Raw genomic sequence first — 144,179 nt, 5'->3', positions numbered from 1 at the left:
GATTAGTGATCACATCATCATGATTATCTGGGTCGTGAAGATCTTTTTTGTACAGTTCTTCCATGTATTCTTGCCACCTCTTCTTAATATCTTCCGCTTCTGTTAGGTCCATACCATTTCTGTCCTTTATTGAGCCCATATTTGCATGAAATGTTCCCTTGGTATCTCTAATTTTCTTGAAGAGATCTCTAGTCTTTCCCATTCTGTTGTTTTCCTCTCTTTCTTTGCACTGATCACTGAAGAAGGCTTTCTTATCTCTTCTTGCTATTCTTTGGAACTCTGCCTTCAGATGCTTATATCTTTCCTTTTCTCCTTTGCTTTTTGCCTCTCTTCTTTTCACAGCTATTTGTAAGTCCTCCCCAGACAGCCATTTTGCTTTTTTGCATTTCTTTTCCATGGGGATGGTCTTGATCCCTGTCTCCTGTACAATGTCACGAAACTCATTCCATAGTTCATCAGGCACTCTATCTATCAGATCTATGCCTTTAAATCTATTTCTCACTTCCACTGTATAATCATAAGGGATTTGATTTAGGTCATACCTGAATGGTCTAGCGGTTTTCCCTACTTTCTTCAATTTCAGTCTGAATTTGGTAATAAGGAGTTAATGATCTGAGGCACAGTCAGCTCCTGGTCTTGTTTTTGTTGACTGTATAGAGCTGCTCTGTCTTTGGCTGCATAGAATATAATCAATCTGATTTCAATGTTGACCATCTGGTGATGTCCATGTGTAGAGTCTTCTCTTGTGTTGTTGGAAGAGGGTGTTTGCTATGACCAGTGCATTTTCTTGGTAAAACTCTATTAGTCTTTGCCCTGCTTCATTCCGCATTCCAAGGCCAAATTTGCCTGTTACTCCAGGTGTTTCTTGACTTCCTACTTTTGCATTCCAGTCCCCTATAAGGAAAAGGACATCTTTTTTGGGTGTTAGTTCTAAAAGGTCTTGTAAGTCTTCATAAAACCATTCAACTTCAGCTTCTTCAGCATTACTGGTTGGGGCATAGACTTGGATAACTGTGATATTGAATGGTTTGCCTTGGAGACGAACAGAGATCATTCTGTCGTTTTTGAGATTGCATCCAAGTACTGCATTTCAGACTCTTTTGCTGACCATGATGGCTGCTCCATTTCTTCTGAGGGATTCCTGCCCGCAGTAGTAGATAAAATGGTCATCTGAGTTAAATTCACCCATTCCAGTCCATTTTAGTTCGCTGATTCCTAGAATGTTGACGTTCACCCTTGCCATCTCTTGTTTGACCACTTCCAATTTGCCTTGATTCATGGACCTGACATTCCAGGTTCCTATGCAATATTGCTCTTTACAGCATCGGATCTTGCTTCTATCACCAGTCACATCCACAACTGGGTATTGTTTTTGCTTTGGCTTCATCCCTTCTTTCTTTCTGGAGTTATTTCTCCATTGATCGCCAGTAGGGTGTTGGGCACCTACCCACCTGGGGAGTTCCTCTATTTGGGACCATACTCACTGAAACCATACTCACAGAAAGCTAGTCAATCTAATCACACTAGGACCACAGCCTTGTCTCACTCAAGGAAACCAAGCCATGCCTGCAGGGCAACCCAGGACGGGCGGGTCATGGTGGAGAGGTCTGACAGAGCGTGGTCCACTGGAGAAGGGAATGGCAAGCCACTTCAGTATTCTTGCCTTGAGAAGCCCATGAACAGTATGAAAAGGCAAAATGACAGGATACCAAAAGAGGAACTCCCCAGGTCATTTTTTCTTGTAAGTAAAAGCATTTATGAGAGAAAAGTAGAACTGGAATGGAAACAGATGATGCTTTTAAGTGAGGGCTGAATTAGAACAGCTCTATCTCCAAATCTAGAGTCACTTTGTTTACTTTAAATCTATTTAAATGGTGTCCTGAGTTTTGTCCTTTTGATCTTGGTTACCACCTTGGAATCGAGCAACACAGGCCTGTCTTTTGAAGATACTGTATACCTAACTAACTGAGGCCAGCCAGCTAGGGGCAAGGAAGGGACTGCCTAGGTGACAAGCTTAATGCCCTGCTTCACTCTGAGTCCTGTATTGGTTCTGGGTTCTACAATCAAACCCCAGGGAAGCCCTAATGCTGTTTGATCAAGTGGAGGACAGAAAAGGTCTACTTTCTTGAGGCCTCTAGAATTTCCCAAATGGTCAGGTTCTGTAGGCTGGGAGGATTGCTTGCTTCTCTTCTACCTGTTGGTCTTAAATTTGTACCTGTTTTATCAGTTGAGGGAGATGACTGGGTCATGTCAATGGCTGTTAACAGAATGAAGTTTTTTAATCCACAGATCTTCAGGCTCATCCTCCCTACAGCCCACAACCTGGAGCTGTATGAGAACTGGCTGCTGTCAGGGAAACAGGGAGACATCTTTCTGGATGACCGGGTATCAGATTGCCAATGCCTTGGGCTCAAGCAGGGCTATACTTCCGTCATTCCCTCAGGTAAGCAAGATGGAAAAAAGTGAGTTGTCTACTCTAGCCTCTGAGAGAGCCACACTACAGTGAGTGCTTACAGCCTCTGCCCTCCGTTCCCTTTCTCCTAGGCTGGATTCACGCTGTGTATACGCCTGGAGACACATTGGTGTTTGGAGGCAATTTTTTGCATAGCTTCAATATCCCCATGCAGTTAAAAATATACAGCATTGAAGATCGAACACGGGTAAGTAACTATGTAAGAATTAAATGCGAAGAGGTTTCATATATCTGTTTTTACTCTGCTTACTGTGTAACACTTAAACGATTGTACTTTGACATGTAAATGTGTACACTGCCTTTCTCAACTGGGGTTCCATGAGAGAATTAAACTTCGTAGAAAATGATTTGTGTGTCTTATTTTGTCAGTTTCCCACAGGGTGTTACATAGCTAATAAATCATCTGGGATATATAGGGGAAAAGTTACATGCAGTAGATACCTTAAGGCAAGAGTTGACAAACTTTTTGTAAAGAACCAGACAGTAAATATTTTAGGCATTGTGGGCCATACAGTATCTGTCACAAGCACTTACTCCGCCTTGTAGAATGAAGCACTTGTAGACAAGTGAGGATGGCTCAAATATAATACAATTGTATTTATGGACACTGAAATTTGATTTCATAGAATTTTCGTATGTCACAAAATTCTCTTTTAGTTAGATTCTGCCTTTCCCCCCTACCATTTAAAAGTGTGATATGTTAATGATTGATGAATCTTGGAAAAGCTATGAAAGTCTTAGTGGTACTGCTCTATAAACTTTTTGGTGGATTTGAAAGTTTTCAGGATTAAAAATCAAAAGATGATTAATGAAGAATTCATAATTTTTAGGAGGAATGGTTTCTGACTAATGATCAGTTAATCATTTTGGTGCCTATTTTGAAACATGTATTTTGGTTAGAGCTACCTATTATATAAATATTATACATAAGAGAGAAGATTGTTGCTGTTGGAGTTATAGAGATAGCCCTGTTAGAATTAAGAGAGAATACAGTGCTTTTAAAATAAATTTTATAGAAGTGAATTTTATAGAGTTTTATAGCTTGTTAAGTACATTCTGAAGGAGATTAACCCCGGGATTTCTTTGGAAGGAATGATGCTAAAGCTGAAACTCCAGTACTTTGGCCACCTCATGCGAAGAGTTGACTCATTGGAAAAGACTCTGATGCTGGGAGGGATTGGGGGCAGGAGGAGAAGGGGACGACAGAGGATGAGATGGCTGGATGGCATCACTGACTCGATGGACGTGAGTCTGAGTGGACTCCGGGAGATGGTGATGGACAGGGAGGCCTGGCGTGCTGCAATTCATGGGGTCGCAAAGAGTCGGACACGACTGAGCGACTGAACTGAACTGAACTGAAAAGTAGTGAAACTACAGAAGATATAATAGTAGTTTAGTAAGTTTGAAGTTAAAGTAATAGTAAAAATAGTTAAAATGTTTTAAAAGAGAAAAATCACATAATTTCATAGTAAAATACTTATTTAACTCAAAATCATTTTGCAATAATACCATCTACCTTGTTGTAAGATTCAATCTGAAAATATTTGTAAAAAGCATTCCTTTTTTTTGTCCAAAAATTGCCATTATGCCCATTGCTTGTTTGCTCAGTTTGAGGGAAGAAAGGGAGGATATATATTCAATACTGTAGGTAAAACGAGCAACTTAACTCTGCATGGAAAAGTCTCCTGCAGACTGTTAATCTGGTAATAACGAATCTTGGTTTGTCTATCTAATTTTCCTAGACTTTATCAGAAAATGTCAAATTTCAGTATCTAACTGACATACTATTCCATTTTTCCTAAATATGACTTAATTCTTTCCTTCCAAATAAGGAACTCTGTGCTTCCATGAAATTTCACTGGGTCCTCTACACATGTCCACAGAGGCTTTTTTTTTTTTTTGCTTTCTACACCCAACCTTTTACATTGCCAGTACCAACCTGACATACGTTTATTATGTTACCTTCTTTAAACTTAACAAAGTTTAACGTAAAAGAGAATGTGTAGAGAATGCTGTAGTAAAGAAATGGAGAATATGTTCCAAATTTAATGCAATATGTTAGTTACTTTTGCCATACCAGTGTAGAAATATACTATTTGAATTGAGTATTACTAAGTCTATTGATATTGCTTAAAGGTTCAATAATTTTATAATGAATATTAAAAACTTTTTTTTTCAAAAATTCTAACCCAGCCTTTGAAATTGATGTGCTCTGTGGTGTCTAGCAGCATAGGAAAACGTAATGGGGTAGTTGGGGTGTATGATGTCCTGGCTATTATTAGTTCAGTCTCTTGAGTTCCAAGTGAAAATTAAAAGTGTAATGCCCGTTTTATATTTTACTTTATTTTTTAAAACTTAAAAGGCAAACAGAAGCACAGTGTATTATGTTTAATTTGGGTGGGGATCAAGTATCTGTTAATTCTTGTGTTCCCTCCTGCTGTACCAGAAATAAATTACTTTTATTTTCAAACAAGGGAGGAGAAACCTCTTCTAGTTGTTGAAGCTGTAGTGGCATCAGAGACTAAGATTCAGAGCCTAAAGCCTTTGCATTGGAAAGCTAATGAAAAGTACATGTCTCTCCTGCCTTGCAGTGAGGAAAGTGATCTTATTCCCCAGTGATGCCTTGTGACCTAGTGAAGGGTTTTGAAGAGGGAGTCCATCTGAGTCTCCTCGATTTGGAAAGATTGCCTGACATGGAGCTTTGAAAAGTAGGTGGGAACATTCTCAGGCGTTACATATTCAGATCAATCTTAAAAGTATTGTTTTCCTTATCCTTTGGGAAGAAGCCCTCTCTGAAACAAGACAGGCAGAATATACAAACAGAGATCCGGCAGGTTTGGTCCAGTGCTGCTGCAACACAGTGGACATTGCCACAAACTGCGTCACTGGAGTATTTTTCTTTTTCCAGTGCATATAAAAGTTATATCCACATTATACATAGTCTGTTAGTTATTTTCACATTACTTGTTGCTGTTAATGTACAGTAGCATTATGTCTTTTAAAAGACATAAAGCAGTATGTACTTTAATTTAAAAATACTTTATTGCAACAAAACCCTGTAAAGCAGTTATCCTTCCGTTAAAAAATGATTAATTATAAAAGCACAAAAAAATAAAGACAAGTTAAAACAGGAAAAGAAAACACTTTATTGCCAAACAGTGCTAGTCGTCATCTGACAAACGCAGGGTTGCTACAAACCTTCAATTTGTTAAAAAAAAAAAAAAACAAACGCCACAATATCTGTGAAACTCAGTAAAGCAAAGCACTGTAAAATGGGGTATGCCGGTATTCAAGATAATCTCCATGGTTGATCTTGCTCAGTGATTGATCCATGCTGATTTGCGGGTTCCTTGACCATGATAAATCTAAAGGGCAATTATTTTTATTACAGTTCACCTGGAATAATTTCATACTATTTTGGGGAAGAATGGAAAGAAAGCTAAAGATAGCAGCTGATGAGGCCACATGGAATAGTAACCTGATTTGCGGACATACCATCTTGGTAGAGCACAAACTATGAAGCGGGCAAGCTGAGAGCTAACAGTGGGAGGAAATACTCAGTCTGGTGTCCTAGATGAGGTATAGCTTGGGAATGCATCTCTAATTGTACTTTCATGCATGTAAGGACATAATAAAAACATTTTCCATTATATTCTGTGTTTCATGGCCTTCTGACTCAGGTACAGGCAAGAATGGTCGATATATACAATAAGTATATTGTGCCTTAATAACATTTTACTGTCTCAAAACTTCTTTTTGATGCTTTCCCACTCAACAAGACAGCTTCTTGATAGTTCTAAGTGGTCTTTCCAAGTACCTGTTATCTTTAGTGATGATTTCCCAAGATCAACATTTTTTAAGTTGAGAGATTCACTTAAATTCTTGCTCCACACGGCAACCTAGGATTACATGTTAACTAGAGTTTTTCCTGAGCTAATTACTGGTGTGATTGTTTGTTACTCTTTCCTGAAAAATTATTAGCTTGATTTTCTCATTATTTTGTTCCCATGTTAGGTTCCTAATAAGTTCCACTATCCATTCTACTATGAGATGTGTTGGTACGTGTTGGAGCGCTATGTGTACTGCATAACCAACCGCTCTCACCTACTAAGGAATTTCAGAAAGAGTCCCTTAGTATGGGTAAGTGTTCCACCTACATGACCTTTCTTACTCCACAGGACTGAGGGTAAGGCCAGGGATATTCCACAGGCTATTCCCCAGTTGTTTTGTTTTTATGGTTTATCTTTTTACTTATCTACTTAGAAGTACCGAATCCATTCATTGAAGTTTAATACGGCTATATTTGATCCTCCTACCCAGATGTGAAATATTAGATGTGAAATATTCTGGATCTCATCTGGTGTTAGTACTTTGCTTTTCAAGAAAGTAATCAGTTGGAAATTCCCTGATGGTCCAGTGGTTAGGATTCTGTGCTTTCACTGTCATAATCCAGGTTCAATTCCTGGTTGGGGAACTAAGATCCTGCAAGTGGCTCTGTATGGGCAGAAAGAAGTCTTAACATGTTTTATTGTGTAAAGAACAGTCTTTGGCACAATAAAAACTAGGACTGCATCGTCAGAGTTACTCTTACTGTATTGCAGGCACCAAACTAAGCAAACTATATACGTTGTTATTACCTGTGAGGTGTATATATCATCCATATTTTACAAATGGTGACATCAAGGTTCAAGGGAATTAAAAAACTTGCTCATGATCTGAGTTAATAAATGGGAATGTTACAACTTAAATCACGTTGGTAAGATTCTAAAATGTGTATTCTTCTGAGTTTTAATGTCTCCTTGACTTACATCAGGAGAAATATTTTATTGGATGTCAAGGTAGTTTCAGTTATATATTTTTAGGCTATTCCATGCCTTGAAAATAAAGAGGAGCCAACACTGCCATATCCTGTGGTCATGTAAGCAAAATACTTTTTGCCTTAGCATTTCCTCTGAGGATAATTGATGTTGTCATTTGAAAATAAAACATGCTCAACAATATGTGAAAGCAGGATATAGAATCGTATATACAGCATGATCCTAATTTTGTTTAAAAAATATGTCAAGTTGTAGTTATACACATATGTATAGAGAAAGATGGAAAGACAATCCATCACACAGTTGTTTCTCCAAGGGTGGAGAAATACGGGATGACTTACTTCTTTGCATCTTCCTGTATTTTCTAAATTATTAATAGTCAGCATTTATTACTTTCATAATAAAAGCCTACTTAACATTTAAAAATTCTTCTTTCAAAACTTTGACTATCAAAATCTTTCTTTTAAAAAAATATTCATGTTATTTTATTAGCCATGTTGCTAAGATTTTGATTCCAAAGCTTAATTTTATGGCCAAAATTTTGAACAAAGGTGGTTTTTAAATATATGTGCTTCATGTTTTTGTTGTTCAGTTACTAAGTCATGTCTGACTCTTTTGCAACCCCATGGACTGTAGCCTGCCAGGCTCCTCTGTCAATGAATTTTCTAGGCAAGAATACTAGAGTGGGTTGCCACTTCCTTCTCCAGGGGATCTTCCCTGACCCAGGGATCGAACCTGTGTCTCCTGCATTGGCAGGCAGATTCTTTACCACTGAGCCACCAGGGAAGCCAGTGTGCTTCATATTAGTCCTAGTCTTTTAAAAGATGAGATCATAACCCTTAAATTAAGTTTGAACTTGAAACGCACTTACAGCTATTTTCACGGGTAACTGATTTTCAGCACAGTTTATTAAAGACTGCACCCTTCCCAATCTTTTAAAAATCCAGTCGACTGTTGCCTCAGTTGTCCTACTAAGTCAGGACCCTGTTTTTACCTGTAACTGATTTTCAGCAGTAGACAGATGGCTTGGAATAGGGAAGACCGTTTTTAAACTGGGGTGACTTTGTCATTTATAACTTCAGGGCCCTTCCCGTACTACCTATTTCTCTTGTTGACCACATGGCCAAGTGGCACGTTCATACCACACTTTTTCTTCATACTGGCAGATTTGGAGTTAAATGGGTTGGAGTCTGGAAACGGGGACGAGGAACAGTAGACCGAGAGCCCCAGCGCTTGGGCAGCAGACGTTCTGTCCTCACCAGCCCTGCGGCCAGTGGGGTCAGCCTGGATTATGATGCACTGGGCAAAACCTGCCGAAGTCTTCCAAGTCTGAAGAGAACTTTGTCTGGGGACTCATCCTCTGACTCTAGCCAGGGTTCCCAGAATGGCCAAGTGTGGGATTCCCAGTGTAGCCCCCGAAAGGACAGACAGGTGCACCTGACCCATTTTGAGCTTGAAGGCCTCTGTTGCCTTGTAGATAAATTGGAATCTCTGCCACTGCACAAGAAATGCATCCCTACAGGGATAGAAGAAGAAGACGCTCTCACTGCTGATGCGAAGGTAAGCATTCGTTGTGTTGCATAATGGCTGCTAATCTGGCTAGGACAGTCAGTTTTTGGATTCTGAGAGAAAATTCGGGAGTTTCGGGTGATCTTGGTTCAACCAGAAAGAAGAGTGTGTGTGTATTTGGGCTGTACAGTGTTTCAGTTCCTAGAATGAGGTTAGGTCCCTATTAGGAAAATGCGAACATTTGTATGTTCAGTGAGGATTTAAATCTAATCTTAAAAATGCAGATTACAGGCTGACCCTAGAAAAAGGGTGAGCCTGAGAAAAATGTTTATATTAAGAAATGTTACTTAGAACTTGTTACACTCTGATAAAGAGGCCTATTTCAGAACAAAAATGGCCAGTAAAATCTCTAGCAGTCTTATCCCAAGCACATTTGTTGTTGTTGTTGTTCAGTTGCTAAGTTGTGTTCAACTCTTTACAACCCCATGGGCTGCAGCATGCCAGACTCCCCTGTCCTTCACTGCCTCCTGGAGTTTGCTCAAGCTCATGTCCATTGAGTCGGTGATGCCATCCAACCATTTCATCCTCTGTCACCCCCTTCTAACTCTTGCCCTCAAAACTCCAATACTTTGGCTACCTAATGCAAAGAGCTGACTCATTTTAAAAGACCCTGATGCTGGGAAAGATTGAAGGCAGGAGGAGAAGGGGATGACAGAGGATGAGATGGTTGGATGGCATCACCGACTCAATGGACATGCATTTGGGTAAACTCCAGGAGTTGGCGATCGACAGGGAGGCCTGGCGTGCTGCAGTCCATGGGGTTGCAAAGAGTCGGACACTACTGAGTGACTGAACTGAACTGAGCTTCAAATTTATCTACATTAAGACTTAAATACATTGGGGCAATTTCTGAGAAAAGTGTCATTTTAAATGTAATTCATCTTACTGCCAAATTGAGTTTCTTCACGTTGTATATTTTTTTCTTCTTTCTCAGTAAGTCTCCCAGCATTCAGTTCAGTTCAGTTCAGGCACTCAGTCGTGTTTGGCTCTTTGCGACCCCATGGACTTGCAGCACACCAGGCCTCCCTGTCCATCACCAACTCCCTGAGCTTACTCAAACTCATGTCCATTGAGTTGTGATGCCGTCCAACCATCTCATCCTCTGTCATCCCCTACTCCTCCCACCTTCAATCTTTTCCAGCATCACGGTCTTTCTCAAATGAGTCAGTTCTTCACATCCGGTGGCCAAAGTATTGGAGTCTCAGCTTCAGCATCAGTCCTTCCAATGAATATTCAGGTCTGATTTCCTTTAGAATGGACTGGTTGGGTCTCCTTGGTGTCCAGGGGACTCTCAAGAGTCTTCTCCAACACCACAGTTCAAAAGCATCAATTATTCAGCACTCAGCTTTCTTTATAGTCCAACTCTCACATCCGTACATGACTACTGGAAAAACCATAGCCTTGACTAGACGGACCTTTGTTGGCAAAGTAATATGTCTGCTTTTTAATGCTTAGTAATCTTAAAAGCCCAACCCACTCCTCATATATTGGTCTCAAAGAATTGAATTTATTTTTAGGGAATCCAGATTTGAACTGTCTGAACTGGAAAGAGTTCGAGTAAATCTTTCCTCATATATCTCATATGAAACCACTGGGGACTACCCCAGAGGTCCAGTAGTTTAGACTGAGCTTCCGCTGCAGGAGACATGGGTTCAGTCCCTGGTCAGAGAACTAAGATCCCACATGCCACCCGGTGTAGCTAAAAAAAAAAACGTAACCGTTAATACAAACACAAACAAGTCTTTAAATCACTGTTTGGAATTATGTCTTCAGAGCAGCGCATGGGTATGTGTATTAGAAAGCTGGTTAACCGTTTGTAACGTGTTATTTTTAAAACCTTTTGTATAGATTGTTTTAAGCCACAGAAGAATTTATAAGGAATAATTTTATGTGACCTTAAGGACCTTGGTTAATTCACTTGAACTTTCTGAGTCTCAGTACCTTTGTTTATTGAGGCTATTTCCCAGAATTATAGTGTAAAGATTGAATGAAATACTGTAAGTGAAATAACTCAGTAAACTATACAATATAAACTTATAGTTTATGAAGTTATTTCACCTATATGATTTCTCTTTTTCTAAACATTTTTCGGGTAATTTTTATTTAAACTTTTTGTTTATTTTTGGCTCTGCTGGATCTTGGTTGCTGCTTGGGCTTTTCTCTAGTTGTGGCGAGTGGCGGCTACTCCCTAGTCGCGGTGTCCAGGTTTCTCACTGTAATGGCTTCTCTTGTTGCAGAGCACGGGCTGTAGACACATGGGCTCAGTAGCTGAGGCTCCTGGGCTCGAGAGCACAGGTCCAATAGTTGTGGTGCACAGGCTTATATTCCACTGTATGGATAAAACAGAATTTGTTTATCCACTTATCAGTTGATGGATGCTTGGGTTGTTTCTGCTTTTGTGAATGGTGATGCTATGAACATTCATGCACAAGTTTCTGCGTGAACATGCGTTTTCAGTTGAATATCTACCTAGGAGTGAGATTCCTGGGTTTTAAGATAACTTGCCCACTTCCCACTAGCAGGTGTGTGACAGTTTTAATTTCTCACCAACACTTGGCTGTTTTCAATGTTTTGATTATGGCCCTTCTAGTGGGTATGACGGAGACGGCAATGGCACCCCACTCCAGTACTCGTGCCTGGAAAATCCCATCGGGTGGAGGAGCCTGGTGGGTGCAGTCCATGGGGTCGCTAAAAGTCAGACACCACTGAGCGACTTCACTTTCACTTTCATGCATTACAGAAGGAAATGGAACCCACTCCAGTGTTCTTGCCTGGAGAATCCCAGGGACGGGGGAGCCTGGTGGGCTGCCGTCCATGGGGTCGCACAGAGTCAGACACGACTGAAGCGACTTAATAGCAGTAGCAGCAGCAGTGGGTATGAAATGGTGCATCACTGTGGTTTTTTTGTTTTCGGCTACTCTGTCTTTTGACTGGAGAGTTTAAACCATTTAAAGTAATTACTGGTAAAGAGGGACTTACTTCTGTCATCTTGCTATTTTCTGTATGCCTTATAGGTCTTCATCCCTCATTTCCTCCGTTACTGGCTTCTTTTGTATTTTTTTTTTTTTTTGTAGTTAAACATTTAGATTCCTTTTCTTTTTTTGGGGGGGGTATATTCTCTAATTATTTTCTCCAATCTACATTTTCTGTTCTTTATTTCAATTTTATACATTTTTGTACCTAGTATTAAGTTTCCCTTTGTAACTCTTTATTCTTGCTTCACGCCTTTTTTTTTTTGACCTTCAGTTCAGTTTATTATTTTTTTTACTTTACAATATTGTATTGGTTTTGCCATACATCAACATGAATCTGCCACAGGTGTACAGGTGTTCCCCATCTTGAACCCTGCTCCCTCCTCCCCCCCCATACTGCTGTGATTTATGTCGGAGAGTGTTTTGCCTATGTTCTCCTCTAGTTTTATAAAGTTTCTGGTCTTACGTTTAGATCTTTAATCCATTTTATTTTTGTGTACGGTGTTAGAAAGTGTTGCTCACGCTTCCGATTGACTTCCCAGGTGGCTTAGGGGTAAAGAGTCTACCTGCTAACGCTGAAGCCGGAAGGGCATGTTCGATCCCTGCACTGGAAAGATCCCTTGGAGGAGGGCATGGCAACCTACTCCAGTATTCTTGCCTGGATAATCCCATGGCTAGTGGAACCTGCTGGGCTCCAGTCCATGGAACTGCAGAGTTGGACACGACTGAGCAACTGTTCGTGAATGCACAGATGTTTTCAATATTATCCCTTCCCTCCTTGAGGCTACTGCTTATGTGTAAGTTTTTTGTTCTGTATATATATTTTTATCTTCTTGTACTGTAATTCAGTCAGTTTGTTGTATTTCTTCTTATGTTCCCCAACTATGTAATCTTTTCCTGAGTTCCTATTTGTCTGGGACTATCAGGTCTGTTGGCTAGGTAATGGGCACCATGGAGAAAGGCAAAAAGCCAGGCTTGGGGTTGGTCATCTTCTTCTATCTACCTTAGAGAACTCCTTGAAAGTGAAACCAATATAGAACAAAGAGTAAAGCTTAATGATAAGGAGGAGGAGCTGTGGTAACATTATTTTCATGGTTTCCAGTTCTACCTGAATTCAGCTTCACAATTCACCAAAGTAATCTGTTTCCTTAAGCTAGTTTGAGTTGCTTCTGCCTCTTGATAACCAAAATAGCCTTCGCTAGCTCAGCTGCCTTTATCATATACTAAATTTCATTATATACCTGGTCCAGTGAACTATCTATTCGTACACAAATATCATATTTTAGATTTAATTGCTTTAGACATGAGTTCTAGCAGTCTTTTTTTTTTTTCCAAGAAAAGACTGTCTTTGGTTTCCCATGCACTCGTCTTTTTTAACATCCTTAATTTCTTAGTTGGCTGCACTGGGTCTTCGTTACTGTGCACGGGCTTCCTCTAGTTGTGGTGAGCGGGGGCTCCTCTCTAGTTGAGTGGTACACCGGCTTCAGTGGTTGTGGTTCATGGGTTCTAGAGCACAGGCTCAGCAGCTGAGGTACGTGGGCGTAGTTGCTCCATTGCATGTGAAATTTTCCCAAACCAGGGATCGAACCTCTGCCAGACTGGCAGGCAGATTCTTAGCTGGGCTGCCAGGGAAGTCGTGCACTCATTTTCTGTAATGGAGTGGTTATGTACATCTTAGTGTTCTTCACAGAAACAGAACTGATACACAGGCACATTTCAGAGGGGCATACTTTTGATTAAAAAGGAAAATGAAGTTTCCACATATTTGGAAGAAAACAAAATATGGTTATGACTGCTATTAAGGAAGAACTGAGCAGGCACCAGTACAAGGTAATTAAACAAGATGGATGTAAAAGCATAAGTCTATTTGAGGCAGGAAAGTGGGTAGTCCATGGAGTTGATATAGACTTCTTCAAGGGACATACTGGTAGGACCTCAGGTGGAGTCAAATAAGAGAACAAGAGAGGGCTTTTTGGTTTTATATACATATATAAATTTCAACATGCATGTTGGATACCTTTCAGGGTGCTTCTTCTCCTGAAGATTCTTATAATGTCACTGTAAGTAATAAATCGGGTAACTTTTTATCCATCTTGGTTTAATGGCTATTTTGTAAGTGTGCATGAAGAAAACCATGAACTAAAAAAAAGAGCCAAGGAGGCTCATAGGGAGACTCACTTGAACAGTGTTCCATGTGAGCTGGCCTGGGACTGTAGTAATCTAGAATTATTTTTCAACTTGCTTATTGCCCTTGCCATCTCCCTAGAAATTTGGCCTGCCTAGAAAGGAAGTAGAATAACATTAACATAATTTCCTAGATATAAAAATGGATGAGGTAAGATGCTTACTTTTTACTTTCTTACTTTTTAATGTTTCTAGTAGATGGTAAGCACTCAGTAAAATGGTAGACAATTCATACTGATAATTTAAATTTCATATTGCATATTTAACTTATATGCAGAGTACATCATGAGAAATGCTGGACTGGATGAAGCACAAGCTGGAATCAAGACTGCCAGGAGAAATATCGATAACCTCAGACATGCAGATGACACCACCCTTATGGCAGAAAATGAACTAAAGAGCCTCTTGATGAAAGTGAAAGAGGAGAATGAAAAAGTTGGTTTAAAACTCAACATTCAGAAAACTAAAATCATGGCATCTGGTCCCATCACTTCATGGCAAATAGACAGGGAAACAATGGAAACAGTGAGAGACTTTATTTTTTTGGACTCCAGAATCATTGCAGATAGTGACTGCAGCCATGAAATTAAAAGACGCTTGCTCCTTGGAAGAAAAGCTATGACCAACCTGGAGAGCACATTAAAAAGCAGAGACATAATTTTGCTGACAAAGGTCCATCTAGTCAAAGCTATTGCTTTTCCAGTAGTCATATATGAAATTTATGGGCCATAAAGAAAGCTGAGCACTGAAGAATTGATGCTTTTGAACTGTGGTGTTGGAGAAGGCTCTTGAGACTCCCTTGGACTGCAAGGACATCCAACCAGTCCATCCTAAAGGAAATCAGACCTGAATATTCATTGGAAGGACTGATGCTGAAGCTGAGACTCCAATCCTTTGGCCACCTGATGTGAAGAGCTGACTCATTTGAAAAGACCCTGATGCTTGGAAAGACTGAAGGCAAGAGGAGAAAGGAATGACAGAGGATGAGATGGTAGGATGGCATCATCAACTCGGTGGACATGAGTTTGGGCAAGCTCTGGGAGTTGGTGATGGACAGGGAAGCCTGGTGTACTGCAGTTCATGGGGTCACAGAGTAGGATATGACTGAGCCACTGAACTGATAATGTTATACATACTATTGTCTAGGTCTTTACGTACCTACTAATAAATATATTACCAACAATTTATTGTTAACAGAAAATATCTTTTGTTCTAATTTTACCAAAGTTTTAAAAATCAGGCACAAAAGTTAAAGCTTTAGCAATGCTATAGTATTTGATATCATTTTCTTAATTTGATATATTATTCTGTTGCATTTCATAAATAAATTTCCTAGTATTAAAACACCTTTACATTCCTGGCATGAATTCCAATGGGAAATAGTTCATCATTTAGTAACATTCTTACAATAGAAAATGTCACATGTAAAAACTGAGTTAACAATACAATGAATCCCTAACATACCCATCACCTAGACTCAACAACTATGAAATCGTGGCAAATTTTTCATCTTGATCCTCACATATTCCCTCTCTTCTATGATTATTTTGAAGCCCCAGATTACAAGTTGGTAATTTCATGACTAACAGCTTAAGTAGTCACTAAGCTTTTCTCTAAAAGTGACTTTTTAAAAAACACATAACCACAACGTCATTACAAATATCCGTTTTTCCCCCAGGTGCTTAAAGGTCTAAACATGGTCTACACAATTTGTTGATATATGACTCCTACTTCTAAAATAACAGCTTTATCGAAATATAATTCATGTATCATAAAATTCTCTTTTGAAAAACTATTTTCTCTTTGGCCACACTAGGTCTTCGTTGCTGCACTTGGGCTTTCTCCAGTTGCAGTGGGTGTGGGCTTCTCAACTGCGGTGGCTTCTCTTGTTGCAGAGGCGCCTGGTTTTAGCAGTGCCGGCTCATGGGCTCGAGTGCAGGCTCAGTTGCCCCGCAGCATGTGGGATCTTCCCAGGCCAGAAATTTAATTTTGTCCCCTTTTTAACCACTGGACCACCAGGGAAGTCCCTAAATTCCCTCATTTTAAAGTGTACCAATCAGTGACATTACCCCCAGGACTGTAATACAATTTTTTTTTTTCAGGTATACTTATACATGTATCATCCCATTGCTCTTTTAGAGGATCCTCTGCCATTTTTTCCATGTTAGTTTTTGTTAGAAGTGTTTATCCCGTGCAGTTTCCCAGGATTTGGACTTTGCTGGTTAATCCCATGGATGTTAGTAAGTTCCTCTGACCCCCTACATTTCCAGTAAACAAGCAGCTAGATCTAGGGTTTCGACAAAAGACTCCAGATTGAATTATTTGGCAAGATTCACAGCGAGTGTTGTATCAGGCAACATCCAGTCAGGAGACTGGAACCACATGAGTTATCTGAACTATACGACTAGAAAGGCTCAAGAGCACCAAGAAGGTATTACAGGCTGCTAGGACTGGGAGAGGAAAAAAAAAAAAAAAAAAGAGTTGAAATTAATACTTAGCAGCCTGACAGAGTCCTATGGAACCGAAATTCAGATATCTGAGGATGCCTTTCTTAGCAAGTGCTAATATCAATTAGGAAGTACACAATGTCTGACTGTATTACTGATATTAGCATAGGTAATCATTAAGGTAATATTCTAATTTTACTCATTTAATACTTGCAAAGCTTTATCACCTCTTACGTTAATGCCTCTCCTATTAATCTGGTTATCTGAACCTTATTCTAATAGATTCCTCATGTAGGATTCATGGAAATAATGTTCTATGAGTTAGAACGCTATTGTTCTAACTATTGATGGTAGCCTGTGGCTTTCTATGCTTGAAAGTCCACTTGGTTGGATATAAAATCCAGTTTGGGGATTTCCCTGCTTGTCCCGTGGTTAAGATTCTGTGCTTCTAATGCAGTGGTGCGTGGCTGATCCCTCGTCAGGAAACGAAGATCTCGCATGGTGTGACCCCCCCTCCCCCCGCAAAAAGAGAAAAATCCTAAATTCATGTTACCTCATTATCTTTTAAGTGTCACTATCAAATGTATGAAAATGATCAGATTTATCTTCCCTATAAGTGACCTCCCCTTGCTTTTGTTTGAGGGCCCAGGCTCCCAGGGACTTTTTCTTTTAAAAAACCCTTTCAAAGTTGTTTCATTCTTTTTTTTAGGCCATGACTCAGTACTGGCTATTCTGGGTCAATGTTCCTAGGTGTACAGTGTGTCTTTCCAATATATAAAGTATTTCTAATTTCAGGCAAGTTCTCTTGATTCAGTGTATCAGCCAGAGTTCATTCAGAACAGAAGCCATACTAGTTACCCGAACAGAATATAAAAACATACTAAGTATAAATAGGTTACTGAAGGGATAAAAAGAGAACATCAAGATATCATGGTGGTGGTTTTTTAGTAGCTAAGTTGTGTCTGATTCTTTTGCAACCCTGTGGACTGTAGCCCACCAGGCTCCTCTGTCCATGGAATTCTCCAGGTAAGAATACTGGAGTGGGTTGCCATTTCCTTTTCCAGGGGATTTTCCCAACACAGGGACCAAATCTGTGCCCCCTGCTTGGCAGGCAGATTCTTTACCACTGAGCCACCAGGGAAACCCAAGGAGAGAGCAGCTAATATGCTGAAATGAGAGAAGAAAGAAAGGAGAAGAATTAGAAGAACCTCGTGGAGCTGAAAGTTAAGACAATGAGGAGGGATGATGCTTGTGCTGGTCTCTGAGCTTGGACCCGAGATCAAGATCCCTGAAAAGGGGCCGCTTGTATCTCTGACAGTAGGCATGATGAAAGTGCTTCAAGTGTTATAAAAACTGCAACCTGATTCAGCTGAGGCTAGGGAAGGAAGTGCTGGATGTAACAGCACTGGCTGGAATAATGCTCACAAGAAGCACAAGCAGATATAAAGCCCACAGAAAGCAGACAGGATGGAACATAATGCTGTTTCCTTCAGACCTGCATTCTCCCTCTAGTGACCCCCTACTGGCAGAGGCTAATACAGCTAGAACAGAAATGGAGTTAGAGAGTCCCCTATTTCGGATATGACTTAAATGACTGAGCATGCACTTACTTAGAGCAGAGACGTGCAGTGTTCAGCTTCGTCACAAGACTGAGGATAGAAGAGTGGCTGTACATGCTTGGGGCTGGTGCATGGGGATGACCCACAGAGATGTTATGGGGAGGGAGGTGGGAGGGGGGTTCATGTTTGGGAATGCATGTAAGAATTAAAGATTTTAAAATTAAAAAAAAAAAGTATATTTACTATTATAAAAAAAAAAAAGTGGCTGTATACACAACAGCATAATAACCTGCACCAAGGTTTTAGTATCTGCTCTTGTCCATTGCTTTGGATTTCTTCGCAGACTTCATTTTCCTTCTTTCCATCTATTTCTCTTAGGAATTATCAATTGCTTATTCACTTCTGAGTTCCTTCTCATTTTCACTTTGACTTTTATTCAACTTCTAATACTTTCCTGAATTCTTTGCATTTGTTTTTATACCTTTTATCCACTCATCCAAGCATTTCTAATTCTAGTTTACATTGTTCTTTTACAATTTTACCATTTAACCTTCGTTTGAAACAGTAGGTTGTTTCGTAAGGATTTAGTTTTATATTCTTATAATTTTCTATCATATTCCACAATTCTACTGATCAGTTTTAAATACTTTTTTAAAAGGGACAGAATAACTTTTCTATCCTTGAGGTTCATGAAATATATTATTTTCTCAAAGTGACTAAAATAAATGACCTAGTTCTGACAGCTGCTTCGTTTCTCCCCCACTTCACTCTGTTCTTTCCTTTGCCCCTATTGTCCATTCCTGCTGAAACCGGTGTCTAGAGCCGGCAGTTTCTCCTTGAAAAGGTTTTGGAAGAAAACTTACATTTGTTAGTTTCAAGACAAGTTTGGAGTTTAGCAATCCTCTTAAACACCTGCATATTAGCAGCTACAGGAACCTTCACTTTTTGCAGCTGCTTTGAAACTGGCCTGCCACACTTTCCTGTGGCAATGTTTTGGGAGATCCCCTTTTCTCAAGGCCATCAGATGTCCCATTGCTTTTTGCCCACGACCTTCCACACAGATAGCTGGCACTACTCAGGTTTTACAGCTGCTTTTGAGTTTGTCACTGTCTGCTCTTATTTTGGGATTGTGGGGATACCGTGTCACCAAGACTTGCTACAGATGCCATGCATAGATTTTTGCTTGTATGAAGGAATCTGGGAGATTGAGAGTATGCAGCTACTTCTGTCATCTTCTATGCTTCAATGTACTCCTGGTAGTGAATTTTTTATTTAGAACATCTGTGATAATAACATATAAAAAGGTAGTAGAACACAGGGATTAGAAGCATGAGTTTTGGAGTCACATTGTCTTGGTACAAATCCTAGATTCACCCAACATTTACTAATTATGTGATCATTAACTTCTATGAGTTAAGTTTCTTCCATAAAACGACTGGTTGTGAAAAGTGAAATAACAGTAAGCACCGAGAAAATTACTAAGGTTATATAATAAATACTCAACAAAGAAAGTGCTTGTTTTTCTTGCCTTGGCTGCACTACAGACTATGGGATTTTAGTTACCCAACCAGGGATTGAACCTGGACCCACAGCAGCAAAAGTGCAGAGTGCTAACTACTGAACCACCAGGGAATTACCAAGAATCCCATTTTAATTATTGTAGTTCTCATTTTCCTGTTTTTTAGTTCTGAATTTTGTATTACTGACTTTACACTACTAAAAAGCAATATAACATTTGGAAAAAAACACCCAAGCTCTTGAAATCACAAATGCAAACTGCTAGAAAATAATGAAAATGAGACAAACCCATGGTAGGCAAAGGAGACTTCAGAAGAAAGGTCACAGCGTTAAGCACGTTCATACAAAACAGAAAGAAATGAAAATGTATGCAATAAGCATGGAATACTGAAGATTAACTCCCTTCTACTAAAGCAGAAATCAATGCATTTTTTTTTTTAAAGAGTAAAGTGACAATATTAAATGTTGGCAAGGATGTGGAACAACAGATACAGATATTACGGAGTAGAAAAATGGTTCAACTAGGAGTCTAATGCACAGTCTTGACCCATCAAGTCCACTTCAAAGTTAAGTACCTTAGAACAGACCTTCCCAACTTGTGGGCCACTGAAGAGAGTTGGACCACAAAGGCAGAGTGCCCAAGAATTGATGCTTTAGAACTGTGGTGCTGGAGAAGACTCTTGAGAATCTCCTGGACAGCAAGGAGATCAAACCTAGTCAATCTTACAGGAAATCAGCCCTGAATACTCACTGGAAAGACTGATGCTGAAGCTCCAACACTTTGGCCACCTGATGCGAACAGCTGACTCACTGAAGATTCAGACACGACTTGGCAACTGAACCACCTAAGTGGCCTCAGCTCTTTCAAAGCCTCATCTTTTATCTTATGCAGCATAAAAATATTCTTTTCTGTATTATCATCTATCTATATGAGTTGCTAAGCAACCTCCTCTAACATCTAAGTTTCATGGGAGTCAAGGCCTTATTTTATTCTCTGCTGGATCTCTTGCCGCCTAGAATAGTGTCTGGTGTATCATACATGCTGAAAAAATATTTGCTGGATGTACAAGTGTATACCACATACACAAAGGATCACTGCAGTATTATAAAAATACAGAATCAGACGATATAAAATGCCTATTTAAATAAAGGATGAACATGTATATTCATATAATGGAATGGGGAAGGGGACAACAGAGGAGATTGGCATCATCCATTGGTTGGATGGCATCACTGACTCCATGGACATGAGTTTGAGCGAACTCTAGGAGATGGTGAAGGACACGGAAACCTGGCCTGCTGCAGTGCATGGACTGCAGAGTCGGACAGGACTGAGCCACCAGACAAAACCGAATTCAGCAGTCAGAATGCATCAACTAGAAATCCACGTATAAATCTCAAAGTGAAAAAGGCCAACTCCAGAAAGATAAGTAGAATGTAACTTAAAGTTTTATATAAAGTTTATAATCAGGTGGAGCAAGGCTATGTATTAAGTATAAAATTATATATGCATGGGATGATGCACACCAAGCGTAAAGACAGAAAAAGAGTTCTATCAGAATTATTCCAAAAAATAGTCACATTCTTATAGAGTAGATTAGGAATTCCTACTGTCCTCCAGCTACGTGTCAACCGAAACCACAGCAAAATTTAGTTTTAATGTTTAAATGTGAGATTTCACAGAAAAGGAAATTCAAATGAGATTTAATATGATCCCTATCAAATTACCAATAGCATTTTTCACAGAACTAGAACAAAAAATTTCACAATTCATTTGGAAACACAAAAGACCTTGAACAGCCAAAGCAGTCTTGAGAAAGAAGAGTGGAGCTGGAGGAATCAACCTTCCTGACTTCAGATTATACTATAAAGCTACAGTCATCAAAACATTATGGTACTGGCATAAAAACAGAAAACAGACCAATGCAACAAGATAGAAAGCCCAGAAATAAACCCATGCACCTATGGGTACCTTATTTTTGACAAAGAAGGCAAGAATATACAATGGGGCAAAGACAGCCTCTTCAATAAATGGTCTGGGAAAGCTGAACAGGTATGTGTAAAAGAATGAAATCAGAACACTTCCTAACACCACACACAATGATAAACTCAAAATGGATTAAAGACATAAATGTCAGACCAGAAACTATAAAACTCTTTTAAGTGAAAACAAAAAACTCCACTGAGATTTCATCTCCACAGAGATTAGTATCAGTCAGTTTAGTTCAGTCGTGTCTGATTCTTTGTGACTCCATGGACTACAGCACACCAGGCTTCCCTGTTCATCACCAGCGTGCAGAGTTTACTCAAACTCATGTCCATTGAGTCGGTGATGCCACCCAACCACCTCATTCTCTGTCGTCCCCTTCTCCTCCTGCCTTCAGTCTTTGCCAGCATCACAGTCTTTTCCAAAGTCAGTTCTTTGCAACAGGTGGTCAATATATCATTATTCAAATAACACTTTGCAATGATCAAAATGTTTATTAATATTTAATAAAGATTTGAGGAAATAGGCACTCTCACATTGTTGGTGGGACTATAAAATGATACAATCCTTACAGAAAGCAATTTGCCAATATATATGAAAAATAAAAATGTGTCAATCTTCTGACCTAATAGTTCCAGTTTAAAATTTTATTTTATAGCAACTCATGTGCAACATGACCTATGTACAAGGTTATTAAATGCAGCAATATCTGCAACTGACATAGACTGGAAAGAAAATGTTAGGGACTGCTCCAATATATTATGGTACCTCCATACAATTAAATCTTATGTGGTTATTAAAAAAAGACTCAGAAACTCTATGTACTGATACATGGAACATGACAAAAATGTCATATTAAATGAAAAAGGCAAGCTGAAGAACAGTGTGTATTGCAGAGTACATTTATGACTAAGTATTTCCAGAAGAATATTTAAGAGAAACAGAGAATACTTGTGGGAGGGGGAAATGAGTATTTAAAAAGGGATGGAGCCTTTTCACTATGTAGCATTCTATGTCATGAATTTTAAACCAAGTAAATGCTACATGTTCTGATGAAAAACCTTTTTTCTTAAAAAGACAAACATTTGAAATAAAAACTGTAATATACAACAGAAAAAAAAAATTCAGGTGAATTCAAGCTAGCAAGTACTATATTTCTTTCACCTGAAGGATAAACTTTTCCACAATTCCATTGAGCCTTTCAGGTTCCATCAGTTTATCTACCAATTCCTGCTCAACAGCCATTAGGGCTAAGCCACTAAGCTTTTCTTGTCCCTTGGTACGACATAAATATGTTTTAAGACGCGACAGTGTAGAAAATGAGTTTTCAACACTTGCTGAAGTAACTGGCCAAGACAAAGCAACATATAATAGCTTTGATATGCAAGGAATATTATTGTGAAGACCATGCTGAATAAATAAATGGCCAAGATTGCTGAAGTTGATAAAATCATATTCCAGGACAAAGTTGAGCTTTGCATAGTGCCGATAAAATCTAAGTTCTGGGATGATGTCTGCATCAAATTTATAAAATTCTTGGACCTCTTTGGCTGTTGCTTCATTTAAGGGTTCATTCCATTTAAGTAACAGTTCTGAAATTTGCTTCATTTTACAATAATCAAACTCTAAAAAACACAATTTTAAATTTTGCAATACAGTATCCAAGCCTTGGTAATAAATATTAACTTTGTATTGTTCTTCTGTGGAGGTAGGAAAAAACATACTGTCTGAATTGCCAGGATCTATAGTTTTCTGAATTTTTCTTCTCTTTTGAAATGAAGGTCTTTCAACTTCAAAACCTTTACAGGTTATTTTTTGACATATTTCCTCTGCTCCATCCCAGATAGTTTTGAAATAAGTATCATTTCTTTCAGATGATAAACACTCCAAAATTGCTTCTATTTTTGAAGACAAAGAAAAAATGTCTATTGTTTCACTTTGAAACTCTTTGGAAAGAATTCCTATAACACTTAGTATTCGATAAAGAAATTTCAAACAAAAGATAAATTCAAATTTAGAAACCAATGCCAACAAATCACTCAATTCATCAGCTAAACTTGTGTTTGAGGAATGGTTTGATAGAACTTCTAGCGTTTCAATGATTTCTGGAAGACCCTCAATCACAGAGAGTAATGTATTATCACGGACTGTCCAACATGGTTGTGATGTGTGTTTCTTGCATGTTTTGCTTTGACTCAGCTTATAAATGTTTTGAAAATTTACTGACATTTCCCCATGAATAGTGTTGAACAAAGAACTGAGAGTATTTAGAGCACTTCGGAGCTCTTTTACTTCTTTACAAAACCTAATCACTGCTAAATCCAAACAATGTGTGTAACAATGCAGGTATAAAGCTCTTGGCTCTTCCTTCTTAAATTCTGCTGCAATTTTTTTAAATTTTCCCTTCCAATTACTGGTGCTATCATAGGCCTGGCCTCGTAGTTTACTCAAATCAACTCCAATCTGCTGCAGGTAAGCTTTGATATTCCTGTGTAAGTTGGTCCCAGTCATCTCTTCAACATCTATGAAACCCAAAAATCTTTCTTTAATTAATACAGCCTTTGATGTTTTCTGCGGGTATCTTACACAAACTGAGAACTGTCCTTTAGTGGCACCATCAGTTGTCTCATCACATATTACTGAAAAAGCTGAGGAGACATTGATCTCATTTACAATATCTTGCAATATTTCAGTCTTTATTATTTCAATAATATCATTTTGAATCTGTGTACTATTGTAGAAGTCAACTTGTGAATTCATAAGTTGAAATATTTCTTCTCCTTTATCCTTTGCTCGGATTTCTAACAATTCTAAAAAGTTGCCTTTATTCACAGATGAAATAGACTGGTCATTTCCTCTTAAGAATAAACATTGCTTTCCAAGAAATAAAATATTTTCAATTATAAGCTTTAGGTACTTTTTATTTCCTTCAATCTGCTTTGAATGACTAGATAAACTGTCATTAACAGCTTCATCACAAAATTGGTATTCTCTCCAAAACTGCAATGACTTCAAATGCATTTCACTTTTTTCATGCTTTCTGAATTTTTCCAGAGTTTTTTTCCAATGGGAAATTCCTTGTGCTCTAAGTGACTCTCTTCCATAGTTAAATTTTTTCTGGCAGAACAACTGGCATGAATAACAGAACATTACATCCTTTTTAATACTGTTTTCTAATCGTTGAAAATAAGATTTTTTAATACTTCGTGATTTACCTTTAACTTTTTGTATTTTGGATGTAAATTTTGGGTGGCGTAGCCTGTCACTTTTTTTCACGGATTTCATATTGTTTGTAGCATCTTGGTTTAACGTATGATCTTTTTGTTCTTCTGTATTTAAGGCAACCGTATGCTGACTGACTACAGATGACGGTGGTGAGAGGCTTGGCTGTTGCACACTATTACTTGATTCACTGGGTGAAACCTTGGGAGAAAAAGACAACATTTGTTTGAACAGTTTTCAAACAGTTAATTAAAGAGGGAAACATTAACAATTATTATAACTCAGCATTCTTATTAATAATTTCAAATCAGACTTGAGATCTAAGAACCTGAATGTGAATACCAAAAGGTGTTTACTGCTCTGTTTTTGAGCTCCAGGATCAAAACAGGAATGAATAAGTTCAAATACACATATAATATGTTTAAAAAAGGAAAGCTTAGAAAAGAAGGCAGTTAGTAGGCTTCCCAGGTAGCTCAGTGGTGAAAAATCTGCTTGCCAATGTAGGAGACACAGGTTCAATCCCTGGTCCAGGAAGATCCCACAGGCCGCAGAGCAATTAAGCCTGTGTGCCATAACTACTGAGCCGGAGCTCTAGGGCCTGGGAACCACAACTACTTAACCGCACATGCTTAGAGCCTGTGCTCAACAAGAGAAGGCATCACAGTGAAAGGCCCACACACTGCAACTAGAGAGCAGCCCCCACTCACAGCAACTAGAGAAGAGCCCATGCAACAAAGACCCAGCGCAGCCAAAAATAAGCAATTAAAAAAAAAGGCAGCAGCAAAAACAATTAAAAATAAAACTTACATCCTCAATGACATTTGCTGTTACTGAAGAAACTGTACCTGTTAAAGCATAAATTCAAGATCTTACACCATAATCTATAAAATAGTATCATTAACTACAATTACTTATTTCATATAAGACAACTGAAAGGAAACTTAGAATAAAGACAGATTCTATAATCACGTATGGCAAGAGTGTATATGTCAAATATCTTCACATCGATTTTTACCTTGTAATACATCAGAGTTCACAATGGGCAGGGCATCATGAGTATCTGCCAATGACACTATATTGCTTATAACTGGAGTTGCATCTTTCTTTGGAGAAGGGAGATTCGTTGAAGTATCGTATACCACTGAAACATTTATTGATAAAAATGAAAAGATTTCTTATAAACCAGGCAGAATCAACCAATCAGAAAGCACTGTTTAATAACAACTATCTCAATGAATAACACAAGTATCTAATAGCTTTAAGTATTGATGAATATTGGAGTACTTTTTATTAGGGCTTACGGATAGCCAGGTTCTTTAGGATAACATTAATACCAACATTAAACTGATAATTTACATTTTTCATATCTTTTACGTTTGCACAGCTTCTTAGTCCTTTTGTATTATTTGCTTGAAGTTTCAAGTAAATCTTTACTGTGAAATTACCCATGAAGAACACAAAAAAGATTCCTATAGAATCTCCTAACGGTCTCATTTCTAACCATTCCAGGATTCAACAACTTCAATATGAAGGAGCTAGGTTGGTATCTTAAGTATTGCAGAAATTTCTATAATAAGTCCACCCGCATGATGCATAAGCCCCAGGGGAATTATTCATTCCACTGTCTATGAAATTAACACTACTGGTCCCATATGAGGCTCTTTGGTAGAATGCATAATTGGCTCTGGATTATCTAACCCTTTCTATTAGTGAACATCAAAGTATTTTCAACTAGCTCTGCTTCATGTGAAAAATGTAACTCAGAGCCTTGTTTTTATAAAGCAGGGCTAAGTAGAAGATTCTGTATCCTAATACAACAATCTTTACAAGTAAATATTAAATCTTGTGATGAAGTGGCCTTCCTTTCATGCAAAAACATTGGAAAATCTTTCTTTGAAACAAGTTTTAGATTTTTCCCCCGCCCTGCTTCCTCCCCACCCTCCCAGGCCTCAACTCCAGCCACTACCTGTTTTAAGTCAGCTTAATTTGGCAATGAATTAAAGTTATAAATTAAGGGAAAGCAGTAATATTGCTCAACAGTTACTAAATCTCTGATAACTATTAAGCAAATAATACCTGTAGAAGATTCCATCTTAGCTTTACTATAAGCAGAGAAACAATTAATAGAGCAGAAAAGCTCTGTCTTCCCCAAGTCATTGGTAGTCTCAATCATTTCATCTGTGGGCTTCAATGATTTGCAAAGAACAGATGGAAGTGATTTGGCTGGTTTCTGTTAAGAGAGTAAAATAACGTTCAGATTCCTACTCTCTGACATATACCCACTACCACTGCTTAAGTGAAATATAATAACAACAAAGTCACATTTTTGCACTTTCTTAAAAACCAGAAAAAAGGCCCTTATCGGTTGAAATGACTAAAATGAAAGGAAACGGATTAATCTATTAGATAATTATTTGTATTATTTGTCAGGTATATTAATAGCAATAACAACACATATGCAAGCAATGAAGTGGTCATGAAAGATGTTCTTCATTCCAAGAAATCAAAACCAACTTCATAAATGAACACAAGTCTTAATTACAGATCCTTCCCCAATGCCAACTTGGGCATCAACCAAGGAAAGCCTTCCACTGGTGCTAAGGAGGAGTCAGAAAAAAGTGCCTAACACAGATTACAAAATGCCATGGGAATCGCTGTTTTCTAGCGTAACTTCATGGTAAAAATTGCAAGCATATTCTAAGAAAGTTACATACAAACAGTGAGAGGTACAGAACATAGTGCCTTCTGTAAGCAGTTAAGTGTGCAAAGGAAAAGGATAGAAACTGAGAGGTTCACCACCTACTCTTTCTGGTGAAATGGTTAGTTAACACTAACAGTAATGAAATCAAACAGCTTTTAGGCGTACAAAATGCAAAGACAAATACAAATAATAGATTTTCTGTGAAAGAATGTTGGCAAATGAACAATGCAACAAAAAACAGTATAATTTTGAAAATTACTATTTTTGTCCCTTATAGTATGAGTTTTCATATTTTGAGAAATGTAACAACTTACCAATATTTAATATTAACCAACAAATAGTGATATAATTAACATATTACTCATGTGGGAAAGCCAAGACTTAATCTAATTCCTGACTACAGTTCACTAACAGTATGGGTTTTCTCCATTATCAAAATCATACAATACCTTAAATGTAGCATGGCATTGTGTCGGACATGCCTTTTAACTCATCTAGCCAAATCGGTTGTACCCTATCACACATGCTGAATAACTGAATACTCAAATACAGGTTCTTAAAATGGGCGGTCTATTTACTGACTGTGAGGGGTAAAGAAGCAAAGGCATTAACTGCTTTCAGACAAAGAGTTCTACGCCCTTTGTTCTCCCATTTCTGGTCCCAAGGTAGGATACTTTCATGGTGTGGGAATTCTGCCACAGAAAAGCTGTGGCTCCCAAATGACCTATTTGAATTGTGGCCTGTTGAGACTCCCATCTTCAATTGCTTGCTTTTAAGGAAGCACTTACAGGGATAGAGTTGTATTTCAAAACAGTATCTGAATATGCAAGATGTGTGACAGTCTACCTCATGAAAGGCACTCAGAACACTGTGTTATCTCAAGCCAGTAGAGCAGGGCCAGCGTCTCTGCTCTCAGAGCCACACATCCAAGGCTCTCCTATCAGAAACAGAGGATTATTTCTCATTGGTTTACTGCCTACTAGGATTCCTGATTCAGAAAAGCATGTGACATTCTTGAGTCATCTTTCAGCCTTGCTTATGAGGTATAAGAATTAAATATATGGAATTAAAAATAAAAAACATTTTTGTGGTTGAGCCCTATTGACCAATAGGCTATTGTTATTATTGCTATCTACTTTATAAACAAGCTTCCTTCTGCTTGCCTTTTCTTCAAGGTAAGGTGATCACCCTGAGATTCTTCAGGAAAATCTCCATGCATCTTTTATAATGAATTATTGTGTAAAAAAGAACTATTCTTTCACCTCTTTCATTATCTTACCAACTAAAATTAAGTACAATGGTACTAAAATCTATACCCCCAGTTTCCTAAGGTGGAAACAGTCACAAGCCAACTAATGGGAGTCAACTGTCCCATTTCTCACTTGAGTCTTGTACAATCAAATTCAAAATGAAGTGCTCTTTATTCATACCTGCTTATGTGCTGTAATACTCTTTGAACTATTAAAGTAATGAGACTGTCCTTCCATTTGAAGTATATGGAACATATTAGAGCTAGTGGAACAGTAAGCCCCACAATTCTCACAACAGTTCATGATGAGGTTGTTAGCGGAGTGAAATTTTGAAAAACAGGCATTACAGCAAAGACTATGATTCACACTCTGGTATTTCACTTCGTACTGAATCTAGGATTAAAAAAAAAAGATCCAGTAAAAACTCTGATATTTAAGCAGAATATTGAGAATCCCTAAAGGTTAAGAAATATTGCAACTTACAGCAGTAGTCTTCTGACACACGCTGCACTTGGCTGGAACACTATTAGTACATATGGTAACAACTGGCTTTCTTTTTTCTTCATATGATGAAAGACAAGACTGACTGCAAAAAGTTTTGCTACTGGTAGTATCTTCCAGCTGAATACTGATCACATCCTTTAGATTTAAAATGTCTCTAAAAAATAAACAACAAGGGCACCATTAAACTTTACCGCAATTATTTTTTCTCTTCATAACCTAAACCACTCCCTTAAATAACTCTCTCCTCTTGTTTCATATACCTGAAGAACTGTGAAACAGTAGAAACATAAACCTTGAAATAAGAAAATCTGAATTTGGTTTGATCCCTGGTTGGGGAACTAATAAGATCCCACATGTCACAGGGCAAGACCAAAAAAAAAAAAAAAGTCAAAATAGAATTAAAAAAAGGAGTAAGAACTAAGTAAATTACAAAGAAAAAAAGCAAATGTGATTTAAAAATACTGCATAATGAAATGACAACATTTGGAAGTCTGCATACCTCAGGGAATCAATATTTTCCAAATGATGATAATACGCAGAAAAAATCATTTGCAGGTAAAAGAACCATTCTAAGTACAAACAGACCACTAAATTTTCAGTACAAAAAATTCACTGATGTGGTTTCAGATTCCACATTACAACTAACATTTAAGAAACTACCATTCAAGTAGTATTAAAAAAAATTTACAACTATCTCAAATGCTAAACACTCCTCTCTCTTTCAAATATTTATTTGTAAGGTCAGATTTTCTTTAGACTTCAACCAAAAGAACATTTTGTAACAAACTGAATGCAGAAGCAGATATGAAAACCCAGCCAGACAGTAAAGCAGTTTGCCATACTAATAAAACGATGCTAAATTTTTAAAACAGCTGTTTTCATAAAAAATACTTTTATCAACATGCACTATTTATTGAGTTAATAATTAAACAGTTAAAAATTCTTCAGTTTACATTTCCAACACAATATATATATAGCTAGATGTAATCTACATAAAATAAAGATCTTTGGGTCTTCAAAAATTGTTGCGTGTAAAGGGATCCAGAAACCAGAAAATCTGAGAACTGCTACTACAGGACAAAACGAAATATCTGGCTACCTAGATCCTTCAGAATATTAATCTTTCAAGATAACAGGTTTCCAAATGAAATACTTCTGAAATCAACACTTTAATATCCCAATATTAACAAATTTTTAAGTACAAATCTTCCTTGACTTATGACGGGGTTATGTCCAGATAAACCCATTTTAAACTGAAAATATCATAAGTTGAAAATGTACATCTAACCTATAGAACATTATAGCTTAGCCTACTTTAAATGTGTTTAGAACACTTGCCTTAACAACCTACTGATGGGTAAAATCATCCTACAAAGTATTATAAAGTGATGAATATATCATATAACTTAATGAACATGGTACCAAACGTGAAAGAACGGTTGTAGGGGTACATAATGATTTCAGGTTTATGAGTTGTTTATCCTTGTGATCATGTGACTTGATTGGGAGCTCGGGCCCACTGCCACTGCCTCCCATTGTGAGAATATCATACTGCATATTATTGTACTAGCCCAGGGAAAGATCAAAATTCAAAATTTGAAGTAAGTTTCTGCTGAATGTGTTTTACTTTAGCACCACTGTAAAGTCAAAAAATCATCATGGAGAACCACTGGAAGCTGGGGACTATCTGTACTGTAAGCTTTCTGCCTCCTTAAACAGCACCAATATAAGACGTCAGTTTTCATTACCCTACCACCAGTCATTTTACTGGTTTAAGCTGTAGCTCTAAATGCAGTATCTGAGCTGTGACAAAATTTCTTTCTAGGAGTCACTGTGTTCCTAACAGCGTTTAGGATTTGGGAATACAAAGATGAATATAATCTAGTCCCTAATGTCCAGAGGTTCATAGTCTAACTGGAGCAATATCAATTCTTTAAGAACATTATTTTATGAAAAATGTTTTGGGAGTTATGGACACTAGGAAGACACAGACCATGGAACAATTATCTGGGTGGCAGGTGGGGGAAAGGAGAGGAAGGAGTGGTATGGGAACAGATCAAGGGTACAGATATCTGAGGAACATTTTTCAGATAGTAAGAAATTAGTCAGAGGGGAAAGAAGGCAGAAGAAACTACACTGACTGGCTTTTTCTGCGACTAGCATACTAGACTGCTGGCTTCTAATATACTACGGCCTTACTAAAAAAAAAAAACAACCATGGGAATTTCCTGGCAGTCCAGTCGTTAGGACTCTGTGATTTCACTGCCAAGGGCGACAGTTCAATCCTTGGTCAGGAAACTAAGATCCTGCAAGACATGTGGTTCAGTTCAGTTGCTCAGTCTTTTCCAACTCTTTGTGACCCCATGAACTGCAGCACGCCATCCTCCCTGCCCATCACCAACTCCCAGAGTTTACCCAAACTCATGTCCATTGAGTTGGTGATGCCATCCAACCACCTTATCCTGCCCTCCCCTTCCCTCCTGCCCTCAATCTTTCCCAGCATCAGGGTCTTTTCAAATGAGTCAGCTCCTCGCATCAGGTGACTAAAGTACTGGAGTTTCAGCTTCAACATCAGTCCTTTCAATGAACACCTAGGACTTATCTCCTTTCAGTTCAGTTCAGTCACTCAGTCGTGTCTGACTCTTTGCGACCCCATGAACTGCAGCACGCCAGGCCTCCCTGTCCATCACCAACTCCCGGAGTTCAGTCAGACTCACATCCATCAAGTCCGTGATGCCATCCAGCCATCTCATCCTCTGTTGTCCCCTTCTCCTCCTGCCCCCAATCCCGCCCAGCATCAGAGTCTTTTCCAATGAGTCAACTCTTCGCATGAGGTGGCCAAAGTACTGCAGTTTCAGCTTTAGCATCATTCCTTCCAAAGAAATCCCAGGGCTGATCTCCTTCAGAATGGACTGGGTGGATCTCCTTGCAGTCCAAGGGACTCTCAAGAGTCTTCTCCAACACCACAGCTCAAAAGCATCAATTCTTCGGCACTCAGCCTTCTTCACAGTCCAACTCTCACATCCATACATGAATACTGGAAAAACCATAGCTCTGACTAGATGGACCTTAATCGGCAAAGTAATGTCTCTGCTTTTCAACATGCTATCTAGGTTGGTCATAGCTTTTCTTCCAAGGAGTAAGCGTCTCTTAATTTCATGGCTGCAATCACCATCTGCAGTGATTTTGGAGCCCCCAAAAATAAAGTCTGACACTGTTTCTCCATCTATTTCCCATGAAGTGATGGGACCAGATGCCATGATCTTTGTTTTCTAAATGTTGAGCTTTAAGCCAACTTTTTCACTCTCCTCTTTGACTTTCATCAAGAGGCTTTTTAGTTCCTCTTCGCTTTCTGCCATAAGGGTGGTGTCATCTGCATATCTGACATTATTGATATTTCTCCCGGCAATCTTGATTCCAGCTTGTGCTTCTTCCAGTCCAGCGTTTCTCATGATGTACTCTGCATAGAAGTTAAATAAGCAGGGTGACAATATACAGCCTTGATGTACTCCTTTTCCCATTTGAAACCAGTCTGTTGTTCCATGTCCAGTTCTAACTGTTGTTTCCTGACCTGCATGTAGGTTTTTCAAGAGGCAGGTCCGGTGGTCTGGTATTCCCATCTCTTTCAGAATTTTCCACAGTTTATTGTGATCCTTAGGTATGGCCAAATAAATAAAGGGTCTTATCTTTCTAACATGATTTAAAATGTCATTTTCAAAGCTATCTTTCAATTGGCTCATGAAACAGAATAAAAACTACATTGACTCTAACACAACATTGTAAATCAACTGATCCTCAAAAAACACAAAAAACCCTACATTGACTCAAAATAGATTTTAAATCACTGCTATTAAAAAAACCTCATTGGTAACTGATAATCAGCTAAAAATTCTGAGAAGTACATATCAATATAAGATAATAATGAACACAGATGAATGCAGAATAAAAAGTTCTGAAAAAAGTACACGTTATTCTGAACAATGGATTGGCCTCTCCTAGCCTAAGCATCACTACCTTTCCACCAAACCTATTAAGTTATTTTGTATCAAAACATTTTTATTCCAAATAAAGTTAAAACTTGTTTTTTTGTTCATAGTGGATTTCTTTGCCTTAAAGAACAACTTACACACTAAATCTTTCCTGCTTCAGCCTTTTCAATCTGCCTGGGAGCTCTGCTGAAGATGTGTAACGGATAAACTCCAAACACAGGAACATGACACCTTAACTTCTTAGGGCCTCAGTTTCCTCAAAACCAAAAGAAAATGTTTGAACAGGATGATCTCTAAAGTCCCTTCCAGTTTTATGACTCTGCAGAGAAAGAAAGCATGCTGAAGAGAATGCCATACAGCCCACAGCAAAAAAGAGAAAGAACAAAGTACAGCGTTAAAAGGTTTACAAAGCACAAGAGAAAACGTAGTAGAATTCTGGGGAGGAAGATGAAGCCAGGGCTAACTTCTGAAGCAGCAGCCAAATGAGGAGCTAAAGCAACCAATGTGAAGAGTTTGTGAGTTTGTTCAGAAAATACCACCCATAGTCAACATTTCCTGGGTTCTTATTACATGCCAGTATTGTTCTGACTGCTTAAATATATTATTGAGTGATCATAATTCTTATGTACATTTAACAAGACAGATGGGAATACAAAGAAGTTCTCAATGTTGTTTGAACTTTGGCATGTATATGAATCACTTGGGGATAAACGCAGTTCTGATTAATAGGCCTGGGGAAACCTGAGACTCTACATTTCTAACAGGCTCCCAGATGATGTTGATAAAGCCACTCAGGGACCACATATAGTATCAAAATGTGAACTAAGGAAGCAAGATTCAGATCATGGCAATTTGATTCCAAAACAAGGTACTATTTGAAAGGCATTTAGTCATATTTGGTGGCAAAACTGGTGGCTCATATATTCTCTTGTTCTGAAACAAAGAACATTTAAAATGTTTACCACTAGCATTTAATGAGAAATAACAAACCAGATTTATAATACCATATGACTCTCAAAGCACTGAACCTTTATATATCTCAGTGTAGAGTTCAAAATTCTGGATGTTATGAATCACTATTACTTCTTTTCTCCTTACCTAAATTGTCTCACATAAGTAAAAAAGTTAGCAAAAGACACCCCAATAATAGTTCACAGAAACCTTAAGACTACATACATACACCTATGTTTACTGAAGGCCATTAAATTTTTTAAAGGAAAATTATGAAACAACTTCACTTGCCACTACAAGAGAAGCATTATAAAACTTTACTCCTTGGAAGGTCAAAAAGTAACTTATTACGATTAATTTTTTAGTAAGTTACTTTCTATACAGTTAAATGATAAAACAGAACGGGCACACAGTAACCCCAATTGTAGAGGATTTCCAATGTAAAGAAGAGGAAAATAAGTTTTGGAAGTCACATTATTTAAAGGTAAAGAGAAACAATTCCTATCGTTTTAATTTCTGCAATTCTCTTAATAAACACACACACAAAAACTACTTCTGAACAATCTATTACAGGAACCAAAAGCAGAAGCAACTTCTTTACCCTAAACCAAGGCGATTACTTCAGAAAAAAACAAAGAAAATTACAACCAACATTCTGATCAAGATCTATGTAGGGAAGTAAAAGAGGGCATAATTTAGAATTATATACTTTGAGCAGTTTGAACAAGTTCTCTTCGGAAGAGCTGGTGAACTGCCAGATGAAATGTATTCAGTGATGCATGGTGTGGAGCAGAAAAGCTCAGTAGAACCTTTCCTCTGATAAGCAGTTTGTCCCTTTTGAAAAACTTTTTTACAACCAGAACAGGAAACCTGAACAGCTGTGGTTGAAATTGAAGGAAGCATCTTATTCATGCCAGATGATGCCAGAGAAAGCTGAATGCCTGCAGTGATCTGAGGAGCTATAAATACAAAACAGGAAGGAAAAAAAATTAGTATTTATATAAAATTAAGTATGTATTCTTTCACTATCTTTTAGAGGTTACTTCTTCTGGACTTGAAACCCAAAACAATCAATGCACTATTCAAGGGGATTCTAAAAAAGTAGAATAAACTGGCCATCATATTCGTCAGAATAAATATGATTAACTTAAGCAATTCTAGTACTACCGTCTGAAAACGCAGAGTTGACTTTCAGGTCATTCTCCTGAGTTTTGGGCTGCTGGGCTTGACAGTACTCCTAAAAAAAAAAAAAAGTTGAAAATAATGAAAACCATCAATCAATCAATAGAAAATTATATATTACACTGAAGTCTGTTCAGTGAATTGTATTACTGCATTGAACCATGGTATATAAGTAAATATTCCCTTTCTGGTGACTTCTGGCTGGTAACACCCACTAATTATTACAGTATTTTCTACTGTACCTAGATACAACTTTATAAATTTTTGTTAACATAGTCCCTCAGCAGCTACTACAAAAAGAGGGTAGACATACTCAATAATGGTACTTATTTCCCCTTCTTGTTCTGATCACTAACAGCTAATTGTCTTCATAAGGACCTTAAACACAAAAATTCTTAAGACTGGGCTGAATGAGTCTTACAAAGCAGGATTTTTTTCAGAGCATCAGGCAATCAACCTAAACTTGCTCTATGTCTTTGAATGTTCAAGAATTGAAGAAGTAACAGGTATTTCCTAGATGGACAATATTATTGCCCATTGTCATCCAACGGGAGTCACACCCTTTACTTGGTACTAATTTACTTTATGTTATTTCTAAACAGAATACTTGGAGAAGGCAATGGCACCCCACTCCAGTACTCTTGCCTGGAAAATCCCACGGACAGAGGAGGCTGGAAGGCTGCAGTCCATGGGGTCGCTGAGAGTCGGATATGACTGAGCGACTTCACTTTCACGCACTGGAGAGGGAAATGGCAACCCACTCCAGTGTTCTTGCCTGGAGAGTCCCAGGGACGGGGGAGCCTGGTGGGCTGCTGTCTGTGGGGTTGCACAGAGTCGGACACGACTGAAGTGACTTAGCAGTAGCAAACAGAATACTAGAAGTAAATTTAAAATGAAATTGCTTTTCATTGTAAATTTCAACAGGTTCATATACAGACAATCTAAGGAAATTTAGCCCTGCTTATAGCATTTGATAAGTCTAAAAAAGTTTAAGGATAAAAATGAATTTAATTTGGATAAACAAAGAAAAATTCTAAGTACTTAAAATGTACTAAATAATTCTATTACTTAATAGAGATAGTAGCACAAAAGCATATATAACTAGTTATTTGTATTGTTTCAAGTTAAGAAAAATGAAAACAAATATGTGCTAACTTCAGACAGACCCATAATACCTTAAGCAATCTTTTTCTTATTAAACCCAATACCCACATCCAAACAGTCCATCTCTCTCTCACATTGCTGCACATGCTTATTCTGGCACTTAACCACACATTCTACATTACTTGGTCAACTGCTTTGGGGAAGAAATTAAGATTTTCAACCAATAAACCAGCATCTGCATAACTAAAATTTTAGCTAAATGCTACCCTGGAAAATAGAAAATAAGGTGAAACATTTACCTGAGTGTTGTCGGGTTCCACCTTAACTTCATCTAGCCTCTTCACTTGTGTAGCCACTGCCTTGTCACATTCACCACTTGTTGGTGATTCTTTCATCTCAGTCTCTGATGCAAAGAAATCCTCTACTTCCAAACTAATGGGTTTTTCCCTTGGGAAACAGTTTCCTAAAATAAATTAGGAACTGATGACGAGGCTGATTTTTAAAAGTTCCCTCAAATATAGTAATTTTCTGGAGGCACAAAAGGTTCTTTCACATACCCTTCCTTCATCCATTACCCTGCAATATAGCTTTGCTTTTTACACTTCTCCAGTAAATAAACTTCTATGCCTTCTTCTGGCATAAAGACTAGTCTTCTCTACTGCTATTCCCTCAAGCGCCCCTTCCCCTGATTATTGGTTCCTCTCATGCTCACTCAGTCATGTCCGACTTTTTGTGACCCCGTGGACTGCAGCCCACTAGGCTCCTCTGTCCATAGTATTTCCCAGGCAAGAATACTGGAGTGGGTTGCCATTTCCTCCTCCAGGGGATCTCCCTGACCTAGGGATCAAACCTGCGTCTCCCGGTTCCTTTCACAGAAGCATTTAAATACATTAAAAACAAACAAACAAAAATCCAATTTCTAAAGCTACTGCCTTCCCTCTAACCAACTCTTCTCTTGTCTTTGAAATTCTGTCCCTCCTTGACTCATAAGTCCAAGACCTATTTCTCCTCCAACCTCTTTGCCAGTCTTTTTCTCATTTACGTCATCTCCTTCTAAATATCTGTGTTCCTCTAAGCACAATTCCTCAGGACTCTTTTCACTTGCTCATGGGCACAATCTGGGATTCAAGTATCATCTATATGCTCTTTTCCCCCTATATACCTCAGCTCTAGCCCAGGTAACCAACTACCTATTAAATATCTCCACTTCAATGTTCCAGGCATTCCTCAAATTCAAGAGACTTAAAACTATATTCCTGGGCTTCCCTGGTGGATCAGTGGTTAAGAAATGTGCCTTGCAATGCATGGGACACCAGTTTGATCCCTGGTCCAGGAAGATTCCACATGCTGAGGAGCAACTCAGTCTGCTGTGAGCCACAACTACTAAGCCCATGAGCAGCAACTACAGAAGCCTGCATGCTGCAACAGGAGCAGCCACCGAAATGAAATCAGAAGCCCTTGCACGCACAACAAAGAGTAGCGCCCCTTCTTCGCTACTGGAGAAAGCCTGCATGAAGCAATGAAGACCCACCGCAGCCAAAAAAACCCAAAAAACTTAATTCTTGTATTATCCCCATAAGCCTGCTTTATGTCTGTCATCTTTCTTGGGAAATGGCTTTATGGTATATACCCAATTTTCCAGGCCAGAAATCTAGGTACAGCCATAAATTCCTCTTCTCCCACAGTCTCACAACTAATCACCAAATTGGATCAAATGATTGTCTTGAATCTATTTTCTCATTATACTTAATGCCTCCTCCACCTCCCATCAATTCCTTTTTGGTAAATAGTATTAAGAAGAAACAACAAGCCCAAGATGGACTTATTTGTGCTAAGACCCATCAAGACTTAATACCTAACTGAACTGCAGTTTCAGACTCTCCAAACAGTGAAATTTTAAGCCAGTCAGTTAATTTCTTGGTCAGCACTAATGAGGTAATCTGCCCAAAACATTGTCTGAAATAGTCTACTCTTTTGGCTTCCTTATCCTACCTTCTTTCTGCCTATAAAACCTTCCATCTTGTACAGCTCCTTGAATATCCTGCTATTCACTAGGTGGCATATTGACACATTTCTGAATGAAACCAATTAGATCTTCAAATTTATTGGGTTGAATTTTTTTTAACAGTAGCTAATATCCAAAATCAAAATATAAAAGACTGTGTGCATTTAGCTTAAAAAAGAACTCCCATTTTATAACTTTTGAGGAGCCTTTTGATCGTGCAAAGCAGACAGATTAGAGTCCCTGGAGAAAGAGAACCACATATGGCTTTCTTGATGTAAGAGAACCATTTTGGCCTAAACCATTTGTGATCTAAGCCTGGCTTCAATGCTTGCCCTTCAGCAGGTCTTAGTAATTAATGATCTTGCTCATGGTGGTGGCAGCTGCTCAGTCATGTCTGACTCTCTGCAACTCCACAGACTGTGGCTTGCCAGGCTCCTCTGTCTGTGGAATTCTCTAGGGAAGAACACTGGAGTGGTACCCATTCCCTCCTTCAGGGTAGCTTCCCGACCCAGGGATCGAACCCAGGTCCCCACATTCTTTACCATTTGAGCCACCAGGGAAGTCCCAAATTAATGAGTTGAACTAGATAATCTAACACCAGTGCATGTGTGCTAAGTCACTTCAGTTGTGTATTACTCTGTGACCCTATGGACTGTATCCTGGCAGGCTTCTCTGTCCATGGGATTTCCCAGGACAGGATACTGGAGTGGGTTGCCATGCCCTTCTCCAGGGGATCTTCCCAACCCAAGGATCAAACCCACATCTCTTATGTCTCCTGCACTGGCAGGCGGGTTCTTTACCACAAGTGCCACGTGAGGCAATGCTGAAACAAGGGAGGAGCAGTCAAGAAAACAACACTGCCGCCGTGGGGTCAGGGTCCTGGTTCCTCAAGGGAATAATACCTTTGAGGTCCACAGGAACTAAGGCTCCCTTCCAGCTGGAGGGTGGGAAGATGATGTTGACCCTCCAGACTTCAATCAACTAAACCTTGGGCTCTGTCGACCTTTGTTCCAGTTCTATGCTGAATTCTTCTCTGTTCAAGCCCCGTCGTGAATATGCAAGTACCCTTAGTTTAAAGAAGGAAATGGCAACCTACTCCGGTATTCTTGCCTGGAAAATTCCATGGATGGAGGCGGCTGGTAGGCTATAGTCCACGGGGTTGCAAAGAGTCGGTCATGACTGAGTGACTTCGCTTTCTTTCTTCCACTTTAGCTTAACACCTCCCAGTTTTGCTGTTGGGGAGACAATGCTTTGGGTGAGCTCCCCAGTGTTCTCCTTACTTGCTGCGTGTATATGTGCTCAGTCTCATCCGATTCTTTGCTATCCCGTGGACTGTAGCCCGCTGGGCTTTTCTGTCCATGGGGTTTCCCAGGCAAGAATACTGGAGTGGGTTGCCATTTCCTTCTCCAGGGGATCTTCCCAACCCAGGGATCAAACTTCCATCTCCTGCCCTAGCAGGTGGATTCTTTACCACTGAGCCACCAGGGAAGCAAGTAATAACAAATATTTCCTTCTCCCAGTATTTGCTATGATTGTGTTTATTGGCTTGACAACCACGAAGACGTAAACCCAGTTTTCAGGCAACAATTGTTCAGTCCCAAGGCCTCTATTTTCAAGGACAGACTGATTCCTTGCATTCTCCTTGTTTCCTTGTATGCTAAGTAGCTTCAGTCATGTCCAACTCTTTGCCGCTCTATAGACTGTAGCCTGCCAGGATCCCCTGTCCATGGGATTCTCCAGGCAAGAATACTGGAGTGGGTAGCCAGGCCCTCTGCCAGGGAATCTTCCTGACCCAGGCATCAAACCTGTGTCTCTCTCTCTTTTTGAACCTGCATCTCCTACATCTCCTGTGTTGGCAGGTGGTTCTTGGCCTATTTTTCATTTTTCCTGCAGCTGCCACCTCCAATTCTAACTCCTCTGGAACTCTTTCCCTTCCTAATCTTCACTGCAGAGGACAAGTCTCCTGGATTCCTTTTCTTATACCACCTCCATGACAAAACGAAACTCTTTGCTTTACAAATAATGATTACGGAGAGCAAGAGAAAAGTAAAACAGGTAAGGTTAAGTCAAAGTTCCTCCTGGAATAATTCCAGGTCTATGGTTTTATACTGAGTTAGTATGTTGAAAATTCCCAAGTTCTGACACTGTCTTTTATTTTTGAGGTTGGAACTCAACCACCAACCTCACCCTTATCTTCAACTCAGCTTTTACTGTAATCTCCTATCTCTAGGCAGAAAATTAAATAAGGCCTCACGGTGAAGTGTAATAAAAACTCATACAGCCTCTGCTCAGTCCATTTGAGCATTATATACAATCAGTAGAGTAAAACTCGCTGGAAACTAACTACTAGATTGTAGATCCCCCTTCACTCGAAAGTAAATGTGCTATATTAACTTTAAAGATCAACTAAAAATAGAATATTGAGGGATTCTTTCAAACATGTCAGTCATTATACAGGCAAAGAATAGAAAGTACCTTGAAAATGTAACTAATCTAATATATTTGAGACAGAAGAAAATGGTACATAACACTTCTTCACCTACTACAAAAAACAAAAAGAGCAGAAGACATATGAACAACAAATTCATTACCTCCTTTCTCAATAAGATGAACAAAGGAGTAACAAGTCCTAGAGACCTCTTTTTAACACATCCCATCCATCTTCCCAAACTGGAGCTAAACCACATATACACTGGAGACTATTAATAGTCACAGAATAAATGTGAAACATCTTCCTGCTAGTTAATTAAACAAATTTTAATTTAAACCAAAGAGGGATAGATTATGAAGCAGAAAACTCACATTATTTTTAAAAGAAAACATGAGTATCAGAAAGAGAGTAAACAGGACTTCCATGATGGTGTAACAGATAAGAATCCACCTGCCAATGCAGGGGACATGGGTTCAATTCCTGGTATGGGAAGATCCCACATGCCAAGGAGCAATGGGGCACATGAGCTGCAACTACTACGCCTGTGTGCTGCAAAAGGAGAAGCCACTGCGAGAGAAGGCTGTGCACCACAACAAAAGAGCAGACCCCACTCACCACAACTAGAGAAACTCTGGGTGAAGCAACCAAACTCAGTGATGCCCAAAGGTAAAAATAAATAAATAAAATTACATTTAAAAAAATCCCATTTGATATGATGGCAACCCCTTCACAAAACTCTAAGAAATAAATTTAACCAAGGAAGTGAAAGACCTATACACTGAAAACTACATAACATTGATAAAAGAAACAAAATATGATTCAAAGAAATGGAAGGATATCTCATGACCTTAGATTTGAAGAATACTGTTACACTGTCCATACTACCTAAAGCAAACTAAAAATTTAATGTAATTCTTATGAAAATACCCATGACAATTTTCACAGAACTAGAACAAATAATCTTAAAATTTATACAGAACCATAAACACAAAGAACAACATTGGAATCGTAATACTTCCAGACTTTGGACTACATTACAAAGCTACAGAGATCAAAACAGCATGGTACTGGCACAAAAAACATACACATAGCTCAGTGGAACAGAATAATCCCACTCACATATGGTCAACTAATCTATGACAAAGGAGGTGAGAAAACACAGTGGAGAAAGACAGTCTTTTCAGCGAGTGGTGTTAGGAAAGCTAGACGGCTATATGTTAATAAGTGAAATTAGAACACTCCCTCACTCCATGTACAAAAGTAAACTCAAAATGGTTTAAAGACCCAATTATAAGATGCCATAAAACTCCTAGAAGGGAACACAAGCAAAACATCTTGGACATAAATCATAGCAATATTTTCTTAGATCAGTCTCCCAAGGCCAAAAAAAAGCAAAAATAAACAAATGAGACCTTATCAAACTAAAGAATTTTTGAACAGCAAAGGGAATAATCAATAAAACAAAAGCAACATACAGAATGACAGCAAATATTTGCAAATGATGGCTTAATTTCCAAAATATACAAACAGCTCATACAATTCAGTATCAAAAAACACCAAATAACCCAATTAAAAAATGGGCAGAACACAGCCATTTCTCTGAAGAAGTCACACAGATGGACAATCAGGTCAAGTCAGTCACTCAGTCGTGTCCGACTCTTTGCGACCCCATGAATCGCAGCACGCCAGGCCTCCCTGTCCATCACCAACTCTCGGAGTTCACTCAAACTCACGCCCATTGAGTCAGCGATGCCATCCAGCCATCTCATCCTCTGTCGTCCCCTTCTCCTCCTGCCCTCAATCACTCCAGGCATCAGAGTCTTTTCCAATGAGTCAACTCTTCGCGTGAGGTGGCCAAGGTACTGAAGTTTCAGATTTAGCATCATTCCTTCCAAAGAACACCCAGGACTGATCTCCTTTAAAATGGACTGGTTGGATCTCCTTGCAGTCCAAGTGACTCTCAAGAGTCTTCTCCAACACCACAGTTCAAAAGCATCAATTCTACGGCACTCAGCTTTCTTCACAGTCCAACTCTCACATCCATACATGAATACTGGAAAAACCATAGCCTTGACTAGATGGACCTTTGTCAGCAAAGTAGTGTCTCTGCTTTTTAATATGCTATTTAGGTTGGTCATAATTTTCCTTCCAAAGAGTAAGGGTCTTTTAATTTCATGGCTGCAATCATCATCCGCAGTGATTTTGGGGCCCTCCAAAATAAACTCTGACACTGCTTCCAGTATTTCCCCACCTATTTCCCATGAAGTGATGGGACCAGATGCCATGATCTTTGTTTTCTAAATGTTGAGCTTTAAGCCAACTTTTTCACTCTCCTCTTTGACTTTCATCAAGTGGCTTTTTAGTTTTTCTTCACTTTCTGCGATAAGGGTGCTGTCATCTGCATATCTGACGTTACTGATATTTCTCCTGGCAATCTTGATTCCAGCTTGTGCTTCTTCCAGCCCAGCGTTTCTCATGATGTACTCTGCATGTAAGCTAAATAGGTAGGATGACAATATACAGCCTTGACATACTCCTTTTCCTATTTGGAACCAGTCTGTTGTTCCATGTCCAGTTCTAACTGTTGCTTCCTGACCTGTATATAGGTTTCTCAAGAGGCAGGTCAGGTGGTCTGTAGGCACATGAAAAGATGCTTAACATTATTCAGTTCAGTTTGGTCGCTCAGTCGTGTCTGACTCTTTGCGACCCCATTAATCGCAGCATGCCAGGCCTCCCTGTCCATCATCAATTTCCGGAGTTTATCCAAACTCACGTCCATTGAGTCGGTGATGCCATCCAGCCATCTCATCCTCTGTCATCCCCTTCTCCTCCTGCCCCCGATCCCTCCCAGCATCAGAGTCCTTTCCAATGAGTCAACTTTTCACATGAGGTGGCCAAAGTACTGGAGTTTCAGCTTTAGCATCATTCCTTCCAAAAAACACCCAGGACTGATCTCCTTTAGGATGGACTGGTTGGATCTCCTTGCAGTTCAAGGGACTCTGAAGAGTCTTCTCCAACATCACAGCTCAAAAGCATCAATTCTTTGGCGTTCAACCTTTTTCAGAGTCCAACTCTCACATCCATACATGACCACTGGAAAACCTATAGCCTTGATTAGGTGGACCTTTGTTGGCAAAGTAATATCTCTGCTTTTTAATATGCTATCTAGGTTGGTCATAACTTTTCTTCCAAGGAGTAAGTGTCTTTTAATTTCATGGCTGCAATCACCATCTGTGATTTTGGAGCCCCCCAAAATAAAGTCTGACACTGTTTCCACTGTTTCCCCATCTATTTGCCATGAAGTGATGGGACCAGATGCCATGATCTTCATTTTCCGAATGTTGAGTTTTAAGCCGACTTTTTCACTCTGCTCTTTCATTTTCATCAAGAGGCTTTTTAGATCTTCTTCACCTTCTGCCATAAGGGTGGTGTCATCTGCATATCTGAGGTTATTGATATTTCTCCCAGCTATCTTATTCCAGCTTGTGCTTCTTCCAGCCCAGCGTTCCTCATGATGTACTCTGCATAGAAGTTAAAGAAGCAGGGTGACAACATACAGCCTTGACGTACTCCTTTTCCTATTTGGAACCAGTCTGTTGTTCCATGTCCAGTTCTAACTGTTACTTCCTGACCTGCATACAGATTTCTCAAGAGGCAGGTCAGGTGGTGTGGTATTCCCATCTTTCAGAATTTTCCAGTTTCTTGTGATCCACACAGTCAAAGGCTTTGGCATAGTCAAGAAAGCAGAAATAGGTGTTTTTCTGGAACTCTCTTGTTTTTTCCATGATCCAGCAGATGTTGGCAATTTGATCTCTGGTTCCTCTGCCTTTTCTAAAACCAGCTTGAACATCTGGAAGTTCATGGTTCACGTATTGTTGAAGTCTGGCTTGGAGAATTTTGAGCATTACTTTACTAGTGTGTGAGATGAGTGCAATTGTGCGGCAGTTTGAGCATTCTTTGGCATTGCCTTTCTTTGGGATTGAAATGAAAACTGACCTTTTCCAGTCCTGTGGCCACTGCTGAGTTTTCCAAATTTGCTGGCATATTGACTGCAGCACTTTCACAGCATCATCTTTCAGGATTTGAAATAGCTCGATGAAGACCTATAAGACCTTTTAGAATTAACACCCAAAAAAGATGTCCTTTTCATTATAGGGGACTGGAATGCAAAAGTAGGAAGTCAAGAAACACCTGGGGTAACAGGCAAATTTGGCCTTGGAATACGGAATGAAGCAGGGCAAAGGCTAATAGAGTTTTGCCAAGAGAACGCACTGGTCATAGCAAACACCCTCTTCCAACAACACAAGAGAAAACTCTACACAAGGACATCACCAGATGGTCAACACTGACATCAGACTGATTATATTCTTTGCAGCCAAAGATGGAGAGGCTCTATAAATCAGCAAAAACAAGACCAGGAGCTGACTGTGGCTCAGATCATGAACTCCCTATTGCCAAATTCAGACTTAAATTGAAGAAAGTGGGGGAAACCACCACACCATTCACGTATGACCTAAATCAAATCCCTGATGATTATACAGTGGAAGTGAGAAATAGATTTAAGGGACTAGATCTGATAGATAAGAGTGCCTGATGAACTATAGACAGAGGTTCGTGACATTGTACAGGAGACAGGGATCAAGACCATCCCCATGGAAAAGAAATGCAAAAAAGCAAAATGGCTGTCTGGGGAGGCCTTGCTAATAGCTGTGAAAAGAAGAGAAGTGAAACACAAAGGAGAAAAGGAAAGATATAAGCATCTGACCTCAGAGTTCCAGAGAATAACAAGAAGAGATAAGAAAGCCTTCTTCAGCGATCAATGCAAAGAAATAGAGGAAAACAACAGAATAGGAAAGACTAGAGATCTCTTCCAGAAAATCAGAGATACTAAGGGAACATTTCATGCAAAGATGGGGTCAGTATAGGACAGAAATGGTATGGACCTAACAGAGGCAAAAGATATTAAGAGGTGGCAAGAATGTACAGTAAGAACTGTACAAAAAAGATCTTCATGACCAAGATAATCACGATGGTGTGATCTAGTTAGACAAAGACAAATATATTACTTTAAGTGGAATCTAAGAAATAATACAAATAGTCTAGACACAAAACAGAAAGAAACTCACAGACACAGAAAATAAGCTTAACAGGTTCCTAAAAGGGAAAGCGGGGAAGGAGGGATACATTAAGAGGATAAGATTAACAAATACAAACCACTATACATAAAACAGACTTCCCTGGTGGCTAGAATAGTAAATAATCTGCCTGCAGTGCAGGAGACCTGGGTTTGATTCATGGGCTGGGAAGATCCCCTGGAAAAGGAAATGGCAATCCACTCCAGTATTCTTGCCTGGAGAATCCCATGAACAGAGGAGCCTGGCAAGTTACAGTCCATGGGGTTACAAAGAGTTGGACACAACTGAGTGACTAACACTTTCTTTCATACATAAAACAAGGATTTACTTTATATATAGCACAGTAATAATACATACAGCCAATATAATAATCTATAATGGAAAATATATAAGTTATGGAACTATATGGAGAAGGAAATGGCAACCCACTCTAGTGTGTTCTTGCCTGGAGAATCCCAGGGACAGGGGATCCTAGTGGGCTGGCGTCTCTGGGGTCGCACAGAGTCAGATACAACTGAAGCGAATTAGCAGCAGCAGCAGCATGGAAATATATATGTGTGTGTATATATATATATTATAAATATATAACTGAATCACTCTGGTATACACCTGAAATTAACCAATACTGTGTCAACTTCAATGAAACAAACAAAAGCCCATGAGACTGCAAAGAATTTGCAAGCTATTAGAAGTTACTTCCAGATAGATAAACAGACCTCCTGAGGGAATGTATACACTTCCCTCCTGCAAATGACAATACTGCATATATAAAACCTGTTGATTAAAAATTGAACAATTGTCAACCTAAAAGAGAGGATTTTATTTGAGCCAACCTGAGGATTATAAAGTGCAAAGACTTTCAGAAAGCGCCGAGGACTGTTTCATCTGTTAGGAGATGAAGGGACTATCACACTCATTTTCAAGACAAAGGATCATATGTCAAAATAACACACTGAATACAGTATTGTAAAGTAAAATAAAGTAAAAAAAAAATTAAAAAAAAATAAAAGCTGTCTTTACGTTTGTTTTAAAAAAAAAATAACACACTGATAATTTACATAAAGGTCATCAAAGATACAAAGTCTAGATAAGCATGTAGAAAGTGAGCAGTAAGTCACCATGACTCCTCACTGAGCTTGGAAAGAATGCTAATCTTTTAGGAAACTCCACTGCTAGAGGGAGGAAAAATAATTGGCATAATAATACTATTGGCCATTATATATATTGGCATTATAGTAATAAATGCCAGAAGGCATTCCCATTTGGGGGAAGGTCTGGTTAATGTATAATGCAGATGAACACTACACACTAAAGGGGGAGAGAGGAGGCCCAAAGGGACACAGAAGATAATTCTACGCTTAAATTTTTTTCTTTCCTTAAGATATAAACTTCATAAAACCTGATGCTTCAAACTGAGTCACTTTAATCTTTTCATTCCTCCCCACTATACTTCTGCTCTTACTCTTCTTGCAAAGTCATTTTTGCCTATTCAAATTCTACTCAGCTTCTAAACCCACTCAGCTCTGCTGCTACTGCTGCTGCTAAGTCAATTCAGTCATGTCCAACTCTGTGCGACCCCACAGACGGCAGCCCACCAGGCTCCGCCACCCCTGGGATTCTCCAGGCAAGAACACTGGAGTGGGTTGCCATTTCCTTCTCCAGTGCATAAAAGAGAAAAGTGAAAGTGAAGTTGCTCAGTTGTGTCTGACTCCTAGCGCCCCCACGGACTGCAGCCTACCAGGCTCCTCTGTCCATGGGATTTGTCAGGTAAGAGTACTGGAGTGGGTTGCCATTATCGGAGAGAACTGAAAATAAGATATGCCTAGACAAGATAAATTGAGGCCTATCAGAATAGCTTCTAGCATGCTAAAACCCAGCCACTGGCAATAATTATAAACTTAAGACTATCCCTGAGGACACTTTCCAGGATAAAGCAGTCTTATCTCTTAGGAATTGTGACCTTTACTTCTAGGTTTGCATCCCACCCACCCTCCCCCCGCCCGGGGAATCTCAACTGAAAGTCTACATGTTTACCAAGTCCCCTCTACCTTAGCTGGGCTTAAATTTCAACTGCCCCTAACTTTGCGAAGCTACTATAATCTATTTTAAGGTGTTTATCCTCCCAACTGCTGTTTTCTGCTAGGTTTTTTTGAGTCTTGCTTTGTAGATGCGCAGTTCAGGAGTTCGCTAAAAAGTGGAAAGTGAAAGTGTTAGTTGCTCAGTCCTGTCCAACTCTTTGCGACCCCATGCTCTGCCCATGGAATTCTCCAGGCAAGAGTACTGGAGTGGGTAGCCATTCATTTCTCCAGGGGATCTTCCTGACTCAGGGACTGAACCCATGTCTCCTGCACTGCAGGCAGATTCTTTACCATCTGAGCTACCAGGGAAGCCCAAAGAGTGGAGGAGGGGAATATTTGTCTGCAAATTTGGGGGGCTTATGTCTCAGAGGTTCTTTCCTCCAAGATTGTACCACTTGAGTTTCAACTACTTAGGCAACCCAAAATTCCTGTCTTCTTAACTCACTATGCTATAAGAAGATATTGTTGGAGATAAAATGCTAGAGGAAGGAAATAAGGTTAGAAGAGCAGATGTGAGTCATATCAGGAAAGTACTTTGAATATAAAAACCTTGCACTTAAAGCTTCTGGGGTTCAGCAACCATTTCATTCATAGTTCTTTTCTTAAGTAAAGATTTACTTAAAAAAAACCAAAAACCTAATAAAATCCTAAGAGACACTCAGCTGTGTTACACATCAAATGTTAGGTATTTTGGAGACCTCCCAAAGCATTAATTTGCTAAATTACAGAGACCCATAGAAAATAATTTTTCCATCCAGGTGAATACAGTTGATGTTATCACTAGTAAGGAAGATTACAGCTTTGGACCTATCCTTTTTGGGTTCTGAACAGTATATGTCCACTTACAGAAAATCCTAGAAGTAAATTCACTATTTAGCAAAGGAATCTACTTCTCTGAGTAATACTCTTGATTTAAGACTAAGATTTTAGATGGGCAAAGTGGTGAGTCCTGATTCCATCAGGACTAACTGTAATATAATTCGTGTTATGTATTTTGGGGGCGTCTTGTCATATATTTGTGATGAGAAATACAAGCTATCGTCAGATGTTATTAATGATTCAACCCTTCGAGAACTCTCCACTTAGCTACTTTTGAGCTTTCGGTTCAGTTTAATTGAAAAGTATCAGGCTGAAACCTGAGAAAGTTCAAAACGTAACCATCCATGAAACCAAGTTACTTTCAATCTTGTACACTAGAGCAAAATACTGAAATAAAATGATGAAGACTGCACCTTCATCTAATTCCAATTTCAAATCCGAATTAATGATGAAATTCTTATAATTTGAAAATCTCTCTTAGCAAACATCCCGTGTACAATTCTATTTGCAAAAGGAGTGTCAAGATTTTTTAAGTTTAAAAAAATAACTGCCTTAAAGAGGCAGAGCCACAGGTGTGATCTAATGAAATGTTTCAGAAACGGAGGCCGCAGAGAGACACCCAAGGCTGAGAAGCAGTTACGGCGCAGGGGTAGAAGGCGGAGAGAAACGCGGAAAGTGGGGGCAGAGACGCCCCGACTCTGAGGACAAAGTTAAAGAAGACGACAAACACTAGCGGGGGGACTGACCCTGAATTCTCGACGCCCACCGGGCGGCATCCACAGGCAAGGCTGGGCTCCTAGAACTCCGGCTCTGCAAAACACTTCGCCCTCCCTCTGACTGGTGAAACTCTCCGCTCGCCTCTGGTAAAGCACAGGAATAAAGATCGACGCCACAACCGCTTAAGCAGACTTACTAACTTCTTTGAGGAACGCCCGCCGCGCGATGTTTCTAAAAGCAGTTTCGACGCAAAACGGTCGCGTAGGCCCCCGCCCCTTTCCCGTCATGCGCTGCGGCCGAGCTTGCGCAGTGCGTCCGGCCAGGCTCACCCCCTTGAAAAGGCGACCTTGGGATTGGAAAGCGGGTGGGAGTGGGAGCGGCAGGCGGGGCGTTTAGGTTCCGTGAATTTGAGTGATGGCTCTGTAGGCAATTTGTGTAAATCCCAGTGTCTTCGTCCTAGACATCTGCTTGCAATGCAGGAGACCCCGGTTCGATTCTTGGGTCGGGAAGATCCCCTGGCGGAGGGAAAGGATACCAACTCCAGTATTCTGGCCTAGAGAATTCCATGGTCGCAAAGAGTCGGACGCGACTTTCACTTTCGTCCTAGAAGCGGGGAAAATTTTATTGTTTGCATCGTAAACCTGTGAAGATTAGCAAGGCAATGGTACTTAGTAAAAATACCAGGTACAGAGTAAATTCCCGGTAAAAGGAATTAGCCCCAGAAGTAAGAGAAGGTGTTCAGGTTTCTCCCGTTTTGAGGAGCCAGTACCGTGTTAGCATTAAAATAATCTCAAAACGGTGTGGCAAAAATCATGGCTATTTTAAATGCTACTTAAAAAATTAAATTTCAACACTAAAATAGAATCAAACATTTGTGCTATTCCTCAAGTCATAATAGGATTATAAAAGATTTATAAAGTTCCATGGTGAATTTACTACAATTCTGTCTTTGAACATACTTCCTGAGATGATATCAAACGGCTAAATATGAGGCCCTTTGCAAATGTGACGTCCAGGTCAAAAGGGACTCCTCTGCTGCTTTGGTCCATAAATATATACTCTACAGTTACACTCACTAGAATGCTAGACTGGTAACTAAAGTTTCTCCAACAGTTATTCTTGCCTTCCTAATGCAGTTACATAGTAATCAGGTATACCACTTTATTACTTACTCTGTTCCCTTTGTTCCCCTTGCCTGCCTTTTTTGACTAATTCGAACATTTTTTTAGTATTGCATTTTAATTTATCAATTGCATTTATGACATCTCTTTTATGTAGCTCTTCAAAGATCACTTTGTATTTACAGTAAACATAAGTAACTTTTCATAGCCTACTTAGAATCAATGTTTTACCACTTCAAGTGGAATGTAGAAATATTATTACCATATAAATCCCTTTGTCGCCTTCCCACTACTTATGTTATAGTTGTTTCATGTATTAGAATTATAAACCCCATCAGATAGTGTTAAAATTTCTCTGTCAAATATCAGCTATTTTTAAAGAACTCAAAAGGAGAAGAATAGTCTATTAAGTTTACCCAAATATTTACCATTTCTGTTCTGCATTCTTGGATATTCCAGCTTCCTTCTATCTGATGAACTTCCTTTAGCAGGTCTGTTGGTAACAAATTCTTTTGGTTTTCCTTTTCTAATAATGTCTTTATTTTATACCCATGCCTGAAGGGTATTTTTCACTGGATATGGAAGTATATTTCTTGATAAGTTAGGAAAAAAAATCCTGGCAAAGTGCTAATTCCATCAAGTGAACATCACTGACCTAATCACAGTGCCCAGGAGACTGAGTACTCAGATTCCAGTCTAGGTCATAAAATGACAATTTTGACATCTTCTCTCCCCAGTCATCCCCATTTGTGATATCCAACTCCTGAACTTTCAAATTATGTGAGCCAATCGGTTTTCTTTTGTACTTAACCTACGTTGCTCTGGTTTTCTGTCACTTGCAGCCCGAAGTCTTATCTTTTCATAAATGTGAGGACTTCCCTGGTGGCTCAGATGGTAAAGCATCTGTCTACAATGCGGGAGACCCGGGTTTGATCCTTGGGTTGGGAAGATCCCCTGGAGAACTCACGAGCAATTCCTAACAATAAATGTGTTTTAGTTTCTAGGTTAATAAAGTTTGTCTTGATAAAATAAAGCAGTTGAGCCTATAAGATGTGTAGGCTCCTGTTTCTAATGAATGACTCTTAGAAGTGAAAAATATCAGAATCTTTGAGACAAGCCTTACCTTTTGTGTAATAACTTTAAGAGAACTGGAGCAGTGAATGCATGCTTCTGCTTCTGATGGAAAGGGGATAAGTTCGATACTTGTCTGGACTAGGTTGTATAATTCTCTCCATTCTCCGTTCTCCTCTTTTTTTTCTAAGTTGAAATATAGTTGACTTACAACAGTATGCTAGTTTCAGGTGTATTACATAATGAAGCTCTGCCCTCTTCAATTGACTTTATTTTCAAGGTGGTCTCCTTCATGGTAGCAAGGTCATCACCACAGAATCTACTTCCTCATTCACATCAGCAGGCCTATCTGGGATCTTGTGATGCTTCTGAAGCCAATTACTGTGGTAAGGCGTCTGCTGCTAAGTCACTTCAGTCGTGTCCGACTCTGTGCGACCCCATAGACGGCAGCCCACCAGGCTCCCCCGTCCCTGCGATTCTCCAGGCAAGAACACTGGAGTGGGTTGCCATTTCCTTCTCCAATGCATGAAAGTGAAAAGTGAAAGTGAAGTCGCTCAGTCGTGTGCGGCTCTTAGCAACCCCATGGACTGTAGCCTACAAGGCTCCTCCATCCATGGGATTTTCCAGGCAAGAGTACTGGAGTGGGGTGCCATTGCCTTCTCCGGGTAAGGAGTCTAGGATACTATTATTAAATTATACCAATCAGGGACCACTCTTGGACTTGGGAGGTAGTATCAGTCCCATTCAAAGCACTTGGCTACCGCACAGTGAGGAGGATTGCATAAGTAGTACGATTTCAAATACATTTGAAAAAATGACTCACAGAAGATACAGAAAAATATGCTAAATGTGAAGAATAGTTGCCTTTGAGACAATGAGACTGAGGGTTGATTTCTTTTTGCCTTCCAGCTTAAAATATTTGTTTGTTTACTTATTTACCTCCCTGCTGCTGCTGCTGCTAAGTCACTTCAGTCATGTCCGACTCTGTGTGACCCCATAGACGGCAGCCCACCAGGCTACCCGTCCCTGGGATTCTCCAGGCAAGAACACTGGAGTGGGTTGCCATTTCCTTCTCCAATGCATGAAAGTGAAAAGTGAAAGTGAAGTCTCTCAGTCGCGTCCAACTCTTCGCGACTCCATGGACTGCAGCCCACCAGGCTCCTCCATCCATGGGATTTTCCAGGCAAGAGTACTGGAGTGGGGTGCCATTGCCTTCTCCGATTTATCTCCCTACCTCTCCAAATATAACCTTGTATCACTTTTATAATGGGGGAAAAGTCTCATAAATTTGTTGGGGAAAAAAAATCAAGAGTCAAAGAATGATGCAAATAGTAGTGTGAGATTTCAACAGCTTGTGCGTAGCCAGCTATCAGGCGATAAGTGGAACAATGTGCCCCAGGGAGAGTAAGAATGAGTCGTAATTCTGTTTGTCTCCTTAAAGAGCCCTTCTCCCTCCTCAGTGTTCTTTATACTAAAAAAGAGCATTTTTATCCACTGTACCACTGGTGGTACAGTGGATAGGGGTCCACTTGCAAATGCAGGAGACATGGGTTCAAGCCCTGCTTTGGGAAGATCCCGCATGCCCTAGAACAATCAAGATTGTGAGCCACACCTACTGAAGCCTACGTGTCTAGAGCTTGTGCTCCACAACAAGAGAAGCGAGTGCAACGAGAAGCCTGCGCGCTGCCACGGAGAGTCACCCCTGCTCCCTGCAACTAGAGAAAGCCAGTGCATACAGCGAAAGCCCAGCACAACCAAAAATAAATAAATAATTAAAATAAAAGCACCCTAACTATGTGTCTCAGGGGAACTGTTTGAAAGATATATTGGATTTTCTTTGCTGGTTATCACACAAACTCAAATGAAACTCGCTCTGTTAACTCTTGCTCTGCATCTCTGCCTGACATGTACTTTCTCTGTTTCTGAAACTGGGTATCTTTGCTCTTACAGCTCATGTCCTAGTACGTAGCATAAGAGTAGGCAAGGAGTCACTTTATTGCAATACTATCTTTGGGGTCAGACAGCCTATGTGTAAATTCTGGTTCTCTTATTTACTAGAGAAGGCAATGGCAACCCACTCCAGTACTCTTGCCTGGCAAATCTCATGGATGGAGGAGCCTGGTAGGCTGCAGTCCATGGGGTCGCTAGGAGTCGGACACAACTGAGCAACTTCACTTTCACTTTTCACTTTTATGCTCTGGAGAAGGAAATGGCAACCCACTCCAGTGTTCTTGCCTGGAGAATCCCAGGGACGGGGGATCCTGGTGGGCTGCCATCTATGGGGTTGCACAGAGTCGGGCATGACTGAAGTGACTTAGCAGCAGCAGCAGCAGCAGGGGTGGGGTGCTTGTGAAGGGAAGCATGGACAGAGCACGTCCAACTAGTAGCAACCCCATGGACTACAGTACCCCAGGCTCCCCCGTCCTTCACTATTTTCCAGAGTTTGCTATCTAACCATCTCATCCTCTATCACCATCTTCTCTTCCTGCCTTCAATCTTTTCCAGCATCAGAGTCTTTTCTAATGAGTCAGCTCTTCACATCAGGTGGCCAATATATTGGAGCTTCAGTTTCAGTCAGGGTTGATTTCCTTTAGGATTATCTGGTTTGATCTCCTTGCTAGACAGGGGACTCTCAAGAGTCTTCTCCAGCACCACAAATTGAAAGCATCAATTCTTCAGCACTCAGCTTTTTTTATGGTCCAACTCTCACATCCATACATGACTACCAGAAAAACCATAGCTTTGAATAGATGGACCTTTGTTGGCAAAGTGATCTCTGCTTTTTAACATGCTATCTAGGTTTGTCATAGCTTTCCTTTCAAGGAGCAAGTGTCTTTTACTTTCATGGCTGCAGTCACCATCTGCAGTGATTTTGGAGCCCAGGAAAATAAAATCTGTCACTGCTTCCACTTGTTCTCTTCGATTTGTCATGAGGTGATGGGACTGGATGCCATGATCTTAGTTTTCTGAATGTTGAGTTTTAAGCCAACTTTTTCACTCTTCTCTTTCACCCTTATCAAAAGGCTCTTTAGTTCCTCTTTCTGAGGTTGTTGATATTTCTCCCAGCAAGCTTGATTCCAGTTTGGGATTCATCCAGCCTGGCATTTGATGTACTCTGCATAAACAGTTAGCCTGTTAAGCAAGGTAACAATATACATCTGTGTCATACTCCTTTCCCAATTTTGAACCAGTCCTTTGTTCCATGTTCAGTTCTAACTGTTGCTTCTTGACTCATATGCAGCTTTCTCAGGAAACAGGTAAGGTGGTCTGATATTCTCATCTCTATAAGAATTTTCTTATAGTTCCATAGAAGAACTTTCCATAGTTCTTCAGGCACTCTACCTACCAGATTTAATTCTTTGAATCTATTCATCACCCCCACTGAATAATCATAAGGGATTTGATTTAGTTCATATCTGAATGGCCTAGTGGTTTTCCCTACTTTGTTCAGTTTAAGCCTGAATTTTTCAATAAGGAGCTCATGATCTGAACCACAGTCAGCTCCAGGTCTTATTTTTGTTGACTGTATAGAGCCTTTCCATCAGTAGCTGCAAAGAGTATAGTCAAACTGATTTCAGTGTTGACCATCTGGTGATATTCATGTGTAGAGTTGTCTTGTGTAGTTGGAAGAAGGTGTTTACTATGACCAGTGTGTTTTCTTCACAAAACTTTGTTAACCTTTGCCCTGCTTCATTTTGTATTCCGAAGCCAAACTTGCCTGTTACTCCGTGTATCTCTTGACGTCCTACTTTTGCATTCCAGTCCCCTATGATGAAAATGACATCTTTGTGTGTGTGTGTGTGTGTGTGTTAGTTCTAGATTGTTTGTAGGTCTTCATTGAACTGGTCAACTTCGACTTCTTTGGCATTAGTGGCTGGGGCATAGACTTGGGTTACTGGGATAGTGAATGGTTTATCTTGGAAACAAATTGAGGTCATTCTGCTGTTTTGAGATTGCACCCTGTTGGGACCAGCCCAACAGTGAACTGACCTGAGGGAGCGGTGCCACAGAAGAATAAGGAAAAATAAGACTCAGAAATAAGATGGGGATCAGAGGGCTGATGCTGCTCACAGGCAAAAGCCCAGATCCTAATCCTTGCATGCTTTTTATTGCTAACATCTACTTCCTTGTACGTGCTCTAGAGATATCTGTTGTTTACAATCTCAGATCGGGGATAAAGATGTACAATGCACAGTCCTCAGTGCCAAACCTTCAGGCCTTTCATGACTCTGTTTAGCCCTGCAGCTAGGGATGACCTTTCTCAGTAACTCCCTCAAGGCTCTGGTTTCGAGAACAGTCCCTAATGGTTTTGCATCAGTCACATCAGTACTTCAACATCTTGCTTTCAACATGTTTCTCCACGATGTACTTTCTCCTGCTCCAAGCCCTTCACCTGGGGAGTGATGAGAAAGTCATTCTTATTTTTGAAAGAAGCCCTGTTAATTATAGTACAAGCCTGTGCACAGCGTATTCCTTACACACGCCAGTACTATATTTTGGACTCTTTGTTGACTATGAGGGCCACTCTTCTGAGGGATTCTTGCTCACAACTGTAGATATAATGGTTACCTGAATTAAATTCACCCATTCCTGTCCATTTTAGTTCACTGATTCCTAAGATGCTGATATTCATTCTTGACATTTTCTGCTTGACAATGTCTAATTTACCTTGATTCATGGAACTAACATCCCAGGTTCCTGTGCAGTTTTGTTCTTCACAGCGTCAGACTTTATTTTCACCACGAGACATATCTATAACTAGCGTCATTTCTGCTTTGGCCCATTTGCTTCACTCTTTCTGGAGCTATTATTAATTGCCATCTGCTTTTTCCCAGTAGCATATTGGACACTTTCCAACCTGGGGAGCTCATATTCCAGTATCATATCTTTTTGCCTTTTCATACTGTTGATGGGGTATTCATTCAGCAAGAATACTGGAGGTATTTGCCATTTCTTCCTCCAGCAGACCGTGTTTTGTCAGAACTCTTCACTATGACCCATCCGTCGTGGGTGGCCTTGCGTGGCATGGCTCTTTACTTCATTGAGTTAAGCCATCACCATGACTTCCCACGCATGGCAGACCCATTTCCTGGCATGGGGTAGAATGGCAGGAGACAACCCTTTACATAGGTTTCTTTGCTTCCCTCAGAAAGTAAAACAGTAAAATATATTTGGGGGTAGAATTGACTGGACTAAATTCTAGTTAAAAATGCTTTTCCTGCAATTCAACTAAACTGACATTAAAAGGAATACAGAAAAGATCCATATTTTAAAAGGGCAAAAAATATGGGAAAGGAGATACTAAAGAACAGAAGAGTTCAACACAGTTTGGAAGACTGAAAGCTTGTGGTAGAGTGGCAAAACTTACACAAGCAAACCTGTATAGCTGCAGAGGTGAAGTGTCTCTAGAAGGAAGTCAATCCCCTCCACAGAAGCCCACAAAGGCTCAGGATACAGAAGCACCGGGGCTTCCCAAGTGGCGCTAGTGGTAAAGAACCCACCTGCTAGGGCAGGAGACTTAAGAGAAGTGGGTTTGATCCCTAGGTTGGGAAGATCCCTTGGAGGAGGGCATGGCAACCCACTGCAGTATTCTTGCCTGGAGAATCCCTTGGACAGAGGAGCCTGGTGGGCTACGGTCCCTAGGGTGGCACAAAGTTGGACATGACTAAAACAACTTAGCATGCACACACAGAAGTACCAGGCATCGCATATGGTGAGTGTTGGCATAAGGAGGGAAAGTAGGGATTGATAGACACTCTAAACTTAAAACATTTAGATCCCTCAGCACTCTCACCAGCATCTATTACAGCCAGGCAATTACCCACTCCCAACTCCTTTTTGTAGAAATTGAATCAGAGAGCCTTTAGGGTTGGAGACATCAGGTACAATGGAGGGTGGGATGGTGAGTGGAGATTAAAATAGGGTATGAAAACAATGAAAGTCTGCAAACAGAAGGATGAGACTTGAAGTCTTTTCCCCCCATGTTGTGCCCAGGTCACATTGATCATCAGGTGAGAACTTGAAGAACTGAAGAATTCTTCCCCAGAGAAACAGAACCCTTGAGAAATATTTAGATGAGCCATTTGGAGATCACCCAGTGAAAAATCCAGTGAAATCTACTCCTCCATGAGCTTCACTAAAAAATTAATAGAGCAGCAAGGGTCAGCAGACCCATGAGGAAAGTTTTAATGTAAAAAGGAGAAACCAAAAACTAAGAAGCAGGAAAAAGAAACCTGGAATAAATAGACATAGTATAGGAAACAGAAGAAAATGACTTAAAAATTCATCAACTTTAATTAATATCCCCAGAGAGTTATGACCTAGGGCTGACTGTGGCTCAGATCATGAACTCTTTATTGACAAATTCAGACTTAAATTGAAGAAAGTAGAGAAAACCACGATACCATTCAGGTATGACCTAAATCAAATCCCTTATGATTATACAGTGGAAGTGACAAATAGATTCAAGGGATTAGATCTGATAAACAGAGTGCCTGAAGAAGTATGGACAGAGGTTCATGACATTGTATAGGAGGCAGTGATCAAGACCATCTCCAAGAAAAAGAAGTGCAAAAAGGCAAAATGGTTGTCCAAGGAGGCCTTACAAATAACCGAGAAAGAAAAGACATGAAAGGCAAAGGAGAAAAGGAAAGATATACCCATTTGAATGCAGAGTTCCAAAGAATAGCAAGGAGAGATAAGAAAGCCTTCCTCAGCAATCAATGCAAAGAAATAGAAGAAAACAATAGAATGAGAAAGACTAGAGATTTCTTCAAGGAAATTAGAGACACCAAGGGAACATTTCATGCAAAGATGGGCACAATAAAGGGCAGAAATGGTACGGACCTTACAGAAGCAGAAGATATAAAGAAGAGGTGGCAAGAATACACAGAAGAACTATACAAAAAAGATCTTCATGACCCAGATAACCACAATGGTGTGATCACTGACTTAGAGCCAGACATCCTGGAATGTGAAGTCAACTGGGCCTTAGGAAGCATCACTATGAACAAAGCTAGTGGAGGTGATGGAGTTCCAGTTGAGCTATTTCAAATCCTAAAAGATGATGCTGTGGAAGTGCTATACTCAATATGACAGCAAATTTGGAAAACACATCAGTGGCCACAGGACTGGAAAAGGTCAGTTTTCATTCCAATGCCAAAGAATGCTCAAATTACTGCACAATTGCACTCATCTCACATGCTAGTAAAGTAATGCTCAAAATTCTCCAAGCCAGGCTTCAGCAATACGTGAACCGTGAACTTCCTGATATTCAAGCTGGTTTTAGAAAAGGCAGAGGAACCAGAGATTAAATTGCCAACATCTGTTGGATCATCAAAAATCAAGAGAGTTCCAGAGAAACATCTATTTCTGCTTTATTGACTATGCCAAAGCCTTTGACTGTGTGGATCACAACAAACCAGAAAATTCTTCAAGAGATGGGAATACCAGACCTCCTTACCTGACTCCTGAGAAATCTGTATGCAGGTCAAGAAGCAACAGTTAGAACTGGACATGGAACAATGGACTGGTTCCAAATTGGGAAAGGAGTACATCAAGGCTGTATATTGTCACCCTGCTCATTTAACTTCTACGCAGAGTACATCGTAAGAAATGCTGGACCGGATGAAGCACAAGCTGGAATAAGGATTGCTGGGAGAATATCAATAACCTCAGATATGCAGATGACACCACCCTTATGGCAGAAAGTGAAGAAGAACAAGAGGGCCTCTTGATGAAAGTGAAAGAAGAGAGTGAAAAAGTTGGCTTAAAACTTAGCATTCAGAAAACGAAGATCATGGCATCTGGTCCTATCACTTCATGGGAAATAGATGGGGAAACAGTGTCAGACTTTATTTTTGGGGGCTCCAAAATCACTGCAGATAGTGACTGCAGCCATTAAATTAAAAGATGCTTGCTCCTTGAAAGAAAAGTTATGACCAACTTAGACAGCATATTAAAAAGCAGAGACATTACTTTGCCAACAAAGGTCCATCTAGTCAGAGCTATGGTTTTTCCAGTAGTCATGTATGGATGTGAGAGTTGGACTATAAAGAAAGCTGAGCACCGAAGAACTGATGCTTTTAAACTGTGGTGTTGGAGAAGACTCTTAAGGGTCCCTTGAACTGCAAGGAGATCAAACCAGTTCATCCTAAAGGAAATCAGTCCTGAATATTCATTGGAAGGACTGATGTTGAAGCTGAAGCTCCAATACTCTGGCCATTTGATGTGAAGAACTGACTCATTGGAAAAAGACCCTGATGCTGGGTAAGATTGAGGGTAGGAAGAGAAGGGGACGACAGAGGATGAGATGGTTGGATGGCATCACCAACTTGATGGACATGAGTTTGAGCAAGATCTGGGTGTTGATGATGGGCAGGGAAACCTGGTGTGCTGCAGTCCATGGGGTCACAAAGAGTCAGGCACGACAGAATGACTGAACTGAACTGAATTGATAGTTAAGAAAATTTTTACATTTACAAAACAAGACCACAATGCTTTGAAGAAATTGAACAATAAGAGAACAAGAAGGAACTCAGAAATTAAAAAAAAAAACCATAATAGCTAATATTAGAAATTCAACAGAAAAGAAAGTTTAGGAAGCAACTATGAAAGTAGGATAAAAAGTTATATCACAGCAGCTGAACCTTCTCCCTGAGAAATGGGGAAGGCTATATTAAGAAGAAATAGACCCTAATCAAAACTTTAGCAAGCTTCTTTGCAGAGATGGGAAAGTTGACCCTAAAATTCATATGGAAATGCAAGTGACTCAGAACAGTTGAAACCATATCAAAAGTAAAAATGAAATTGGAGGACTCATACTATCTGATTTCAAAATTTAGCACAAATCTGTAGCAATCAGTACAACATGGTACTGGCATAAGTATTGACATATAGATCAACTGAGAACAAATTGTAAGTCCAGAAATAAACCTTCACGTTTACAGTACATTCATTTTGACAAAGATGCCAAGACAATTCAATGGGGAGAAAGAATAGTCTTTTCAGTAAATGTCGATGGGAGAACTGGTATCCACATACAAAAGAATGAAGTTGGACGCCCCCCCTCCACTTCACTTTATATACAAAATTAACTCAAAATAGATCAAGCACCTACAAGTAAGAACTAAAACTATAAAATCCTTGAAGAAAACATAGCCATAAATCTTTATTACATTGGACTAGGGAATGGTTTCTTAGATAAAACGCATAAGCAACAAAAGAAATCTGATATTGGCAAAGTTAAAAATTCCATCAAGAATGTAAAAATGCAATCCGTAGAATGGATTCAAACTCTTACAAATCATGTATCTGATAGGGGCATTTGTAACTAGAATATATAAATAATTTTTACATCACAATAACAAAAAGACAAGCCAGTTAATGGACAATTGATCTGAATGGACAGTTCGCCAAAGAAAATAAACAGTTAACCAATAAGCACATGAAAATATGCTCAACATCATTAGTCATCAGGAAAATGCACATTAAAACCACAATGAGATACAATTCCACACTCACTAAGACAGCTATCATTAAAAAGAGAGATAATAATAAATGTATAAAGGATGGATGAGAAGAATATGAAACTTTCATACACTGCTAGAGGGACTATAAAAATGATACCACCGCTTTGGAAGACAATCTCAAGTTGTTAAACATAGACCTTTCATATAATTTAGCAATGTAACTCTTAGGTATATACCCAAGAGAAATAAAAACCTATATTCACAAAAGAACCTGTATCTGACTGTCCATAGCACCATTATTTGTTATAATCAAAAATACCTCAAGTGATAAATGGATAAATAAAATGTGGTAATCTGTCCACCATATTATTTGTAATAAAAGACAGTAATAAAATACTGTTACATGTTATAACACAGATGAACCTTGAAAACATGCTAAATGAAAGAAGCCAGTCACAAAGGACCACTCATTGTATGATTCTAGCTATAAAAGATGTTTAGAATGTGCATATCTGTAGAGAAATAAAGTAGTTGCTTAGGAGTTGGGAGGAAGTATGGAGTGATGGCTAATAGATACAGGGTTTCTTTTTGGGGTGGTGAAAATCTTCTGATAATGTTGTAATGGTTGTGCAATTCTGTGTATACACAAAATCCATCGAATTGTACACTTTAAATGGGTATATTGTATGGTATGTGAATTATATCTCAATAAAATTACTAAGAATTTTTAAAAGAAAGCTATTCTGTGAGAGCTACTTACAGGATATGCTCACTCTAGAGGAGAGAAAAAGGTCTAGAGAATCCCAGAAGAAAAGGAAATCCCAGAAGGAATCTTAAGCCATCCCTTCCGGCCACTAGTTACAGAAAAGAAGCTGTGTTCCTAGAGGTCAGATAACAAGCAGTCTAACGGCTTCTGAGTCAAGATGAGCTCAACTTAATGCCACAAAGGGTCTCTAGGACCCATAGGGAAAATTGCCTCTTCTTCCTGGGACCAAAAAAGAAGATGCCAAGGGCAGAGATGTGCCTGCAAGGAAAGTGCTTTGAGGTCTAAAGACAAGGGGGAGAAATGAAAGAGACTTCACCCTGATGCCTGTGGAGCCAAGTGGGGGCACAGCCAGAGGTAAGGGTGGAGATCCTGGCAAGAGCAGGCAGAGACAGAAAGGGTGCAAGGCTGGTGTGTGCACAGCTGGGGACCTGGGCCAGACCTGGTCATCGGTGGAAGACCTAAGGTTGAGCCTGAGAGAGTGAGAGAGGGGGACTATCTCTATTGTTGCTACAAAGGAAAGGAAGTCGCTCAGTCGTGTCCGACTCTTTGCATCGCCATGGAGTGTAGCCTACCATGCTCCTCCATCCATGGGATTTTCCAGGCAAGAGTACTGGAGTGGGGTGCCATTTCTAGGATCCTGAAGTTTCTGGATTAAACCCTGAACCAGCTCTGGCTCCACAGCCTTAGTGCATGACCGGAGTGTTCGTAGGTGAGGACAGTGATTGAGCATTGCTGACATTGCAGGAGGTCAGAGGAGCCCAACACAGGTCAGAGGGCGGCTACCCAGCAGGTGTAGCACGTGTTTTGGGGTGTGACACATTGACTATATTACTCTTCTTGAGATGTCTCTGAATACAGCCCTTGTAAAGACCTGTTTTTCTGTCTTAAACCCAGAGTTTGGTGTTGGAGCTGGAGAAGGTTTTGTCATGATGCAAAGCTGGGCTCCTATCAGTCTGGTCTCTTGCTATGAACCATGTGACTTCTGTGTTGGCACCACTATCCCCTCAATTTTCCCCTCAAGTCCACTCCCTCATCTGGCTGCCAAAAGACAATTTATCTTCCCAATTTAAAATGCAGTGCTCACAGAAGAGGGGATGCTGAAGTTTATTTCCCTAGAAGTGGTGATACCAAGGGACTACTAATGTCCTACATCTAGATCTGGTTGATGTTTGCAAGCTATGCTCACTCTATAATAATTTATGATTATCTATATTACCTATATATTATAATGAACTCATGATTCATGGACTTTTCTGATTACTATCCATCTGCCATGCCAACATCCTATGAACGTCTACATGAGAGAAATAAACTCACATTTTGTTTAAGTCACTTGTAGCCTTCCCTGGTGGCTCAGATGGTGAAGAACCTTCCCATAATGCGGGAGACCCGTGTTCGATCCCTGGGTTGGGAAGACCCCTGGAGAAGGAAATGGTAACCCACTCCAGTATTCTTGCGTGGAGAACCCTGTGGCAGAGGAGCCTCGTGGCCTACAGCCCATGGGGTCACATAGAATCAGATACAACTGAGTGACTAACACTTTCACTTTCAGACTCAAGTCAGTGTTCCCAAATTTCCAGAAAAGAGGGGATGTAGACTGCATATTAACAAAACCCTTGCCCCTGATTCTTACCATTATAAACAAAAACTTCACAAGAAAGTAGGAAAAGTTTAAATCTAAAGGTCCACAATCCTTCACTTACAATTCTGAAATACAAAAGGCTCCAAAAATTGAAACTTTTTTCACAATTCAGTTAGTGGTATAATTACTTAACCTGAACTCTTTTAGCAACAAAATCTGACTAGAACTAATGTGAAGCTCATTTTAGTTTTTATTTATCCCATTTAGGATGAAGTCATTTATTTTTTACTGAAAAAGTAATAATGTACTTGGTTACGAAAGTAAAAGTGGCTCAGTCATGTCCGAGTCCACCAGGTTCTTCTGTCCATGGAATTCTTCAGGCAAGAATACTTGAGTGGGTTGCCATTCCCTTCTCCAGGGCATCTTCCTGACCCAGGGATTGAAACTGGGTCTCCTGCATGGCAGGAAGATTCTTTACTGTCTGAGCCACCAGTTCCTTTTAGTTTTTATTTATCCTATTTAGTATGAAGTCATGAAGGTTTTACTGAAAAAGTAATAATGTATTTGGTTATGAGGTGCTGCCAAATTTAAAAAAATGGCAAAATAAATATGCTACAGGATATATTGTACAATACAGGGAATATAGTCAATATTTTATTATAACTATGAAATGAATATAAAGTTTAAATATTGAAGGGATTTCCCTGGCAGTCGGGTGGTTAAGACTCTTAGCTTCCACTGCGGGGAGTGCAGGTTCTGATCCCTGGTTGGGGGAACTAAGATTCCACATGATGCTGGGTGCAGCCAAAAAAATTAAAATTTTGAGTCACTATGTTGTACACCTGAAACTTATATAAGACTGTACCTCAATAAAAGTCACCCAGATTTCAAATGGACTTCCTGGTATAAAAATAAAAAAGGAGTAATTTATAATAAATAGTAAATATGTAAATTTCAATACTACTGACTACATTTCAGCTTTAATGAAGTAGAAGTATGTTTAAAAACAAGTTGTAACTGATAGGCAACTTCCCAGTTCATAAGCATAGTGCAGGAGGTGTAAGTGGGAAAAATTCTAAATAAAATAATTCCAGGCATGAAAAAAGTATTTACTTACAAAATAAAAATATTAGACTAGCACTGAACTTCTCATCTGCATTACTAAGACAGAAACTAAAATCCAAGAGTGTTAGACACAGTCAAGGCATGATTCATCAAGGCCAATTGATGACATTTTGGAAATCCTATACAAGGTACGGTGGAGATAGCAAGCCTTCTAATCAAGCTCAGTCTCCTTTACTTTGGGATTTTAATTGCAGTGTGGAACATGACACTATTCCCTCCCTCCACCCTCAGTGCAGCTTTACATGGCTGGAATGTACTCAGATGTTATGTGCCATTTCTGAGCCCAGCAACTTAAGACCCATATGTGCCTACTCCACACTCTTAGGAAGATGTACCTATACCCAGATTCAATGACGGAGAAACAATTTGGGAGAATGCTCCTTCTATAAATGACTGTGTGGAATCACTACTGCTAATGACCTGGAACACAGGCACTGAACTGCGCCATGAGAGAAGGGTAAACTTCAGTTTTATTTGACCAATTACATTTTAGAGTTTCTTTGTTGTAGAAATTTAGTCCTTAACACACAGAGTCAAAAAACTTATCTTTGGGCTTCCCTGGTGGCTCAGAGGTAAAGAATCCATTTGTCAGTGCAGGAGACATGGGCTCTATCCCTGATCTAGAAAGATCCCACATGCCACGGAGCTACCAAGCCTGTGTGCCATAACTATGGAGCCTGTGCTCTAGAGCCTGGGAGCCCCAACTTCTGAGCCCTGCAGCTACTGAAACCCACAAGCCATGCCCTGCAACAAGAGAAGCCCCTGCAAGGGGAAGCCTGCACACTACAGCTAGAGAGTAGCCTCTGCTGGCTGCAACTGGAGAAAAGTCTGCGCAGCAATGAAGACCCAGCACAGCCAAAAATAAAATATAAAAATGTTTAAAATTAAAAAAATTATCATCTTACCTTTGAGGAAAATAACTCAAGATACCGTCTCACTTCGAGGGGTACTTTTCATTCCCTCCACCCTCCAACAACCTTCTACATAAATCAAGCCTATGAAGATGAAACTCCTCTGGTGTGGTTCATTTAGCGCAGCTGCTCATATGCAACCTTTTCAGCCCAGAGACCTATGAACTAAAACGAGCAGCTGTCTGTTTCCCCTATTTCTCGCCCTACACACTCAATACATCAGATGCTACAGAGCCATAACGACTCCAGCAACACTCCCGTACAAAAGAAGGAAGAACAGAAAGCACGTAACAGTCATTGATTCATAATAATTCACAACCTGGGCACCCGTTGTTAGATTCTCCTACTCTAAGGACAGGGAATGTTCTTTGATTATTCTGTTTTCTGGGACTGGCTTCATAATCCATTTTTCAGATGTGTTTGCTCCTCCTCCCAGGGTTTGTGGCTTTGCCCCCTGAGAAAATTTCATTTTCCATAAGAAATGGTCCATTTTGGCAGGTTAATAGACTTTTCAACTTCTCTGTCCATTGAAAGTTGGAGCCCAGAGATCTTTTTCATTTCAAATTGTCATTACCCCTTATAGTATAATATTTGTTTATTTATTTGGCTGTGCTAGGTCTTAGCACAGGGAGCTAAGGCACGAGGGATATTCCATTTCCACTGTGCACATCGAATCTTTTAGCTGTAGTATGTGGGATCTAGTTCCCTGACCAGAGATTGAACCCAGGCTCATTGGGACATGGAGTCTTAGCCACTGGACCACCAGGGAAGTCTCTATGGGTGCTTTATGAGGTTTTACTGGTTTCATTCCATGCACCCCCTCAAAGCATTTCCATACTTCTTTTTTTTGGGGGGGGAGTCATATTATTTATTAGAAATCCAGGGCATGTTTCCCCTATTTCTATATTTCCAGATTTCTATATTTCCACCGAAATATAGTGTGTTCAAGTTGTTGGATCTTTGATTTCACCATTGTTCACCACAAAATGTAACATAACATGCAGAAATTTTTCTGAAGATAGAGGTCAAAAGTAGAAATGCGCATCTTCATGGATGGATCTGCCACCAGTCTTTGTCTTCATATTTGTCTAATGACTTCAGGTAATGAGAGGTTCCCACGTGTGATAACTAACACAGTTCTAGGATTTGATTTAAAACAAAATCAGCGCTTCTCACTATAAAACAGTCACCTGCAATGTGTCAAGTGAAGATTCTGTAATTTAACGACTTTGCTTATCAAAACCAGCGCTGTGTTTCTCTAAAGATCTTTAGGGGGCGATCCGGAAAATACTCACACAGATACACGTATACAGACACAGACACTCCCGGCTTCTATGTGGGTATTAAACACAATTCTATTTTATTGCAATATGAATGGTTCAAATTTAATATTAAAAAAACCCGAGAATTACAGAGGTTTCAAACCTATTAACTTCTTTTTTCAGAACAAGTTCAAATTAGTAATGACGGTATCATGATGCTAAGGCATATTTTATAATTTTCTGCCCAACACAGGAGACTGAGACTCTGACTCTGGCATCGTTAAAACCTCCCTTCACTTTGAATTAATGGTGTGAATACTGTGTCTCTCCTTCTGAAATCCGTGGTTTATGTGAAGTTTATGCAAACATGAAAGAAAAGCTTGAAGAGGGAAAAGAAAAAAAATGTTGATTCCTATTTGGATCAGTGAATGAGCTTAGGGCTTTTCTCTAAGATGTCCTCAAATAATCTCTATTTTAACCACATCCAGGACCTGTTCCCTTCCCTGAACCTTGTTTTTGGAAAGAATTTAAAAGGTATATTCAACTTCTATTTCCAATAAGAAACTGGAAACAAATTAATTTTCAGCGGGGTAGAATGCTAAGAAAAGTTTAAATCAATTTGCACCTTTTTATTTACATCCCTCATTCCTTAGAAATGTAATTGCCGCTTTTATGAACTTTGTTTTATGGATCTAATATTTAAGGACAGGTCTATCTTTTACATCACAGCAAAAAGGTGAACACACCTACAGACTCCCCCACCATGCATCTCTGGCCAGGCTGGGCCCAGTTTCTTCCACCATCCTTAGGAACCTGCCCTCTCTTGAAGCTCAGGCTTGCCCATGACTGTATCACCTGGAATCTGCAGCTCCTCTGGCCTCTGCTGTTGCCATCTGCCCAGAGCCAGGGTATCTGTGGAGGAGCTGGAAGGTTTTGAGCAAATACTGAAAACGTATTTGCTCCACTCATGATGAAGGTTGGAAGCTGGAACGAGCATAACAAAGGGTTATGAGCGTTCACCGAGTGCCTGAGGCTGGGAACGGATAATCAAGGGTTATACTCCCGGCCTTGAGGTGTTCAAAGGCTTCCTTCTGACCACCTGTTTCTGAGAGCAAGGACTGTTGTTTCATGATAAGACTCCTTTTAGAGTTTCACCAAAGCTATGTTACGGCTTGGGCAGTGAGATCTGTATTTTATGCTTAAATGCTTTGATGTTTATCTGAAATGGCTACGTGCAAGTCTGCCTTATGCTCTATTCCCTGAAAATTATAAAACTACACAATTAGATAATAAACTTTGTCAGTCCTCTAGAGACTGTTCCTGAATGTCCTTTTCAGAGTGCGGTTCTCCAAGCCTTACAGTGTCCATGTGGCCCCAGGCTTGAGTTCACTGAGCCTCTCATCCCCACCCCACAACTCATACTTCTTTCTGAGGCAGAACATTCCTAAAGCTGGCCTGTGACAGTTGCTTTGACCACATTTTGGTGTGTCAGAGTGCCGTGAGACAACATCCTTACACTTCTTGGAAGCTCTTTTGTCAAATGAGTGAGAGGGTCAATGAGATAATATTTAACCCTTTATGAGTTCTTACAGCTGCATTCTTGAATTGATCTTGACCTTGAGGCCACATTCTACCTGTGATGTCCTTATTCAGTCTTTCTTCTGAGGCTGTTTTTTTTTTTTTTTTTTAAATTATTTATTTATTATTTTTTGGCTGTGCTGGGTCTTCCTTGCTGTGCAGGCTTTTCTCTAGTTACAGAGAGCAGGGGCTACTCTCTGGCTGCAGTGAGTGGGCTTCTCAGTGCAGTGGCTTCTCTTCTTGTGGAGCATGGGCTCTAAGACATGTGGACTTCAGTAGTTGTGGCTCCTGGACTCTAGAGCACAAGCTCAATAGTTGTGGCACGTGGGTGTAGTTGCTTCAAGTCATGTGGGATCTTCCCAGATCAGGGATCGAACCCATGTCCCCTGCAGGTGGATTCGGTACCACTGAACCACCAGGGAAGCCCCACAATTTCTTATTTTGGTGATATTTTACTAGCTGGAGAGACTGTCATGGATCCTTTATATATTGTGCAATTTCTGCTTGAAAACAAAATTGCTCTTTCTTTAGCTTATTTCTCTTTTCCAATACCTTATCAAAGATGGTTGAAATAAATCAATAGGCACCTTTAATATTCTTTCTGGAAATCTCCTAATCTTATAGATCCATAAGTTCATTCAGCACATTTTCTGTCTTCTATGTTAGTACAAGTGGCAGTGCTGCCAAAAATTTTGCCACTACATGATATGGGTTAATCTTTTTTTAGCCTCTAGGTTTTAGTTTTGGCAGTACTCCATTTTTAGATATTAATTTTGAAACAGCTATCTATTGCTAGATAACAAAGCTCCCCAAAACTTATTTACTTAAAACAAGAATCATTTACTGATTTGTGATTCTACAATTTTTGGCTTAGTCGGGCAGTTCTGTCTGGGCTCACCTATGAGGCTGAGCAGTCATCTAGCAAGGTGCAGGATCTAAAATGGTTCCACACACAAGTATGGGGCATTGGTGCTGACTCTCGGGCCACTCTGCATGATTTTTTTCTTTTTATCATTCAGTAGTTTAACTTATCTAACTTTGATATATTGTGGGAATGTTCTGAGAAAGTAAAACAGAAGCTGAAAGGACTATAAGGCATACACTTGGAAATTCACATAATATCAGTCCTGCAATATTCTATCAATTCAGTATAATTCACAAGGCCCAGCTCAGAAACAAGGGGTAGGGAGACTGATCCTTTTCCTGATGGGAAGAGTTGCAAAGAATTTAGCATATTTAATCTCCCACAAGTGACTGCAAAAATTCCAAAGCAAATATAGTACATAATGATTTTATGTTGAAAGCAACACAGCAGGAAGAAGATACACATGCCCAATGTCACTATTTCTATTTAACACATTATTAGAGGTTTTCACCAGTGCAATAAGGCAATAAATTAAATAAATAAATATCATATGCTTGAAAAGGAAGAGATAACTTTTCACTATTCTCTACATAGTTGGAGTTTAAAAAGTTTAAATATATAGATAAACTATTAGAATAAATAAATAAATTTAGCAATGGTGCTGGCTTCAAGACCAACATACAAAAGTCAATTGTAGAGATCTCTCTCCCTTTCTTTATAAATATACTATTAGAAATAAACTATTAGAAAATGAAATATTACCATTTAAAATAAAATATCAAAGACATAGAAAAAAATTTTCTTTTTTTTTTTAGAAATATAGTACTTTTTAATGTGGACCATTTTTAAAGTCTTTATTGAATTTGTTACAATATTGCTTTTGTTTTATGCTTTGTATTCTTGGCCATGAGGCATGTGGGATCCTAGCTCCCCAACTGGGGATTGAACCTGCACCCCTTGCATTGGAGGGTGAAGTCTTAACCACTGGACCACCAAGGAAGTCCTGAAAAAAATCTTAAAAAGATATGAGCTTGCTACACTTAAAAAGTATAAAACATTATTAATTGAAGTTATACACATTTAAATAAATGGAGAGATATACCATTTTCATGGACTGGAAGAGTCAACCCTATATAGTGCTATCTTAGTCTCCTGGTCCTCCTGTTATAAAGCGCTACAATAGAAATTTATTGTCTCACAGTTCTGGAAGCTTAATATCCAAAATCAAGGTATCAGTGGAGCCATTCTCTCTCTGAAATCTGTATGGGAGAATCTTTCCTTGCCTCTAACAGCTTCCGGTGTTTACCACCAATCCTTGATTTTCCTCAGCTTGAAGCTACAGCACTTTAATCTCTGCCTCAGTTGTCACCTGGTGGTCTTCCCCCATGTGTCTGTCTCTACATCTCCTTTTCATATGAGGACAATAGTTATATTGGATTAAGGGCCAACTCTACTCCAATATGACCCTTCTTAAATAATTATATCTGCAATAACCCTATTTCCAAATAAGGTCATATCTGAGGGTTAGGACTTCAACATACCTTTTTTGGGGAAACAATCCAACACAGTGAATAACAAATGCCAATTCTCCAAAATAGGCCTACAGCTTTACTGTAATCCTACACAAAATCCTAACTGATTTTAAAATGCATATAGATATGCAAAGGATCGAGAAGAATCAAGACAGTCTTGAAGAATATAATGGGATGCAAAGGACCAAGAAGAGCCAAAACATTCTTGAAAACATAATGAGATGAAGGACCTTTTCTGCTAGATATCAACATTCAGTGGATCAGCCCAGGTGGCTCAAGTGGTAAAGAATCTGCCTGCCAATGCAGGAGATGCAAGAGAGTTGGGTTCGATCCCTGGGTTGGGACAATGCCCTGGAGTAGGAAATAGCCACCTAGTCCAGTATTCTTGCCTTAGAAAATTCCACGGACAGAGGAGCCTAGTGAGCTATAGTTCATGGGGCTGCAAAGAGTTGGACATAAAGGAGCACATACATCAAGATTTGTTATATAGTTATTATAGAAATTAAGACAGAGTCATATTTCTACAAAAAAGACAAAAAGAATAGATTACATAGTCTTCAAATAAGCTAACACATTTATAGACAACTTATATATGTAAAGGTGATGATAAAGAACAGTGGGGGAAAGGACAGACCTTTAAAAAATAGCACTTAATCAGTTTAATATTCACATCGAAAAAATGAAACCTGACTTATCTTACACCCATACACAAAACTCAACTGAAGATGGACTGTAGATCTAATGAGGAAGGCAAATTAATGATAATTCTATAAATTAATCAGAACCTTTGGTAGGAAAAAATTTTTTGACAGGACACAAGAAACACTTAAATGTCTTTTATATATATCAAAGTGAAGTGAAAGTCACTCAGTTGTGTCTGACTCTTTGTGACCCCATGGACTATACAGTCCATGGAATTCTCCTGGCCAGAATACTGGAGTGGGTAGCCTTTCCCTTCTCCAGGCGATCTTCCCAACCCAGGGGTTGAACCCAAGTCTCCCACATTGCAGGCGGATTCTTTACCAGCTGAGGCACAAGGGAAGTCCATGTTCATCAAAGGACACCAATAATAAAGTGGAAAGGCTGGCAACAGAGTGGGAGAAGATAGTTGCAACACTTGTATTCAACAAAGAACTCATATGCATAAGAAAATAGCAGACAATCCAATACAAAAATGAGTAAGACACTTGAATTGGCAATTCATAAAAGAGGCTATCCAGATATAAAAAAACAGGAAAATGGGTTCAGTCTCATTAGAAGCCTGCGAAATCCAAATGAAAATCACAGTAAGATACGACTATACCCCCACCAGAATGTTTAAAATTTAAAAGGTGTACAATAGGGACAGGGAAGTCTGGCATGCTGCAGTCCATGGGGTTGCAAAGAGTCAGAGATGACTCGGTGACTGAACTACAACAATAACAGTAATTATCTGCAGGGATGTGGGGCAACTGGAATTCTTATAAATGGCTGGTGGGAGTACAAATCGAAACAACCATTTTCTAAAGTTGTTTGTTCAGCTCAGTTGTTGTTTGAGGACCTCCCAATGCAGGGTGTCCTGGTTCAATGGAAAGTAGATCTTGACTGTCACAGCTTAAGATGCTTCATGCCCCATTTAGAAGATCTTGCACATCTTAAGGAAGATTTCATGTGATATAACTAATATGTGTGTCCAACTCTTTGTGACCTCACATACTGTAGCCCACCAAGACCTAGGGCAATCAAATAAATGAATTAAATTAAATCTTAACACAGAGGTGTATAACGGACTTTTGGACTCAGAGGGAGAGGGAGAGGGTGGGATGATTTGGGAGAATGGCATTGTAACATGTATACTATCATGTAAGAATCGAATCACCAGTCTATGTCCGACGCAGGATACAGCATGCTTGGGGCTGGTGCACGGGGATGACCCAGAGAGATGTTATGGGGAGGGAGGTGGGAGGGGGGTTCATGTTCGGGAACGCATGTACACCCGTGGTGGATTCATGTCAATGTATGGCAAAACCAATACAGTATTGTAAAGTAAAATAAAGTAAAAAAAAAAAAAAAATTGAAACTATTTGCTTAACTTTCATATAAACAAAACAAGCAATTTCACTGCTATGTATAAACCTAGCATATGTGTCACAAGAGGCAAGAATGTTCACAGCAGTATTATTTCTAATAGCCAAAAATTGGAAATAACTCAAATGTCCATCACTAGTAGATAAATTGTATCACATTCATAAAATGGAATATTATATAGCAGTCAAAATGAATAAATGACAGCCTCACAAATCATAGCTGTATCTCCAAAACAATGTTTAATGCAAATGTACCAAATCTTGACTTTGAACAAGTTCATTAATCTCTTCATTTACAGCTCCCAGAGAAACATCTGTACCATTGGAGTTGTGGTCAGGAATAAGTGGAAAGATTCATACCAAGTGTTTACCAAACACTTGGTTTAATAAATATTATCTATCACTTATTCAACTTCTCTTAGTAGGTCACCTTTCTGGAAATAAGAATGGTGCAGAGCACTTACAGTATCCCTTAGGTTCTCCCCCCAAATCCCTTCCTCTAGCTTCTCACTATTGGATCTCTGTCTCTTTAAGAAGTCAGCCATATATGAGGAGAGAGGATGCTGGGAAATCAGCTCAGCTCAGATCTGAGGCATGATGGGAAAGGGCGAAGGGGGCGGGGCGGCAACCGGGGCTGCGCAAGCGCAGTTGTATGGTTGTTGCGTTGCGATGGACCGTTGAGAAAAATTTCAGTAAGAGAAAGTATTCATTGTCCCGGCGTGGGGTCCCCAGGTTCTATCCCCGCTTCCCGGAGCGACGACGGCTTCCCAGGAGCGACGAGGGCAGCAGACGGTGAGCGCGGTCGATTGGAGCGGGAGGGGCCGTATGGGGCGGGGCGGCGGCCGCGCCACGTGATGAGGCGGGCGCAGGGCGGAAGAAGCGCAGTCTGGCTGGGTAGCTGAAACGTTGGGGTTTTCGCCGCAGAGATGGGCTGACAGGCATATGCGGGTCGCGTTACCACTATCAGATGCAGCGTTGCCGTGTTTGTACCCACTGACAGGCGTGGGACTTACTGGTGGGGGACAAGATTTGGGAAGCGAATAAGACACGAGCGCTCATAGATTGTTACAACTGTGGCAAGTGGGCATATAAGTTCTCATCTCTCGCACTGGCTTTTAAGCCTGGCGTTGACCATTTCCATGCCTGGCTTGACTGGATCAAGACAACTTGGCAGGGTTTTCGTTTGCTTTAGGTGTACTACGTCCAGTTTAATATGTTGTCTCCTAGGGGAAGGCGATTTACAAGAAGGCGATTGGGCAGTGGAGCTCAGAGGGGCTCCTTCCTGGACATGGACCCCATGAGACCCTGAAAGGTGCAGGTGGACCACTTTAAGGGCACACCAGTTCATTTGGTGGCATCTTGAGCTTAGAGCTTGTCGTAAGGCCAAAGATGGGGCCCCTATGGAGACCTCCAGTGAAGGCTGAGTTAGAGGTGGGGCTGGGGAGCTTGGTGTGCCCCACTTTGAGACATATAAGCTGGAGGTGTGCTTCAAGTACTAATTCTCATGGTCTCAGAAACTGTATTTCTAGGTCCTTTCTTCCAAGAGCTTGGTAATTTCCTCTCCCGTCTTGGTCTTCAAGGCTCAATCCCACAGTAACTTTCAATGTACAAAAAATCAAGAGTGTTTGTCTTTAAAGATATCAGGGAAGTGGGAACTATTGTTCTAAGACTTTTTTTTTTTGAGTGTGAAGGCAGCTACTGAAGGAACAGAAGTCAGGAAGGAGTATAGTCATAGCCTCAGAAGAGTTGTTTTTTCAAATGCTTAGCCCTAAAATCTTGCGCTCAACACAGAGCTTTTGATACAGATACACATGAAGGAGAAAAAAAAAAAAAAGAATAAGCTTGAGTATCAATCCTTTATGTTGTGTTTTAGGAATCCAGCTGTCTACCACCAAGAAGAAATCTATTTAGACTGAGGAATCCCTTTACGTAAAAAATTAGGATGAAAGAACCTTTGGATGGTGAATGTGGCAAAGCACTGGCACCACAGCAAACCCTTCTGGACAAAATGAAAGAAGAACCTGACAATGCTCAAGTAAGCATTTCCGCTTTAATTAAAAAAATTGTTTTTTAATTTCTTTTCTCGTATCTGTTGAATTCAAATTTTTAGTAAAGTTTCTGACTTGTAACCCAAATTGATTTTTCCCCCGTTAGATGGGTAAATTACCTCTTATGTTCCCTGAATGAAGAAAGATCTTGATAACTCATTCTTTTTGTGAGAGGAAACTAATGTGTATTACCCTTTTCCCATTATTTGGTACCTTTACAAAGAGTTCTCATGTATCTGATAGTAGTTTTCTTTTATTCTGTAAGTATTTGTGGTCTACTCTATGCCAGGCTTTGGAAATCCAGCAGTGAGCAAGGTCAGTTTAATCTCTTCCCTCATAGAACTTGCAGGTTAGTAGAGGAAATGAACATTACACAAGTAATTGATCACATTGTATAAATACATATAATTACAAACTATGACAAATGCTGTGGAAAAAAGGCCTAAAATGGGAAATCTGGCCTAGTTTTGATTGGTGGGTGCGGGCTTGGAGGATTTGTAAGCTGAATTTTGCAGAATGAATTGACTAGGCAAAGGCATGGAGGATAATGTTCCAGACAGAGTGATCTGCATATAGGAAAGCTCTGATCTGGAAAGATGCATTGTTCTTTTGAAGAACTGCAAGACCAGTGGGCCTGGAACATAAAAACTGAAAATGGTGATGATGATGATAATGGTGATCATAATGACAATACTGACAGTGGTATTGATATATCAATATGTAGAGTACATCATAACATGACATTAGAAATACTGACTTGTTAAAACTTGCATGTGCTTAGACTGTGATGAGCACCACTCTTACAGCCTTATCATCATCCTCATTTTTGAGGTGAGGAAACCAAAGTACACAGCAGTTTACCACAGATCATAGCTCCTAAATGGCAAAAACTGAATTCAAATCCAGGTGTCAGACTTGAGAGCCTGTGCTATCTTGCTTCTAGGATGAGGCACTGTAAGTAGTTTGAGGCCAGATTATGCAGGACTTTGTTACAAATTTTGGTTTTATGTTGGTCTTATCATGAGAACTTTGTGAAGCCATTGTAGGGTATTACTTGGTAGAATAAGATAACCATGTTTGGAAAGATCGTATGGCTACCCTTAAGGACCCAGATTAGAAATCTGTGGAGATCAGTGTGGAGAGACCAGCTAGTTGTTTTGGCAAAAAGTGATTTTTTTGTTCGTCTTGGACAATTCCTTTGCCGTATACTCCAGTTACTGGCTTTATTGCAGAAGCAAACCAATAATACTGAAAATATAAATAATAATGATAATATTTTATTTCTCGTATTATCTCAAAGGCAGTATCATTCCAGGACAGGGATGTCGAATAATTTGTCTGTTCATCACCTCCACGCCTTCCTAAAGGGGTGTGCTGCAAAGGGTTCTGAGGGAGTGTCTACAGGATGTGGGGTAGGGGATGGTGGTATCTGGGACACTTATTTTCCCTCCAGATAGTAATTCTTCCTTTGCCAAAAGTAACCATTTGTTTGCCCAGTTTTGTGGATTTTACCTTTTAAGAGTTTTTCACTCTTCCTTTTCCTCTCTGTTTCATTATTTCTCATCTGGACTTTTATAACATTGAGTTTCCCATTAAACATTATCTCTTCAGTCACATTCATGAAAATCCTATATAGTGATACCATGGTTCTCTCTCTCTCTCTTTTTTTGAGTAACAAGAGCCAAGTTTTTAATTAAATCATTTCTTCTATTAATATTAGAAGTACCCCTCAATGACATCCTTTGCTTGAGACTCTCTGCTATAGTCCATAACCACCACACAGCTGCAACTATCTGTTTTACAGGGTTTTTCCCCTCTCTTGTCAGTTTTACAGAGGCCTGCCCTTTCTTCTGGTTTTTTTGTTATCATTGTCCTTAATTAGGTTGATTTGTCATTCATCACAAGGGCCTTCACCAACTTGAGATAAGCTCATCAGAATTAGATGCAAACACAAAAAGATGGGGTTTGGTAGCTTTGAAATTCCCCTTGCTAGGCTCTCCTGGGTAAGGGTAGTCTTTAGCACCTCTTGTAAAGCAGCATTCATGTCCATTACACCTCCAGCAGAAATGCCTTCCTCCACCATGGTGCGGTGGGCTATAGCCATGGTGCCATGGCGGTGGTTGGAGCCGAATTTTGAATGCACCTAAACCTCTGCCTCCCATGTGACTCCACAGCGACAGGGAAAGAGCGCTAAGGTACTCTTTACAAATTTGATGACATTGTTCTCTTTAAAGACCTTGTCTCCTCCTGTGGGATAAAACAAACATTTTTGTGTTATATCCAAACTATCCATATTTAGACCTTTGTTTCCTTCTTCGCTATCTTCCCAACCTTTTCTAATCTATGATCCTGCAAACTATTTGCATTTCACAAAAAGTTATATTATGTTAATTTTTGTTTCCTTGCCTTTGCACATGCCATTTCTTCTGCCTTTGTATCCTAAACTAGGTAGCTTGGCAGAAAGTTTCTCCTCTTTTAAGATACGGTTTAACTGTCTTGTCACTTAGAATTAGCCACTCTCTATTTTTCTTTAAATTGTGTGTAGTGCTTTCACTTTTGTTATGGCATCTACAGGTCAGTGAATTTTGTTTTCAGAGTCTGGTCTTATGTGACCTCAGTTGCCTGCACAATGACTGCATATGCTCAGTAATTAAAATAAAAGAGCCTGTGTTTCACAGATGAGGAAACTGAGCATGAAGGAGTAAGCGACTTCGTCAAGATCTCATGGCAAAGCTGGCATACGAAACCAGTTTTTAAAGATTCCAGATCCAATATTTCTTTCATTGTACTTTGCCTGTAGTCTAAAAATTTAAGAAATATTGAACTATGAATTAATTGAGTATTCTTCCTGAATATAAAAATTGTGGTAAAGAAAATCCCACCGACAGCTTGCAATGTAAATTTAAGTGGATGGGGGCTTCTTCAGTTCTCTTTGGTTTATATTAATGCTTGAAGGTGAATTGGCTATAATTTTTCATGATTGGGTGTCGGCTATGATGGAAAAGCCGATTGAACAAATAGTGTGTGCTCCTTTTCATGTTTGCATATTGGAAATATTTGAATATTGGAAAATAGTAGAGAAGAAGTTGAAAAAGTTGACTGTTTTCTCATGTACTAGGGGTCTGCTCTGGATACTAAGTCAAGTTCAAGTTCAGTCGCTCCGTCATGTCCGACTCTTTGCGATCTCATGAATCGCAGCACGCCAGGCCTCCCTGTCCATTACCAACTCCCGGAGTTCAGTCAGACTCACATCCATCGAGTCCGTGATGCCATCCAGCCATCTCATCCTCTGTCATCCCCTTCTCCTCCTGCCCCCAATCCCTCCCAGCATCAGAGTCTTTTCCAGTGAGTCATCTCTTCGCATGAGGTGGCCAAAGTACTGGAGTTTCAGCTTTAGCATCATTCCTTCCAAAGAAATCCCAGGGCTGATCTCCTTCAGAATAGACTGGTTGGATCTCCTTGCAGTCCAAGGGACTCTCAAGAGTCTTCTCCAACACCACAGTTCAAAAGCATCAATTCTTCGGCTCTCAGCCTTCTTCACAGTCCAACTTTCACATCCATACATGACCACTGGAAAAACCATAGCCTTGACTAGATGGACCTTAGTTGGCAAAGTAATGTCTCTGCTTTTGAATATGCTATCTAGGTTGGTCATAACTTTTCTTCCAAGGAGTAAAAGTCTTTTAATTTCATGGCTGCAATCACCATCTGCAGTGATTTTGGAGCCCCCCAAAAATATAAAGTCTGACACTGTTTCTACTGTTTCCCCATCTATTTCCCATGAAGTGATGGGACCGGATGCCATGATCTTTGTTTTCTGAATGTTGAGCTTTAAGCCAACTTTTTTACTCTCCACTTTCACTTTCATCAAGAGGCTTTTTAGTTCTTCTTCACTTTCTGCCATAAGAGTGGTGTCATCTGCATATCTGAGGTTATTGATATTTCGCCTGGCAATCTTGATTCCAGCTTGTGTTTCTTCCAGCCCAGCATTTCTCATGATGTACTCTGCATGGAAGTTAAAGAAGCAGGGTGACAATATACAGGCTTGACGTACTCCTTTTCCTATTTGGAACCAGTCTGTTGTTCCATGTCCAGTTCTAACTGTTGCTTCCTGACCTGCATACAGATTTCTCAAGAGGCAGGTCAGGTGGTCTGGTATTCCCATCTCTTTCAGAATTTTCCACAGTTTCTTGTGATCCACACAGTCAAAGGCTTTGGCAGAGTCAATAAAGCAGAAGTAGATGTTTTTCTGGAACTCTCTTGCTTTTTCCATGATCCAGCGGATGTTGGCATTTTGATCTCTGGTTCCTCTGCCTTTTCTAAAACCAGCTTGAACATCAGGAAGTTCACGGTTCACATATTGCTGAAGCCTGGCTACTAAAGCTATATGAATTGTCACTCAGTTATTCAGTCAGCTTTTATTCCTGCATATATGACCTATAGCACTTGTTGAACACTGTTGTAAGCAGTTTATACATGACACTCACAAATCCTGTGAGTTAAGTATGTTGTTATTCTCGTTTCACACACAGGGAAACAGAGACACAGATAAAACGTAACACAACCTAGTAAATCGATGAGCTAGCATTTGAACCCAAGTGGTCTGGTTCAAGAACCCAAACCCTTAACCAGGATGCTAAGCTGTGTTAGTTACTTTGTTTTCAGAGGCGCTACAGAGATGAAAAGATAGGGCCTCTGCTCTCAAGTGAATTGATGGCATGAGGGGGAGTAACGGTATGGAAATGGGAGAGGTAGCTATTTGTGGGTGACTGTGCCCTGCCAGAAGGTATGCTCACTGTGTCTTGCCCAGTCTCATTTAAACTCTACAAACATAGGAGGAAAGTATCCTCACCCCGTTTTAAAAAGGAGGGAACTGAAGGAAGGACAGGTTAGGTAACTTAACCAAACTCAAAGGAATCATCAGAGTTAGAGTAGGAACTTAGCTTGGACTGACTTCAAAGATGTAGTCTTTCTGTTGCTTTGTGCTCCCTCTGTACAGATACAGAATCTGTGCAGATAATCTGTACAGATATAGAATCAGAATATGATATAATTACCATAATTTAAAAGATTGTGTAAGATGCATGGGGAGCATAGGGAAAGGATACCTTATGTCTGTCTAGGGAGAAGAGGAGGGTTTCACAGGGTGGGTAGTGCTTGGCTTATAGCAGTTGATTAAAACCTTCAGACAGAGAAGAGAGCATGTGCCAACTCATGGAGGGGTGAGAGAATGTGATATATTCAGTGGTTGGGTATTTCAGCAGTAAAGTGGGAGAAGAGAATAAATTTTAGATATTTAGATAGAATTGATCCGACTTAGTGGAGAAGGCAATGGCACCCCACTCCAGTACTCTTGCCTGGAAAATCCCATGGGCAGAGGAGCCTGGTGGGCTGCAGTCCATGGGGTTGTGAAGAGTCGGACACGACTGAGCAACTCCACTTTCACTTTTCACTTTCATGCACTGGAGAAGGAAATGGAAACCCGCTCCAGTGTTCTTGCCTGGAGAATCCCAGGGACGGGGGAGCCTGGTAGGCTGATGTCTATGGGGTCGCACAGAGTCGGACAGGACTGAAGTGACTTAGCAGCAACACATCCTACTTAGAGATAGTATATGAGGTATGAGGGTCAAGGAGGATCCAGGAAAACTCAGAGGTTTCTGGGCTTCAGTAAGTTCAGTTTGTGATGATACTATTTACTGAGGGGCTAGGAGCAGGATTTAAGAGGAAGTAATGAGTGTAGTTGGAGATCTGTTGTGTTCAAGGGGCTCATGGGGGCATTCAAGTGATAATTTTGCCCTCGGAGGCACTTGCACATATTTAGAGATTAGAGAGTGGTATTTAGAGATTAGAGAGTTATCTGTATGTAGGTATTGTGTTGCCAGTTAAAAACAGAATGTTCAGTTACATTTTCCTATCAAATGAACAATGAATATTTTTTTCAGGTAAGTATTGGTGGAGCTAGTGGTAAAGAACCTGCTTGCCAGTATAGGTAGATGTAAGAGATGTAGGTTTGGTCCCTGGGTTGGGAAGATCCCCTGGAGAAGGGCATGGCAACCCACTCCAGTATTCTTGCCTGGAAAACCCCATGGACAGAGCCTGGTGGGCCATAGTCCATAGGGTTGCAAAGAGTCGGACATGACTGAAGTGACTTAGCATGCATGTTGCATGCAGTATTTGGGACTTACACTAAAAAATTATCTGTTGTTTATTTGAAACTTAAAACTAAGTGGTTGTTTTATATTTTTATTTGCTATATTTATATTTGGTCACCCTATATAAGGTGATGGTTGAAGTCATGAAAGTGGATGACATTGTTCAGGGAACAAAAATAGAGAAAAGAGTAGAGCTCAGGATAGAGCGCTAGGAACTGAATTAATTTAATGCTTCAAAATGGCTTCAAGTAATCTCCCAAGCAGCAGCCTTGTTATTACCTGGGAACCTATTAGAAATGTATGTTCTTAGTTCATGCTCCAGACCTGCTGAATAAGAAATTTTGAGGCTGAAACCCAAAAATCTATGTCTTAACAAGACCTTAAGGGTTTCCGATGCCACTGAATTTGGAACCATTGACTTTGTTGTTGCTTAGTTGCTAAGTTGTGTCCAATTCTTTCGTGACCCCATGGACTGTAGCCCACCAAACTTCTGTGTCCATGGGATTTCCCAAGCAAAAATACTGGAGTGGGTTGCCATTTCCTTCTCCAGAGGATCTTCCTGACCTCGAGATTGAACCTGTGTCTCCTGCATTGGCAGGCAGATTCTTTACCACTGAACCACCTGGGTAGCCCACCATTTACTTGGGGTGAGTATAAGATTAATGAAGGATGCTAAGAAATAGTAATGATGAATTGAAATAACATGATCAGAAGACAACCAGTAGAATTATTGGTGATGTCAGATGTTTTTGAGAGACCGAGAAAGATAAAACCTAAAATTGTTTATTGAATTATGCAATTTGAGATAATTGGTTATCTTTCAGTTGAAGCAACAGCTTGATTGCATTGTGTTCAGGAGGGAATCACAGTGAAAAAGTAGAGAAAGCATGGAATACTTTTCCTGTTAAGTTTGGTTGTGAAGGGAGAGAGCAGAGAGGGAAGTAGTTCCCTATGGGATAGGTTCCTTATAAGCTAAAGGGAAGAGACCAGCATGGAAGTTGTGAAAGGAACAAAGGCAGGAACGGCTGAGACCCCTTGAGGGTCATCCTGTTTGGTACCCACGCTGAGCTCTGGGTGAACTCTGTAATGCAGAATTGCTGAATAGTTGCTGAGTTGCCGAAAGGAAAGAGCAGTGCTAAGAACTGGACTACTTCTGGACTAAGGAAACCATACCTTTCTCTAGTAACAGATGAGGTGTGCTCGATAACCCAACTGAATGTACAAAACAGATTTATCCTCCAATCCAAATTCTTAGTCAACAGCTTGTGTAAGCCTGCTTGAACTTCCTCCTTTTCCCCGTGAAATCTCCTATGCATTCTCCTCCACTGGGACTCTATTCTGGGTTCCTCCAGAATCTGTGACCCCTGAAGTGCAGTTCTAAGAACCCATATAGACTACCTTTTTGCCTCTTTACAGTTCATGCTGCTTTCCTTGACCAGGTGGAGAGAGGCTTAGGATACACAAAGAGAGTATGAAGTGCTGTAAAAAGGCGGGGGGAAGGGACCCCGAACACAGGCATTGCTTCAGCTGTGGCTGAGAAGGTTGCCTTTTCCTGTAAGGTTCAAGGACAGTTTGCCAGTCCGTGTGTAGGCATGGTGGACGAGGCAGTCAGGATGCTGAGGGAATTCTTACTTAACTGCTTCTATTTTCTTGGTGAAACAGAAACATTACTGAGTCAGAAATATATGGGGTTTGGACTTAGGAGTGGTGGAGGTGTGGAACAGTTACTTTGTGAAGTAAGACAGACTGACTAGGGAAATGTAGCAGGCATATTAGAAAAATATTAAGAGATTGAGTTGATGATGGACAATCTTTTATTGAATCTTGTGGTTTTTTTTTTTGTTAAGTTGAAGGCAGTCTATATATGTACTTCTAACTTCTCCTTTTTCACAAGTGCCAATAAGTGAATATTGTTACTTAAGTATACTGTTTAAGAATGTCCACTTTGAATTGCCAGGTGGTTCAGTGGTAAAAGACTCCACCTGCCAGCGCAGGAGATCACGGAGATGTGGGTTCAGTCCCTCGGTTGGGGATATCCCCTAGAGGACAAAATGGCAACACACTCCAGTATCCTTGCCTGGAAAATTCCGTGGACAGAGGAGCCTGGTGGCTACAGCCTATGGGGTTGCAAAGAGTTGGACACGACTGAGTTACTGAGCACGCACACACACTTTGAATTGAATGAATTTGGATTCATTCATTCAACAAATGTTTATTTGGTGTTATAATTATGAAAATAATAATAAGAGGTAGCATTTTGTTCATGAGTCATATCTAACTTTTGGCTGATTGTAAGGGATCATGCTATGTGCTTTATTTGTTTTAAATCATATGTCCCATAAATTCAGTCCAGTGGGTTAGCTAATACTGTCTTTTTAGATAAGGAAATTGGAACTGAAAAAGAATAAATGGCTTATCCCTGAACACTGGGGTTGCTAGTGTCCTGCCATTCCTGCGGTGCACCCTTTCTTTCTCTCCCTTCTTAGAGCCTGGGGGTTGTGGACAGCGTCTTGTATCAGCCGATTGCTTGAGTGGGGAGTGGGCCACGAGCACGTGGAGGGCACTGTGGACTGGAGAGAGACACACAGCGTGGCTGAAAATCGAGAGCCTGTTGGGGTGGTCAAGGCTGAGCCTGACCCAGTGGAGTACACCCTGTGGGAGTGGCTTCCCCACTGCCTGCCCTGGAGGCCCAGTGACATTTATGTCCACAAGAAGACTGGCCTTATGGTCCAGCTGGCCTGCTGCCAGAAACTGCTAGGCCGAAGGGCTGGGAGTCAGAATGCCTGCACTGAGATCTTCATCCACCACTTGGGCCTGCCTATCATTGGTGTCATTCACGTTGCCCTACAGCTGCAGGCTAGCAGCTTCAGGGCTTTGCACAAGGCTGCCGGTACCTCTGCCATGGAGCTTGTGGATGAGTGAGAACCAGGGATGGATACAGGAGAGCCGCTGCTCCAGATCTGCAACAACTCAGCAGTCCATATCCGTGTCTTCAGGGTCACACTCAAGAAACTGAAATGAGGCTGGCCCACTTTAACCACCCACCCGTCTACAGCTAGACTCAGATGTGGCTCTTCTTGTATTGATTACTGTCACGGACCTTTTGCTAGAGCCATGTAGGAAGAAGCCTGTCCCCGTGCGGCCCAGAGAACTGTGAACCGAGAAGGCAAATACTTTTGTTGGGCCCAGGCAGTGGGTTTTCCCGAATCTTTGTGTTCTGTAACCATTGTCCTATACAATAAAAAGTTTCAAGTTGTGTTGGTGCCTGGCCACCCCATTGCAAAAAAAGAACCAGGGTTACACTTGTTTCTGTCTGCTCTCAGAGCCCATAGTCTTCTCCGTTGTGTTATGTTGACTGTGCTGGGTGTTGAATGTACAGAAGTGGAAAAACAGATGGGATCCCTGCCTATAGTGGACATGGTCCTTTCAGTCTAGTGTGGGAGGAAGAGGGATGTTAGACATTGAACAGATTATCACCCAAATAAATGTGAAGTGATGTATTATGACAAGTGCTGTGAGTGAAAGGAGATAGGAGAGCCTATACCAGGGAAACTTGACTTGGGGGCCAGGGTTTGAATTCATTGTTGTAATTATGTTATATTGTATTTGTGCATTTATGAGGGAGAGAGCATGGGTTTTGAAACAGACCTAGGTTTGATTCCCATTTGTGCGCTTGGTATTTTTGTGACCTTGTGCAAGTTGATGAACGTCTCTAAAGCTCACTTTTCTCATCCATAGAGAAGGTTCAGTAGGTCTTACGTTAAAGGCAGTAGCTTGTTTGGTGCCATGGAAAGTGGTAATTAATGCAGTGGTTTTTAATCTTTGGCATTTAATATTCCAGAGAAATGCTGGAGTAACTTTGGAAACTGATATATCAGTTATTTTGCCAAGTACAGGGAGATTAAAAATATAGTTACTAATTGTCACCATTGTTTCAAAAAAGTAAGACTATTTTTAAAAAGGCTTTTTATTTTGAAATATGTAAGGCTATTTTAACATCCGTTCCCTCCCCCCAAAGGTAGGATAGTTCATATCTCAGAATAAAGGGCAGTCTTTTTAAAGGGAGATTTGTGTATTTAAATTTTTTCCATGATTATATATATTATTTTAAAGCATTTAGAAGAATATATTAAAGATAAATCTGATTTAAGCTGTGATGATTTTGTATATAATGAGCAGATTGCATTGAAACACATATCTTTTCTGCCATTAACAGATATGACAGCTTGCAAATCTGTTGGATAAAATTACTAATTTGATCCAAACTCTAAATCACTCAGATTTAATTTCATTTATTGCTCCCTTATAAATGCAGCCTAAAAAAAAAGTAGTGCTCAGCATTGAAATAGCTGTGTATAGCGAGATTACATTAAACAAATTTTTTTAAATTGGAGGACAGTTGACTTAGAATATTCTGTTGGTTTCTGCCATATAGCAACATGAATCAGCCACAGGTATATGTATGTCCCCTCCCTCTCAAGATTACATGTGGTAAGTAAACATAAGTATCATAGAAGATTCTCCAGTTACAGAATCTTTTTTTGTAAAGATTAAATCAGTCTAATAACTCGTAAATTTTGACTTTTGAGGTATTTGTGAAGGTGACAAGGATTATAAGGTAGAAGAAATAAATATGACAATTATTTTTTTTGTTTGAATTTCTAGTTTACTCAGGTACTAACACTATATTGTTTCTCTATCTCTTCTTTTTCTTTAAGGAATATATACGTGCTTCAAAGCCAAAAGCTCAGGAAAGTGAACTGAAAATTAGTGCTGTGTTTTCAGTCAGTGACAGTCCTCTTGGTAAGAAGCAGAACTGTAAGTTAGTTACGATCTGATTCTGTTATATTCTGACTAGTAGAATGGATGGAAAGTACCTCCTCATGTAAGTCTGTTTTCTTCCTTTAGACAAAGCAGTGCTTTTCAGGCTGGCTGGCTGGTCTTGACCACAATTTTAAAAAGTGGAATATAATTACAGTTGATCCTTGAACACATGGATTTGAATAGGTGCAGGTCAACTTATTTGGGTGATTTTTTTCAATAAATATAGTACCAGTATTTTCATTTTATAGATCTGTAAATTAAGTATGGGGAAATTTTTATGTTCAGTTGGAAATCGCAGTATGTGAAATCAGAGGAATTAGAGTTTGAGTCCTGATTCTATCCACAGTTTCATCTGCCTGCCCTTGGATGGGTCATTTGTCTGTTCTTTTGTTTTGGAGGCAGAGATAGCAGGACACAGATTTTCCACTGCAGGGGGTTGGCACCCCAGCCCCTGAGTTGTTCATGGATCAACTGTATATCAGAGTGTGATGCATATAGTAAGGAAACATATTACTTCATAAAACTGTTGTTTCAGCTATTTAATTTTGTATGCCTGTTCACATACATACAAATCTGCGTATGTGCCTCCTGGGTTGTGATGTGAAGTATGGTTCTTTCTGTGTGTCATGGTTAAATAAATTGGAAATCACCTGTTCTGGAGTGGTTCCTTGTCTCAGTATTGCATTTCCAGACTGAGGGAATTTGTCCTAAAATATAGAGAATGTATATATGTTCATGTTGATATGAAAACTTTTTTTTTCTGTTTGTTTCTTTTTCTTATTTTGTTTTTATAGCCCAACAGTTGACCCCAGGCTTTCAGCTTTCTCTTGCATCATCTGGCCCAAATGTATCGCTTCCTCCAGTTCCAGCTATAGCTCTTCAGGTTTTTTGCTCTGGTTGTAAAAAGATGCTTTATAAGGGTCAAACTGCATTTCATAAGACAGGATCTACTCAGCTCTTTTGCTCCACAAGGTGCATCATTGGACAGTCTTCATCTGTCTGCCTACTACCTCCTCCCAAGAAAACCTGTGCAAACTGCTCAAAGTATGAGATTCTTAATTACATCTTTTTATTTTTTTAGTGTATTTAGTTCAAACATACTATTGCTACTTTAAATCTCTTTAGCACATTTCTTTGGAAATATTTTTTAGCTAATTGAGAAATTTGCAAATTCTAAAGTTTATAAAGTTAAATAAGTGACTTGATGTAAAAAAGGATTGCCTAAACCAGTTTTCCTATGTCTTTCAGTTTAAATTTTACTAGAAAGGAGTGAGAAATTGCAGGACCACACATGTACTGTATGTCTGTTGTAATTGTAGACAACCATTCAAAATCATTTGTTATCTTGAAAGTTACTGAAGTATAGAATGAAGTACTATCACCCTTATAATAGTATATGAAAGTTATTTAATTCTATAGAAGATAATTGGCCACAAAAACCGTGCATTTATTCCTGAGAAGTCCTTGTGACTCTTTTTGGAGATCACTGTTGCCTTGTAGTAACGCGTAGATGAAGAGAAAGGGAGAAGTAGCAACAGAGCCCTATAAACGTCTTTCTTGGGGATTACTTGGTGGTCCAGTGGTTAGGACTCTGCACTTCCAGTGCAGGGGGCATGCGTTTGGTCCCTGGTTGGGGAACTAGGTAAGATGGGCGTGGTGGGCACGGTGTGGCCAGAAAAATAAAAAATAATAAAATTAATAATAATCATAAGCTTAGTAAGTTTAAAGAATTTGGTGTGTTTTGCCTATTTGTGTGGTAGTGTAATTCTAGGAATGTAGTGAGTTGTGGAGTAGTCACTAATGTGGGGCAAGAAACGAGCTTGGCTTGATTGTATTAGTAGCTCTATCACTTACTAGCTGCATGACCTTGGGCTAGATATTTAACTTTTCTCAGCCTCAGTTTGTTCATTAGTAAATAGTATCTACTTCCTCAGGTTTTAATGAGAAAGTGTTAGCATAGGACCTAGCACATAGCAAATGCTTAATAAGTGGGATCCTATTATTTTAAATAATAAATTTGATATTATGTATAGTTAACATATAATTTGTGACCTCTGTTTTGTCTCTGCTTGGTTGTGTTGACCTTAGGTATCTAAAAGTAGATCCTATTAAAATGGAAATCCCCAACTAAAAGGAAAGAGAAATTTTAAAATATTTTACTTAAATATTCAAATTTACTTTTGTTACAAAATGCCCAATACCTTATTTTAACTTTTTATGTCATTCTCATGAAACTGATCTGGAAGAATAAACTCTCCTCTGTCTCCCAGTTTGCTCAAGGTCGTGTCTATTGAGTTGGTGATGCTATGTAACCATCCCGTACCATTTCATTCTCTGCTGCCCCCTTCTCTTTCTGCCTCAGTCTTTCCCAGTATCAGGGTCTTTTCCAGTGAGTTGGCTCTTTGTATCAGGTGGCCAAAGTATTGGAGCTTTAGCTTCAGCAGTGGTCCTTCCAATGAATATTCAGGGTTGATTTCCTTTAGGATTGACTGGTTTGATCTTGCAGTCCAAGGGACTCTCAAGAGTCTTCTGCACCACCATTCGAAAGCATGAATTCTTTGGTGCTCAGCCTTCTTTATGGTCCAACTCTCACATCCATACATGACTACAGGGAAAACCAAATTTAGTTTTCTATTTTTAGGTGTTCAGCTTCAATATATCAAATATCAAGAGGAAATTAATTAAATTTTACTTTATTTTATTTTTTGACCAAGTCACGTGGTACATGGGGTCTTAGTTCCACCCAAGGATTGAACCCATGCCCCCTGCAGTAGAAATGTGGAGTCTTAACCACTGGACCGAGGAAGCCCAAATTAATGAAATTTGAAAGAATGTAACGTGACTTATACATCCAAATACATATTGTTATCTTAAAAGTAGTCACTCTTGTCACTGGCTTTTTACCACGGTACTGTTGTTGAGAAAAATTTTTTGTCTCCTTCTTTGGCATTGCCTTCAGAGACTGAAACATTCCTTTAGGCTAAGGTAGGTGATAAATCTATCCTTTCAGCTGGGGTTTGATTTTTGCAAGTTGCCAAAAGTTACTTGATGTCTTACCAACTGACTGTTGTAGATAATTAAACTGAGTCATACCGTTAAACATGGTATCTGACGATAAAATTAAAAAGTTGTACTTAGAGTTCTTATAAACTAAATGAGAAATTAGAAAAAGTGTTTGAGCCATGTTGATGTTGGAAGAGGTATAGTTTTTCTAAGGTAAATGTTTAGGTGTAGCATATACATTTGGATGTGTAAGGTTCAGAATGCATTTATATTCATGTGCACAGGTTTTCATTAAAAAGTCATTCTCATTGGTATATGTATGTATACATGGCACTTGTAGGTTTTCATTGTTAAGTGAAATTCTTAATTGCTTTGATTTTAGTAGAAGAATCACTTTTCAGTCTTAATATTTCGTGTGCAGTAAGCATATCCACTTTTATTAAGGCTGAGTTATAGAAAAGTAAAATAGTGCTCTGTCGCCTTTGAAATTCTTTTGTAGTTTACCATAGAATAGTTGAGTGTGATGAGTACAGGATGGAAGGTAGAACAGTGGAGTGGTGAACTGTGTGGATGATAGAATCAGACTGCCTTGATTTACATTCTGGCTTCACTGCCTACTCAGCTGAATGGCAAGCTATTTAACCTTTCTGATTTGGTCCCCCAATAATACTTACCTTATAGAGTTTTTTTGTGATCATTAGATTGGATAATTTGAGTAAAGAGAGCAATATCTGGCACATAGTAGTTATCCAGTACATTATTATAGTACATAATATTATTGCCATTATTATTCTCTACTATGTGGCCTACACTAGTGTTTCTTCTAATTAATGACTATTTCCTTCAGTTTTTATACTTGTCAGAAGAACGGCAATAACTTAGCCTCTGTTTTTACTGGCAGTGCTTATTGTAACAGTGAGCTCTCACAAAATAACTCTAGGAGTCTCATAGACGAACTCAGTTATTTCTGCTCTTTTTTTCTCATTCTTATTTCCATCTGTCCTCTGATACCAAGCCTTAATAACCCTTTTGTTTGTCATTTGTTTCTTGGATCTCCTCAGTTACAATGAAGTTTTCTATATCATGCTAATTTTTAGTGCAAATCTTTGATAATTTATGTTTCTCAAATCTTATATTTGAATAAAATTTTTTTTCATTCATTGTTTCATTTATGTTTCTACTCTTGGCAGCTGCTGGCTCATAAGAGGACAAGTGTTTTGTGGTCTGGAGTTGTGGGATGGACACTTGTTCTTTTTGGCTCCAGTAGATGAAACTTGGTTGGAACTGGAAGCCTCAATGTTTTTTTCATGAGCATCTGGCTGGTTATCTTTTAAATGTAATTCTCCCTCAACACGTCTATAAATTAAGTTTTATGAACTCCATTTTATACATGAGGAAATTGAGCCAGTAATTGCCCGTTGCCTCACTCATTGTCCCTCAGCTGAGAAGTAATAGAACTAATCATCAAACCCAGTTTTCCAGAAGCCTTTCCCAGGGCCAGCCATTTTCTACTTATACAATAGCTGCCCTTAGTAAATGTAGTTATTTTAGCTCACAAAGAGGAAGAAATTACAATTAGGAAGAACACATTTCATTTTGCCTTTGTTATTTATTTTTAGAGACATTTTAAATCCAAAGGATGTGATCACAACCCCATTTGAAAATTCCTCTCCCAGCAAAGATTTCTGCAGCCAATCATGCCTTTCTTCTTATGAGCTAAAGAAAAAACCTGTTGTTACCATATATACCAGTAGCATTTCAACTAAGTGCAGTATGTGTCAGAAGAATGCTGATGTAAGTTCTGTTTCGTCTTTGTTGAGATTCTGTTCACAGATCAGAGGTTTTCTACTGGCTCTGCTTACTTTGTGTCCGTGTGTGTTTTTCTTTCCTAGATTCGATTTGAAGTTAAATATCAAAATGTGGTACATGGTCTTTGTAGCGATGCCTGTTTTTCAAAATTTCATTCTGCCAACAACCTCAGCATGAACTGTTGTGAGAACTGTGGGAGCTACTGCTACAGTAGCTCTGGCCCCTGCCAGTCCCAGAAGGTGTTTAGTTCCACAAGTATCACGGCGTATAAGCAGGTACGAATAGCCGTCTCGTGTGCTCTGCAGGCTTGCGCCTTTCCAGTTGGCGGCACAGGGACGAAGTGCAGAAGAGAGTGAGCTCTTCCCACCAATTGACCCTGGTGTGTGATTTCCCCTCCAGAAAAATGGGGTAGATTCTAAAACTGTAAGGGTTGATTTTGATAGTAAGATAATATCGATGAACTAGATCATTCTTTAGGGTTTCCTTCATGGCCACGAATTCACAAACATAATTTCATGGTTTGCTATGAGTCTGAAATTTTGTGCTCTATTGATAGTGAAGAAAACTCCATATTATTGTGGATAGACTATGACCAAGAGTTAAAAAATGATATAATCAGCAAATATAAAACGTATCTTCTTCATTTTAGAAAGTATGTATTTTAAGTGTGTTTTGGAATTAATTTGTCATTATTTTGGTAACATTGCTTTATTAGGATGCTTCAGATATTTTTTTTTGCATTTTAATGTTTTCCAACTGCCTTTTTTTAACTTTAACTAATTTTTAATTAGTTTTGTTACTAAATGTATTAATTTGTCAATTTAATCATTGCTGAATAAATTGGGGTCTTTAAAAGTTATTTATTTAAGAAATAAACTGAAATTTTATTTTTATTTATTTTTTGGCTATACCATGTGACATGTGGGATCTTAGTTCCCTGACCAAGGATTGAGCCTGTGCCCTCTGCATTGGAAGCACAGAGTCTTACTAACTGGACTGCCAGGGAAGTCCTGAAAAAAAGAAGTTATTATTTTCAAAAAACGTGTAAATAATAATTAAATTTTTTTTTTTCAGTTAGGGAGTTTGGTTTAATTCCTCTGAGCAGTTGGTAATGGACATTCATCTTCATAAAGTATCCTTTTTCTAGGAACTTAGCCACTTTTGGCAGTCTGCTTACTATTTTTGCAAAAATAGAATCCATGTTATATGTGTATGTATGTGTGTGTGTGCGTATATATAGTCCCCAAATCAGTCCCATTCCTGATTTTGTTACTGGTATTGTATTCTGTCCACTGTGTAAGTGGTGTTCCTCTTTTACCCAGAAGATTATGTAAAGAAACTTTGCAATTTATGTTTTCCTACTTTTTACTTCCCTGTGTAATTTATTGGTGAAAGATTTTACAGTGTGCCAGTGATAGTATAGGGTAGTGGTTAGGAGCCTGGACTTTGGATCCAGATGAAGTAAGTTAAATCTCCTACTTTTCTGTTTTTTTGTTTTTTTTTCATTAAGTTAATTAAAGTTACAGTTTGTTAATATAATTTTTTAAAGTATCTCACTGTGTTATTGGAAGGATTTTTTGGTACAGTGTAAATAAAATTGCTTAGTATGGTGCCTGGCTCATGATGAGCACTCAGTAAGTAATAATATTTTTAATTTATATAAATGGCGGGCATTATTATTGTGTTTCTTAAAACGTGGATAAACTTACAGGCAAATTTTATTGTGAAACTCAGCTTGAAAAACAGGTAGTTCTGCAGAATCTCCTAATATACATTAAACATCTTTTTTGTCTCCTGCTAAAGAGTTTTACTAGTTAAATAACCTTCAAGGTGGTAGACTCTCTGTTAGACTAATGTCCAAGTCTCTCCTGGGGGTGGTCCTTAGGTGGATTACTTGGTCTCTGATTATTTGTGATGAGAAAAGTATGTTATGACTAATTAATTCATTATTTTTAATGTATTTTGTTGTTGCTAATATATTTGAATAGTTACTAATTTTTTTCAGTTTTTATTTTACAGACATACTTCAGAAATACTGTGAGTTTGGTTCTAGGCCACTGCAATAAAGGAAGAGTATATTAGCAATTCTTATATACATATATACACACAAATATAATGTATATATATACACACATATATATCATTTATATATATTTGGTTTAAAGAGGTATGTTTCAGGTCTCATTGGGTCCTTTCAAAAAGTGAACAACTTATCTTTAAATAATTCCAAGATGGCATTTATAGAGTTTTCATCAGTTAAGAGTTTTAGAGGCATAATTGAGTTCATCCAGTTTCTGTAGCTAGGAAAGCAGCTTACTAGATAACTAACTTATTCAGAATGTGTCTTTTCCTCACCTTTAGAAAGAGAGCGTTTATAGGCATACCTCAGAGATGTTATGTGTTCAGTTCCATTCCACCCACAGTAAAGCAAATATTGCAATAAAGTGACACATGACTTTTTGGTTTCCCAGTGCATATAAAAGTTTATTTACATTATACTGTGTAAATACTATGCTGTGTGCAGTGGAATTATGTCTTAATACTGTGCATACCTTAATTTAAACATAGTTTATTGCTTAAAAATGCTAACCATTCATTTGAGCCTTCAGAGAGTCATAATCTCTTTGCTAGAAGAAGGTCTTGCCTTGATGTTAATGGCCGCTGACTGCTCAACGTGGTGATTACTAAAGGTTGGGGTGGCTATGGCAGTTTATTAAAATAAGACAACAATGAAGTCTGCTGCATGGATTGACTCTTCCTTTCATAAACAGTTTCTCTCTAGCCATACAATGCTGTTCAATAGCGTTTGACCCAAAATAGAACTTTCAAAATGGGGGTCAATCCTGTCAAACCTCGTCACTGCTTTATTAAACCAAACTTACATAATATTCTAAATCCTTTGTTGACATTTCAGTGATCTTTGCAGCATCTTTACAGGAGTAGATTTCATCTCAAGAAGTCACTTTTTTTGTGAGCATTAAAGTTTTATGATGAGATAGCAGAAATTGAGTCACATCGTTGGGCTCCACTTCTAATTCTGGTTCTCTTGTTATTTCTACCAATCTGCAGGGGCTTCTGCAGTGGCTCAGCGGTAAAGAATCGCCTGCAGTACAGGAGCCTCAGGAGACACGGGCTCGATCCCTGGGTGGGGAAGATCCCCTGGAGGAGGGCATGGCAACCCACTCCAGTATTCTTGCCTGGAGAATCCCATGGACAGTGAAGCCTGGTGGGCTACAGTCCATGGGGTGGCAAAGGGTCGGACATGACTGAAGCGACTTCACATACACAGTTACTTTATTCACTGAAGTCTTAAATCCCTCAAAGTCATCCTTGAAAGTTGGAGTCAACTTCTTCTAGACTCCTGTTAATGTAGATACTTTGACCTTTTCCCATGAATCACTATCTAGAATGGTGAATCCTTTCCAGAAGGCTTTTCATTTACTTTGTCCAGATCTGTCAGAAGAATCACTATGGCAGGAATAACCTTATAAAATGTATTTCTTAAATAATGAAACTTGAATTTGATCCATGGGCTGCAGAATGGATGCTTTGTTAGCAGGCATGTTTTCAGACAACATTAATCTCATTGTACATCTCTGTCAGAGCTCTTGCGTGACCAGTTGCATTGTCACTGAACAGTAGTATTTTGAAAGGAATCTTTTTTTCTGAGGAGTTGGTCTCAACAGTGGGCTTCGAATATTCAGTAAACCGTGTTGTCAGTAGATACATTGTCGTCTAGGCTTTGTTGCTCCATTTACAGAGCACAGGCAGAGTAGAATTAGCCTTATTCTTAAGGCCCTGAGGATTTTTAGAATAAGTGAACATTGGCTTCCACTTGAAGTTACCAGCTGCATTAGCCCCTAACAGGAGAGTCAGCCTTTCCTTGAAGCTTTGAAACCACGCATTGGCTTCTCTGTAGGGTGAAAGTCCTAGATGGAATCTTCTTCCAGTGGAAGGCTATGTCATCTGTGTTGAGAATCTGTTGTTTAATGTAGCCACCTTTGTTAACGGTCTTAGCTGGATCTTCTGAATAGCTCGTAGTTTCTGCATCAGCATGTGGTGCTTCCCGTTGTGCTTGGATGTTATAGAGATGGTGTCTTTCCTTAAAACTCATAAGCCAACCTCTGCCCACTTCAAAATTTTCTTCTGAAGCTTCCTCACCTGTCTCAGACTTTGTTGAACTGAAGAGTGGTAGGGCCTTGCTTGGAAAAGGCAGTGGCAACCCACTCCAGTACTCTTGCCTGGAAAATCCCATGGGCTGAGGAGCCTAATAGGCTGCAGTCCATGGGGTCGCAAAGAGTCGGACACGACTGAGCGACTTCACTTTCACTTTTCACTTTCATGCATTGGAGAAGGCAATGGCAACTTACTCCATTGTTCTTGCCTGGAGAATCCTACAGACAGGGGAGCCTGGTGGGCTGCCGTCTATGGGGTCGCACAGAGTCGGGCACAACTGAAGCGACTTAGCAGCAGCAGCAGGGCCTTGGTTTGGGTTAGGCTTTGATTTAAGGGAAGATTGTGGTTGCTTTGATCTTTTCAGACACTAAAACTTCCTCCATATCAGCAGTAAGACATTTTTGCTTTCTTAACGTCTATGTGTTCACTGGAGCAGCAGGTTTAATTGCGTTCAAGAACTTCTCCTTTGCATTCAGAACTTGGCTTACTGGCACAAGAGGCCTCGCTTTAGGCCTGCGTCAGCTTTTTCTGTCTTCCTCTGTAAGTTTAATCATTTACAGCTTTTGATTTGAAGTGAAAGATATGTGACTCTTCCTTTCACTTCACTATCTGAAGACCATTGTAGGGTATTAATTAGCCTAATTGAAATATTATTGTGTCTCAGGGAATAGGGAGGCTTGAGGAGAGGGAGAGTGACGGGAAACGAGCAGTCAGTGTAGGAGTCCGAGCACATACAACGTTTCCCAGTTAAGCTTGTCTTAAACGGCTGTGGCTCATGGCAGCCCCAAAGTAGGTACAATGGTAACCTTAAAGATCACTGATTACAGACAGCCATAACAAAATAATGAAAAAGTTTGCAAGATTGCGAGATCTACCAAAAATGTGTCACAGTGAGCAAAGGCTGTTGGGAAAATGGCACCGATAGACTTGCCTGATGCAGGATTGCCACCGAAGCTTCCATTTGTGAAAAATGCAGTGTCTGCAAAGCATAACAAAGTGAAGCGCAATGAAATGAAGTCCGCCTGTATTAGTAGGCGAAAGAACTTATTTCCCCACATCCCAGTTTTAGGAAGACCTATACCTAGTGTAGCTGCTATCATTGTCAAATATCGTGCTCAAATATTTTAGCCAAAGGCTTTGGTCGTAGGTAGCGTTTCCTTTTTTCTTTCCTTAGAGCATATGTATATATATATGTATACTTGTACTCGGTATTTAAATGTTATTTTATTTTAATAGAACTCAGCCCAAACTCCTCCATATGCCTTGGGGAAATCATTGAGGCCCTCAGCTGAGATGATTGAGACTACGAATGACTCAGGGAAAACAGAGCTTTTCTGCTCTATTAATTGCTTATCTGCTTACAGAGTTAAGACAGTTACTTCTTCAGGTAATGTTTAATTCCATACATGTATAGATTTTGTAACTATTGAAGAGGAATGTAACTGCTTTTTTTTTTCCACTTTATTACAAAACTAAAGCAATCTGTGTGGTTTAAATAAAGACCCAAGGTTGCTTTAGTTTCAAAGAGCTGATTTTTTTTTTAAGATTTTTTTGATGTGACCATTAAAAAAAAATTTCATTGAATTTATTACAATATTTTCTGTATTATGTTTTGTTTTTTGGCCACAAGGCATGTGGAATCTTAGTTCCCCAAGCAGTGATCAAACCCGCACCCCCTGCATTGGAAGGTAAAGTTTTAACCATTGGATGTCAGGGAAGTCCCTCAAAGAGCTGATTTTTAAGCAACAAAGTTTTTCAATGATTTTCTTGATCAAAGTATTTATTTTGTAATTTCATATGTGAAAAGAGAGAAAAACACATGTATGTTCCAAGTTAATTTTTGTGTAAGTGGGACTTAATTGTAGTTAGCTGTACATGTTACTATAAAGTTCTTTCATTTTTGTTCTGCGTATTACTGAATATTTGATATTTTTACTCCCCTAATACATTTTTGGTTTATTTGTTCATCTATGTAACTTAGTCATTGGTTTTTGTGTTTTGTTACCAAGGTGTCCAGGTTTTGTGCCATAGCTGTAAAACTAAAGCAGTCCCTCAGTATCACCTGGCCATGTCCAACGGAACGATACATAGCTTCTGCAACTCCAGTTGCGTGGTGGCTTTCCAGGTACGACCTTAGGTAGTACTGTACCCTTGCAGTTCTCTCAGGCAGTGGTCTGTGGCAAAATGTTAACTGCTGAAGGGACCATCCTTATCAAAGATTAAGCTTCGGGTAGGAAGGAAAGAGATTCTGTTCAGTTACAGTCCAGGAGGCCGTTTCTGCAGAATGTCTGAGCCCAAGGTTTGAGCTTTAGTCCTTCTTTATTCAGCCTTCTCACCTAACTACCTTTCTCTTCCACTTTCTCCCCTGGCTGTCTCCCTTTCAAAAGAATGGAAGTCGGCTGTGGTTTGGATAGGTGGCATGGTGATGGGTTCCTGTGTCCCTTCCTCTCATCCTGGGCCAGATACATCATGACTCCCAGCACGGAATTGGAAGCCTCCACTTGTCGCATTCTCTCCTTACTCTCTAATACACAGAGAAAGGGTAGAATTTAGTGATCCTCCTGGGTGGGAAGATCCCTGATGTGGTATCCTTGGCCCCAGGGAGAAAGCAAAGTGTCCACTGTGCTCTTAATAGCTAGGAGATTCTGGTTGGTAATAGGTGTGCAGGTGGAGGGAAAGGAGAGGCCTGCTTTTATTTATTAAAGTCATGTACTAGAGATCTTTGTCTGGAAAGCCTGAATTTTAGTCTGCAGCCTTTTTTTTTTTTTTTTTGCAACCTTTTAGTGTTACATTCCTCAGTCCTATTCTGGGAATATGCCATTTCAACTCTTCCTGTGAACTCCTTAGGAAAACTTTGCAGAAACATTGGGGGAAATTTATTTATTATAGTGAGAAAATGAAAATGACCAAGTTATCTTATTTCTTACTTGATACAATCTTTGCCTTATCTGTATTTATTCAGAATGTATTTAACAAGCCAAAAGGAGCAAACTCTTCGGCAGTGCCCGTATCTCAGACCCAAGTGATTGTAAGCCCGCCCTCTGGGTCAGCAGTGTCAGCCGGAAGAGGTCACACCTCTGCCTTTACCCCCCGCTCCGTCGCTGGCTCTGTTGCAACCAGTCTCCAGCCTCCTGCTCAGTTCCAGCAAGTTGCTTTAACCCACAGGATTGTCAGACTCAGGTGTCAGCACTGTAACTATCTGTTTGCGACAAAACCAGAACTTCTTTTCTACAAGGTAAAGAGAGATCATAAAAGGGATTGAATATATGAGTTTATCCAATAGAAGCATTTTTGTCTTTTCATCTTTGACAGTCACTCACTTTGCTTTGAAGTGAGAAAGAAAAAGATTTCTTTAAAGCAACACTTTAATTAGATATTAATGACTATTCTTCCTCTGCAGGGGAAGATGTTTCTGTTTTGTGGCAAGCTTTGCTCTGATGAATACAAAAAGAAAAACAGAGTTATGGCAATGTGTGACTACTGTAAACTACAAAAAATTATAAAGGAGACTGTACGATTCTCAGGGGTTGATAAGCCATTCTGTAGTGAAGGTAAGAAAAAAAGCTCATTGTAGCCACAGAGCATGTGGTGGTTATGAAGTAACTCGTGATGAGTTGGGCTCTTAATCCACAATTAATTTTCAAGAAATTTCTTTTTCGAGGTATAATTTGAAGCTTTTTTATTGAGTGTATAGTTAACTCACTTCTCAGTCTATCCTTTTAAATGTTATAATAATCTCAATAAAGAAAACCTTTCCAAATATAATTAGAACAATGGTATTAGTATGGAGTATAGAAAATCTCTTTGTTAAGTTTAACTTCAAAGATCATTGTTTGTACCCTTTCATAAACGGGGTACTTGGGCAATTACTGCTTCTCGGCTTAAGGAACTTTTATATCTCTTATGTTTCTGAATATAGATAACCTAATATTTAGAGTGTATGTTTCAAAGGTGATATGAGTGTTTTGTGAATACAGATAGGACTCTCTTTTAACCTAGAGCCAAATAATTGTGTCCAGATTTAGAAGTTAGCTTAAGGCTGGTATTATTGAAGACTGTAGAAATCCACTTCACTGCCTTCTGGTTAATGTAAACTTGATGTCTCTTCGTTTTATCCTTCTGGTGCTCAGTTTGCAGATTCCTCTCTGCCCGTGACTTTGGAGAACGATGGGGAAACTACTGTAAGATGTGCAGTTATTGTTCACAGACATCCCCTAATTTGGTAGAAAATCGACTGGAGGGCAAGTTGGAAGAGTTCTGTTGTGAAGACTGCATGACCAAATTTACGGTTCTGTTTTATCAGGTAAATATGATGTGCCTCTTCGACTTTCTGAAGTTGGTACCGTTATTTTCCATTTAAAATATATTCAGATTATGTGAAGAGAAATTGGTTGTTTAGAACTAGGTAAATAAATAAATTATGGGCTGTGGGCTCCTAAAGCAAAATTCAGTTGACTACAAACATGAAATCTTTGGGGTCAAGAAGATAGGATTTTTGGAGATTTTTATTGTTGTTTGGGGAACTGTTCCTTTTAATTTTTGCTTTCTTGTAAGGCGCATGGATCTTACTTATAACTTTTAGTTCTTTCGAGTTGGAATTTGACACAGTTATGTTGCCTTAAGTGGCTCTCTCATTCAGAAGGAGTTCTGAGGAGCTTGAAGTGAGCCTTTGCTCTCACTTCATGAGTTAAATGACTCTGACCTCCCTACCCTTCATCTACCGTCTTTTTTAAAAAATTACTTTCTTGAAAGCCCAACAACAGAAGCTGCAGTTGATTGAACCACTACTACCTGTCTGGTGCTTCATAAATATTATTTCATTTAATCTTCACCACATTCCTTGGTGGCTCAGATGGTAAAAGAACGTGCCCACAGTGCAGGAGATGTAGGTTGGATCCCTGGGTCGGGAAGATCCCTGGAGAAGGAAATGGCTACCCACGCTAGTTTTCTTGCCTGGAGAGTCCCATGGACAGAAGAGCCTGGTGGGCTACAGCCCATGAGGTTGCAAAGAGTTGGACACGACTAAGTGACTAACACTTTCACAGTCCTAAGAGATAAGGTATAGTATTGCTATTGTTAGGTTGTTCTGGTATTGCCTGTTTATAAATAAGGAAAAAGAATAAGGTCCAGGGAGGTTATGTAATGTTCCCATGAAGAATCTGGTAGGAGAGGAAGAGCACCTGTAACACTCCAGTAAAATCACCTGTTTACTTGTTTACCTACCTAAACTATAGTTTTCTTTGAGAGAAGGTATGTCATTTTCATAATTATGTGACTAGGACCTATCTCAATGCTCAAGACGAAGGAAACCTAGTTAGATATTTGTCAAATGAATCAAAGTCTTTATGACTACAAAGCCCATATTCTTTTTTTTTTTAACTTATTTTATATTGGAGTATAGCTGAGTAACAATGATGTATCAGTCCAGGTGCACAGCAGAGGGACCATAGCCCATATTCTTTATACTGCAGTGGGCTGCCTCTTAACCTTAAAAAAAACAAACAAACCCCATCTTTTGATTCCTTCACCAGTAATTTTGAAAACAGGAGATCAATTTTTATATCCTCTCAATTGAGGACGTCTATATAAAACGAATAGTGTGTATATTTCTGACTACAGTATCTTAAGGTAGGAACCTTACGTTTTGTGATCTCAACTGACTCACACATTCTGTTTTCATAGTTCCTTCTGGTTTTATGATTAGTGTTATGTTTTCATTATTTTATAGTTTTCAGCCTATCCTGTTTCACATTTCTTTCTCAGATGGCCAAGTGTGATGGTTGTAAACGACAGGGAAAGCTAAGTGAGTCCATAAAATGGCGAGGAAACATCAAACATTTCTGTAACCTATTTTGTGTTTTGGAGTTTTGTCATCGTCAGCAAATTATGAATGACCCTTTTTCACAAAATAAAGGTAAAATTAAACTTGGCTAATGGGATCTTTCCGTCAGTGCTAAGTTACTGTCAGCACTCAAAGTTGTAAATAATGTAATAACAAAATTTCACTGCATTCACATAGCCTAAATTTACTTAAATTTTCCTTTAAGAATCCTTAAAGATTGCCCTAGTGGGCAAATTAATCTTGATGCTTTTTGTTTTCAAAATCAAACATACCAAGGAATCAATAAATATGTAAGCAATAATTTTTTAGGAAAATTAGATTTGCTTGCTTTTGATTGAATTTATCTGTATATAAATAACTTACACTAAGTGCTATATTGCTATTCAGTTAATAAAGCAGAAATAAAAATAGAAAATCAGGGCAAACAAAGGAAGAGGATATATTAATATGGTGGCTGTTACTGGTGTAAGATTTGATTCAGAGCTTGCTTGTAGCCAAGGGAAAAAGAACAACACATTAATTATATCAGAAAAAATAAAGTAGACCAGTTCTTCATGGGTAGCAAAGCTTTTCCTGGCTAAGAATAAAATAATTTTGCAAGTAGGACAGCTAATGTGGTCAAAATATCCAGATGAATAGATACGTGGCATGTTCTGAAAGTAGCTCTCTGAAGTAGCACTTCTCTGAGTTAGGCTAAAAACATTTGATGTTATGTTCTCTCATCAAAGCCTGGAGTGCTCCTGAATTGACAGAATTGACACCATAAAGCTCTGGCTTTATGGTGTGGCCTTTGTCTACTTTTGCAATCTTATTAATCATCACCTTAACCACATATGCTTTGTGCTAATCTTTTGTGTTATCATCCATTCCCTAAGACCAGTAATGGTGGAATTTTCATTCTATAATGTGGGTTAACAAAATCAGTGTTCTTATGTGGATGGAGAGCTACGTCACCAACTTATTCATAAAAATTATCAGGTTAAATTTTTATTTGAATCAAGCTTTAGGTGTAGAAATTTTAACATTCGCTAATGGAAAAGTCCTGTTAATCCTGAAGCCGATAACTGTATTTTTACACATTGAGTATCATTTGAAGTTTCTAATTTTAGAGAATTAAGCACCCTTTAAGTCCTAGTGAACACTAATCTAAACAGGATCACCCAACCCAACATTCAGTTCAGTTCAGTTCAGTTGCTCAATCGTGTCTGACTCTTTGCGACCCCATGGACTGCAGCATGCCAGGCCTCCGTGCCCATCACCAACACCCGGAGTTTACTCAGACTCATGTCCATTGAGCCGGTGATGCCATCCAACCACCTCATCCTCTGTCGTCCCCTTCTCCTCCCGCTTTCAATCTTTCCTAGCATCAGGGTCTTTTCAAATGAGTCAGTTCTTTGCATCAGGTGGCCAAAGTATTGGAGTTTCAGTTTCGACATCAGACCTTCCAATGAATATTCAGGACTGATTTCCTTTAGGATGGACTGGTTGGATCTCTTTCCCGTCCAAGGGACTCTTAAGAGTCTTCTCCAACACCAGAGTTCAAAAGCATCAATTCTTCGGTGCTCAGCTTTCATTATAGTCTGACTATCACATCCATACGTGGCCACTGGAAAAACTGTAGCCTTGACTAGACGGACCTTTGTTGACAAAGTAACGTCTCTGCTTTTCAATATACTGTCTAGGTTGGTCATAAGTTTTCTTTCAAGGAATAAACATCTTTTAATTTCATGGCTGCAGTCACCATCTGCAGTGATTTTGAAGCCCCAGAAAATAAAATCTGCTACTGTTTACACTGTCTCCCCATCTATTTGCTATGAAGTGATGGGACCGGATGCCATGATCTTACTTTTCTGAAAGTTGAGCTTAGAGCCAACTTTTTCACTCTCCTCTTTCACTTTCATCAAGAGGTTCTTTAGTTCTTCTTCGCTTTCTGCCATAAGGGTGGTGTCATCTGAATATCTGAGGTTATTAATATTTGTCCCGGCAATCTGGATTCCAGCTTGTGTTTCTTCCAGCCCAGCATTTCGCGTGATGTACTCTGCATATATGTTAAATAAGCAGGGTGACAATATACAGCCTTGATGTACTCCTTTTCTTATTTGGAACCAGTCTGTTGTTCCATGTCCAGTTCTAACTGTTGCTTTCTGACCTGCATACAGATTTCTCAAGAGGCAGGTCAGGTGGTCTGATATTCCCATCTCTTGAAAAATTTTCCACAGTTTGTGGTGATCCACACAGTCAAAGGCTTTGGCATAGTCAATAAAGCAGAAATAGATGTTTTTCTGGAACTCTCTTGCTTTTTCCATGATCCAGCGGATGTTGGCATTTTGATCTCTGGTTCCTCTGCCTTTTCTAAAACCAGCTCGAACATCTGGAGGTTCATGGTTCACGTATTGCTGAAGCCTGGCTTGGAGAATTTTGAGCATTACTTTACTAGCGTGTGAGATGAGTGCAATTGTGTGGTAGTTTGCACATTCTTCGGCATTGCCTTTCTTTGGGAAACCCAACATTATGCAGTTATATATTTGTATTGCCTTGAAACTTAGTTGTTAGAGTTTTTTTTAATGCGTGCATGTGATCCTTTTGTCTTACCTTTTTGTTTATTTTAATCAGCAAATATTTCTAAGGCACACATTGCTCCAGCGGTGCTCCCTGCTGCAAGGACAAATACAACACCAGTTATAACCAATGTGGTGTCATTGGCAAAAATATCTCCTTCCCAGCCCACAGGGAGTGGTGTTTTAAAAGGTATGACTTGAAGTAAAGGCATTTGGGTAAACTGTAGAGGTTTTTTCCTAGTGTAAATAGCGCTTACTGGTAATACTCACATGTACATTTATATGAAGAAACATGGCCCTCTGTCTCTGAGGGAAGAGGGTAGCAAGCAGGGTGGCATGCATAGAGAAGGAAGTGGTATATATAATTTATTTTTTAAGGAACCCCAATGATTTAATATAGCTGCCTTTAACATCAGAGATTCTAACACAGTATGTTAGGATTGGGACCCAGGAATCCCTTGCCTTTACCAAGCACCCCAGGAGATATTGATGCCAAATTTCCTTGTACTATTTTTTGAGAAATTCTGGAGTAGACTCTAGACCACCTTAGAGAGAGGAAAGTAACCTCTTGGTTTCAGTGTTTACTTGTATATATTCTAGGGATAATAATGTATTTTAATTTATAACAGGTGCAGTTGTTACTGAAGAGGCAACAAAGATCATTGAAAATGTAAGTTTTATTAATTATCTTCCTGATTAATATTCTTTGGGTTTAGTTTCATTTTAATATGTAGCTTCTAATATATGTCTGAGTACATTTCTGTTTGCTACTTAGTTGTTTTAAAAAGTGAGTAATATATTATGCACTAATTTTTGTTTTTGAATTTTAAAGTTAGATCATTAATAATGCATTTCTGATTTATTTTACTGTTTGTGTTCTGGTTCCTTAGTTTCTTTAAATACTTGTTAATTCCATCTGGGTGGTTATTTTCCTCTTACTACTTTCAAGTATTTTTCTTCTCGACTAGAAGGTTCTGAAAAAGTTCACTGTATTATTGTCTTATGCATCTTTGAATTACGTGAAGCTGAAAATAGTGCAAAGTAAAATAATATTTAACTTCTCTTTTTATTGTGAAACTTCCTGAAATTTAAAAAAAAATGTAAAGAAAGGCATAATTTCTGGCAGGCTGAAAGAATTGCAGACTTTGTCATTGTCTTATGTCAGCGTCACTTTAGCAGGAGAACAAAATTCCCATCGTCCTTTATCAGTATCACACAAAACCTAATGTGTCAGATCTTGGGTTAATGTTTTCGTTACAGTGTTGCTCTCTTAATATTTGCTCTTGATACAATTAAAAGTATTAAAAAAAATCATATAACAGTGTGATTCACGTTCATTAAGTGGTGGTGCTGTACTAAAAAGTGTGCCCCAAATTCAATAAATTTGGAGAAGTTAGATGTGATATAACTCTGTGAAGAAGGCTAGACCATTGCTGTGATATCTCATGCTGTTAATTTAGGAGAGTGCACCCTGCAGGGTATTAGAGATAATGTTCAAAAAGCCCCAAAGTGGTTTTAGAGCAGATACACCCTTCAGTTCACAAAATTATCTTGTAACCAGGCAAGGATGATGGAATAAATTGAAAAAATCCTGGCAACACAGATGTAAGATCAATGCTACCATAATGTGCCCCTAAAGCCAAGCTCTCATCTGTGCTAAGACATGAAGTATTTTTGATGATTTGAAAGGAGGTGACACTGAGACAAAAAGGTTTACTACAAGTCATGGTTGGCTTTTCAAGTTTAAAGCCCACCAAGATTTTAAGAATATAAAAATGAGCAGGCAAGCTATATCTGGAGTGCTGAAGCTATCAAAACATTTCAGCTTTCAGTCAGTCAGTCAGTCCAGTCGCTCAGTCGTGTCCGACTCTTTGCGACCCCATGGACTGCAGCATGTGAGGCCTCCCTGTCCATCACCAACTCCCGGAGTTTACTCAGACTCATGTCCATTGAGTCGGTGATGCCATCCAACCATCTCACCCTCTGTCGTCCCCTTCTCCTCCTGCCTTCAATCTTTCTCAGCATCAGGGCCTTTTCCATTGAGTCAGTTCTTCGCATCAGGTGTCCAAAGTATTGGCATTTCAGCTTCAACGTCAGTTCTTCCGGTGAATATTCAGGACTGATCTCCTTTAGGATGGACTGGTTATTTCAGCTTTACCAGAATTTAAAGAGTCTTTAACTTGGAAGACAACATAACGTCTGCTAGTAAAGAAGCTTTTAAAATGGTAAAGAAGGTAAATTTGTGCAAGGTTGATGGAAGGGATGTTGAGATTTTGCTTGGGTTGTTTCCCAGGGATTAATAAAGGAGGACTTGCTAGAATTAGAAAAACAGAGGTAATAGGAAGAGGGCCCCAGCAATTAGCCTGGGTCTTCAGCACATCAGCTAGCAATGAAGTGACTGGCATAGACTTTTGACCATATTTCAGCAACAGTTGCTAGTTTTGAAGATGATCCATATGTGGATTGCAGTTCCATGGTGGTGAGGTGAAAGATGGACAAGTGTCTTTGCATATGAAGAAATCCTCAGTGGGAAAGAAAAAGAGAAAAAACCCAAACCATGTTAGATTCATTAGCTTCATTCTTTAGCAGAAGTCTAGGAAATCAGACCAGCCTTCACCATAATGTGGAGAGAGAGTTTATCCTACTTAATTTGATATCTCTTAACTCTTCCATTATTAAGGTTGGAAGAGGATAATGATAACACTAGTTAATTATTTTTAGGCAGTATACCACATTAGTTAATGAGCTGTCATTAAGTTAATTTCATATTTATATGTATATTATGTATTGTACTTTAAATTATATTTTAAAATTACATGATTAATAAATCACTGTTATAGAATTAATAATTTTATTAGCTGCTTAATTATATGTGAATTATTAATGCATTGTGCCTTAAATTAATATTATTGTTATGAAGTAAGTATTGTTATTTATGTTATTATATATTATAAAAATATTCTATATTATAAGTGTATATTCTGTGATAATGCATTCTTCCTCTATATGTATGGGACAATTAGTCTTAAATTATGTTGGTTTTTTGAATTATTCAGAAGCATATCTCTCATATTAAATGTGACTCCCTATATATGTTTTCCCTATATGGAGTACTTCTGTAATTCACCAGTCATTTAAACTGTGTTACAGAATAGTTCTGATTAATATTTTCAGTTTAGGCTATAAAAAGTATAATAATAAATAATGTATTTTTATGATTTTTAAAAAAGAAAACCAGACTGTTTTAGAATCTTTTTCTTTGTTTCTCTGAGACTTTGGTCTGGATTCCTTAAGGTTATTTAAGTGGTCTTAAGTTTGGGGGAAAGGTGAGGTACTGGAAAGTGCAAAGAAGAAAACATACTGCAGATGTCAGCAAACTTCTTCTGTAAAGGTCTAGAGAGTAAATTAGACTTTGCAGGCCATGCAGTCTCTGTTGCAGCTCCTTACTTCTGCCATTGTAGTGGAGAAGTAGCCGTCGACAATATATAAGTAAGTGGCTCTGTTCTAGTAAAACTTTAAAACAAATGATGGGCCCATGAACCACGCTTTGCCAACTCCATGTTCTACTATATTCCCTCCCTCCATAATTAACCATTGATAGATTTGGCTTATTTGCTCATAGTTTTTCTTTTCTTACCCTCCCTTTTTAAACAATGAATCACTGCCCCCAGTCCTTTTTCACATCCCTCGATGCAGCTACTGTTACAAATTTGGTGTGTGTCCTTTCAGACTGCTTTTACTCTTTCATATTCATATATACACATCCATCGAAAATAATATTATTTTTTAAAATATCCATCTGATTCTTAATAGATTTGGTACATTTCTACTACTACTGTATAATATTGTATACTTTGTTGTTGTTCAGTTGCTCGGTTGTAGTCTGACTCTTTGCACCCCCATAAACTGCAGCATGCCAGGCTCCTCTCTCCTCTACTGTCGCCCGGAATTTGTTCACATTCAGGTGCATTGGGTCAGTGATACTGTCTAACCTCTGCTGCCCCCTTCTCCTTTTGCCTTCAGTCTTTCTTAGCATCAGTGTCTTTTCCAATGAGTTGGCTCTTTGCATCAGGTGACGAAAGTATTGGAGCTTCAGCTTCAGCAAAACTCCTTCCAGTGAATATTCAGGGTTGATTTCCTTTAGGATTGACTGGTTTGATCTCCTATATTGCCTATAGATACCACATTTTATTTATCTATTGCCCTGTTGATAAACATATGTTGCTTCACTATCAAAAATATCTGCTGCAATGAATGAACATTCTCGTATATGTCTTCTTGTGCATGTGGCAGGTGTGTTTGTCTAGTGTAGACATGGAAGAGTGGAATTTTGAGGACAAAGTGTATTTACATTTTTAGTTTTCAAATTGCCCTATTGAGTGGGTGTTCCAGTTTTTATTTCCACCGGCAGTTTATGTTTGTACTCATTTCCTACAGCCTTACTGTCATTTTATGTTTTCAGATTTAAACTTTTTTTTGCCCGTCTTCAGTAATATCTTATTGTTTTATTTTGTATGTCACTGATTACTAGTGAGTTTGCTTATATTTCTGTTTCTGAACATCTGCGTTTTCTTTCATTTTTGTATTTGTCTTTTTTCTTATAGATTTCTTTCTGTATTCTGGATTTGTCTTCCTTTCTACTCATCATTTTTATCAACACAAAAACATGTGGTATTATTTCCTACCTGAAAAAAATCCTTATTTAATACCATGGCCTTTCAGTTACTGTCCCATTTTTCTGCTTTCCATTTTGGAAAGAAAGCCTCTAAGGGTGGCCTCTGCTTGTTGCATCATTTTTTAAATCTGCTTTCTTTCCTTAGCTCACTCTAGTCAGGCTTTTGTCTGTACCACTCTGCTGAAATATGTCTTGTCAAGACCTCCATCAGTCTTTATTTTGTCAAATCTCGTGGTCAGTTTTCAGTTCTCCTCCTCATGCTTTCAGTAACATTTGATACAGCTGATCTCTCTTTCCTTCCTTGAAATACCTTCAACTTCTGGGTCATCATACTTATCCCTTTTGTCAGCCTACACATTTCTTTATAGGGGACTCACACAGTCCTCTGGTTTTAAACCACCTGGATAGTGGCTGATTACAGACTGACTTCTCTTGCCTTGACCTCTGAGCTCTAGGTTCAGGTATCCATCCAGCTACTCTTAGATGATGAATAGTCATCTCAGGTAAAGCAGAGTCCTTTTATTTCGTCCAGTCCTTTTACTCCCTCTCCAGCGTTCCTTACTTCTTATCACTTCTGGTGCCATCTTCTTAGTCTGGGCCATCATCATCTTTCTTCTGTATTATTGCAGTGACCTCCTCCTTGTCTTTCTCCTTCCATTCTTGCCATTTGCAGTTTTTTTCCTCCACAGTGTTGCCAGAATGATCATTTTAAAACACAAATCAGATTGTCACTCTGATGCTTTAAAAACCTTCAACAAAATTCTGAAAAAGAAGAATAAAGAAGGGGAAGAGCTAGTTCCCCAAATTATAACTACACATTTGAAAAAAAAGTTTAAAAAATTTTATTAGCATATTGTTGATTTACAATGTTGTGGTAGTTTTAGATGTGAAGTGAATCATTTATGTAACAGATTTTATAGAGCTACATAGTTGAAACAACAGGAAGCCATGGATAGACAATTCAGTAGAAAGAAGTCCAGAAATAGACCTAAATATATATAAATATATTATATATTTATAAATGTATATTATATATTTAATAAATAAAAACTTATTTTAAATTATATATAATTATAAATATTATAGAAATATTATGTATATATTATATATAAATCTGGAGAAGGAAATGGCAACCCACTCCAGTATTCTTGACTAGAGAATCCTGTGGACAGAGGAACCTGGGGGCTGCTGTCCATAGGGTCGCACAGAGTCGGACACGACTGAAGTGACTTAGCATGCGTGCATGCATGCATAAATATATATATAATATATATGTAAATAAATATATGTATGTATATATACACACACACGATTTTAGAAATAATAAAGGTGGCAGTTCACATCATTAGGAGAGATCTAGATTATTCAATAAACAGTGTTGTGACAACTGAGTTGACATATGGAAGAAAATTCCATAGGATTTCTACCTCCTAAGTTAAACCAAAATGATGCCCAGATGGAGAAAAGTTTCAAGTTTAAAAAATAATGAAAGTATTAGGGAAAAGTATAGGAAAGAATTTTAATGCAGAAATAGGGAAAGTCTTTCTAGATATGTCACAGAACCCAAAAGCCATAAAGATTTGTGAGGAAAATTCAACTACATTTCAAAGTCATGACACAGGAGATAAATGAAGAAGTTGCAATTTATGTTGTAGAAGGCTATTTTTTCCCATATGTAAAGAGTTTCTGTGAGTCATTGAGAAGATCCAGCACCCATTAGGAACATGGGTAAAAGTATGATCCATAATTTTACAGACTTGGAAAAAAAAATGGTTCTTAAATATACACAAACATAATTTAGCTTCAAGATTAGAGAAATGCCATTTAGAACTATAGTTTTATCAGATGGGAAAGATAAAAATGCCAATAGCAGTTGGTAAAACTGCTACAGAGGGCAACTTAGTAAAACCTGTTAAAATTAAAAATGTAAATACCCTTTTACTCAGGAACTCCAATTTTAAGAATTTACCCTTCAGATATATTCTGCACATTTATGAAATGATGTACAAGGATAACAATTGCAGTATTGTTTGTAGTAGGAAAAGCCTATAAACATCCTAGTTGTTTCACCAATGATCAGGGCTGTTGTGAGTTCATCCTGAGATATTGTATAAATTAGAAAAAAAGAAAATAGCCCTAAATAGAGAGTCTGAAATGCATCCTCTCCAATCCCACACTTAGTCACATGGCGTGGCAAGTGGAGTCCCTTGCACGCATACACAGCTGCTCTGTTCAGACTGTAGTTAAATATACCATATCCTGTGCAGTGGAATATCACGCAGTTAAAAAGAATGTGGTGGCTCTTTTATGTACAGACGCAAAGCAGTCTTATATATGTTTCGTGCCTGTATGTTTGTATAGCATACCTCTGGAAGGCAGCCAGTAAAGAGACAGCAGTGATTACCTCTGAGGAGAACTGAAAGGCTGGGGGAGAATTTTAACAGGGAGAATTTTTTTTTTCATTATTTGCTATTTGAATTTTTGGATTTGTCCCATGTTATACTGCCCATTCAAAAACATGCATAGAATTAAGAGATAAAGGAAAACCGGGAAAAGGATATGAGTAGACAGTTCACAGAAGAGGAAATATAAATAATGCTTAAACATGAAAACTATCTAACCATACTACTATTATATAATTTCTCACTTACTGAGGAACAGCAAAAAACGCTTGATGATGTTTAACAGTATTGGGAAACAGACTCCTATACATTGTAATATACAGATTTTCATATACTTTGACCCACCAAATAGCACTTATACGACCTTATTCTAGTCAGCATGCCTGGCGGTCCTGCGGATCTCTCTTGTTTCAATAGGGTCTAGCTGGATTAGACCCAAGGATGCTTCTTCTTCCAGCCTCTGACTACCCTCCAACCTCTTTTCCAGTCCTAACCTTCAGAACCATCTTCTCAGCTATTCACTGTCTCCAGGACCAGCCAACATTGTCTTTATTGCCAGTCAACCAAGAACTCCCAGATTAATCAGAATTATTCCACCAAGGTGGAGGCCAGCATGAAACGTGTGGTCAACCTGCATCTGCAGGCCTCCTACACGTACTGCTCTCTGAGCATCCATTTCCACCATGGCACTGTGGCTCTGGAGAATGCGGGCCACTTATTCTGAGAGTTGGTCTCTTGAAGATACAAAACTGGTGCAGTGGCTGTATCCTCTTCCAGGGTGTGCAGAAGCTGTCCCAAGACGAGTGAGGTAAAAACCTGGACACCATGGACACTGCTGTGGTCGTGGAGAAGAACCTGAACCAAGCCCTTTTGGATCTTCATACCATGGTTCTGCCTGTGTAGACCCCCATCTCTATGACGTCTTAGAGAATCACTTCATAGATGAGGAGGTGAAACTCAGCAAGAAGTTGGGCATCCACCTGACAGACTGGCTGCTGTTGGGCTTGCAAGTGTCCCTTTGAGGGGTCAACCTCAACTCAAGAAGGGCTCGGAGCCTCTGGCCCATCTGCCTTTGAGGGGCCCCTGTGGATCCCCCAGGTGTCAGGACTTCTGCCTGAGTGTCTTCCTGCAGCCACTAGGCAGCTTTTTAATGACCCAGGAGCCCTCTCCCAAGCCATGGACCAAATGGAGACAGTAAAAGCTTTGCAGGAAAAGAGAAGAGACCTCAGTCTATAGGTATACTAGCACATGCAGAATCAATTTGTATGTAAGGATTTTTTTTTGTTAATAGTAGCAAAAGATTTGTAACATTTAATGTTCAGCAGCAGGGACTCTTCAAATTACATATAGTGCATTCAGTGTATAAAAGTGTTACCAGGCAGCTCTGTATAAAGTTATATGAAAATACCTCCAAGATAGTTAGCTAGGTGGCAAAGCAAGGTGCTGAACCTTGCTAATAATATGCTACCATGTGTAAAGGCTGAGTGCTGAAGAATTGATGCTTTTGAACTGTCGTGCTGGAGAAGACTCTTGAGTGTCCCTTGGACAGCAAGTCAGTCCTAAAGGAAATCAACACTGAATATTCATTGGAAGGACGGATGTTGAAGCTGAAACTTCAATACTTTGGCCACCTGATGTGAAGAGCCTACTCATTGGAAAAGACCCTGATGCTGGGAAAAATTAAGGGCAAGAGAAGGTGGCAACAGAGGATGAGATGTTGGATCGCATCATCAACTCAATGGACATGAGTTTAAGCAAACTCCAGGAGATAGTGAAGGACAGGCGAGCCTGGCTTGCTGCATTTCATGGCGTCACAAAGAGTTGGACACGACTGAGCAACTGAACAACAACATCATGTGTAATCAGAAGCAACTTAATTATATAGCCCATCTCTAGAAGGATGTATAAGAGACTGAGAACATTGTGTTCAAGACTGAGTTTGGACACATGGCACACAGTTGTAGAAAACTTACTTTTCACGCATATACTTTATGAATGACTACATCATTCAAAATTATTGCATCTAACATCTATTGTGGCTTTCCCTGGTGGCTCAGATGGTAAAGTGCCTGCCTGCAATGCCGGAGACCCATGTTCAATCCCTGGGTTGGGAAGATCCCCTGGAGAAGGAAGTGGCAACTCACTCTAGTACTCTTGCCTGGAAAATCCCATGGACAGTGGAGCCTGGTAGGTTACAGTCCATGGGGTCACAAAGAGTTGGACATGACTGAGGGACTTCACTTTATTTTCTTTTAACATCTATTTAAAAAGTAAGTTTAAATGACAGTCTTCCCCTTACCTGTGGGGAAAATGTTGCAAAACTCTCAGTGGATGCCTGAAACTATGGACAGTACCAAACCCAGTATATACACTAATTTTTTTCCTGTACTACACATCTGTGATGAAGTTTAATTTATAACTTAGGCACAGAGATTAACAACAATAGCAATAACATAGAACAGTTATAACAGTATACTATCATGAAAGTTATATGAATGTGGTCTCTGTTTCAAAATACCTTATTGTACTGTATCACCATTGTTGTGGTGATAAGAGATGATTAAGTGAGGTGAAGTACGTAGGCGTTGTGATGAAGTGTTAACGCTTTTCCCTTTGCACTTGAAGGATGCACTTTAGGACTTCTCTTTGCCATATCTGAATTGCTGCTCTTGTGTTTTGGGATGCCATTATCAAGTGCAGTAAGAGTTAGGCTGTGCTGTGCTCAGTCACTCAGTCGTGTCTCTTTGTGACCCCATGGACTATAGCCCGCCAGGCTCCTCTCTCCACAGGATTCTCCAGGCAAGACTGGAGTGGGTTGCCATGGCCTTCTCCAGAGGATCTTCCCGACCCAGGGATTGAACCTGCGTCTCTTGTGTCTCCTGCATTGTAGGCAGATTCTTTACCCACTGAGCTATCTGGGAGCCTAAATACAGTAACAGTTACTTGACCGCAAGCACTGTGATACCACAGCAATCATTTGACATCCTTGATGGCTAAAAGTGGAAAAAATAGTGGAACTGTTAATTGCTTCAGTCATGTGTGACTCTGAGATCCCATGGACTGTAGCCTGCCAGGTTCCTCTGTCCATGGATTCTCCAGGCAAGAATACTGAGGTGGGTAGCCACTCCCTTCTCCAGGGACTCTTCCCAACCCAGGGTTCAAACCCAGGTCTCCTCCATTGCAGGCGGATTCTTTACTGTCTGAACCACCAGGGCTACGAAATGACTAATGGGGCAGGATATGCCAGACAAAGGAATGGTTCACTTCCTCTTGAGGACAGAACGGGACAGCAGGAGATTTTATCGTGCTGCTCAGAATGGTGCACAGTTCAATAACATAAACTTGTGAATTGTGTATTTCTGGAGTAATACTGTATTTTCAGACTGCGGTTGACCATGGGTAACTGAAACCAAGGAAAGCAAAACTGCAGACAGGAGGGACTGCTGTGTACCGCTTGGTGGTTCCCCATCACTCTTAAAATACAATCCTAATTTTCTGGGTTTTGTTTTTAAATTAAGACCTTCCAGGGCTAAGAACAGTGCCTGGCTTGTAGTAAATATTCAGTAAATGTTTACTGAATGAAAGAACATGTTTTAAATACATTGGCCCATTCTGTTGTTTGTCCTTCAGCTTTAAAGGCCATTGTTTGCAAAAGTTTAAAATTTCAAGGTAGTCAATTGTATCAGCCTTTTCTACTTGTGGTCTTTCATGTTTTATTTAAGAATTCTTCCTCTGTTGTTGTTCAGTCACTAAGTCGTGTCTGACTCTGCGATCCCTTGGACTGCAGAACACCAGGCTCGGCTGTCCTTCTCTATCTCCTGGAGTTTGCTCAGATCCATGTTCATTGAGTCGGTGATGCTATCTGACCGTCTCATCCTCTGCTGCTCTCTTCTCCTTTTGCCTTCAGTCTTTCCCAGCATCAGGGTCTTTTCTGGTGAGTCTGCTCTTATCAGATGGAGGAAGTATTGGAGCTTCAGCTTCAGCATCAGTCCTTCCAATGAATGTTCAGGACTGCGCTTTAGGATTGACTGGTTTGAACTCCTTGCAGTCCAAGGGACTCTCAAGAGTCTTTTCCAGCACCACAATTCAAAAGCATCAATTCTTTGGCGCTCAGCATTCTTTATGGTCCAACTCTAACGTCTGTACATGACTACTGGAAAAACCATAGCTTTGACTATATGGACCTTTGTTGGCAAAGTGATATCTCTGCTTTTTAATACACTATCTAGGTTTGCCCTAGCTTTTCTTCCAAGGAGCAAGTGTCTTTTAATTTTATGGCTGCAATCACCATCTGCAGTGACTCTGGAGCCCATGAAAATAAAATCTGCCACTGTTTCCACTCTTTCCCCTTCTGTTTCCCATGAAGTGATGGAACCAGATGCAATGATCTTTAGTTTTCTGAAAGTTGAATTTTATGCCAGCTTTTTCACTTTCCTCTTTCATCCTTATCAAGAGGCTCTTTGGTTCCTCTTCACTTTCTACCATCTAGTATCATCTGCATATCTGAGGTGGTTGATATTTCTCCGGGCAGTCTTGATTCCAGCTTGTGATTGATCCAGCCTGGCATTTGGCGTGATGTAATCTGTGTGCATGCATGCTAAGTCACTTCAGTCATGTCCAACTCTTTTGGACCCTATGGACTGTAGCCCACCAGGCTCCCCTGTCCATGGGATCCTCCAGGCAAGGGTAATGGAGTGGGTTACCATGCCCTCCTCCAGGGGATCTTCTTGACCCAGGGATTGAGCCTGGATCTCTTATTTCTCCTGCATTTGCAGGCGGGTTCTTTACTACTAGTGCCACCTGGGAAGCCCTGTGTTCTCTGCTTTTAAGTTAAATCAGCAGGGTAACAGTGTTCAGCCTTGTCATACTCCTTTCCCAATTTTGAACCAGGCGCAGAAGAATGGGAAAGGAGAAAGAAGGCAAGGGAGAAAGGGAGATATACTGAACGCAGAGTTCCCAAGAATAGCAAGGAGAGATGAGAAGGCCTTCTTAGATGAACAGTATTTTCTCTGAGTTCTGGTTATTTGAAAATTCTCCATTAATTTTAAAGTTTTGTTTTTTTCGTGTTGAGGTCTTTAATCAATATGAAGTATTTTTTTGCATGTGGTCTGAAGTTTGATCCAGTTTTTCTGAATATCCAGTTGTCCTAATCTGCAGATTGTTTCCGTTGTACTTACTGTAGGCAGAATACTTTTAAAAACCGATAAATAGTACTGATACTGATTGAAGAAGAATTAGTAATTAATATATATTTTCCAAAGCAATTTTATTGTATCACTCTTTCAGAGCATTATATTTCTTTTTATATATCACCTTTCGATCGATAGCAATTCTAGTCAGTGAGAAGATACTAAAAAAAAAAAATTTCTCTTTGGTTTCTGAATTTGTTTTTAACTAGGGAAGTGTGCAGACAGATGCCATGAAACTTCTGTCTTCCCAGTCTTCAAAAGTTTTAAAGAACAAAGCGTTATTGTGCAAACCTGTCACACAGACCAAGGCTACCTCTTGCAAACCACATACACAACACAAGGAATGTCAGACAGGTATGTGTGGTGCTTTCCACGTACAGTAAGTTTGTTCTCTGCTTTGTGTGCTTGTTTTTGATTTTTTAAGAAAGAAGAGTCATTGACAGTTTCTTAAATGTGAAAATCTCTAATTCTTGGATCACCTACTTTGAACATCTGATTTACTCCTTTTGTATTTATTGTCATTAACAAACACTAATAACTACTAAATTGAATCCATATGTACCAAAGCATTATGTGGACAGTATCTTCTGAACAAGCATCTTCTGTACATGTGCCTTGCTCTTGAGATGTACTGACAGACTATTATAATTACTAAATACAAATTTAGTTAAAAGCCTTAGTGGATTAACCTTGGTCCTTTTTTAAACACTGAATTAATTTACTAAAAGTATAACTATATGTCTGAGGTATTGGTGATCAGGAAAATTATTTGAAAATGTTGTATACTCTTGCCCCAATCCATGTTAACTGCTTTTAATCCCACTACCCTTATATTTTCAAGTATTTTTATAGCCTATTCTGCCTGAAACATTTTCTTTGACTTATTATTTTTATTGGAGTATATAACCAATTAACAATATTGTGATAATTTCAGGTGGACAGCAAAGGTACTCAGCCATAAATATACTGCCGAAAACTTTTTTTGCTATTTCTTTTTAATGATAATTTTACTTCACAGAATATACTATATTTAAAAGCTTACTCTGTCAACAACTAACCATGAGTTTTTATGTAGGATGTCTTTCTTTTGGTAGGAGTCAAGGAGAATTCTGTTTTCCTTCCTCAGTAAATCTGATTTGTTTTATATTCCTGTTAAAATGATACACTCTTTGTTTACCTATATTTTATATTAAATACACATCCACATATGGAAGGTAGTAAGGGATCTGTGGACAGCTACATACGAGGGTATGTGTGTGCTTATTACATTTTTTGAATTTCGAGATTCTATTAGGATGTTTTCCATATACTGTTGTAAACTACTTTTTTACTGGACATTGCATGAAAACATTTCATATCAACATAAATTTAAATATATACTGAGATTCTTAATGGATGCATAGATTCCAATGTATATAACATATGAATATATATATAACGTATATCCATCTTCCTAAGGTTGAACATTTAGATTGCTGCCTATTTTTTAATGTTATAAACAGTATTGAGTTAAGGGTGTATAAACAGATCTTTCTTCGCTTGTATAATTATATCCTTAGGATAAATCCTAAGTAGTGGGATTACTGATTCAAAAGCTGTCGTAGATTGTTAAGGCTTAGATTTTAATGTGTTACTGCAGAATTACCCTCCTGAAAAGTTATATCAATTTATGCTCCAGCTAGCAATGCTTGAGAACATCCATTTCTCAGCACTTTGACACTGGGTATGAAACCCCTTTCCCCTCAACTTTAATTTTGAAAAATTCAAAATTTGGAAAGGTTGAAAATACAGCACAATGAATGAGTATATGAATGGATGAGTATATGAATATATACAATGAATATACCCTTCGTCTAGATTCACTAAATATTAACTTTTTTCAGCATTTTTTTTCTCTCTTACTCCCGTCCCCACATCTTTTAAAAAGTAAAATAGTTTATTTTTAACTTGGTGTATTCTGTAGACATCACCCTAATTCCACTAACGTATTAAATACATGGCATTGCTAGGACATGTATGACTGCCTACAGCTTTATTAATACTACTGTCAGTGACCAAGCTTTGAACAAACAGAAATTCAGCTAAAAGCTGAATTAAAAATGGCATCATGGAAGTATTATGGTTTGTGTTTAAACCTTAATTAGTATATGCTCTTGAGAAATATAAATAGTAACAAAATATAAATTTTAAATGCTTGGGGGATAAACATAAATTGCTTATTCTTAAAAATAACTGATTCAAATATTTCATTCAGATTTATCTATGCCTAATGAGAAAAATGATGTGGAACTTGATTCTCCACCTGCAAAGAAAAAAAGAATAGGTTTTTTCCAGACTTATGATGCGGAATATTTAAAAGTTGGTTTTATTATCTGTCCGGGATCAAAAGAAAGCTCACCGAGGCCACAGTGTGTCATCTGTGGAGAAATTTTATCCAGTGAAAACATGAAGCCAGCAAATCTTTCTCATCATTTGAAGACAAAGCATTCAGAATTAGAAAACAAACCAGTAGATTTTTTTGAAGAAAAATCTCTTGAAATGGAATGTCAAAACAGTGCTTTAAAAAAGTGTTTACTAGTTGAAAAGTCACTTGTGAAAGCTTCTTATTTAATTGCTTTCCAAATTGCTGCCAGCAAAAAGCCATTTTCCATTGCTGAAGAATTAATTAAACCATATTTAGTAGAAATGTGTTCAGAAGTTTTGGGTTCCAGTGCTGGAGACAAAATGAAAACCATGCCTCTTTCTAATAATACAATTGGACACAGGATTGATGAGCTGTCTGCAGACATTGAAGATCAGCTGATTCAAAAAGTCAGAGAGTCCAAGTGGTTTGCCCTCCAGATAGATGAATCATCAGAAATCTCAAATACCACCCTTCTTTTGTGCTATATTCGTTTCATTGATTATGGTTGTAATGATATAAAAGAAGAATTATTATGTTGCATTGAAATACCTTCCCAAATGACGGGTTTTGAAATATTTGAACTAATAAATAAATATATTGATAGTAAATCTCTGAACTGGAAGCATTGTGTTGGTCTCTGTACAGATGGGGCTGCAAGCATGACTGGTAGGTGTTCTGGTTTAAGGGCAAAAATTCAAGAAGTTGCCACGAATACAGTGGCATTTACACATTGTTTTATTCACCGTGAACATTTAGCAGCAGAAAAGTTGTCTCCATGCTTACATGAAATTCTTTTGCAGTCAGCACAAATTTTAAGCTTTATAAAGAGCAATGCATTGAATTCACGAATGTTGACAATTTTGTGTGAAGAGATGGGGTCTGAGCACGTGAATTTACCACTTCATGCTGAAGTACGTTGGATATCAAGAGGAAGAATTTTAACAAGATTATTTGAATTACGACATGAAATTGAAATATTTTTAAATCAGAAGCATTCAGATTTGGCCAAGTATTTTTTTGATGAGGAATGGGTTGCAAAGGTGGCCTATTTATCAGATGTTTTTTCACTTATAAATGGGTTAAATTTAAGTCTCCAAGGAACTATGACTACACTCTTCAATTTGTATAATAAAATGGATATGCTTAAGAAAAAGTTAAAAACGTGGTTGAAGCGCACACAAGAGAATGATTATGATATGTTCCCTTCATTTTCTGAATTCTCAAGCTCATCAGGCTTAAATATGAGCGGTATGGCAAGCATTATATTAGAGCACCTGGAAGGACTTTCTCAAATGCTCAATGACTATTATCCACCAGAAGAAGACTTGCGTTCAGGAAATTTGTGGATAATTAATCCTTTTACAAATCACCAAAATAGTAATCTCACGGACTTTGAAGAAGAAAAATTGGCACAATTATCATCAGATTTAAGGTTACAATCAGTATTTAAATCAATGTCTGTAACTCAATTTTGGATAAACGCAAAGGCAAGTTACCCAGAACTTCATGAAAAGGCAATGAAATGCTTATTACCTTTTTCAACTATTTATTTATGTGATGCTACCTTTTCAGCTTTGACTGAGTCAAAACAAAGAAATCTGTTGGTTTCTGGCCCTGCACTACGACTTGCTGTCACATCTTTAATTCCAAGGATAGAAAAATTGGTAAAGGAGAAAGAATAGTAATCTGCATATTCCTTATTATCAGAGTCTATAATTTTGTGTTAAATTTTGTATGAGTATCTGAAAATAATAATTTCCTAATGTGGATATATGTTCTTGGTGATTAAATATGTGTTTTAATAATTTTTCTCTTTTTGTTGAGGAATTTAATAATTACACATTTATACATAAGTAAGTAAGTGAAGTCACTCAGTCGTGTCCAACCCTTTGGGACCCCATGGACTGTAGCGTACCAGGCTCCTCTGTCCATGGGATTTTCCAGGCAATAGTACTGGAGTGGATTGCCGTTTCCTTCTCCAGAGGATCTTCCCGACCCAGGGATCGAACCCGGGTCTCCTGCATTGTAGACAGACGCTTTACCATCTGAGCCACCAGGGAAGTTCATAACTATATATAATTTTAATAGTCCAAGGTAGAGAACTTAGCTATTTTATTGATGGATCAGTCATTTGGATTAGTGACAAAGATGTAGGTAATGAAAGGCCGAGGTTTTTTTTTTTTTTTTTGGTGTTTTTTTTTTTTAACTTTTTATTTTTCGTTGGGGTATAGCCAATTAACAGTGTTGTCAGTGTTGTGATAGTTTCAGGTGGACAGCAAAGGGACTCAGTGAAAGGCCCAGTTTATAGTGTAATAGCTAACACACCTGGATGTTGAAACTGCTTGGCCTTTAGAAACACATGGGTAGATAGAAAACCAGATCCAAGGAGCGTGGCTAACAGGAAATGGAAGCAGCAGGAGAATTTGAGACCCCTGTTAGGGGCCTCTGTCTCTCGACCTGGCTTAGCAAACCTTTCTCATAAGAGGCCAGGTAGTGAATATTTTAGGTTTTGCAGGCAATACAGTGGGAACTACTCAATTCTCTTGTTGCATCACAAATGCAGTGGTAGACAATACACAAACTGGTTCAATAAAACTACTTGCTTATGAACACTGTAATATGAATTTCATATATTTTCAAGTGTCATGAAAGCTACCTTAAATTTTTAAAAAAATCATTAAAAAATGTAAACAAGCATTGTTAGCTGTTGGGGGGGGGGTTGGTTAAAAAAAAAAAGCAGTTTCTGAATTTGTCTCAGTTTTCTCATCCAGGTTTAGATAGATTTCAGTAAAAGAAAATGGGCCAGGAGTGGACTGTAGGGTTTTGTTCAGTGAAAACGTCTCTACCCACCGCTGCACATAGCTGAATTTTCAAACACCTTTCACATTGTAATTTCAACTGAGAGATATTAGAGCGAAAATATATTTCAGGCAAAGATAAGAAACAGCTTATTTTATAATCACTAGCAATTATTTATTCCTAATAATTTCACAAATAATTCTTTGTGCCAGGCGTTGTGCTGTATCACAGGACTGATACGGCGTTATCCACATTTCAGATGAGGACACCACTGAGGCCCGCTGAAGTTAGGTGACAGCTCCGATCGCCCAGCTAGCGTGGCAGGGGCAGGAGCGACCCCCCCACCCCACCAACGTCTTTTGACCCAAATGGAGCTCTTTTGCAAGCCACGTCCAGACACCCATGTTTGATTCTTATGCTCTGTCCATATTGGCTGGGAAACTTTCCCTAAATTCAGAAGGGACCGTTTAGTGTCAAAGCAAGCGGGCGTCAGTGTCCCCAGCTGTGAGATGGGGATGCCCTGCCTCAGCGCCGTCTCTTCTCGCAGCCGGTGCAGGGCCGAGCGAGGGAGGCAGCCCCGCTGGGAGGTGAAGTCTTCCGGCCGCCCGGGGAGGGAGGCAACGCCCGGGCGGCAGGGGGCGGGTTTTCGGCGGCGCCTACCCCGGGGCGGGCGCGGCCCGTTTGCCTGCGCGGCCATGGCGCTCCCGCTCACCGCTCTGCGCGTGCTGCTGGGCAGCTTCTTCGCGCTCACGGGGGCGGCCAAGCTCTCGGAGCACATCTCGGCTCCGGTGTCGGAGCAGATGGTGAGCGGCGCGGTGAGGGCGGAGGGCGTTCGGGCGGGGGATCGACCGCGCGGCAGCGGGGGCTGCAACCCCGGCCGTTACCCAGGTGCCCGGCCGGCCCGCCCCTCCTGCCCGCGCCCCGCGGACCCGCCTGCCTTCGGGCTAGATGGCGCTAGCGCTGGGGGAGAGCGCCTGCCCCGCGGCGTACACGTGGGCACCGGCCTGGGGAGTTCCTCCGAGTTCTCTGGCATCCTCTTCCCATCGGGTATCCCTTTCCAGGCAAATCTAGAGTCGGAAGAGGAAAGCTCGGGGTCCCTTTGCGGGAGGGAGTAGGACCGAGCTCGCTTGCTGGCCCTCCTTCGTTTGCTTGAGTTCTTGGAAAGTTCACGAGGCAGAGGTTTAACTAATCCCCGCTTAGCCGGATAGGAAACTTGCCCTGAAGGTGGAGTGTTTCTGCTAAAGGTTACACAGCTAGTCAGGAAGCAGGACCCAAACTTCAGACCTTCAACTACCTTAGGGAAGCCTGGCGTGATGCCGTCCGTGGGGTCGCAGAGAGTCGACGCGACTGAGCAGCTGAACTGAACTGAACTTAGAATCCGGAATCCTTCGCGGAGCCGGAGAGGGAGGCCTAGAAAGTCGCCCTTCGGCTCCCTGTCTAGTTCCACTCTCGGGAATGCTGACATGTCCTGCACACCAATCCACCCAGCCCCTTAAACCAGCCAGACTTTCTAGACAAAGTACACCCCACCTCCCCGCCCCTGTCCTCTTTTGGCCTGGCTTAGGGTGGGTTGTTTGGGGAAACATCCTCAGAGCCTGACGGCTTAAAGTTTCTTCCTTAGAGCCCTGAGTAGGGGAGGTAGAACTGAGGTTGGGGAGCAGGAAAAAGCCACGCTAAGGGTCCAGGTGAAGTCATGTGGCTCAGGACAGAGTTTGACTCAGTGAGTTGAGTCACTCACTCTGAACCCCTCACTTCCTGTTCTGTCTGCTGCAGTGAGATCTGGGTCCCAGCATATGATATTCAGTAGAATCTGTTTAATGAACAAAAAAGTCTCTCCTTCCATCCCCTTCCTCATCTCCAAATACTCCCTGCGTAGTAGCCTGAAGAGAAACCAGGCCAGGCAGAAGGAAAGAGAAGTCATGAAGTTCCCAAGCCTTGGCACTAGATGAGAGGGGCCAAGCCTAGCTTCCTCTTCCTGGAATCTGGGGCTGGGTTGTAAACTGGTGAGAAAGTTCGTCCATCTCTGTACCACCATCCAGCCCTTTTTGGAACATAGTGTTCTCTGATGCCAAAACTCAGCCCCTCAGGGAGGCCCTCTCCTTTCCAGGCTGGCTGAGGTCAGCCCTGGCCCTGGCCTAGAGTACCAGCTCCTTTGCTGGGGAAGTTAAGGGTGCTGGCACAGAATGCCCCTGCAGAGCATCTGGGCAGTGGATCCTTGGTGACTGTGGCTGACAGGCATTCCCTGCCACCCCTAGAAAGCCCTGTTCGTGCAGTTCGCTGAGGTGTTTCCGCTGAAGGTGTTCGGCTACCAGCCAGATCCCATGAGCTACCAAGTGGCTGTGGGCTGGCTGGAACTGCTGGCTGGGCTGCTGCTGGTCCTGGGCCCACCGATGCTGCAAGAGATGAGTAACTTGATTTTGACACTGCTCATGATGGGTAAGGGGGGGGTGTGCAACCGGGCTGGTGAAATGGGGACTTCTGGGGGAGGGTGATGGAAAAAATCTGACTATTCTCTTTACTGTTGCCACCCTTTTTTCTCTGGAACCAGAAGCACTTTCTGCTCAATTGCAGTTTCCATGGTCTTCAGATTAGGATAGGTGCTTTTAAAACTTACACTATAACAAGTGTCGGCAGTTCTATTGGCTGCATGATATTTCTGTCATAAGGATATATTGGAACCTAAAAGCCCCTACCCCTTTCTCTTCACCCCCTGCCCTGAGATGAGGGGAGGGAGTAGCAGCTGCTACTGGACTCATGTGTCTGGCAGGTGGAACAGCAAGAAAGCTGGGCCCCCTGAACAGAAAGGCAGATGATTCCTGGGGGGCCCCCTTTTAGTGGCTCTCCCCACAGGAACTGCCAGTGTACAAAGACAGCTGCTGCTTCAAAGGCCAGACTTCTTCAGGCTCTTCTGTATCCCCTGGCTTTGTGTCACCCTTGCTGCTGGTGCTCCTGCCCTTCTTCCAGGCTTGCTTTCCATCTCCGCAGCGTGCCCCATTTTCAGCTCTTCCCCGCCATATCCACCACCAGTCCATGGGCCTTCCCTTCCCTTCCCTGGGGATGAGAAAGGAGAAGGATCAGGGGCAATCTGATCCTTCAGAAAGTGCCCACCTACTCACTCCATGCCCTGTTTGGTTGGATTGTTCCTGTTTTCTTTCTTGCCATCTGAGAGGAGCTGTGTTAGTTTAAGAAGCTTCTGATTTCTGGTTCTGCTTTTTCTGGGGGATCAGAGGGTTGAGAGCAGCTAGTTTAGGGTGTGTGTTTGGGGGGAGGGGGACGGTGTTCAAGAGAGGGGTTAGGCTGGAGTGGGTCAGCCTTGGCTGGAGGGCCTTGATCTCCTGGATCTCCCAGGCATTTCCAGGGAGCCTCAGGAACCTCATTTTCCATTCTAGGGGCTATCTTCACTTTGATGTCTCTAAAAGAGTCACTGAACACCTGCATCCCAGCCATCGTCTGCCTGGGGCTCCTGCTGCTGCTGGATATCTGCTAGCTCTAAGTCCAAACCAGAAAAGATGTCCAGACCCACTAGGAAGAAGTCTCCAAGTCCATTCAAGGAATCCTGGGAGTAGAGTGTCTTGTCCCTTCAGGCCATGTCACTGTCAAAGCAGAAACGTGGTGGAACACAGCATCACCTTGTTACCCATATACCCAAGGGTGGCCAGTGTTGAAGTAGACATCTGGTCTGCCTGGCCCTGCTTTCTCAAGTAGACATCTGGTCTGCCTGGCCCTGCCTTTCGCTTGGACATTTTACTGCTCTTTTTTTGAAGAGTCCATGTTACATACTCTTAGCATTCCTCATGTCATGTGAAAGTAAATTTAAATCACCCGAACTTTTAATGCCCCCAAATAACTATTGATACTTTCTATTCCTTTGTATAACTGTACCTCCCAACTTTTTTCTGTATCTTTATTCAGTTGTTTTTAATGAAAATGAGACTGTATGTACTACTTTATTTTGCTTGCTTTCTAAACCTAACACACTGTGACTAACACCATTCCATGTCTATTTTATCTCATTGATGTTAATGGTTGCGTAGTAGTCCATTGTAAGGGTGCAGTGTGATGTATTTATAAAAGCCCCCACTAGGAACATTTGGATTGTTCCCAATTTTTTTAGCTATTGTAAACCTCACAGTAAATCACCTCTACATACTTATTTTCTCTCCTTTGAAGTGAGGGGCTGATTCAAAAGGCATGCATGTTTTTAAGATTTTATTATAAGCTTAGAATTTACACACTGAGTATGGCAGAATATTACGAATACCTGATTTTGCCTGCTGAGCCACATGAGATAATCCCTACCATTCCTTTTTATCTCATGCACTTTAGAGTCACAAAGCTAACAAAAATGTGCGTTGAGTCATCCTTTTACAGGATCTGAAACCGCCAGGGCACTCAGTGCAGTGCTCCTTGGACATCTATGTAGAGGCAGGGGACAGCCAGTTCCAAAAGGTGCTGCGTGTTGAAGCAGTGCCGGAAACCTGGGGTGAATTGCAGAAGCCCTAGGGAGTCAGAAGCGTGTGTGTGAGATAGTTCTCAAGGGCCAGTGACCATGTTAGGGTGCCTACTGTCATATCACCAACTTCTCCTAGGTAGGGAAATGATGTGCTTCCTATCAAGGGAAATAATGGAGAAAAAACGTTCATTTACTTATACGAATACGCTAGCCACCAGCCTACAAATTGCTCTTGTGGGTAGGGTCAGTGGCTTTTTGGAGCCCACAGGAGTAAAAGAAATCTGTGTATTTTACTCCATTTCATCTTCACGATAGAACACTAATTTCTGCTCTGACACTGACAAGCTGGGAATCTCAGGCAAACTGGCACTCTTTGGTGTCTGAAAACACAGCGATGCAGTCTGTCTGTAGCAGGTGTGTGTGGGCATGCATGTGTATATATATGCACACTACATACGCTGGTGCTGCTCAGTCGTGTTTGACTCTTTGTGACCCCAAGGACTGTAGCCCGCCAGGCTCCTCTGTCCATGGAATTCTCCAGGCAAGAACACTGGAGCGGGTTGCCATTTCCTTCTCTGGTGGATCGTCCCAACTTGGGGATCAAACTTGTGTCTCCTACATTGCAGGTAGTTTCTTCACCTGCTGAGCCATCTGGGAAACCCACGACATATACAGAGTGTCAAAACAATAGGGAACCTTTTTCTGTCATGAGAGGTCCAGAGATAACATAGCTTCAGTTTCAATGTTGCATATTTTGGCTGCTTTATGATGACACCAGAATGATATTCTTTCAACTTTGTCCTCTGCTGCTTTCAGTTTATTGACTACTGACATCAGGGTTGCAAAATAGCTGCAGTAGCTCCAGATAACACATTTGCATATAATAATGCACGATGAAAAGAAAGAGGAAAGCTCTTTTAGAAGACCCCTAGGTTTCCCTTCATATCCCACTCTACAGAATTACATCACATTTCCATTCTTACACCAATCACTGGCATGGGGAATGGAATTCCCATGATGGACTTAGACTAGTTAAGATTTACCCACACTGGTCAAGTGGTCAGCAAAGAGAAGGGAGAGAGTAGGTAGTGCCTCTTACTGCTTACTTGCAAAATATGGATAATAATGGCAAATATTTTCATAGAGTTGCTGCGAAGACTTAGTGAGTTAAAGTGCTACAATAGTGCCTGCACATAATAAGTGCTCAGTAAATGCTGTCATTAAATAGCAGTTCTACAGATGGGAAAGTGGATTCAGAAAGCTTAAGTGCCCACGTGTCAGTGCTGAGACTAGAATTAAGGCTTGATTGACTCCAGAACCCACACTTCCCACCGCACCAGCTGCCAAAGTCAGAAGTGGGCAGGCGTGGCACCCCTGCTCTTCAACTTGAAGGTAAATGGGATGATCAGTCCAACGTAATTAAATCTGCATTGCTTCCCAGAATTGCCCCTCTGCATGGATATTTCGAAGCTCTTGAAAGTAGAGCCTGGACACCCTAGGAGCCTGGCCTCTTCCCATCTCCACCCCTTCCAGGATTCCACAGCCAGCCTGTCTCCAGCCGGGACTTTGAGTAAAATCTCTCACAGCTGGCATTAGATTGAAGGCCTGGCCTGTAAGGTGATTAGAAGCTACAGGGCCCTGCAAGCTTGACTCTAGGGCCCAACCAGCAGCTGCAGGAAAGGCAGGGTGCTGGAGAAGTAGGCTGGCCAGCTGGTATGGAGGAGTAGTTGGGATTGACAGCAGCAGGAGTATCTTCAGCTTTAGCAGTGCTGCCTCACTCAGAGGAGAAGCCAGGCCTTAGGAAATGGCACCCTCCTCCCCAAACCACAGCCTAAGCATTGGTCAGGGCAGCAGAATGACATTCAGCAGCAAGGCCTTCCTTATCCATTTCTGTCTCCCTCCCTGTGCCCCCATGCCTTGCAATGATACTCCTTTCCTTTGGGGCTCTGGCTGCATCCCACAAACCCCACTCATAGCTGCCATAGGTGGATCCCTGCCCCTCCAGCTGTTGCTCCCATTCTTCATGTCCTGTCTAGGATTAGTTGGTTGATGGGAGGGTCTAGAATGTGTGGGTGGGAGTGGATTCTGCTTTGTCTCAGCTGCTTAGACTCAGGGCCCCAGAGAGCTGTAGCAGCCAGAGCAACAAGAGGTAGGAGTGATCTGGTGGGATGGCAGAGAGAGGTTCAGAGTGGGGAAGTGGAGGGCCGGAGACTTGGTGGACAGTGCCTGGAGGGAGGGGGAGAAAGGGATAGACTCATTCAGGATCCCAGAAAGGATGAGCCTGCGAAGTTCAAAGGCAGAAGTACAAATTTTGGTATTGGAGGAACCAAGTTTTGGGATATCCTAGGAGTGTGACTGTATGCCAAAAATAGGAACAGGACATAGGCTTGTGTGCTTATCCCCCCTTGGAGAGAGGGGCAGTATGCCCAGATGTCTTTGTGCTGTTTGACTGAGGTATCTGCCTCTAACGCTGTGTGTGTGCCTGTGTGGGTGCACACATTTATCTGTGTGCTGCCTAGAGGGGAAGGGAGCTAATGGTCATGACGTATCTCCCCAGTGTCAGCCAGTGCTCAGAGTTTTACTTATGTTTTCTCATAATCCTCCGAACAACCCTGTGGTAGGTATTTTAATCTCCATTTTACAGCAGAGAAGACAGGCTCCGTGAAGCTGAGTAATTTGCCCAAGGTCACATGGCAGATAAATGTGTGCATCTAGAATCTGCCTGACTTCTGGGCCTGTGCTCCATTTGCTTTGCTGTCTAAAGTTCCAAATCAGACCCCGGACTTCTTTGTGGTCAAAAGACGAGGGGGAAGGAAACGGGCTGGAAAGCCTGAGATGTGAAACCTTTTCAGCCCTGCCCAAGGTGCTCCAGGCAAGCCCCAGAGAGGACATTCACCAAGGTAAGTCCAAGGTCACTGTGCAGGGGCCTGTCTCCTGGGTCACTGCATCCTACGGCCGTAACTCCATCCATGCCTCTCCCCTACTGACCTGGATGGCACTGGAGCTGGAGGCTTTCGGGGAAGGAGTCTGTATTCCACCCTGGTTTCTCTATGACTTCCTGTTGGCGCAGCCTTGCTGGGGCTTAATGCACATGCCAGCGCCCCACCAAGTGGAACCCTACTCCACCTCTAAGGGGGCACTTCCACCTTCCCGGTCACCAAGGTGAAAAATTTCCAAGCTGTCTGGGATTCCTGACCCGCCCTCATTTCCCACATCTTTCACCAAGCTTATTCTGCTAACTCTGGCGTCCCCCCTGCTCCACCTCCAGCGGGCGCCGGCGGAACTAATTCCTCAGCCCCTCACAGGGGCTTCCCGGCTTCTAGTCTCCTCCCACCACGGATTTTGCAAGAGAGGACGGGTCTGGCGAGGAAAGGCGGGCTGGAGGGCTTCTTGTGCGGCTGGCCTCCACAGTGACCTCTCTTCCTCTTGCTAGCCCAAGGTCCGAGATGAACAGGAGCGTGGGGGACCTTGGCGGCTGCAGCCCCTGGGACGACCCTGCTCGCTTCATTGTGGTGCCCGCGGCCTATGCCTTGGCGCTGGGCCTGGGGCTTCCGGCCAACGTGGCGGCCCTGGCGGTGTTCGTCCGCAGCGGCAGGCGCCTGGGCCAGGCCCTGCGTCTCTACCTGCTCAACCTGGCCCTGGCCGACGTGCTCTTCACGCTCACGCTGCCGCTGTGGCTCACCTACTACCTGGGCCCGGCCCACTGGCCCTTCCCGGAGGCCGTCTGCCGCGCAGCCGGGGCCGCCTACTATGTGTCCACCTACGCGGCCGTGGCCTTCGCGGCGCTCATCAGCGTGTGCCGCTGCAGCTCCGTGCACCGGCCCGGGCCCAAGGCAGCCGCCCGCCCGGCCTTGCGCCGCCGCGGCCCCGCCCGCGCCGCGTGCGCCGCCGCCTGGCTGGCAGGCCTGGCCTGCGCCGCACCCTCGCTGGCCGCCCCGCACGCGCTGCGCCCCGGGCCGGGCGGCGCCTCTCGCTGCCTGGAGCGCGGCTGGGCGCGCGCCGGCCTGGCCTACACCACCGTGGCCTTCTTCACCGCCGCCTTCCTGCTGGTGCTCGCGGCCTACGTGAGCCTGGCGCGGGCGCTCGCCTCGCCCTCGGGCCCGGGCCCAGCCCCCGCCGGTCCGCACCGGCGCGCGGCCAGGACCATGGTGTTGGGGCTCCTGCTGGTCTTCGCCCTCTGCCTGGCACCCTACCATCTGCTGCTGGCGCCCTGGGTAACCGGGCAGGAGGTCGCCGCGAGCCGCGAAGGCGGCGGATGCCGGGCCACCTCCACGCTCGACGTCCTGCACACCCTCAGCCTGGCGTTGCTGAGTCTCAACAGCTGCCTGGACCCTCTCATCTACTGCTTCTCGGTGCGCCGCTTCCGCCAGGACTGCTGGGCGCTGAGCTGCCGTCTGGGGGTGGGGGCATCTGGGGCGCACTCGGCCTCCTTGGCCTCTTCCTAGAAGGGTCCCTGGCCCGCTGCCTGCTTCACCCCTGGCACCCTCCCAGCCGAGTCCTGGGTGGTGGAAGCTCTTTGCAAGGACGTGGATTCCAATTCTGACACAGCCACATACTAGCCGCCTGTAACTGTAGACCTCCAGGCTCTGCCAAAAGGGGAAAAAACGTTCTTTGTAACCCGAAAGTTTGGATACGCATAGTATGCCATTGTTTTTAAAATCTCTTGGGATAAACCCCAAAGTCCTTAAAAGGTCCTCCAAGGCCTGGCTGGCTCCAGCTTCACTCTCAGCATCGTCTCCGCGTCTTCCCTCTTTACCACGTCTGCCCGTCTCCATGGGTTGAGTCACATTATCAGTTCCTGGAACAGACCAGTTTCCTGCCCTTCAGGGCCTTTGGAATTGATTGCCAGGAATGATGTCCCTCGGTCTCCTTCACTAATTCCTTTTCATTGTCACCTCCTCAAAGATGGAAGCTTTCTTGATCAGCACCACATACACCATACCCTAGACTGGATTAGATATGATTGCTCCCTTATAGGTCTTTCCATAATTGCAATCAAGAAATTAACTGGATAGTTCTATCCTTTTTTTTTTTTTCCCTTGGTTTTTCTCCCTGTAGTTCTTTCTCTTTTCAGAATGTGTTTATGTTGATCCATAAGAAAGGGCCATTTTTATAGACCCAGAAAGGTTGAATAGTGGCAGTTTTATTTTTATCCAATTCAACTTAATGAATTCCATGTTTGCCGTATTTACTGCTTGCTACTGTTCTTTGCACGTAGTAACACTTCACTATGTCAGATGAATGCATGAAATGTGAATATCATTAGCTTAAAATGCCCAAGGACTCATTCAGACACTCCAGTCTCAGATTTTCTTCAAGTGTTTCTGGGATTCTCTAAGCTTATATTACCCAGATGCGTTCCTGACTGAGTACTGAAGATTGCTTCCTTTTGGCTGTTGCTGGTTATCTGCAACTCGTCCATAACCTCCAATATGCCAAGATTCCTGGGCCAAGACTTGGTGATAACCAAGCTGGATATCCATCCTGCTATTACCTGGGAGAGGGATTGGCCAGACTTGCTGCCTTCAGCTTCAGCTGAGCAGAGTCTGTCACTGGGTGCAAATCCCTGCCAATGGTTATGGCCTCTGGTTCTTTCTCTCCTTGTGCCTTGATGACTTAGCAGTTGGCTTCAAGTGGGAAAGGGAACCTCTCCCTCTCTTTAGCCATGTTATTGGGGGCTCCATAGCAAGACTGCTTGGGTCTCAAGCTTGAGTTTCGTTTAATGAGTGAGGGCAGCATATTCACGTTGCCAAGTCAGCTGGGTCAGGACAAGTTCACCAATCAGCTACCATGTCTTACTGACTTCCGGTCCTATTACTGAATTTGCCTTCTAATAGTAAGTTTGAGAAATTTCTTCTTTTATTTTTGATAAATTACCTTTCATTGGTCCTTTATTCCTTATTTAAATGTTTTCTTTTGCATTTTAAAAGTAATACACGTTCATAAAAATACAAAGTAGTAGAGAAAAATGCAAAATAGAAAATAAAGGTCTCCCAGTGGTAACCACTGTTCACAGTTTCTTGTAGTGTATATCTTTCCAGAGGTTTTCTATTTCAGTACAAATGTATGTATAGTCAATTTCCTCCAAAAATCCACAAATGGGATAGTAGTACAAGGCTTTTCTGTGCTTTCCTCATTTAATATATCTTGTACATTTTTTAATATCAGCACATATTGATCAACCTCATTTTTTTAATAAATGCAAAGTATTTATTTTACTCAATTGATCCCCCTGTTAATGGGCATTTGTTTCTACTGTTTTACTGTGATAAATAATGATGCAATGAGTGTCGCTGTCCACAAATCTTTGCATACTTGTAAATCTGTAGAATAAATCCCTGGCAATAATATTGCTGTGTCAAGGAGTATGTATGTGCACTTAAATTGTTTAATCACATCACCAAATTGCCTCCAAAAATGGGGTACCAATTACATACCAATCAACAGCTTGTAACACTCCCTGTTTTACCACACCCTCATTAGAAATGGATATTTTCACTTGCCTCTCTGGACTTCTGTCTGTATTTCAACTGTGAGCATAGATAATTTGTTTTTTTTTTTTTTTCCTAGAAGGCTTCTCAGTCTCCTCCATATTTGTTTGAAACCTGTCTGGGGCAGGAGTAGGAAGAGAAAGGGTATCACCTGAGACCAAACTTTACCCTGTCTTTCTCACTGGAGGAATTAAGCAAGAGCCCAAATACCCATTGGTAGGTCTGCAGTAATTGTCATCTCTCCTTCCCTGGAAGTTACGTTGGCTCATTCCATGCAACACCGATCATCATCTCAAGCCAAGGCCAGCAGAAACAGCTTGAGTCCACATCATGAATTCACTTGCTCTGGTGGAATGAATTGCTCATCCCCAGGGACTGTGCAAAGCTGAGTCTGAGAAATGATCCTGTGTCCGCACTAGAGCCAGCTGAATCTCCTGAGGCTGAATTTTATTTTGTCCAAATAAAAAATGATTCCCTGTGGCATCATCCATCCCTGTGGTCTTGTACTATCTTGCTTTTGATGTGACTTTTCCCTTAGTGAAGTAGTTTCCTTTGGGAGATGTCTAACTTAGTCTTCTTTGTCTGACCTGGGGAAAAAGAACTTGAGAGTCGATTGCCTCTGGGAGGTCAGGCACAGTGGAAAGAAGGCATCTGTCTGGAGTTACTGTGTGTTGGAATTCTCTCCCTGCTGACTCAGAGGAGTGGGAACCGGGGGAGATAACCCAGAGGCAAAGAGCCTAGGGATGAGAGAGACTAGACTGCTTTGCATTGTCAATCCTTTTGGATTCTTGGTTGCCTTATTTATTCTAAACCTTCAAGAATTTGACCTAAGACCCACTCTCAATCCAGGATGAAAAAGAAGGAGCCCAGGTTGGTCCTTGATTAGATGCTGGACACCCACTTTCTCTAGGATCCAGGAAAAACTCATCTGCCAACTGTTTCCAGAAGCTGGTGGCGTCTAGGGCATGTTTTCAGTATGCCCTAGGGCCCTGTCCCTCTAATGAAGACAGAAATGCCCAACTCTTACCCTGACCCACCCAGGCTACACCCTGTGGCTGTGGGGTGCACATGTGGTGCAGAGAAGCTGCTCCTGACTCAGAAAGAAGAAAGTTTCCCTTCTCTACTGACTCCCGCTCTTTCCCTCAATTCAGTTACTGTCCAGGTCTCTGGATCCAACCCCTTGGGCTCTGCAAATGCCTGCTTAGAGTCCCTCAGCCAGCCCTGCATCCTCTGCGACCGTGCTTGCTCTTCCTGAGTCCTCCCCTGGAGACCAGGCCCCACCTGCTCCTTCCACCTCTGTAGGGAAACCAGACTTCAGCTGGTTTCTCTCTTGTCCTCAGGTCCTGGCCCCAGGTGCGCTCTCTACAGCTGATTCTTTGCCTTGCCATCTATTTCCCTTTCTTCTAGACTTAGCGGGAGTATAGTGTTTCCCCTTGGGTCCCCTAAGTGCCCCTGTGGCTGCAGCTGTCCTTCACTGGCCCTGAAACCAGCTCCATGGACTACATTCCAGCTTCAGGGACTGGGGCCTTCTTCCCAGAACTGTCATCCTAGGATTCTCCTAGTTCTGCCACTGGTTTGGCACATGTCCACCATCTGGCCCTAATGCTATCAATTTTTTTTTAACATTAAAATATTTTTTGGCTGCCCTGGTTGCTGTGTGCAGGCTTTCTCTAGTTGTGGCGAGTAGGGGCTCTTCTCTAGTTGTGGTGCACGACTTCTTCTTGCGGGGGCTTCTCTTGTTGCGGAGCACCTACTCTAGGGCATGCGCAGGCTTGAGTAGTTGTTGGCACAGGAGCTCACTAGTTATGGCTTGCAGGCCCTAGAGTATGCATGCTTTGGTATTTGTTGTGCATGGGCTTAGCTGCCCTGCGGCATGTGGAATCTTCCTGGACCCAGGATGGATCCCATGTCCCCTGCATTTGCACGTGGATTCTTTAACTACTGGACCACCAGGGAAGTCCCCTAATGCAATCATTAAAGCATACTTCCTCACCTCTAAGTCTTAGTGAGCGCCAGTCTCGTTCTGAAATGTACTGGTTGGGCTGCTGGGCTCATGCTCGTCCCTAGCCTTTGTGGGATCCTGGGCAAAAGTATGGATGGAGGCCCACATATTATATGTCTAAATATTTGCAAGTTATAAATTAAACAAGCAATGGAAGTGTGCGTGCTCATTCCTGTCTGACTCTCTGTGACCTCAGACTGTAGCCTGCCAGACTCCTCTGTCCATGGGATTTTCTGGGCAAGCCTACTGGAGTGGCTTGCCAGTTCCTCTTCCAGGGGATCTTCCTGATGCTGGGATTGAACCCATGTCTCCTGCATCTCCTGATTGCTGGCGGATTCTATTACTGCTAAGCCAAAATTAAGCAAATTAATTAAGCAAACACATTGTTAAATAAAATGTGTTTCATCCATCTATCTTGACAAACATACCTTTATAATGACAGACTAGAAAAATATGTTTAAAGCTGTGGTTTTCAAGACTGAAAGTCAGCAAATTATCAAAGATGATTGAATTTAATTCTACATGCTATGTTTAAATATTATATTTGGGTGGTATTTAATAAATTATTGCAGAAAAAATGTTACTTTAATTTCATTATATGTGTTACTATAATTTATAATTTTTTTTTTTTACTATTTCTTCAAGCCATTTCTATTCTCACACAGAAATTCTTGAGTTTTTTTCAAAAATTTCAATAATGGAATTTAATTTTAAAATAACAGAAAAGGACACCTTGTTGCTAAATTTCTTCAGCTCTCTCTTCAATCAGGCTTATAACTCAATCTACAGTGGCCACAAAGTAGTCTCTATAGTAATTTGTTTTGAGATTATTGGTCTGAATCTTATTCATTGTCAGACAAATATTTTCCTTTTATTGTTCCTACTGCCTTATATTTTAGTGAGATCTCATTATGGTTGTGTATTTCACATGCCGTGTTTTTTTTATTTCAAAAAAACATTTTCTGATATGTATAGAAATAGAAATACAGTTTTGCAAAAAACGTGAAATGGCTGTATGAGGAGGCCATACAAATAGCTGTGAAAAGAAGAGAAGCAAAAAGCAAAGGAGAAAGGAAAGATATACCCATTTGAATGCAGAGTTCCAAAGAATAGCAAGGAGAGATAAGAAAGCCTTCCTCAGCGATCAGTGCAAAGAAATAGAGGAAGACAATAGAATGAGAAAGACTAGAGATCTCTTCAAGAAAATTAGAGATACCAAGGGAACATTTCATGCAAAGATGGGCACAGTAAAGGACAGAAATGGTATGGACTAACAGAAGCAGAAGATATTAAGAAGAGGTAGCAAGAATACACAGAAGAACTGTACAAAAAAGATCTTCATGACCCAGAGAACCATGATGGTGTAATCACTCACCTAGAGCCAGACATCCTGGAATGCAAAGTCAACTGGGTCTTAAGAAGCATCCCTACAAACAAAGTTAGTGGAAGTGATGGATTTCCAGTTGAGCTATTTCAAATCCTAAAAGATGATGCTGTGAAAGTGCTGCACTCAATATGCCAGCAAATTTGGAAAACTCAGTTAGTGGCCACAGGACTGGAAAAGGTCAGTTTTCATTCCAATCCCAAAGAAAGGCAATGCCGAAGAATGCTCAAACTACTGCACAATTGCACTCATCTCACACACTAGTAAAATAATGCTCAAAATTCTCCAAGCCAGGCTTCAACAGTACATGAACTGTGAACTTTAAGCTGGGTTTAGAAAAAGCAGAGGAACCAGAGATCAAATGGCCAACATCTGCTGGATCATCGAAAAAGCAAGAGAATCCCAGAAACACATCTATTTCTGCTTTATTGACTATGCCAAAGCCTTTGACTGTGTGGATCACACTGAACTGTGGAAAATTCTTCAAGAGATGGGAATACCAAATCACCTGACCTGCCTCTTGAAAAATCTGTATGCAGGTCAGGAAGCAACAGTGAGAACTGGACATGGAACAACAGACTGCTTTCAAATAGGAAAAGAAGTATGTCAAGGCTATATATTGTCATCCTGCTTATTTAACTTACATGCAGAGTACATCATAAGAAATACTGGGCTGGATGAAGCACAAGCTAGAATCAAGATTGCCAGGAGAAATATTAATAACCTCAGATATGCAGATGACACCACACTTATGGTAGAAAGCAAAGAAGTAAAGAGCCTCTTGGTGAAAGTGAAAGAGGAGAGTGAAAAAGTTGGCTTAAAACTCAACATTCAGAAAACTAAGATCATGGCATTTAGTCCCATCACTTCATGGGAAATAGATGGGGAAACAGTGGCTGACTTTATTTTTTTGGGCTCCAAAATCACTGCAGATGGTGACTGCAGCCATGAAATTAAAAGACTCTTACTCCTTGGAAGGAAAGTTATGACCAACCTAGACAGCATATGAAAAAGCAGAGACATTACTTTGCCAACAAAGGTCTGTCTAATCTAGGCTATGGTTTTTCCAGTAGTCATGTATGGATGTGAGAGTTGGACTATAAAGAAAGCTGAGTGCCAAAAAATTGATGCTTTTGAACTGTGGGGCTGGAGAAGACTCTTGAGAGTCCCTTGGACTGCAAGGAGATCCAACCAGTCCATCTTAAAGGAAATCATTCCTGAATATTCATTGGAAGGACTGATGTTGAAGCTGGAACTCCAGTACTTTGGCCACCTGATGCGAAGAACTGACTATTTTGAAAAGACCCCATTGCTGGGAAAGATTGGAGGCAGGAGGAGAAGGGGACAGCAGAGGATGAGGTAGTTGGAAGGCATCACTGACTCAATGGACATGAGTTTGGGTCAACTCCAGGAGTTGGTGATGGATAGGGAGGCCTGGTGTGTTGCAGTCCATGGGGTCGCAAAGAGTCAGACATGACTGAGTGACTGAACTGAACTGAACTGATAGAAATATTTTTTAGTTTTAAAACTGAACTAGTCAGCTGTTTCTATAAACTTTTACTAATATTTTTAATTAACAAGCAATAGTATAAATCAAGTAACTTGGTAATACCTATTTAAAATTAATATATTTTTCCATCAATGAGTATGGTTTGCTCTTTATTGGAGAATGTTAGTTGTTTCATTTAATTTTCTGGTATATATATCTTAAATAAATTAAATATAATTAATTTAATGGCATTTAGTTGAGATTTCTACCATGTGTCTGAAAGTGACACTGAGGTCATATCTATTGTATTTCATCAATGTATTCTATCTTTGGGAATTTCCAGAAAGTATTGTGTATAATCTGAATTACTCCAAAAAATGTCACTGCTATCAGAACAGAACTAAACTATCAGTTCAGTTGATTTCAGTCATTCAGTTGTGTCTGACTCTTTGTGACCCCATGGACTGCAGCACGCCAGGCTTTCCTGTCTTTCACCAACTCCCAGAGCTTGCTCAAACTCACATCCATCAAGTCGGTGATGCCATCCAACCACTTTATCCTCTGTTGCCCCCTTCTCCTCCTGCCCTCAATCTTTCCCAGCATCAGGGTCTTTTCCAGTGAGTCAGTTCTTTGCATCAGGTGGCTAAAGTATTGGAGCTTCAGCATCAGTCCTTCCAATGAATATTCAGGACTGATTTCCTTTAGGATTGACTGGTTTGATCTCCTAGGTGTCCAAGGGACCCTCAAGAGTCTTCTTCAACATCACAGTTCAAAAGCATCAGTTCTCCAACACTCAGCTCTCTTTATGATCTAACTCTCACATCCACACATGGCTACTGCAAAAACCATAGCTTTGACAGTACAGACCTTTGTCGGCAGAGTACTGTCTCTGCTTTTTAATATGCTGTCTAGATTTTTCATCGCTTTTCTTCTAAGGAGCAAACATCTTTTAATTTCATGGCCGCAGCCACCATCTGCAGTGATTTTGGAGCCCAAGAAAATAAAGTCTGTCACTGTTTCCTTCGTTTCCCCATCTATTTGCCATGAAATGATGGGACTGGATGCCATGACCCACGAAACATGGTCCACTGGAGAAGGAAATGGCAAACCACTTCAGTATTCTTGCCTTGAGAACCCCATGAACAATGTGAAAATTGGAAACTATGTCTCTTAGTAAATCCAAACAATGTACAATACATGGCCAAAGAATATTTCTGGATTTTGGCCCAGCTTTTGCCTTGTATACCTATCTTCATGAATCACATCAGCATCATGACCATAGATTTATCTTTGACAATCTTTTAAGTCAGCATTGAAAATTGAAAGCTGTTTTTTTCTTTAGCTCTTAATTCAAATCAGACTTGTGTTTTGGGCTTCTGATTTGCATAGGATACAGCACCCTAATATTCCACTCTGTTTGTAATAACTAGAAAAAAGCTAAATAAATTACAAAAATCATACGTTAAATATACTGAAGAGCCATGGGAGGAACAATGACTAGGAGAATGGGAATTCAGATAGCAAGGATTCCTTGCTTAAAGTTGGGTTGATAGTCACTGGATATTTTCTTCCCTGGGCATTTGTTCATTCTATTCATGAACTGAGCTTGACTCATGCAGAGAGCTTCTACTGGTAGAAAAAGGAACCACAAGTCTTTTGGCAGTTAAGTGGGGCTGTTGTGAAAAGTTGGGATCTCTAAAACATGCTGGTTATAACCACAGGACATTTTCTGAGTTCAGAATTTGAGTATGAAAGGCTGGGAAGCTAGGATGAGGGCTTCCAAAAGCCCAAGCGAAATCTCTCATAATCTTGAGATGCTTAGGACACAAAGTCCAACTAGACGAATGAGGCCTGATGTAAAAACATTGCTGATATTCCCCTCAAGAAAGTTTCCAGACTTAGAAGATGTGAGGGTAGATAGGAAGTAAGGCTAGGTGCAGAATCATTAAAGGGCAGAGCTGAATCTCTGGCAGGTCTTTCAGGGTTGAGGAGACAGAGAGCCTCTGGACTCTTGGTCAAAATCTAGAGAAACACCAGCCTGAAAGCAGAAATGAATCATAAGTGGACCAAATCATACTAAAACTGTCACCCGGTTCTGTCTTAGTTAACTTCTGACTGGACTGAGGTGACCAGTCCCTTATTCTGTCTGCCTAAGAGATGAAAGATGGACTTTTCTATGATGGGAGATATCATACAGAGCTTCTACATGTCTTTTACAGACAATGTCTGGCATGCAATAAAGTTACTAGGCATGCAAAGAGGTAGGACAATGAAACTGATCATCAAGAGAATAAACAGAAAATAGAAATGGATCCATAAATGATCTAGGTGTTGGAGTATAAGACAAAGACTTTAAATATTTAAAATTAACTAAAATGATTAAAGAATATAGAGGAAAAGAAGGACAAAATGTATTAAAAATAGACATTTTCAGTGGAGAATTAGAATTCTCAAAAAGGAATCCAATGATTGATTTGAGAACAATAGAGAGAAGGTAATATTGGCAACCTTGGGATTTTTTTATTAACAGAATAACAGTTAACAAGCAGAATTCACATATCTAATTTCACCCAGTCAAAAACCTATATATAAAAGTTAAAAAAATTAACCTCTTGCTAGAAGCAAATCTATCAATAAACATGAATAATTAGTGTTACATGATAAATTTTTACCATCATAATTTTGGGGGGAAGAAAGAATCATTAGCATTTCAACACTGATGGAAACAACATAGGAAAAGTCTGTCATCAAATAATTTATTGGCCTCTGGCACACAAAACGATGAGGAGTCAAATAACCTTCTTAGTTGTAGCCTGTCAAGGCTTCTGTCTTGGAGCATCAGAGATAATCAGAGCTGGGGTTGAAAATTCAAAACTGGCAGCAGTTTGCATAGGGAAGGCCTAAGCCATATAAGCAAACTGTCTTTGTAAAAGTGCCAACTGAGGAAAAAAAAATGATATATTACTATGATTTGGAAGAAAATGCAAAATCTAATATCCAATACGTTCAGATTATTTTGCTTCGATTGTTAAATTTTTCTTGTAAATTAAGGCATGACAGAAACATGGGATACAGAGGGGGAAAAGCATGGGATCTGGAGTTAGAGAGACCTAGGATAGAATCCCAGAGAAGGCGATGGCACCCCACTCCAGTACTCTTGCCTGGAAAGTCCCATGGATGGAGGAGCCTGGTAGGCTGCAGTCCATGGGGTCGCTAAGAGTCAGACACGACTGAAGCGACTTCACTTTCATTTTTCACTTTCATGCATTGGAGAGGGAAATGGCAACCCACTCCAGTGTTCTTGCCTGGAGACTCCTAGGGATGAGGGAGCCTGGTGGGCTGCAGTCTATGGGGTTGCACAGAGTTGGACACAACTGAAGCAACTTAGCAGCAGCAGCAGCAGGATAGAATCCCACCTTTACCGTGTTCCAGATACAGGAACTTGGCAAAGTACTGCCCCTTCGCATGATCAATTTTACTCAGATGTAAAAGATGAGATAGCACTCATAAGGTGTCTCTTCTAATACTTGGATATTGGACTTTCCTGGTAGTCCAGTGGTTAAAAATCTGCTTTGCAATGCAGAGGACAAGTGTTTGATCCCTAATTGGGAAAGTAAGACCCAATATGCTGCAGAACAGCTAAGCCTGTGTTCTGGGGATTCTGCGTGCTGCAATAAAAGATCCTACATGACACAGCTAAGACCTCAGCTCAGTTCAGTTCAGCTGCTCAGTCGTGTCCGACTCTTTGCGACCCCATGAGCTGCTGCACGCCAGGCCTCCCTGTCCAACACCAACTCCCGGAGTTCACCCAAACTCATGTCCATTGAGTCGGTAATGCCATCCAGCCATCTCATATTCTGTCGTCCCCTTCTCCTCCTGCCCCCAATCTTTCCTAGCATCAAGATCTTTTGTAATGAGTCAGCTGTTCTCATGAGGTGGCCCAAGTATTGGAGTTTCAGCTTCAACATCAGTCCTTCCAATGAACACCCAGGACTGATTTCCTTTAGGATGGACTGGTTGGATCTCCTTGCAGTCCAAGGGACTCTCCAGAGTCTTCTCTAGCACCACCACAGTTCAAAAGCATCAATTCTTTGGTGCTCAGCTTTCTTCACAGTCCAACTCTCACATCCATACATGACCACTGGAAAAACCATAGCCTTGACTAGACGGACCTTTGTATGCAAACTAAGATCTCAGGCAGCCAAATAAATGAGTAAATAAAAAATTTAAATATACTTGAATATGGAAAGGTGTCAAAAGATGGTGCTAATTCTTGCAATTGTGATGAACTAGTGGTTGAAGATTAAATGCTCAGTTTGAAAATTTTGTTTTTAATTTGGACTTCTTTGCATAGATTTGCTTCTATAGTGCTGTAAGAATAAAGTGTAATATGAAAGTGAAAGTCACTCAGTCATGTCCGACTCTTTGAGACCCCATGGACTATACAGTCCATAGAATTCTCCAGGCCAGAATACTGGAGTGGGTAGCCATTCTCTTCTCCAGGGGATCTTCCCAACCCAGGGATCGAACCCAGGTCTCCCACATTGCAGGTGGATTCTTTACCAGCTGAGCCACCAAGGAGGCCCAAGTGTAATATAATGGAATATAAAATGTAGCATCTAAACACTGGTCACACTCAGGACAGACACTGAAGCTGAATATTGAATGGGAAATTTGGATATGTAAAAATGAATTATATCTGTATATTTTTCAACATGAAACAGAGAAGCTGGAATGTAACAATAAGAAGAAACTTATTGTTAGCACAATGTCAGAAGTGGAGATGTTTGAGATTTTGTATTATAACTGATCTTCTACATTATGCATTTTAACTAAAACAAGAGGATGTACTGAAAAAAACAGGTTCCTCTGGCTGATGCAGGTGAGTGACCTCTCTGAAAAGGCAGTTGTTATTAAGAAGTGGGACAGGCTTAAACAAACAGGGATAGTAGGTTATATCCTCTGCTAAAAGAAGTGTTCACATATTTCCATTGCAAATGGAACAGAGAATCTTGTTAGAAGGGAGAATCCCTTCTGGCACTACCTGCTGATGAGGACTGTATAACTGGTCATAGCTGGGACTTCCAAGTTGAGACTATAGCCCATCTTTGTGTAAACCCCCCAGCTATCACTATTTGCTAAGAAAAATGAAAACTAATCTGAATTTCTTTACTTTAAAAAACTATGACATTACTTTAAAAAAGAAAGAAAAGGAACCAAATAAACATTTTAGGACCTGAAATTAAGGCCTCATTGGATGGACTTAACAGCAGATTGGACATAGATTATAAAATTAGCAAAATTCAAGAAAAGCCAATAGAAAATATTCAAATAGAAGTACACAGAGAATAAAGAAGAAAAAAAAAGTAAGAACAGAGGAAAAAATATGAGATCAATGAAAACTCCAATATGCTTGTAATGGAGAGCCAGAGGAGAGGAGAGAGAAGATAGGGTAAGTGGTATATCTGAAGAAAACAGAGCTAAGAATTTTTCAAAATTGATGACATACTTTGACTCGCAGTTTCAAGAACTTCAGTAAACTCCAAGTATGATAAAAACAAACAACTAGTAATTAACCTCCAATTAAAATAAACAAATTTATATTAAAAAAAACCAACCAAACAAAAACCTCACAGACATATTTTAGTCAAAGAGTTTAAATTCAGAAAGTAGAAAATCTTAAAATCATACAAAAGTCTCATTACATTCAAAGAAGCAATAATAAGATTAAAATGTAATTTTCCAAAGAAAATAGCGGTAGAAGACAATGGAATGACATCTTCAAAGTGTTGGGGAAAAAACTGACAACCTAGAAAAAAAAATCATTCAAAAATAAAGGTGTAGAGCCTGAAGTCAGGCAAGTTGATTCCTCCAGTTCCATTCTTCTTTCTCAAGATTGCTTTGGCTATTCGAGGCTTTTTGTATTTCCATACAAATCTTGAAATTATTTGTTCTAGTTCTGTGAAAAATACCGCTGGTAGCTTGATAGGGATTGCATTGAATCTGTAGATTGCTTTCAGCTGCAGTCATCAAGACAGTATGGTACTGGCTGCTGCTGCTGCTGCTGCTGCTGCTAAGTCGCTTCAGTCGTGTCCGACTCTGTGCGACCCCATAGACGGCAGCCAACCAGGCTTCCCTGTTCCTGGGATTCTCCAGGCAAGAACACTGGAGTGGGTTGCCATTTCCTTCTCCAATGCATCAAAGTGAAAAGGGAAAGTGAAGTCGCTCAGTCATGTCCGACTCTTTGCGACCCCATGGACTGCAGCCTACTAGGCTCCTCCATCTATGGGATTTTCCAGGCAAAAGTGCTGGAGTGGGGTGCCATTGCCTTCTCCAATGGTACTGGCACAAAGACAAAAATATAGATCAATGGAACAAAATAGAAAGCCCAGAGATAAATCCACACACACATCTTATCTTTGACACCTTATCTTTGACAAAGGAGGCAAGAATATACAATGGAGTAAAGACAATCTCTTTAACAAGTGGTGCTGGGAAAACTGGTCAACCACTTGTAAAAGAACGAAACTAGATCACTTTCTAACACCACACGCAAAAATAAACTCAAAATGGATTAAAGATCTAAAGGTAAGACCAGAAACTACAAAACTCCTAGAGGAGAACATAGGCAAAACACTCTCCGACATAAATCACAGCAGGATCCTCTATGATCCACCTCCCAGAATTCTGGAAATAAAAGCAAAAATAAACAAATGGGATCTAATTAAAATGAAAAGTTTCTGCACAACAAAGGAAACTATAAACAAGGTGAAAAGACAGCCTTCTGAATGGGAGAAAATAATAGCAAATGAAGCAACTGACAAACAACTAATCTCAAAAATATACAAGCAACTTATGCAGCTCAATTCCAGAAAAATAAACGACCCAATCAAAAAATGGGCCAAAGAACTAAATAGACATTTCTCCAAAGAAGACATACGGATGGCTAACAAACACATGAAAAGATGCTCAACATCACTCATTATTAGAGAAATGCAAATCAAGACCACAATGAGGTACCACTTCATACCAGTCAGAATGGCTGCGATCCAGAAGTCTGCAAGCAATAAATGCTGGAGAGGGTGTGGAGAAAAGGGAACCCTCTTGCACTGTTGGTGGGAATGCAAACTGGTACAGCCACTATGGAGAACAGTGTGGAGATTCCTTAAAAAATTGCAAATAAAACTGCCTTATGACCCAGCAATCCCACTGCTGGGAATACACACCGAGGAAACCAGAATAGAAAGAGACACATGTACCCCAATGTTCATCGCAGCACTGTTTATAATAGCCAGGACATGGAAACAACCTAGATGTCCATCAACAGATGAATGGATAAGAAAGCTGTGGTACATATACACAATGGAGTATTACTCAGCCATTAAAAAGAATGCATTTGAATCAGTTCTAATGAGATGGATGAAACTGGAGCCGATTATACAGAGTGAAGTAAGCCAGAAAGAAAAACACCAATACAGCATACTAACACATATATATGGAATTTAGAAAGATGGTA

At 40.3% G+C, this 144,179-nt stretch overlaps 4 protein-coding genes and 1 pseudogene across 16 annotated transcripts; 4 read left to right on the top strand and 1 right to left on the bottom strand.

The window, feature by feature from the left end:
- On the bottom strand, nt 22,663-49,876 carry ZMYM1 (zinc finger MYM-type containing 1). 8 transcript variants are annotated; one of them, XM_013963004.2, is made up of 10 exons: nt 49,815-49,876; nt 36,729-36,892; nt 35,311-35,380; nt 34,853-35,102; nt 29,183-29,357; nt 28,880-29,092; nt 26,825-26,978; nt 25,764-25,889; nt 25,556-25,593; nt 22,663-24,949 (listed from the first exon to the last, which is right to left on the bottom strand). In XM_013963004.2, the coding sequence occupies exons 2-10, from the start codon at nt 36,822-36,824 to the stop codon at nt 22,676-22,678; spliced, it is 3,396 nt and encodes a 1,131-aa protein (XP_013818458.1). In that variant the 5' UTR covers nt 36,825-36,892; nt 49,815-49,876; the 3' UTR covers nt 22,663-22,675. The 8 variants fall into 8 exon arrangements, with proteins under 8 accessions (XP_013818458.1, XP_005678776.1, XP_013818457.1 ...); XM_005678719.3 differs by having other exon boundaries at nt 49,811-49,872; XM_013963003.2 differs by having other exon boundaries at nt 49,644-49,871.
- On the top strand, nt 73,571-119,854 carry ZMYM6 (zinc finger MYM-type containing 6). 5 transcript variants are annotated; one of them, XM_018041272.1, is made up of 16 exons: nt 73,571-73,755; nt 74,837-74,998; nt 85,882-85,966; nt 86,782-87,031; nt 90,610-90,784; nt 90,883-91,074; nt 96,212-96,362; nt 96,985-97,100; nt 97,938-98,210; nt 98,376-98,526; nt 99,106-99,278; nt 100,739-100,889; nt 103,431-103,565; nt 104,005-104,045; nt 115,851-115,995; nt 117,896-119,854. In XM_018041272.1, exons 2-16 carry the CDS (start codon nt 74,906-74,908, stop codon nt 119,725-119,727), a joined length of 3,963 nt encoding a protein of 1,320 aa, XP_017896761.1. In that variant the 5' UTR covers nt 73,571-73,755; nt 74,837-74,905; the 3' UTR covers nt 119,728-119,854. The 5 variants fall into 5 exon arrangements, with proteins under 5 accessions (XP_017896761.1, XP_017896773.1, XP_017896777.1 ...); XM_018041284.1 differs by lacking the exon at nt 73,571-73,755 and adding an exon at nt 73,822-73,945; XM_018041288.1 differs by lacking the exon at nt 73,571-73,755 and adding an exon at nt 73,826-73,978.
- Nucleotides 82,756-84,941, top strand: LOC108635610 (annotated as a pseudogene).
- On the top strand, nt 120,788-124,836 carry TMEM35B (transmembrane protein 35B). 2 transcript variants are annotated; one of them, XM_018041261.1, is made up of 3 exons: nt 120,788-121,647; nt 123,100-123,250; nt 124,234-124,836. In XM_018041261.1, the coding sequence occupies exons 1-3, from the start codon at nt 121,354-121,356 to the stop codon at nt 124,329-124,331; spliced, it is 543 nt and encodes a 180-aa protein (XP_017896750.1). In that variant the 5' UTR covers nt 120,788-121,353; the 3' UTR covers nt 124,332-124,836. The 2 variants fall into 2 exon arrangements, with proteins under 2 accessions (XP_017896750.1, XP_017896745.1); XM_018041256.1 differs by having other exon boundaries at nt 120,794-121,647; nt 123,100-123,280.
- Nucleotides 128,744-129,742, top strand: LOC108635614 (platelet-activating factor receptor-like). The gene has a single exon (XM_018046481.1). The coding sequence runs from the start codon at nt 128,744-128,746 to the stop codon at nt 129,740-129,742; it is 999 nt and encodes a 332-aa protein (XP_017901970.1).

The sequence above is a fragment of the Capra hircus genome, chromosome 3 (genome assembly GCF_001704415.2).
Source record: "Capra hircus breed San Clemente chromosome 3, ASM170441v1, whole genome shotgun sequence".
Lineage (NCBI taxonomy): Eukaryota > Metazoa > Chordata > Mammalia > Artiodactyla > Bovidae > Capra > Capra hircus.
This window is presented reverse-complemented; position numbering and strand designations above follow the sequence as displayed.

Bases quoted from the DNA above. Each gene is read 5' to 3' on its own strand.
- ZMYM1 (XM_013963004.2), bottom strand. From the start codon at position 36,824: ATGAAAGAATCACCAACAAGTGGTGAATGTGACAAGGCAGTGGCTACA. The intron at 26,979-28,879 runs GTATGAATAAAG...CTCTCTTAACAG, and splicing joins GTATTACAGCACATAAGCAG to AAACCAGCCAAATCACTTCC. The intron at 25,594-25,763 runs GTAAAAATCGAT...ATGCTTTAACAG, and splicing joins GAACTCTGATGTATTACAAG to GTACAGTTTCTTCAGTAACA.
- ZMYM6 (XM_018041272.1), top strand. From the start codon at position 74,906: ATGAAAGAACCTTTGGATGGTGAATGTGGCAAAGCACTGGCACCACAG. The intron at 98,527-99,105 runs GTAAGAAAAAAA...TCTGGTGCTCAG, and splicing joins TAAGCCATTCTGTAGTGAAG to TTTGCAGATTCCTCTCTGCC. The intron at 104,046-115,850 runs GTAAGTTTTATT...GTTTTTAACTAG, and splicing joins CAACAAAGATCATTGAAAAT to GGAAGTGTGCAGACAGATGC.
- TMEM35B (XM_018041256.1), top strand. From the start codon at position 121,354: ATGGGGATGCCCTGCCTCAGCGCCGTCTCTTCTCGCAGCCGGTGCAGG. The intron at 121,648-123,099 runs GTGAGCGGCGCG...TGCCACCCCTAG, and splicing joins CTCCGGTGTCGGAGCAGATG to AAAGCCCTGTTCGTGCAGTT. The intron at 123,281-124,233 runs GTAAGGGGGGGG...TTTCCATTCTAG, and splicing joins TTTGACACTGCTCATGATGG to GGGCTATCTTCACTTTGATG.
- LOC108635614 (XM_018046481.1), top strand. From the start codon at position 128,744: ATGAACAGGAGCGTGGGGGACCTTGGCGGCTGCAGCCCCTGGGACGAC.